The 122,839-nt window shown below is 40.2% G+C and overlaps 1 protein-coding gene across 1 annotated transcript; it reads right to left on the bottom strand.

The window, feature by feature from the left end:
- Window positions 1-30,748: 30,748 nt before the first annotated feature.
- On the bottom strand, window positions 30,749-107,223 carry LOC137295359 (uncharacterized). The gene is made up of 44 exons (XM_067826673.1): window positions 107,212-107,223; window positions 101,417-101,569; window positions 100,958-101,309; window positions 99,507-99,813; window positions 99,186-99,312; window positions 97,392-97,628; window positions 97,021-97,230; window positions 96,175-96,446; window positions 90,638-90,710; window positions 89,666-89,887; window positions 88,343-88,493; window positions 87,914-88,197; window positions 87,521-87,718; window positions 87,299-87,430; window positions 86,922-87,063; window positions 86,433-86,662; window positions 86,142-86,300; window positions 85,844-86,015; window positions 85,349-85,603; window positions 66,672-66,892; window positions 66,227-66,332; window positions 64,170-64,286; window positions 61,943-62,075; window positions 61,557-61,731; window positions 59,985-60,261; window positions 59,682-59,877; window positions 58,606-58,820; window positions 58,152-58,384; window positions 55,646-55,799; window positions 55,134-55,312; window positions 54,890-55,024; window positions 54,605-54,773; window positions 53,945-54,098; window positions 53,775-53,862; window positions 48,872-49,045; window positions 48,567-48,714; window positions 42,267-42,461; window positions 41,220-41,423; window positions 39,691-40,449; window positions 39,270-39,482; window positions 38,669-38,764; window positions 33,194-33,507; window positions 31,561-31,756; window positions 30,749-31,308 (listed from the first exon to the last, which is right to left on the bottom strand). The coding sequence occupies exons 1-44, from the start codon at window positions 107,221-107,223 to the stop codon at window positions 31,034-31,036; spliced, it is 8,814 nt and encodes a 2,937-aa protein (XP_067682774.1). The 3' UTR covers window positions 30,749-31,033.
- Between the last annotated feature and the right edge of the window lie 15,616 nt (window positions 107,224-122,839).

Here is a 122,839-nt window from a genome sequence, read left to right as displayed (position 1 = left end):
CACCATTCGCTTAGAAATATGTATAGACAATTAGCATCTGATATCGATAATTTCATCTGTATCAAATTCTTAAAGGAATTGTTTTCACTTGATAAAGATTTGAATTTAATGTGCACTTATATCCCTCCTATTGGTTCAACATATTATAAGCATACGAATCGCAAATGTAATATTGAACAACTGGAGCAATATCTACTAGCGAATCTCCCTGACTTTGCTGAAAGTCACACTGTTATCTGTGGAGATCTGAATGCCCGCACAGGAAAACAAAACAATGTGTGCCTTAGTCTTGATGATGATGATAATATGAATCATATATTTCAAGCGTGCGCTGATAGTGACATCTATCCTATCGATGATCGAAATTCTCACGACAGTGTTGTTAATAACTTTGGTAATTTGTTATTAGACTTATGCTATTCCTTCAACCTTTTCATAGCGAACGGTAGAGTATATGGAGACTCGCAAGGCGAATATACGTTTCATGGGCAACATGGATCAAGTGTCAATGACTATTTTATTGGTTCACCAGATTTCTTTCAATGTATTAACTCGTTAAATATTGGAGACAGAGTAGACTCCGACCATTTACCATTAGAACTGACTTGCCAGTTTCCCAATATGAACAGCTCAGATAACAATAGCCATATTGATGATTATAAAGAAAAGATTGTTTGGAATGACGCCTTCTGCGAAACATTTCTAGATAATTTGAAAAGTAAATTATCACTTTACAATGACCGTCTCTTATTACAGCTCGAGTTCGATCTAAAGGGAGCTCTAGATGAGTTTGTCCATGTCATATTAGTTTCAGCAGATTGTATGAAGAAAAAGATTAAGCCTTTTAAGCAAAACCATAAAGCACCCTTAAATGACGAGTGTAAAACTGCACGACGAGACGCGCGTAAAGCACTTAGACGTTTTCGGTGTAGACCCTCGGAGAGCAACAGATATTATTTTTGTAAAATGAGGAACATGTACAAAGCTTCATGCAGAAAATTCAAATCAAACCTGTGTAATAAAAGACTGAACAGATTGAATGATTCTATCAACAATACTACTATGTTCTGGAAACAAATTCGTTCATTTAGAAAGAGATCAAATCCCAAAAGTAATATTTCAAAAAGTGAATGGATGACGCATTTCATGAGGGTTTTTTCTAATGATGCCGTTTTTCCAAGTGATGTGTACACATTCGATGATGATAACTTCCCTTCGAATGAATTTGACACTGTTGATCAAATGATTTTGGAAACGCACATTTCAGTTGATGAGATTAAGAATGCTATAAGTAGTTTAAAGAGCGGAAAAGCAGCTGGTCCCGATAACATTATAATCGAAATGGTTAAATGTTCTCAAGCCGTGTTAATGCCCTTCATCCATAAGTGTTTTAATACTGTATTCGAAAGTGGTTCGTTCCCCGAAAGTTGGTCTCGTTCAGTCATTATACCTATACATAAAAAAGGGACTAAAGACAATCCAGATAATTACAGAGGCATATCTTTAATGAGTGTTATTGGGAAAATATTTACAACTGTTTTAAACAAAAGAATTTCAAACTGGTCAAATATGAGAAACTTAATTCCTGAATGCCAGGCGGCTTTTAGAAAACAATATTCAGCCATTGATCATATCTTTACATTATATGCGATAATACAAAAATGTCTGTCGCGTAATAAAAACAAACTCTATGTAGCATTTGTTGATTTTAAGAAAGCCTTTGACTCTGTGGATCGTTCTAAATTATGGTACTGCTTACGAAAATCTGGTTTACAGGGGAAAATGTACACTATTTTAAAATCTATGTACTTGAATATAAAATCATGTGTTCGTTGTGGTGATGATGTCACCGATTTTTTTGACTGCCCCATGGGAGTTCGGCAAGGGTGTATTTTAAGTCCTATATTGTTCTCCTTCTTTATAAGCGAACTGTATTATGATATTTCTAATTCAGGCAAACATGGTGTGCAAATGGTTCCAGATATTATCGAAATTTTTATCCTCCTTTTTGCCGATGATGTAATTTTAGTGTCAGATACTATTGTTGGTCTACAAAACCAACTGAATATTTTGGAATGTTATACAAATGAATGGAAATTATCTGTAAATTTTGAAAAAACAAACATAGTTATCTTTAGAAGAGGGGGCCCTGTGGCCTCTAAAGAAAAATGGTTTTTGAATGGCAAACCTCTATCTGTTGTTAACCACTATACCTATCTCGGACTAGTGTTTTCTCATACCATGAACTTTAAAAAGAGTGTTACAGATTTGAAATCACGTGCTAAGAAGGCTCTGATTAACGTTATGTCAGTCTCCCAAAATATTGGAACTTTAACCCCGAAAATATATTTTAAATTGTTTGATGCACAAATTCAACCGATTATGCTCTATGGTTCTGAAATTTGGGGATTTCAACGTTATGAATGCCTGGAGAAACTGCACCTTTTAGCATGCAAAAGATTTTTAAATGTAGCGCAAGCAACACCATCTTGTATGGTTTATGGAGAATGCGGTAGATATCCGATCTATATAAATTCTCAAATCAGATGTCTAAAATATTGGTTAAAGATTCTTGGAATGCATGAACAAAGAATCCCAAAACTAGCTTATAATATGCTTGTATTTTTAGACGCTAGGGGTAAGACAACATGGGCTTCCTATATTAGAAATCTCTTGTTTTCTCATGGCTTTGGATTTGTTTGGCTAAATCAAACAGTTGGTAATATCAGTCTATTTCTTAAACAATTTCGAGATCAATCTGTAAATATGTATTATCAAGAATGGCATTTCTGTCTAGACAACAGTTCGAGATATCAGTTGTATAGATCTTTTAAGAGCTTAATCCAACCAGAATTATATCTGTCTGTATTGAGATCTAGAAATATCAGACGTATATTTGTTAATTTTCGATTGGGCCTATTAGACTTATCAGTCAATAAGGGCAGACGACTTTCAATAGAGGGACATTTAAGGTTATGTCCATTATGTAACTCGGCCATAGAAGACGAAATACACTTCGCTTTTGTGTGTCCACATTACACTGATTTAAGAAAGAAATATATCCCAAATAACTACCTGTTGAAATATCCATCAACTGCATTTACTTCCATTCTGTCCTCCAAAAATGAAAATGTAATACGTAATCTTGCCCTCTATGTGAAACATGCTGTTAACCTTAGAAGCAATATTTTATCTGCACAGTAAGTTCTTCCGTGAAATGTCTGTAACATGTGCTAACAATGTACTTGTATTACTTGTATATGGGCCGGAGGCCTTAAGTACAATAAATATCTTTGTCTTGTCTTGTCTTGTCAGTCAAACGCGGCGGTGAGTGTGAAAAGTGACAGAAGTAAAATTTCATCGAACTATTCAAAGGCCGATTCGGCAGCCAATATGGCGGCATTGAAAGTACGGATGAAGTGTGCAGATGCAGAAGCACGTAAGAAATTAGAAGTTGACAAATTATCTGTGCAGAAGTAATTAGACATAGCAGAAGCAAGTTTCTCTGTGCTAGCTGATGAATGTGAAAGGACATTTTTGTATAGGAGAGACATTATAGTTGATCAAAACAACAAAGTGCAGAAGAGCACATGAAAGATTATATAAACAATAATCCTTTGATTTCTGAGTCAGTCGAGACTCCTAAGATGGAACCTCATGTTGCTACAGTTACAAATAGAGAGAATAATTGGAAAGCTACTGCTGCATCTCTTGTATCCACTAGACTTTCTCATTTATCTCTGAATTCAGACAAAATGATAATTCATTGAACATTGCTGAAATCACAAAATCTTTTGCTGATCAAGTCTCCCTTGGAAGGCTTCCATTCCCTGAACCTGGGGTATTTATGGGAAATCCAATCACTTTTGTCACTTGGAAACGTGCATTCGAGACATTGATTGAAAGTAGAGGTGTGCCACCAGAAGAACGGATCTACTATCTACAGAAATATGTAGGTGGACCTGCAAGAGAGTGTGTTGAAGGATTTCTGTTACTGAACACTAGTGAGTCATATGAAGAAGCAAAATCTTTGTTGGAGAAACCTTTTGGCAACCCCTTCGTGATGGCCAATGCATTCAGATACAAACTTGACACATGGCCCAAGAATGAGGGTAAGGATGATAAGGACGGTTTAGCTTTAATTTATCTTGGTCAGTGCTTGATCGCAATGCAGTCTTGGAATACACTAAACATCTGGAATGATGAGAGAAAATCAAAAGATTGTTTCAAAGTTACCAGAGTGGCTAACTTATCATTGGAGCAGAATTGTTGCAAATTGGAGAGATGAGAAACATTCTTTTCCCCCATTCAAGGAGTCTTTCCTTTATAAAGAAAGAGTCGGACATTATGTGTGACCCTGTCACGCTATCCCGTGTGTCTTCTAGGAAGTCAAGTTCAGAAAAAACAATGGTTCCTAGGAAACAGACAATTTTTCAGACTTCACAAGCCAGACAAGCATGTCTGTACTGTAACAAGGACAATCATGATATTGACAGTTGTAAAACATTTGTTGGTATATCCATGCAGCAGAGGAAGGATTTTACACTGGAAAGAAACTTGTGTTTTGTTTGCTTGAAATCAGGACACAAATCCATGAACTGTCTAAAGAGAAGTAAGTGCTGTCATTTGTGGAAGGTACCACCTGACACCCTTTCATGGAGACATCCGTCAGAAAGAGTCATTTCAACACTCTCATCAAACCGAAGCAAAGAAAATAATACAAAGTAGTCAGATTGAAAATGAGTCAACAAAATCCAGTGTTAGTCATGTGAGTTGTCATGCTGACAGTGGGCAAGGAGATCAGTGTTCTATGATATTGCCTGTATGGGTATCACATCGTGATAGGCCTGAATATGAACGTTTAGTCTATGCCCTACTGGACACAACGTTCATTCTGGACAAAACCTGTAAGTCATTGCAAGTTAAAGGACCTGATGTCAAAATGATGTTGTCTACAATGACAGCAAAAGATCAGCTTATCAGCAGTCAGAGGATAAGCGGTCTACAAATTTGTGGTTTTAATCAGCGTGAGCAAATCAGTTTGCCTCCAGCATACACCAGAGGCATTATGCCAGCAAATAGACAACACATACCAACTCCAAGTAAAGTGAGAATGTGGTCTCATCTTCAGCATTTGGAAAGTGAACTTATCCCTCTGTGTGATGTAGAGGTTGGTTTGTTGATAGGCTACAATTGCCCACGTGCACTCACGCCAAGGGAAGTGATTCCGCCAGTCAATGATGAAGATCCCTATGGTCAAAGAACAGACTTAGGGTGGGGAATAGTTGGAACTGTTCATCATAAGGATATTGAAAACTGTGGAATGGTTGGTTTCAGTCATCGTGTGATGACATCTGTCGTTCTGTATGTGTTGCAGTCTGAACCAGAGAAAACCAAAAGAGTGTGCATCTCTTATAAGACTTCAGTCAAGGAAGTGCTGAAATATCCAGCTGATGTATCCAAGATGATGGAAATGGATTTCAATGACAAAGGATGTTCAGGTGATCCATTGTCGTTAGATGACCAGGAATTTCTGTCAACGATGGAGAATGACATACATCAAGGACCTGATGGACATTGTGAAATGCCATTGCCTTTCAAAGGATCAGATCCCATCTTCACAAACAATAGAACTGTTGCTTTGAATAGACTTCAGCAGCTGAAGGGGCGTTTTGTGAGAGACCCACATTTTCAGAGTGATTTTATGAGTTTCATGAATAAACTTCTGAAGAATCACCATGCAGAACAAGTGCCTGTGTTTAATGTGAGAAATGAGTCCAAGGCTTCTTGGTACATACCTCACCATGGGGTGTACCACCCCAAGAAGAGACAAATATGTGTCGTGTTTGAATGTAGTGCCCAGTACCATGGCATATCTCTCAATGATCATCTTCTGAAGGGACCAGATATGACAAATACATTGATAGGTGTGCTTTGTAGGTTCCGCAAAGAACCTATTGCTGTGCAATGTGACATTGAGCAAATGGCAGAAAAACAGAGATTATCTCAGATTTTTGTGGTGGGAAAACAATGACATTCACTCTGAACCCATAGATTACAGAATGACTGTGCACCTGTTTGGGGCAGCATCATCCCCAGGATGTGCCAACTGTGGATTAAAACAAGTATCAAAGGATTATGAAGACCAGTACGGTTCAGATGCAGCTAACTTTGTGCGTGAGAACAAAGTGTTTTGGTCCGATAGCAAAGCAGTGTTGGGCTACATATCAAATGACTCTGTTCGCTATCACATGTTCATGGGCAATCATGTTCAACAGATCAGAGAACATACAACACCAGATCAATGGAGACACGTCAAGGGTGTGGACAACCCTGTGGATGAAGCGTCTCAAGGTGTAAGTGCTCAGAACTTAGCCACATCAACCTGGCTCACTGGTCCAAGATTCTTGTGTGATCCTAATTTCAACATCAATAAGAAGGAATGCAAATGTTTTGAGATATCCCCTGATGATTCAGAGATAAAGTGAGTGAAAACCCTCACTTCTAGTGTTCAAACAACATTTGAAGTGAGTCATCTGAGTCATTGTTCAAAGTGGACCAATGTCAAGAAAGCTGTTGCTTATTGTTTGAGATTAAAGCAAAGGCTGATGCAGAGGATTTGTGAGAAATTACTCAATAAATCTGTTGATAAGGGTTTGACTCCAGTCATAGGATCACTGTTGATCAGTTGGAGAAAGCTGAACTTGAGATTCTTAAACATGTGCAATCTGAGTGTTTTTCAGGTGAACTGAAGGTTTTGAAATCGAAAGTTCATGATGGTATTAACAGAAAGTCCTTTGACAACAGTCGACAAAGTGAAGTTAGTCGCAAAATAACATTGAAACAAGTTAGTGGACCAAGTCCACTGTTCAAGCTTCATCCATTAGTAGATCCTAATGGTCTTATTCGTGTTGGAGGAAGAGTTCAGTTAAGTGACCACTAGGACAATTTGAAACATCCAATCATTCTACCCAAGCATCACCATATCACAATGCTCATAATCAGACATTATCATGAGAAAACAGCCCATCTGGGACATGGTCTCACAGCAAATGCTATACGTGGCTTTTGGAGAATTGGAGAATTCACATTAATTGCTCCTTGTGTTCACTACCAATGTTCAGATGCTTATCTTTTTGATGAATATTTATAGGAAATGGAATATACTAATTTTAGAGAGAATTTACTGAAGGATTACATCTTTATTATGCTTTCTCCATTGTCATTGTATCCAGAACAATATCTTCTAGATTACCGGATAGCAGTTCTATATTTACAGCTGAAGCTTATGCCATATTAACAGCTCTTAAATATATTCAAAGACACCCTAAACAGTATATAATCTCTTTCTTGTCTTCAGGCTATTTAAAATTTGTCTTGTAAACGTCCACTTTTAATTGAAATTATTGAATTGTACATATGACATTGTCTTCTGTTGGTTACCCAGCCATGTAGGCATTTCTGGGAACACAATGGCCAATCTTGCAGCCAAAGCAGCACTCAACAAATCTGTAACACCACTTCTTATTCCATACACTGATTATAAAGCTACCATGAAATCTTATTTCCGTGACCTTATGCAGAAGAAGTGGGACACCCAAGTGGGTATCAATAAATTACATGCAATAAAACCTTATATTGGTTATACCTACTTGGGTTGTCAGTCCAGGTTTGATGAGGTCATCTTGCGACGATGTTGTATTGGCCATACGAGATATACTCATGAATACTTATTGAAAGGTGAGGATCCTCCGTTCTGCATACCTTGTGATGAAATAATCATGGTCAAGCATGTCTTGCTTGACTGTGTTGAATATTCCATCACAAGGGATAACTATTTTAAATCCTGAACTATGAAGGATCTTTTTAACAATAACAGTGGTCATTTAATTATGGCATTTTTAAAAGAATTAGAATTGTTAAATGAATTGTAAAGAGATAAATATTTTATGATTGGAATTTTGAATTAGTAACTAAGATTGTTTGTGGCTGTATCCTCGAGGGGGGTTAAAGTACTGTAAAATTATTGTCCTCCTGAGAGGGTACGTAAGTTCACAAACGTTCAAAGTAAATTCAAACACTCCGCTCTTTAAATCGTAGTATATGTGTTCTTTTAAATGTATGGCTATATGTGACTAAATTGCTAACAACTGAGGGGATGGTGTAAATCCAGCTGGGGTCCATGCAGGTATCAAAAGTAATGTAAGTCCCCATGGTCCCTAGTATGGTGATCTACCTTCAGTTGTTGGCAGTCCATAGCCCATTTTTATATTGTATTGTTCACTATAGTTAAACTGTTTTAGATTTAATAACTAGTCTTAAATGGATATCTGTGATATTTACAAGTGTTATTACTGTTCGTTGTCAAGAGGGTTTTATTTTCTTATATTTATACATTCTACAATGTATTACTTGTTCTCGTCACGATATAGCTGCAAGATTGCCGATGTGAAGATAAATATTAACTCACTTCTCATGCTTTCTAATTTGTTATACCAGTTCAGAAATGACAATACCCTGAGGGCAATGAATTGTTTTGTTTTGAATAAAAATTTGGGAGGAAATTAGTAAAGTACTTCCTTTTAACATTTTTAGCTTGTTAAATCAGAAATAAAATAACACATGACTGTTCATGAGTATATTTCTTTTTCAGCTGACATCAAATCATTATATTTAGTCAAATATGACAGACATTTGTAATTCTCCATTATCAGCAAAGACAGGAAAGTATACATGTGTAATATGTGAAAAGGCATCTGATGATTTAAAGGGGCACTGATGCAGAGCAGTTTCCGTGGACTGGTTGTTTCTTTTGTTATTGTTTTTCTCACGTTAGTCCCCAGATGATATCCAAGAATTCGTGACTGGTTCGTGATCTCTGCTGCACCACCCATATGCGCAATTGATAGTTTATGTGTATACTGATCAACAAAGATGAAGTCATTTTACTTCGTTATTATGAACACAAATGAAACACCTTTAAGTTTACTCATCTGCCAGGGGTATAAAAAAAACTGTTAGGACTGAAAAATAACGCAGTCAGTGTACGTCTTTATATTTTGTCTTATAAACCAAATTATTTCCTTGTCACATTTGTATGCATTTTGAAAGTTAATTAAAAAAAAACCCACACAGTCTGTTTATACTTATAGTGGATTTCTAACATGATTTTAATATCTAAACATTGTAGAGATTGCCAACGTGAGTCATGTTTCACACACACCCTATGCACGACTTAGTGCATGTTTTCTGCGATACAGATTCTGCTGAATGCTACAAGAAATAAATTAAAACAAAATGCAGATATTAAATTTAAGACAGACGGAAGTTATAGCAACAATGTCAGGCTACTACCTTGTTCAGGAATGTATCCATCAATATCCACATAGAAGAACGATATTCCATTCATCTACAGCTGGTAACTAATCCTGCTCTATGTCTTGTGTCATTCCACAGTGTAATATGCAAAAAAGTATCACATTGTTTGAGAATTTTTCACACTGGTGTATACATGATCTCATTGGTTGCCCAGGATAGCACACCTGGCAACTAACTGTATGATGTCCTCCATTAGTTAGCCAATAATGAGCAACAATCAGTCAAGACATTGGCAGTTAATTCCTTGTAGGAAGGATGTTGTTTTTACACTCGCACTTTACGACAGGGTGTAATCAGTATATAGTAAATCTACACTCATAAACACTGCCTTTTTGACAAATTAGCTGTGGAAGTTATTAATCAATCAGTGTGTTATCGGTTAATCCTTTGATCAATGTTTGTTTTGTAACTCAGCTGATAAACGCTCTTGCATCACTTACATGCTCATATTACATAACATGCAATACATTTGTCACTAGAGACCTTAATGTATAATGTTGAATATTTACTCCAGACAGGAGAAATGTCAAATGGGAACCTTTGTCGAGAAATTTTAGTGGTGTTACCACTAATTATACCTGTTATAAACTCATTAACTGACCATCAAGTGAATGATGACAAGTAACATGTGTAGGTTTACACCATCACACCCGAGTTACAGCAAGGAAGATGTAATCTCTGTGTCGCATGCAGCCTGAAAACACTTATAGGCCGAAACTGTTTTGAGGATACCAACGGAACTTCTGGGTAAATGGGTATAATCAGTCTTTTTACATAAGAAAATTTTCAGATTTCTCTACCAATGGCAAACTCCTAGTTATTAGTTATATGAATTCAGACAAATCAACTGTGTGGTTTTATTATCAAAGATAATATTAAGAAACCAGGGTCGTAGCTACCAAAATTTACATATGATGTTTGCTATGACGGCTGGGCCAACCCTCAAAACTATCTAAATATAAAGCTTTGCAATCTTTTTCGGACGTATATGAAACAAATGGCTTGTTACGTGTATGTAGACATCATATTTTCAAATGACATGATGAAATATCAAGGTGAAAAACACAGAAATGGGATCAAATTGGATCAGTCACTATACCATCCAGGCATCAGAAAAAAAACTACACTGCTTGGATATTTTGTTGCAATCAAGCAAGGAATAAGAGGGGTATTTTTAAATAGCAGCATGTGATGGGCATCTGGCCTTCTCAATTTTTAGGGTGAAGAAATTCTGCTAATGTGGACAGGAGCCCAGTCCTCGTGTCCGTCATGGTCGAGGGAGTGGGTGCTGACCTATTTGCTGCTTGGTTTCATAATAAGACTGTTGGTGAGACACAGCATTCTTTCAACATCAGTGCCCCTTTAAGCACACTTTCCAGCATATCATCTTGGAAAACACTACTGAGCTAAGGCTGCAAAGCTTTGTCATAATAAAACCATTTTGGAAAATGGAAAACAAACTGATGATGATAAATTTCTGTTTCTTCTTTATCACAGGAATTGCTGGAGCAGGTTCACTAATAAAAGAGACATGCAAAAATTCATGATGCCTAGTGGTGGAGAAGCAGCAGCAGCATGGAGACATTAGTGCTTAACAGCAAGCTGTGTAATTTGCACAAAACATGAGTACATGACAGGAGTCACTGGTAGAATTATCACAGTTAAAACAAATGACACACTGAGGGGAAAAGTCATTGACAAAGTGGATTTGAGGATCATAGCAGCTACAAGTCAGGATGTTGTTGCAGCAGAGGTGCCACAGATCATATCGAAGAGAGGACAACAGACTTCACTACACAGGTTCAGACACCAAAGTCACAGAAGAAGAGCAAAATTATGAAGGGACTTTGACAGCAGCATATGATAAGCTTTTCAGGTATATACAAAACACTGTATTCCAGAATCCAACTGTATTAAAAATATCAGAGGTAACCAATAGATTGAGAATCTGCATTGAGGAGAATGGATGCCAGACCTTCAAGACTTCAACAACTAAACATCTGCACATTCAACTCAAGTCAGAATTTGGTGATGATAATGCCAGACTTCTACTTTTTCCCAGTACATTCGCAACTGAAGCTATTGCATTTGAAAACTAAAATATGAAAGATGAACTGAATGCAGTAAGATTCATGCATCAGTTTCAGCCAGTCAGAAGGCCTAGCATGCTGTACAGATTTGCAGACTTATTTCCGGTGTCGACAATGCTGGTACAGCGCTATGCCAACAGTTTGTGTAACTCTGACTCAAGATATCTATTGTGTACTGCTGGGGTTCATTTCATACCTTTCCTCAAACCAAGACGGTCATTTGCGATGGACCAAGGAGTGTGGTAGGCTTAGCTGAATGTCAACACCATCGTCCATAAAACTTAAATCTGCTTGAAGGTGAGAATTTGCATGATTTCACACACTTTTGAACATATGTATTATCCAGTGTAACAGGTGGCAAATTGTGGTACACACAGTCTTAACACTATGAAAAAACTACAGAAAAGTGATTGTTGAAGAAATAAGTCGTAATCTCTGGTGAAAACAACATTCAAGTTTACTGTAAAAGCATATGTTATCACTACATCCTCACACCCCCAAAATGTCCCAAAACAGTATGTCAATCACATCTCTAAGGTTTGAGGTTGAGCAGCTGTCTGTATCCATCTACCAATTTCATCCCATGCATGCTGAATTGGTGCCATATCCAGGGACAGAGATGGCCAGCTGCAGTACAGCAATGTTGTTTCCTCTGTCCTGCTGGTGCTGTCACGCCCACTGTAAACGATTTTGGCAGTGACATTTCATCAGAATCGGTCAGACATAAGGATGGCGACATCTGATCCCTGCTGCCCTCAGACAATGATGAACAATGTCTACAGAGATGTGACTTTGTGGCCCTTGAATGGTTGCAACTGTCTGTGCTGCTTGTTGCTGTCACTTACACAGGTGTCATATAATCACCAAACAGATAGAGCTTGGTGCATACTTTATTATCCCAGCACCGCGACCAGACAAGAAGCGGTACTACATCCGAGAGAGACAGACATTCCCAAAATTAATACCCAAGATAAACTGAACATACCCACTGACAATTCTAAAATGAAATAGGATCATATTACATCCCTCTTCTTTTGAAGAAAAAGAAATTGTGAAAGTAATCCTTGCTAAATAACTATCACAATATAATGTAACTGACTGGTTGACTTGGATCTGGTAATACTCACTTTAACAGTATCACTCTCCAGTTCCTCCATTGCATCACAACACTAATTACCCTGACAAACAATTCACAATTAAGCCTCTGGAACTGCAAATTCTTGCATTACCAACACTGTAACACTCTCACACTAGCAATACTCCACATAGGAGTTTAACCTTAACACAATGATCTGCACTTCTGCTGAACATCCTGAATTGTTCAAATATTGAAACCGGTCATATTTCAATATTGTTCAATGAATCTGTCTGGTTTCTTGACCATTCTACCACTACTGGTACAATACTGTCGAGTATCAATGTTCCTAGTGGTCAGTACACTGTCTCCATTGCTTCCATCTGCACCTTGTCTGTCCTCATCAGATATGACTGACTGGGAAATTTCATTTGAGTGTTCATCCATTGCAAACCTCACTTTTCTGGGTGTTCCCAGCATTTCTCGCAAATAGTGCCTGTTTCTTCTTAGAACACTGCCATTTGGAGTTTCTACCATGTACAATCTGGGCTCATTACACCTAAACGATATCCTTCCAGGTACCCATCTCCCACTGTCTTGATCTTGAGTCAAAACTTTCTGACCAACACTCAGCGCAGGTAAGCCTTTCACCCCTTCTCTTCTGTGACAGTATTTCTGTAACTGCTGTCTATCCTGATATCGCGGGTTTTAGGTTACATGATCGAAACATCACTGGTGAGCAAAACGCCTGAATTCTTCACAATCAAACTGTCTACCGTTATCGCTGATAGCCTTGCTGGGTATGCCCTGTTCACAGCTGTTTACAGTGATCTATGACAGCCCTACTTGGACACTGACCATGTATCCTGCGTACGAAGAATGACTTGGAGTAGTAGTCAGTTATCAACAGATTCTCACATTCATTGAAGTGAAACAAATCCATTCCAACTGTACGCCATGGTCTCAGGGGAATATCATACATGTGCAATGTTTCATATGACTGAGATTTTTTGTTCTCCTGACAAATCATGCAATTTTCCAACAATTCCTCAATCTCCTTGTTGATAGCTGGTCAGTATATACATGACTTGGCATGGAGTTGACACTTGGCAATGCCCTGATGACCAATGTGCAGTCGTTGTAGTGCCTCATGCCTCATTGCAGGTGGTATCATAATCCTCTCAGCAAGAAACCATCTACCTACAGCTCATGCCGATAGGACCAAAATGGATGTGCAATTTTCTGCACTTGCTTTGCATTTTCTGGCCATCCAGATATAATAATTGTCTTTAATGCACTAAATGTCTCATCTTTTTCGCTTTTCAGTTGAGAACTGTACCTGCTGGATTGTTTTGTCAATGCTAATAGTTGGACCTAAAGACTGATTCTGCCTGGACAACATGTCTGAGAGAATCATCTCTTTTCTGGGTTTGTATCTAATCTCATAGTCATGTTGTTGAAGCTGGAGCATCATCCTCTGGAGTCGAGGTGGAGTGTTAGATTCTTATGCTGAATATTTTCCAGGGGTTTATGATCCCATTCAACAATGAAATGGCTGCTAAACACAAATGTGTGAAATCTCTTGCACCCAAAGACCACAGCAAGAAGTTCACACTCAATATTTGCGTATCGCTTTTCAGTGTCAATAAGTGCCTTGCTTGCATAAGCAATTGGATAGCCATCCTGCATTATCACAGCACCAAGACCTTTCATAGGTGCATCAACTTGCACAACCTTAGGCTTCTTTGGATCAAAGTACTTTAAAGTACCATCAAGACATGTCATAGTCTTCAGCTTGTCAAATGTAGCTTGATGCGATTCTGTCCATTGCCATACATTGTCTTTGTGAGTCAAGATCCACAACGGTTCTGTAAAATCAGCCAGGTTGGGTATGAATGATGACATATACTGTATCATACCAAGAAAACGCTGAAGCTCAACAGTGTTTGCAGGTGGAGGTAAGTTGCGAATCTCCTGTACCTTCAGCGGATCAGGATGTACACCCTGGGCATCATAATAGTTTCTAAAAAACTTGATTTTCCCTTTTCTGATCTCACATTTCTCAATGTTGAAAATCAGTCCATATCTGCAGTTTTCATAAGCTGATTGAAGTTTTTGGTCATGTTCTTCAACAGGCTTTCCATACACAGCTGTATCATCACTGATGCCATTTGTCCCTCGACACTGTTCAAGAATCATATCCATCTTTTCTTGGAAAATGTCCCATGAGATTCGTAATCCGAAAGGAAGTCGAAGAAACCAGTACCTCCCAAATGGGGTATTGAAAGTTGTGTGAAAGTTAAACGTGTGTGTTATTTCTTATGTGTTCTATTAATAGAGTGATTTAAGTCACTAAGGTCAAGACTCACACTTAGTTTCCCATTGTCTCTCCTACTGACTGCAAGTGGTAAAACCCAATCTGTTGGCTCTGTTAACTTGGTAATCACATCCAAAGACTCCATCCTGTCCAACTCCGCCTTCAACTTGTCTTTCAGTTGAATTGGATACTTTCTTGCCGGATGTATCTGTGGTTCAGCATCCTCTTTGAGGGCAATATGACACTTGCCAGGGAATTGACTAATGCCTTCAAGTCTGTCAGGGTATAATTTCTGCAGGGTTTCCTTGTTTGGGATAGATACTGACTTATCCACACTGTGCACTGAAGTTGTAGGGCAATTTGGTGTAACTAGATTCAGAGCAAGGTTTGAAGGGAGACCAAGTAGAATAGGACCTGGTGCATCTGCAACAAAGAATTCAGTTACAACTAAATTCACATGTTAAAGTGATGCTACCATACTGGGATATGTTTGTACCATTATATGCACTCAACAAAGAATTCAGTGTCCATCCAATTACCATTAAATTCACATGTTAAAGTGATGCTACCATACTGGGGTATGTTTGAACCATTATATGTACTCAACAAAGAATTCAGTGTCCTATTATGATAAGGGTCTCAGGTCCAAATGAGCGTACGAGTGAAATCCCTTATCTAACTGGTGTGCTGGTCTGCTTGGGGGAATTAACTCGCCAAAGAGTCCAAAGTCACAAGAAGCTAATTACAATTTTATTAACAAGAAATAGAATAACAAGGGTGGCCACAGAGAGTCGGTACAACCCTCTGGGCTGAGGGCTAGAGTTGGTCTGAGTTGGAAGTCTAAACCCTCCTGAGCGACAAATGGAGTTGGAGACTATTTAACTAAACTTGAAACAATAAAAAGGTTGTGGCTCGTTAAAAGATACAAAATGGGTGTGCCCTATAATAGCCAATGAAATACTGAATATACAGAAAGGGGTGTGACCTACTGGAATAACCAGGCAGAGGGGAGTACTCTTAATCCTATTAATCCTATCTTAAGTGGCATTAATCCTGCTGGCACATTTACTGTATGCTTGAGCTAGTTCTATCCAAGCCTGTTTTGATGTGTCAATTATACACACTGTTATACTAATGATATGTTTTCTTCAAAGAAGCTCATTAAACTGTCTAGATTCAGCTTTTGTCTTAATGAACGGTTTGTCTAACCGTGGCATTTTGAATATCTCAGGCTAAGATTTTTGTACAAACATCTTTAAACAATGCACTTGTAATTTTAAATCCATTTGGAGTTATAGATCTATGAAATTAGTTTTTGCTTTAAGCTGGTGTCTTCCTCTAAGCTACTACTGATCATGATGAAATTAATATGCTATATGTATATTTTCTTAATATCTGAATCCTAATGTATAATGCTTGTAGTGGTAATAAAAGAATTTTTGTATAAATCATTATTCCATGATAGTCCATCCAGGTACTGTTAAATCCACATGTTAAAGTGATGCTACCATACTGGGGTATGTTTGTACCATTATATATACTCAACAAAGAATTCAGTGTCCATCCAGTTACCATTAAATCCACATGCAACATATGTCATATTTGGGATTTCACTTTCTTAGTAAAGTACAAATTCTAGTACTTTTTTCGGTTGAGTCAACCGAAAAAAGTACTAGAATTTGTACTTTACTAAGAAAGTGAAATCCCAAATATGACATATGTTGCATTTGACCACTTTCTAAATGGCATCGTGTAATCATTAAATCCACATGTTAAAGTGACGCTACCATACTGGGGAATGTTTGTACCATTATATGCACTCAATTTGACATGTTGAGCCTTTGTGGTACCTGATTTGGGAAACCTGATGCATCAAGGTATTCTGGAAACATCCTCCTGTGAAGTGGAAGTAGATTTCCTTGTGCGCCTGTGTCTACTTTTACCTTCATGGTATGATTACCTTGATGGTTATTGAGTTTCACATCCATGTTTACTTTCAGCTCATCTACATCATGCTTGTCTACCCCATCAATGAAAGTGATAGTTTCAAAGTGGATGTGTTCAAAATCTTCTCTCACACTGCCTATATCATGGTATTTTTGTGAATGTTGATGTGGCTGTTTCCTGTAGTTAAACTGATGTGATATGTGTTTGTCACCCCTCGTTGCTGCCATCCACTGCTCCTTGAACTGGACTATTGCCAGCGTCTTGACTTACTGTGTCTATGCTGCACCTGCCTCTACTCAGCTGACACATCTCCTGCCAATGCCTAGTTTTACCACACAACTTGCATCTACTGTTACTTGCTGGGCTCTTGTTCCTAGATGCGAAAGAGTGTTTTGTTCCACAATACCAGCAAACACGTTGTACGTCATCTGTTTGTAAAATCTTGCCATCTAGATTCTTAAACTGTGACATGTGATTTCTGCTTACCTCATGTCGCCTTCCAATATCAATGGCTTCTTGTAGGGTTAACTTTTCATCCCATCCTAGTAGTGTTTTCTGCACCTCTAGGTTGGTACACCAGCAATGAGAACCGCAATCATTCTCTCCTCCATTGCATCATTGTCTTTAAACAGACACTTCATAGCTGTAGCCTTGCACCTTGTGATGAAATCCTCAATTGTCTCACTGTCTTTTTGTTTGTAGTCCAGAAATTCCAGCCTATGAATTCTGAAATTTTCAGATGGCTCTATCTGAGAAGAGAATTTATCCCACAAATTTTTAGGATTTTTTAAGTTCTCTTCAGTAAGATTCCAAGTGTTAAACATCCTAAAACCTTCCTTGCCAGACCATAAGATAATGTACCTATGCTGATCTTCTGGCTTGATACCTTTAATTTTGAACCAAAGTTCACTCGTTTGCTTAAATTCTTTAAAAACCTGACCATTGTCCGGGTGTGACCAGTCCATGCATGGTGATGGCACAGATTCCGACATAGTGATTTTATGTGCGCTTCACTTTTACACTGCACAAAATAATGAATGTACCTGAACAGCACGTACGTTGTCAGTCCACTTTGGCGTGTAGTCAAAACAGCACGCCGAGTGGTAAACAGATTCAGCCCAAGATGCGTCACAAACCTTGAGCAGAATTACGTTGCTGTTACATAGGTCTGATCCCACCGTTGCCACCATGTAATATAATCACCAAACAGATAGTGCTTGGTCCATACTTTATTATCCCAGTGACCTGACAAGATGTCTGTACTACATCCGAGAGAGAGACATTCCCAAAATTAATACCTAAGATAAAACGAAACATAACCACTGACAATTCTAAAATGAAATAGGATCATATTACAACAGGTAAGTAACCCAGATGTGACGATCTTGTGCTGGCGTTGTTACCCTTGGACGTCCTGAACGCGGTCAGTCTTGAACATTACCGCTTTGACGATAACTTGCGGATAGTCTTGTGATTGTTGTCACATGACATCTGAAGTGCCTGGCCACTGCAGTTGGTGTGGATCTATAGCAGGGTCAATGTGAGGTAAAACAACTACCAACACTCTGCTGGGTGTGAGGCTGTTATGATTGGTAAGTGACACCCTGTAACAATGAATACAATAAGATAGTAATATGTCACACATAATTCATACACGACACATATAATTCTATGCACAGGTAAATACGTAGGGATAAATACCGAGAGTAAAGCATTAACTAAGTATGAATAATGTTACTTATTACACATGAAGAACATTATAATTATACATTAAATATTACATCATTACGCATATCGTAATGATAATACATACAATGCAGTGCATTTAGAGTACATCATTACGCATTGGTTATGATAGTATAATAACAACGTATACATGAGTCTTCATCCATTGCATGATTATACTATATGCAATAGAGGTATAAAATAAACATATACAAATACCCTGTGGGTGGTACAAGGGTGTACACAATCAGGCATGTGGGAACATAAAACTACTTTCACACATGGATAATTACACTTATATTTACAATAGTTAAAACATAGCAGCTTATATTAAAACACATTCTCTCATCTCACACATAAAGTGAAAGGATAGTAAACATAAGAATATATTAGTAATACTTATTTGTGTTTATAGCTTAGGATAGAAAACATAACGTAATTAATTTAGCACACTTTACATGCTATACAATGTAATGCTTATCTGAATGGTAGTAGACAGACATACTGTTATTCTGAAGATACAGCAAGGATTAAATGCAATATTACTTTAATTAAATGAATACTAACCTTAATCTTACACTGTCTGTCTCAGCTGTCTTTCGGTGGCAAGGATTCAGTGCAGAATGAGTGTAATTGTGCAGGGAATTAGTGAGACCAAATTAGTGAGACCAATCAACTGAGAAGCGTCCTAAAGCTTAACCAGATCCACTCTGCAACATTCCAATGGTAATTCCTTGATTGGTAATTCCTTGTTGCTGTTCAGTGCGACGTGGCATGTGTTTTCTGTGTTGTCACAGTCAATTTTGTGTTCTGTGGTGTTTTTTGAATGCCCTGCTTCCTAAAGCTTCAAACTGGAGTGTGAAACACAAAAACTTAAATTTCCATAATTAGCCCCTATCACTCACTATTGTAGCCCCAAGAAACTGAACTTTGGATTGACGGCCAGTCCACGGTCATGGACACGAATGCTCATGTGTTTTTCAGTGTATGCTTGTTTCGGACCCTCCTCATTCACTTGCCATTTGATGTGGGAGCAGATGAAAATGATTTCTCAAATCAGATGGAATTTGAAAGTTTTTCAGTGAGGAGTCCTTGTCTGAGCATGATCTTGTGAAACTGAGGAGTGTTCCTTGACTGAAACTACTTGACACCTCCACACTGTTGTCATGTCTCCTGCTTTAACTCAACAGTTTCCTGTGACGATGCAGATGATGTAGATCTAAGACTGGACACTATTGGATATATTACAACAATCAATACACCTGCAACCAGCATGTCCACAGTCCATGAAATTTTATATAAGTCTTTGACCACTATGAACGCTTTGCGGCTTGAAAACATTGTTGTGACGTTGGATCAGGCTCTCTATGCAAAAACATCTAAAATTGTTTGGAAACACAAGGAAAGATTTGGAACAATAACTTTGAGCCTGGGTGCTTTTCACACTGCATATACATACACTTCTGTTATTGGAAAATGTTTTCAAGATGCTGGTCTCAAGGACATTGGGTTGAAGCTCAACTTCTAGCAGGGGATCTATATCTAGAGTCTTTGATGGGAAAGACAACCATGAAGGTAGAGAGCAAGAAATGAGGCAGATGTTCTTTCTATTGTAGACATGTTGGAAAACAACTGGGTAAAAAATTCTTTTCCTGTATTCAGAAATCAACAGCAGGTGCTGCCACTCCAGCCATGGTATCTGACCTTCCCAAGGCTCAGATCATTGGGGATGAGAGAATGATGGACTTCTGTGCAACCTTTGTCACCACAGGACTTTCATGCTCAATTATTAATAAACAACTAGAAAACATTCACTGAATTGAGCCAAAACAAGAAAATCCAAACAAGTCAAGTTGAGGTTGTGCTCAGAGCTGACAGGAACCTCTTTACTCATAAGCTTGTCTTGAAGTCTGTGTTGTCATTCTCTTGTACTGCTTTCTACATCACTTGCATATCCAGATGGTTCCATCAGAAACAAGGTAAGGCTAGCAGGAGAACTGGACACGAACATCCTTCCAGAAGAGTTGAGAGTTACATGGACTGGATGTGTATTGAGCCAAAACTATTCTAGAACTATAGTCATGGCAGAGTTTTTCTGGGACTGCGTTAAGTCTTTGTTGCAAAGAACCACTTACCAGGACAACCTCATGGAATGTTTACTATCCCTCCATTGTCAACTAGATTGGGCCAGATGATGTTGAAGATTTGTCTCGCTGCCTTGTCAGTGCTCTACGGATCTTACAACTGAACAGTAATAATTGACAACATGATAATACAAAAGTTGACAGAGGTAACGCCCTCGCATTAGATAAATTGCTGCAATGTATAACAGTTTGATGCAAAATTCTGAAAATAGAGCGTATTAAGTTATGGCAAATTATATATGTATGCAGTGATGGATGAGCGCAATATTTCGTCATAGTTACAAGTTCAACAATTGAACCATGACAGTTGTAGGTAGAACAGATCTTGTGTGGAATATGAATGAGTTATCTCCCTTGTATCAGGTTTTGAGGCACTTCTGTCTCACAGCTGAGGCCTTGTATATGTATTCTGCTAATAATGACTGATTCTCACACTTCATGATGTGGATATATTTGCTTTCATTTGAGAGATAACGGGGAATATTCAACAGTTGGAATCGAAGATCATGTTATTGAGAGCAAGTAATAAGAAAGTGGATTTCATCCTCAAGTGCGCTGCTTTTGGACATAGTCAAACAGTATTTGCACATTGTCTCTTCTTTAATTCTTGACCATCTCCCTGATTCAATGGCGAGATGATGATTTTTTCCTCTGAATCTGGTTAGAGCTGCTCTAGATCTGTCTGTTGGCAGCACACAAAAATATTACTCCATTTCAAATGAAGATTTATATTGGCAAGAGATAACCTAGTGCTTTCCTTCATGTTTCCTGATCAAGTTTGTCTCCAACAGTCAAAAACTCTTTGCTTGATAATAATTAAAAATAGTAACTTATCTCCGATTCCTTGGTTTTCCCACAAAATACCAAAACCATGAGAAAAGAGCAAACATCTACTAGAAGAGGCCCATGTGTTCCTCCCAGCATCATCCAGACCATAAAGCATGAAATAACATTGCTTTAGGATACCTGGGCCTAGCTTGTAGTGTAAACCAAAAGTTTAACAATCTGCACATGTGACTGACACAAAGTGGAACCCTGCTATGTTTTCCACAGATGACAGCATTACTTGTGCTTGATTTGACTTTGCTGGTAGCTTCTTCAAAGGATGGAGCCATGTTATTAAGAATACATTTTAGTTCCTCCTTATATTCACTACACATGCTATCTCTTCAAAATAGCTGGTCTCGCGAGCGAGTGCTGATACAGATGGGTTGCGCAGATGATAAAGTATTCAGACTCAAAGAACAAGATACCGGAAAATGATTTAAATCATCGATTTGTATGATTTTGGAAATTGGAAGCTTTATGAAACATATTTGATGATATCAAGGTGTTGTCTCATGCTTTTACCAAGGTGGGAGACTAAAGTAGGTCACCATTTTGTCTAGCTGTGACTGAGCGGATCTCAAAGGTGCTCCCCCCCCACCCCAAAAGAGCACCACCGTTTTCATAAGAGGCTATTCATCCTGCTGTCTGTGACATTCAAGGCTGATGCCTCCCAGACAACTTTGTCCTTTTTCTACCATAACCTTTGAACTGCCACCCCCAGCAGCATCCAGTCCATATGAGACCTGGGCGTTAGCCTGTTTAATGGGTTTACACAGCTGCTGTTTCCCTGACATCCATCATGGAGGGGTTATTCAGCGCTCTGATACAGTGAGGGACTTATTGGTCACTGACGTCAAGGCTTTGCACCAGTTTGGATGCCTTGTCTTGGCACAGCATCTGTCGTCAGCCCATTAGCACAGATGAGTAGAGTGTGCATCTATGTATTCGATCTTTTATTGAGTTATCTACAATGGTTAGTTGTTGTATTTGCAATGTTGACATGTTCGATCTCGCTTGCTCACCTCTACCCCATGGAGCAATGATGACAAATCAGTGATTCAGTTTCCTTTCACCCCTTCGCAAATACCTGGGGGTCTGGGGGTTGTCTCTAAACAGATGCAGGCCCAATTACCAGTCACAACTTTAATTATGGGACTACTCTGGTAAATCGTGATGAAATAAGGTGACTCACCTAGTTGTATCCCCTTGTGTTTGCGAGGGTTGCAGCTGAACACCTGATTGCTCAGGAGCTCCCACTCCTTGAGAGTGATTGTGCCTAGTAAGCCAAGGGGTGCAGAACCCACCACTAGTATAGGTACAAAGGAAGGCTTCCCATCTTCATTGTTATCTGCAGTGGTCATTAGACTATTCTGTGTACCTTCAGTGCTTTTCTGACTAAGGTTAATCGGCGACCTGCCATCCAGCTGTGGGATAAGTGCAAATTGTGAGATAGGATAAGTTTTAAAATTTTTAAATTTTAACTGTAAATTCTATATTTATATGGTTATCCTATCTCACATGATGTATGCCTAGCAAGCTACTCAGATTACAGCAGTGGCTCAAAGAAAAGAGTGATCACTCAGAGGTAGACACGTGGGTTGATAGGGGAGCATGCCAGTCTAAGTAAACTTATCCTCAGTACTTTTCGTTACACTCCACTACTGAGTGTAACAAAACCTTATGGGGTGTCATGTCAGGTAACCTTTTGGAGTGACCCATCAGCTTACCAAATCGCGAAAGTGCACATTCGCACATACTTTTTGAACTTTTTATCTCAAAGAGTTTCGTACCCGAACGATTCCGAATGCTATTTAGGGTACACTCACTTCCTGGTGATGCAAATGGCGTAGCCATGACACCAGTGAGTAAGCAATCGCTGAAAATGATGTTTTTGGCAATATTCAAGGATGTTTTGTTACGCTAATATTAGCTGATGGTAACCATGTCAACAGACACTCCAAAGAGTATATACTGCAGGTCAAATAAATATGTTGTATGCAGATTTTTGTTTTTTTGGGAGATCTGTGTCAGTGACCTGAAGTGTCGGTGGACTATTTTGGAAGTCCGTCCGATCCTTAAATAGTAGCCGTTGTCTGATTGGTTAAATCAGAGACCATATAATAGAGGGACGGCCCTCTCCAACAGTTCATCATTAAACATCAGCGCTACGGTCTGGCCTGTAACTGATACACATCGACACCGGTTACCGGAACACATGCGCAGCAGATGCGCAGACATTTGCAAATGAACACTCTGGTAACAACGTAAACAATATTGCGTAATATCCGGACTGAGAGTTAATTCCTTAGCTGGATTTCACCGGCTGCGACTGACAGTCACAGATTACATGAACAGCTCCAATAAACTGATTACAATAATCGTAATCTCTATCTTGTCTCTCAGAAGATGTCAACTTTTCAACTGTCGCACATGTCAACTGACAAAATCGCTGAAAATGTGTATCGTTCGCGAAATCCGTGCCGTTTTAGGACAGTCACGTAACAGTACTGTTGTCAATATCCCCGATGTTCGCTGAACTTCATCACATAACCTCTAGATTTTGTTTTAATTATCCGTTGCCACTGGTTGGTGGTTCACTAAGTGACGCTATTAGTCTCTGATTTTGATTTCATATTAATTTGCGTAACTTTATGAAGCTGATAGTCCCAACGAAACACGATTACACGTTATCCACTAACGTTATAGCAGGGAGCCTATATAGAGTGTTATAGAGTATCCCTGGTTATAGTAATGTTTGTTTGAATTGCAGTTTGGGGCTGACAGTGATAACGCTTTCGGAGCAGTACGGAGACAGAGGCACATTATAATATGGTTTTTTTTGCAAAGGAAAGCTACTCAGAACTACTAAAACCACGAGGACCATTTTCACAAACGTCAATGTACATTACATACAGTAACCGCGTATAGTTGATTTTGTGACCATTTGACCGTTTCTTTCACAGTAGATTGAGAGGGAATGAAGCAATGACTTGAGAACTTGAACTTGTCATGATATAAAGATCGTGAGGCATCCCCCCAAACACACCACCCAATGAAATTAATTATTTTCATAGGGTTCATAACTTTAATTTTATCATGACACTTACCATGAAAACTTTGTCACATACCTTTCCGAAAATACCGGAATTGCAACTGACTGGGACTGTGCAGGTGTGATTGTGATGTTATATGTTTTATAAAAGAACAATAAATGTATATGTATTGCTAAGTACAACTATTTAGATAATATTCTTTCAAGCTTTCATTAAAAACAAATATGAATGTCAACTGTTTGAAATTGAGACTAACACTAAAGAATATACTAATTTTTTAAAATATTAAAACATGATATTGTAAATGAAAAATATCAAATCTGTACACAACTTCGTCCACAGATATCTTTAAGAGAATAACCATCAAACCACAGTTTCAAACCTGATGAAAAACACAGTTCAAAGGTCTTGCCTCTTGCAAGTGATGTTCAAATGATGGATGCCTGAAAGATAGTGTATTTGCAACCCTATGATGGATGCATCACAGTCAGGTTCAATACTTGGTCATGATCTGATTCAAACTGTAAAAGCCCTTAGCAGAGATTCCCATGTCACAAACGATTTTATAGTTGAAGGCAAAACCAAGTTATCTGGACAGTCAATTTCTTTATTTCATAGTTATTGTGACAATACAGTTACACTGTGTGTTCAATGGGTTTTGCCATTGAAGCTCATTATCAAGCTCTCGAGAGGTACTTTGGATCATATATGATCAGATGTGCATACAGGAAGATTTTATTTAGAGTATGCACACCTGTATAGAAAGTCAGCAGCTATCACAGACTTATTCACATCTTCACCCAGTTTTTGCTAAACCGCAGAATTAATGGCAGAACAGCCATCATAATCTGTCTGTTCCTGGTGGCATGGGGTGTCTGTGCGTTCATCAGTGAGGTCAATGAAGAATGATGTCCACTGTTTGTCACACGGTACATCTATTGAACTGAAAAAAAGGAGAGGAACAATTTTGATATTAAAGAAATAATAACATGAATTCAGTGCTCTAAATACTTGTTGAAATTATATGATAGCTGGTTGTCAATGCTCTTTCAAACAAGATCTGTTTACTTACTCTCAAGATGGGAATATTGCACTTAATTAACACTGTATCTTTCCTTACATAAGAAAAGAAGCAAAATTAATTCTTGACTATGCAAGCGTTTTGATATTTCAAACTTTTTTTCTGCAGATAACGGATAATACAAACACCTATAGAATAAATAAATACCAATAACTACAAATTATCAACTTTTTATCAACAATTTTTCATCCAATAAAATGATTTCTTTGGTGTGCACCCTTAGTTAACAGAGACACCATTTTGAATATTACTTCCATTATTACTTACCTGCAATCAAGAACTGTTCATTGAACTTTCTTTTTCCTGGGCATCTACAAGACAAAATAATAAGTTTATGCTATGATTGGTGTAATGATATAAGTATAAAGTTGAATAAGGTACTTTAAATCATAATTAAACTTCATTACGAAGAAAAATGATCAAAACAGAAAAATGTATTATTTCATGAAAAATAAGGATATTTGCTACAAGCATAATCATCACAATGAACAAAAATGGAAATATGTACAATTATTTACAACCCATAAGTGAGACTTTTGAAGAATGGATTAAACATATATTCGGGTCATATTAACAAACAAAATTAATGTTGTGTCGTCTGCTACTTTGGTATCTGAAATGTGCAGTACATGATGCAAATGCGGGTTTACGTAAAAAATCATAAAAAATAAACTACCGATCATAGCCATATAAATTTAGTACCAAGCAAAAGAGGAATTCGCCGTAAATGTTCACATACTTATTTAAAAAATGCTAGTAGTAAGCTGTTATTGTGAAAGCGTGCGGAAATCAAGTGTTGTGGAGTAAATATTTCAGAAAACATTCACATTTCGTCGTATTGCAGGAGTCAAAATAAGGAATTATACGTCCTCCACAAATTTATAAATACCACTAAACCAAACTTTATCTAATCTGTTTTTATTACACCCCGGTAACTAAGGATTGGTATTGAAAATTAGTAGCTGTTATTGAAAATCAAAATCGGGACTTTCGCCGATTTTGCACCGCCGCCATTGTCCTCACAGACCAACAATCACACATGACAGCATTCATCAAATACAAAGACATGTATACGCTTTAGCACCACTAAAAACCTCAGATGCACTCTTACAAATATATGTATGTACATGAGAATAAATGAGAAAAACTAAATCTTACCTTTGTTATGAAAATACGCAAAATCTATGACTGAGGTCAACACACGTACCTCGAAGCTTCCGGATAGGCTGCGCAGTACAAGCCGTAGCGCGGATGGTTTCGCGCATTGGCTTGAGGGCCGTCCCTCTATTATATGGTCTCTGGTTAAATCTATTTAACCATCTTGCGTTTGATTGGACGGTCATTGGTCGCTCAAAGGTTACCTGACGCGACCTTCTACTAGGTTTTGTTAGACTTAGTGGTGGAGTGTAAAGAAGTACACTGAGACTAAGTTTACTTAGACTGGGGAGCATGCTGCATGCTCAGTGTGGAATTAGGGATCTGTCCTACATGGAGAACAACCCGGGTGAACACAGGCTTATAGATAAAAGAGGCCTACAGGGAAAGTTCTCATTTGTTCCACTCAGTATCAAAGCAAGAGGGAGAAGTGCAAATTGTGAGATGGGATAGGTGTATAAATATAGTTCAGGTTTCCAAATTTAGGAAAAGTTGTGAATTTTTGTGATGCTTAACAAAGTGGTAATGGTATAGTAGAGAACTACATTTACAATGTGATATCCAGAATGTGTAATTTTGACACCTTTGTAATATCTCTTATATATATATATATATATATGATATAATGAACAGGCCTGCTTTTGTTTGCATACTGCTGTAAATGTGTTCTTAAGTCCCTGAGCCATGCGTTTTTTATGAAACAGTCTTCATCCAGTATGTAGTGTTAGATTGAAATAAATTAGATGTAGAATGAATTTTGTAGTGGTTCCATTTACAGTCCGTTTGATTCCATTTGAGGCCGATGAATTGTTCACTAACACAAAATCTAATAATTGCAACCAAACCAAATTTTGCACAGCCACATGAAATCAACAGACCGACTATGATGATCTGTCTCATAATTTGGGACACCCGAATAAAAAAGTTGTTTAACAAACGATCATCGTTTTCTTGTCACCTTTTGCTATTTTGTATGAAGGGGGGCACTTGCTCCTTTAGTGTCAAGGGTTGTAACTGGTACCAACGCCTACTACAGTTTCAGGCTGGTGCAAAGCTCTTCTCTTGTGTCAAGTGTTCCTACCTTGTGGGGTGAGTGTTTATTTCCTATGACAAAACTATCTGCTAAGTGGTGGTGGTGAAGCCACGTGGCTAAAGCATTCAGTTGTGATGTTGAAGGCCCGGGTTCATTTCTACACATGAGTACAATGTGTAGAGCCCATTGCTGGTGTCCCCGCCTTGATATTGCTAAAAAAACTCATAAAAATGACTCATGCACTCACTATATGCTTGGTCTGAATGTAGAAGGACAAGCTCCAGTGAACAAAATAATGCCTTTTACAATCATGGAACATGGAAGTGTGTGCTTCTTTTTTTAATTGTTATTTATTTCAACAATTACAAATGATGGTTTTCCAATTGAGAGATTTGAACATTTTCTTAGGTGTTATTTTATTCCAGACTTAACCAATAAATGCATCACAAAATATGTCTTAATGTAAAACCTGATGTGAAAGCTCATTATACTTAAATCTTCATGGACGTAGAGCCCCTTAAATCTGAAATCTTTTTGGACCCAGAAGCTCACAAATCCCAAATGTAAGAACTTTTTTTTAGTTTGATACATAATTATGGGTTATTTTACTCATACGTATGAATTATATAATCTAAGGAACCGTTACCTAGATTCATCACAGTATAGGAAAGGTCTGGTGACCTTCACCTTCACTTCAAGGTGGCATGGGGGTAGAGGAGAGGCTTTAATGTCATACCCTTTTCTCAAGAACCATTCACTGGATTTTCTTTGTATTCAGCACCAAACTGGATCGAGGGAAGGCACAAGGTCCAGTTGATTTTGATGTCCTTGGCTTAATGTTCAAGGTCATGTCAACACTTTGAAGATTTCAGTATGGTAAGCTTGTCAGTGAGATTTCTCAAAAAGCATTCACTGGATTTTCTTCATATTTCACACCAAGCTTCACTCAGGGAAGGCGCAGTTCCCAGTTGATTTGGTGACCTTCACTTTAAAGGTCACATGCAACCAAAAAATCAAACATAATTAAAACACATTTTTCACTTATTCATGTCATATAATATACATTGCTGCTTTTAAAAAACAAATATACACAATTATAAGCATACAATCGCGATTCAAAAGTGCAATATTTTGTACTTGGGCTTACTTCCCCCGAAACGAAGCCCTCGGGAGACCGAACCCAGTCATAGCGAGTGGATATGTACTCAAGTGTAACGACGGCTTCCGATTGGCTGTTTCATTTGCTGATAGGCTGAGGGTTCATTGTGTGTACAGAAAGATGATCAGTTTGATGGACATTTTAGAAGTATAGCCAGTCACAAGAAAGTAAGATTCTTTATGGATAACAACTTCTTTTTGTGTACTTGATGCGTCATTTCAATATGGATTCATATACTGATGTCAAACAAAATCATATACACGAAAAGAAGTCGTTATCCATGAAGACTGTGTATAGAGATGTTAGGTTTTGAAAATGCATGTTCTCTGACTTTGCACTCGATCCAATAAAAATCATGTCAGTAGAGATGGTAAACTACTGCATGGCTGGAATCTATCATTCAAGTACAAAGCAGGACTTGAAACTGACAAGAGTGTGAACCAGTTTCCATCACATCCAGTCATCCGAAAAAAATGAATGTAGTTTGTTTGCAACCCACAGACATAAAAACATGTCATGTGTATCACACGTGCCTAATTACATAATGTGGCAGACATGGGACTCGGGTGCACGAGTCATAAATCAACTTATTTTCTTTATGTCGTATAGTCTGATAGGTGTTAAGTTCAAATTGCACCTGGTTAATGATTGAAGCTGTGTATTGCATGTTGTCTTTAGCAGACAGGCAGGCAGACATATAGGTGTGAATAAACCAGACACTGAGCTTTCTCTGTGACAGAGACTGCTTACCACAATCAACAAGTTGTTTTACGTAACGAGTAGATTATTTAGTTGTTTGTGTACATAACCAAGATTAGACTACTGCTCACAACCTCAGACGCTGGGCATGCATACTGTTTCAAGCTCCGCGAACCTATTCACTGCGCATGCGTTATGGACGCAGGGCAGCACAGCTGTTGAAACCAGTTTCCCCCCAGCGCTGGGGGGAATTTAGTGAAACGTTTGAACTCCGATTTCGCGGGCTTTTTTTTCATCGCGTTTTTTTAACTTTATAGGTTGAATTGGCATTTTTTTTTATTTGTTTCGGTAAGTACATACCGAAAGGTACCAGAATCTGCAAAGTTGTGTTTTACGTTGCATGTGACCTTTAAATGATTCAGTGTGTTAACCTGCATGTTAAGATGGTCAGTGAGATATCTCAAGAACCATTCACTGAACTATTTTTCATATTTGACACCAGGCTTCATCTAGGGTAGGTACAAGGGCCATGGCAACACTTTGAAGATTTCTGTATGTTCAGCTTGTCAGCGAGATTCCTCAAGAATTATTCTCTGGATTTTCTGAACTTTCACAAGTTTCCGTGATCAATAAGCAATTTCTTTAGTACTGTTTCTGCATATTTCAAACAATATGATATTCATGTCAAGTTCAAAGTCAGTCTTGAAAATATTTGTGTGTTTGAACAACTAAAGAGCTAAGATCTTAAACTTTCATTACGTTTTAAGTATGGTTTGATAATTAATTCATTAGTTGTCTGGCATTCCTCATTGAACAATAAGAGAAAGGAATAATAATGACTGGCTCAAAATGGTTTGTGTTTTGATGGTATTAAAACCAGACATCAGGCAAATGTCAGTGTTGGAGCCCCAGTTTATTCAGGAGTCATCTATGTATAGACAGGCCGCCGTATATGTAATGTTGCTGAGTGTGATGTTTACAACAAACCAGTTAACCAGCCCTTGTTAAGGGTCAACTTTTGCTCTCTTGTTGCGTTTATTGTTGTCACATGTACATAAAATATATTTTTCATTCGACTGATGAAGCACTAAAAAATATACCCAGAAATGTTGTGTTTAATAAATACAGAAGTTGACATGCAAACACATACCCCATTTTTTAAAATTTAGTTTTCAATGATGGCTATATCAAAACCACTGGTTCCTTTATTGTTTGTATGTCGCTAACACTATTCTCCACAATATTAATACTGTGACACTGTTTAGCACATGTTATTGTTTAATCATTATTGGCTAAAAAGAAAGTACATTGAAACATTTTATGTTGCATCCATGCAATACTTGGTGGCATCAGTTGATGTTGACAGTTTGGGTAAACAGAGTAAAATAGCCACATGGGTCCATGGCAGTGACTGTTCCATGGACAGCGACAGCTTGATCGTGGTAATTCAGTGTCAGCTGAATCTGTGTGTCACTTGTCACCACTCTCTCAAGTATGTCGGTGCTACCTTCTGTGCTTCCAATATTCACCTCGTACTGAAGCTGAGTCCAGTCCGAGAGAAAGATACCTGGCCATTCTAGCATTGCCTTGTTACCATCTCTTGACAGTTTCATTCTAGCACCATCTGCAACAAATGACAGACAACTGTTCACAAACATCATCTACAATTAAACCATAATAGAGTAATAAGTATTAAGGAGATGGTGACACTTTCTCATGGTGTTAAAAAACTCATCTACAACCAGAAAATATGTCCACTGTGGATGTTTATATATGTTCCTTATTGCCCCTTCCAACAAGCAAATGATTGACCTCTCAGTCACCGGTGACAAATTATGATTGTGGACGTGATTTGCTTGTGTGGATGTTTACGAACCTGCTATCACCGGCGGATGTTCATGGAAAGTGAAGTTCACACGTGTAACAAGTGGTTCAGCTCCTATGATGCTCTCAGGGTACACCTCTGTATGATATGTAGTCATGTTTTTGAACCGCAGTCCAGAGAATGTTGCGAACTCAAATACATTATCCACCTTAGCTTGATACGTGGTAGACTCGTCTGTTACTTCGATCTGAAAAGGTGAGTCGGCAATGTTGCTGAGAAATGAGTTAATATGCAGTGTTGTGGCTTTCCGCTGGCTTTGTGGATAGGTTAGTACAACACTATGATACACTATTTAAACATTTTACACCATTTACAAAACGTGTTACCACATAACCAAATTGTATAACATTCACAGTAGGATAACAACAGTATTTTGTTTCAGCAAATGCAAAAATAATATGCACTCTATCTAGCAGGTGTCGGTGATAGTATCGACATTTTAAGTTTGCTACCTTAATTTCTATATAAATCATATAGTGGATTTCCACGTTATTCAGCTATCTCTTTGATGCTGAAACCATATCTAAATATACTACAAACAAAAAGTATGGGAACACCCTAAAATGTGATTACCTCACTGCAAGTTCTTACATGCCGTTTGAAGTGCCCGTCATGCTCACAAAAAATTTCATTTACCTTAGAATATAAATTTATACATGACCTCACCACAATGATGTTAAGCCTATCAAATACTCTTGTTTATCATTAATGTCTGTCTGTCTGTCTGTCTATGGTGTTGCTGTCTATAGTGTTGATGGCCAAGGGCCAAGGTATCACCGTGTCTCTGTGAAATAATCGTATAATGTGAAAAAACTTGGGAAAGGACCACTTGTGTGTATTGTTAGCAAAACAAAGGTTGGAATTTACACTGTGTATTATCTTACACAGATTCGCTTGCCTGTTCGATGCATGCATACACTTGCTCATCAGTTTTAGCACATTCATGGGAAAAGTATCATAGCAGGAATTAAGTAATTAAAAGTTGTTGCAGTCCAAGGACTCACTACATTCAACACAGTATATTATAATTTCCGAAACGTGACACCATGACTGACACAAACATCAACTTGTTCTTATGCCTGACTGTTTCCATAATCCATAATGACAACAAAAGGAAAGTAGCAACACGCAGAAAGTCATTATGTTTTCAGACAACTTACATATGACGTATATATACATTGCTTGAAACATCGACAAGCTTCCAGATAGTCATGTTCCAACATGTAATTAGTTGAAATTATCACCAAGTTATACAAACGAAAAGGCACATGATCAAGCCATCCTGCTGCTACCTTCTAAGTTATAATTCCTTTTTCGTATTTCTATATTTCTTTTTTATGAGATTAATTTCAGTTTTAACATATATTGCTTCGGGTTTAGACAGGAGATGAGTCTGAATCATTGGCACAATCACGTCATAATGAAAGTGAGGTAACTTTGGTATGTTTAGCATGACCTTTCACACATTTGAGGTTATTCTTTCATCGCAAGAAAAAAATAATATGTATATATTCAAACACTGATTTTCACCAAATTAATTTTGTTTCACCTAAGAGAGAACCTGTGATACTCTTATGTACACATCCCCTTTAAATCTTAGAAACAGAAAATCGATCAGACCTACCACAGTTCTCTGAATGTCCTCCCTTCTCCAGTGTACTTTGACATTGTTGCCTCTTTGGCAGATGGTGGTTACAGATGGTAGCGAGAGGCCTGTCAATTGAACACCAGGTGTTGTGGGTGATTTGTCATCCCTCATGATAGTAACACCATCAGTAGTAATTGCTGTCATCAACCCAACCTTGTTGAAACAGCGAACTGTTGAGAATACTCTTATACTGTTATGTGTGAAAATATCAGCCAAGTAAAACTTTGCTGAGGTTGCACCTTGATTGACAGTCTCAAACCTTTTTATGTCGCTTTCCCCTGATGCAGACCCTGCAAGAAACAGTATTTGTTTACACCCTGTATGCATAGAGCATATGAAATGCAACCTACAAAAGTAGTTACAAATTATCTGTGTATATTTAGTATTTCATGTAAGTTGAGTACTGAAGGAGATGCTCTTTTGGGAAATCTCGGAGGCTTTGCGGTCCACAGTATGTTTGCCCTTTCGCCAGCAATAACATGTGGTCTAACGTTGTCTTCATGCACTTAAAACATTCGGCCAGTAATTATAGCGAAGACAACGACATGGATTGGTAATCGGTTCTCCTGTCTTGAGCAATAATGCCCAACACATGACAATATGACCCCGATACCGATTAAGGTGAAGCAGCTTTACCATGGTCCAGAAGGATACCACTAGCCGCTTCCTGCATCGAAGAATGAATAAATCAAAGTCTCTCAAGATATCAGTACCTCTTGTTTTCATGTACTCATATCTTAACTCAAATGTTCAGTCTTCAAACATTCAGATACTAGTCGCTTGCTGAACAAAAAACCAAAAAAAACTTAACTTCACATAGCATCCAACAAATTAAGATGTAATATAGTCTCTCAGTTTCAGAGGAGTTCTGATTATATGCCCACTTCTGGTTTGTCTCTCAGTCTGATTTGGTTGTGGTTGCTCCTCAGGTTTGCTAGCACTTAATGTCCCATTGACTGGTTTGGGTGATGTACTGTCAGACTGAACTTCAGGCGTACTTGGTGCACATGTACTCGGAATGTCAGTTTGCAAGTTGAAATGGAATGGTCTTGGACCATGGATATGTTTCCTGTTCCTTCTGTAAGTGTTACCGACCCGTGAAGGTCCCGGGGTAGAATAGGCCTTCAGCAACCCATGCTTGCCATAAAAAGCGACTGAGCTTGTCGTAAGAGGCGACTAACGGGATCGGGTGGTCAGGCTCGCTGACTTGGTTGACACATGTCATCGGTTCCCAATTGCGCAGATCGATGCTCATGTTGTTGATCACTGGATTGTCTGGTCCAGACTTGATTATTTACAGACCGCCGCCATATAGCTGTAATCTTGCTGAGTGCGGCGTAAAACTAAACTCACTCACTCACTGTAAGTGTTACCATCCTCTGTCATCCCATTGTAGGATTGGATATTAGCTTGCTCCTGGACTGCACCTTTTCTCCAATGTTTATCTTTACCAAATGGTTTTAAGAGCACAATGTCACCTTTGTCTAGAGGTGTAAGAGGTTGAACCTTTCTGTTAAAATAACATTCTTGCTTCTTCTTTTTCTGATGAAGTTTTCTTTTTACATTTTTGCAGATTTTTGGAGTTAACTGTTTCTGATTTAAAGTTAGAAGAGTTCTAGTCCTTCTACCAAACAGTCTCTGCACCGATGAAGTTCCCATATTTTCAGATGGTGTATTTCTCCAGTCAAGGAGAGGAAGATATGGATCTGACTTTGACTCAATTACTTTCCTCATCAGACTTTTTGCTGTTTTGACAGCATTTTCAACTTTCCCATTCGACTGTGGGAAATGTGGTGAGCTGGTTATATGAGTGAACTCTAAAAGCTTTCGATGAAAACGGTGGACCATTATCTGTCATTAATTCTCCTGGAATTCCATGGCAAGCAAAATTCTGTTTCAATTTTGAGATCACTTCACTTGCAGTCATATCATAAAGTCTGTCAATCTAAAAAAAATCAGAGTACTAGTCAACACACATGACACAGTCTCTTCCATCTAGTTCAAGGGGATTTGAACCAACTTTCTGCCATGGTTGAGAAGGAACTGGGTGACTATGATGTTGTTCAGGGGCTTGATTTTGACCAAACAAGTTACATGTGTCACACTTGCTAATGTACTCAGCAATGTTTTTGTTCATGTTAGGCCAGTAAACAACTTCTCTTGTTCTCAAAGATCCCTGGATACCAACATGATGAGCATGCAATCTCTTGAGTATGTCATATCTGACTGAAATTGGAACGAGTCGTTCACCCTTGAAAATCAAGTCATTTTGTACAGACAGCTCGTCTCTGAATGTAAAATACCTTTGCAAAGGTACTGGTACTGTAGAACTGTCTTTGTGTACCCTTCTTGTACTCCACATGAATGTCGTACCTCTGCAACCTGAGCATCATGCTTTGGTGCACCAAGGATAGATTTCTTCAAAATAGTCTCAAGTGGCTTATGGTCTGTTTCAACATTGACACTACACCCATAAACATACATATCAAACTTCTCAAGACCAAACACTATGGCTAATAACTCCTTTTCAATTTGTGCATAGCTCATTTCTGTTTGTGTCAAAGCACGAGAAGTCAAACGCAACAGGTTGTCCATTCTGCATTAAACAAACACCCAAACCCTTTTCAGATTCGTAACACTGCACAACTGCTTCAAGATCTTTAGAGAAGTACTTGAGCTCTGGAGGTGAAGATATGATCCTCTTCACTTCACTCCATGAATTGCTGGATCCCAACGGAGTTCAACATCAGCTTTCAACAGTTCTCGTAATGGAGCTGTAACTTCAGACAACTGAGGGGCAAACTTTTGAACAAAATTAGTCATACCAAACAGCCTCTGAACACCTGATTTGTCTATAGGATCTGCCATCTTGATAATTGCCTCCACTTTCGAGGGATCGATTTTCAAACCTTCATCTGAAATGATATGACACGTATATGAAACTCCAGTTTTCCTCAGCTTGATTTTGTCCTTGTTCAACTTTATCCCTTTCTCTCTACATCTGTTAAGAAGAGATTTCAACTTTCTATCATGGTCATCAAGCGCTTGTTCAAATGTATCACCAACACCGAAAACCAACATGTCATCATGTATTGCCTTTGTACCTTGTAAACCTTCCAAAGCAGATTCTAAACGCTTCTGAAATTCTTCTGGGGCTGGAGCTATCCCGAATGGCATTCTTTTGCACCGGTACCGACCCCATGGTGTGTCAAAAGTAGTCAACATACTACTCTCATCATCTAAACTGACATGCCAGAACCCATTCTTAGCATCAACAAATGTAAATACTTTGGCTCCTGTCAAGTCTGGCAACAAGTCATCTATCGTTGGTGTTGGATAGTGGTTCCACTTTAATGCTTTGTTTAATGGTTAGGGATCCAGACACACTCTGATCTTCCCACTTGGTTTTGTCACAATAACCACTGCTGAAATCCAATCCGTAGGGACATACACCTGTTCAATAATTCCCATACCGTCAAGTCGCTTGAGTTAAGACTTTAACTTGGGTTTTAGAGCTAAAGGTCACTCTTCTTAAAGGTAGTTTAACTCGTTCAACAGTCTTGTCAATCTCTTAAGTGCAAGCTTCCTTCGAGTTTCACCTTCAACTGAAGAGCTTGTATGGCCTGGGAGCCAAGGATTGGCTTCACGTCATTGACAATAACAAACTGCAATCCTTGCACCTCACCATTCTTGGGGTTTCAAACTCGAACTCTGCATTTTCTAACAGCTTCCAGTGATGTGTTGTCATACATAGTTAATATTGTGTTTGACTGAAGATAACACCCATTGAGCACATGATCAAACAACTGTTTAGGTAAGACATTTACAGCAGCAACACAATCCAGTTGGAAATTGACAGTGTTGTCATCAATCTGCATTCTTTCAAAAAGCTTTTCTGGAAAGTCACTCTCTGTTTCTTGTCCATTATCACCAACAGTCAACACATATTTGGCATCAGAATCATCTGAATCATTTTTATCTGTTTCAACGAGATTAACTCTAGACTTCTTCCTTTTGAATTTACCAGACTTTGGTTTGGCCTTTTCTTTACACTTCAAAGCAAAATGGTTTTTTCTCTTGCAGGTATTGCAAGTGGCTCCAAAAGCTGGACATTTATTTCTGTCATAGTCATGTGATTGTCCACAGAAACGACAATTGTTTACAAACTTCTGATTTGACAGCTTAAAAGTTCCTTTATTCAAATCAGATCGTGATTTAGACCTTCCAGGTTTGTTAGAGATAGTTGAAACCTGTTCACTTTTCATTTCTTGAATCTGAATGTTTGTACTCTCACAGGCTCTGCATATTGAAATACACTTTTCAAGAGTAAGTGCCTCACACTGCAACAATCTCTTTCTCGTAGTACTGTCCAGAATACCCATCACAATTCTGTCACGTACCAAAGAGTCAGCTAAGGCTCTATAATTGCATGATTTTACTAGTGTTCTCAACATTGCTTTGTAGTGATCAAATGTCTCTCCATTTTCCTGATCTCGCTTGGTGAACAAATATCTCGCATATGTTTCATTTGTGGCACCTACACAGTAGATTTATAACTTTTCTAAAACTGTATTTATATCTTCTTTGGTCTGCTTATTATCAAAATGAAATATGTCCAATGCATCACTACCTATGGCACTCAAAAGTGTAGCTGTCTTGAAACTTGATTCCTCATCAACCAGTCTAGCAGCTATGACGTAATTGTAACAATTTCTTTTAAATCTTCTCCAATTCTGTGCAACATTGCCTTTAAGTTCAAGTTTTGGAGGTAAAGGGATTGCAGGAAGCAAATATTTATGCTGTGTAACCTGTGGTTGCTGCTGTTAATCACCGCCCTCTGCCATGCTTGTGCCAAATATTACAAATCGCCTGAGCAAGTCTAGGTCGAAGCACGTGGTGTCTGCATCATACAACGAAATGTCTATTTGAAATGTTCATTTGAAACAACTGAGGGAAATATCCATCTGTTATTTCTAAATGTCTCTCACTCACATCATTTTCACACGTAGGACATGTAAGTTTGTGCCTGTTAATTTGAATTTTATGAACGATCCTATGCACGAAAATGGAGGGTCTGACTGCACACAGAGTAGCATTGACGTTATCGTATCGGCATGGAAATCTTGAAGAATAACTTTCACAAGATAATGTCATCGAATTATTACACTTGTCAACATTATTGGGGGTTTCGATCCGTCTTCTGACACCATGTTACGTCTGCGGTTGCAGGAAGTGATGTAATAAGAGGCAAGAGGCGATCTACATGTCACTTCTATGTTTGAACCCCGTAGCAACAACCGAACAAGGGAAGGTCATTCCAGCATGAACCTTAACAAACATACTGCTACAATACTCACCCAAGATTCAGGCTATTGCATGCCTTTGTATAACCTAGATTATTCTTTAAAGTATTTATGAGTTTAGGATAGATGAAAGACTGAAACAACATACCAATGGCCCAGTCACAATGCTGTATCTGTGACTCCTCATCATGTACATTCCAGTTGACATACACATCTCCCACCTTCACATAATCAATATCAGAACCTGAGAGAAAAACAAAAGGGACATAACATCAGACCAATATAACAATACATTGATGCAAGTAAATACTGTATCTGGCAATTACAGTTTCCTCCAAAGGGACTGACCTTGACATTGAGGGGCTGTATGAACATTGCTTGCATCAACTAAATGTATATGTGGACTCCCAACACGTCCTACCCCAGACTGAATCTGACCCATGAAGGTCCTAGGCTAGAATAGGTCTTCAGCAACCCATGCTTGCCATAAAAGGCGACTGTGCTTGTCGTAAGAGGTGACTAACGGGATCGGGTGGTCCGACTTGCTGACTTGGTTGACACATGTCATCGGTTCCCAGTTGCGCAGATTGATACTCATGTTGTTGATCACTGGATTGTCTCATCCAGATTCAATCATTTACAGAGCACCGCCATATGGCTGGAATGTTGCTGAGTGCCGCGTAAAACTAAATGCTCTTCTGCATATTCCCGTACATCAGTGTGTGGGTGAATCTTCGTAATGTACACACCTATTCCATCACTGACATGTGAAAATGTCGGGGGAGTCAAGTCAACAACAGTGGGGTCAGGGTGGGAGACACTGATGAGGCCAGCAGCATTCCTGGCTGTGATGGTGAAAAACAGTTTTTGTTTGTGTGACAGCTTCAGACCAGATAGACTTCCATGAGCATTTCTGCCAACACTCTTAAAGCCCTGCACTTGAGTTCCTCCAGAGATTGTACCTAATAAGCCAACAGAAATTAACAGCTGATACCAATATCAAGCATACTTTATCAAGCTTTTATCCAAAAGGAACTTAGTCCCATTTTATAACTTACAAGTAGCAGAGTCAGTAAAGATATTGGCTTTATTCTTCATACTTTATTATGCTAAGATTAAACAGAACAGAATACTTTGATATTGTCTCATGCATTGTTCACGATGACTTACCCACTGCCCACGTATACTCTGTGACTGGGGATGATGTATCCTCAAAATGCCAAGTAGCATGCACAGATGACCAATGGGGTAAAAACACAGATTTAATCGAGAAATGACCCTCCTTCTCTAAAAATGTTGTGTTTGCATAGTATCCAATCTCTTGAACCGCTACCTGATCCAACACAATTTCCATATTCCGAGACACTGTTGCTATGCTGAGAGTTGTTGACACGGTTTCAGCTGTGATGTGATATGTGTAGGTATACCACAATACTGATGACTGCTCCTTCCTCTTACAAACACCTTTACACAGAAGTGGATCAAAGCTGAACGTGAACACCTCCTGTCCTATGGTAACACGTCCTTCCACAGCCTTGTTGTCGACGGTCAAACTCTCAGGATATCCAACATGTATTGTAACTTTGTACGTTCTCCCAGCTGTAAGCCCAGTAATATTCTGCTGTATTCTGCCACTAACAGCAACTAAGGTTAATCCGTGTTTGGCATTAGGAGCATCTGGCGTCAGCTCTCGTATACAGGAGTTTGGACCAGCCAACCACAAGAACACCGCAGAGGAACAATCAACATTTGATGAATTAGATCCGAGGACTTCTTCAAAAGAGGGGTTTAATACCATATTGTCCCCAAGGTATGCAGTGTCTCTGATTGAAGGTGAAGAAGTATCAATTACTACACCATCAGATACAACCACTCTTGATGTATGTCCAACAGCATCGACAGCATACACCTTCATCCAGATGGACAAGCCTGCGGTGAGATTATGAACGTGTTGAAGATCAATTCTTTATCTATCCATGTAGTGTAGTGTGTAATGACAAGAATAAAAACACGTAACAGAGAGTCTTTTCCTTGAAACCCCCAGGCATGAAATTACACTTTTTGATATACTCAATATTCGGGCAACTTGACACAATTATGTCCCCGCCTCTATAATAACCACAATTCTCCATTTCATTTGTTCATTGTGATACTGCCTTGGAAGCATTTGTCAGCATGTGTTCAACTCTATTGCATTAGTGATTGTGAGTTCTTCAATACGCTTACGGAGGTTAACTTCTGTGTGCACGTACATCACTTATTGGTAATTCATGATGTGGAATTTCATTGTCATTGGATTTTGTTTTCGGGTGCCTCAATGTTTGCTGCATTCAGTTTCTTAGTTCCCTTGTTTTTTGTTGATATGAAAAAATGCTCATTTGTACCTGGAAAGGTTCCAAATGTAAGAACGTGTATGCCTGGAATATTGCCTGATGTCAAAAGAATGTTAAGTCACCTGGCTTTTAAAGAGTGATGTGTAACTATGATTGATCTCATTTACTTCTAGTTTGGATGTGTGCACCATTGGACATGAACTGTCCATTTAACCAGTCTTTGTTGCCTCAGTGTCCTTAGAACTTCCTTTGATACAAGAGTTTATTTTGAATGTGTTGTATAATTGCCAACACAAATGGTTGCAAGTTTTCTTTTATGATTAGATACTTAAAAAATGAGACGGAATTTGATGATATGTTACATACCATCGGCAAGTGGTGAGTCCAGGCGTGTCATCACTGATGTATGTAGCCCCCCATTCTGCCAGTCCACAATACTGCAGTCGGTTGTGTCATTGACTTCTCCAACACACCAGAAATAATTGATGACAGAGGATTCTCTGTCAGAGAAACCAAACCAAGAGGCTGCAATATCTGTTGGCGAGGATTGGAAGTCAATGTCGAAGAGCCCTAGGGAAATATGAAATTGGAAAAATGTTTTAAATACATAATAAAATGAAAAACATGTTAACACTTTGGGTAGTACACTTTCCTCAGTAAAGAAAAGAATCGAGTATTTTTATTGGGTTGAGTCCTATCTGGGATTAGGACACTTCCTAGAATTTGTACTTTATTGAGAATATGTTATCTCAATTACACTCTTGAATAAATGAAATGCATAAGCCATTTTAGAACTATTTATTGCATTAGTTTAAGAGCAATTATTTCATGTAATTTCAATGGCAAAAATGTGACAATTCACATGTCTGTAGACATAGAACTAGCTAACACAACAGAAGCCTTTGTTGTGTTTTCTTGAGTTCAAAGTCAAAGTCAGTACTTTGTATGGCCACCATTGGTAGAAATTACTGCTTGGCACCATCTTGGCACAGACTGGATAAGTTGACAAAGTTGCTCTTATTGAATTCTTCCTCATTCTTCCTGCAGTGCAGTGACCTTCAGTTTGAAGGTTCTACTTCCGGACTTGACCACACCGCAGGCAATTGCGCCAGTGGAAGTCTCGCAAAACAGGGGTGACAACTGAACTTCTTGGTCAAATGCCAACTTCACGCAAATTGATTCCTGACAGTTTGGTTGGAAATTCTCAAACCATGGATGCGTTGTGTAGTCTCCATGGCTGAGGCAAGATGATGACCCAGATGTTCAGTCCCCTTGTCTTCGTATTGACCTATTGTCACTGTAGTGTTCATTTATATATTCATATATCTTCATGCCCAGTGACCTTGTATTGACTTACTGTCACCATCGTGTTCATTTATGCATTCACTTCCCCATGCCCTTATTTAGACTTACCGTCACCATCCTTGACATGTCCAGATACCGGAGGTTCTACATCAGGCTGCACCCCATCTGAATACGACCAGGATACCAGTCCTGCCTTGTTGTAGACAAGCACACTGGTGAAGTATACAGTGCTAGGTTCAAGAATTAATTCGGCTGCTGTGTAGCTCGTTTCTTCCAGGTCTGGTGAGGCATGAGTGCTGTGACCTTTGTGTGGGAAGCAGACATTAATTTCAGGGCTAGGGTTATTGTTAAGAGGGCGAAGTGGCTGTTGCTATGAGTGATCATCTCCTGTCCTACATGCAACACCAACTAAAGTGGTCATTGGAGTTACTAAGCATTTGTCTCGTGTAGTTTGATGATGTAGTGAAATTATAACAACAAAATCTTTTTCATAATCTGAAATTTCTTCTTAAAGCAAAGTCATAGAATGATCAGCATTTGCAAATTTACTCCACATTTCATCCATGTTTAATTTGAAAACTTAACAAAGTTCCTGCGTGCCGTAACCAGAAACTTCAGAAATCTTTCAAGTTTGGGTGTGTAAATCGGTGAAAGGAGATTGTCTGTGTGACAATTACTGCACAATGTCTTATTATCAATATATCTGAAGCTGTAGCTAAATGACTTAGACCTTATTTTCTTGAAGATATAAATCATCAAGGAAGGGAAACAGCTGTGTACATGGGGATTCCTACAGCTTTCTTTAATGTCTAAATCCCAGACTTAACACACATGTCAGCTGAGGGACAGTCATCTTTGTTTTCTTGGTATACCTCAGTTGTTATGGTAACGTTTCTGTAACTGTGGAGACAGATATACAGCTCTGTCTATGGTCACCATGTTATGAAACGAAAGGTTTTCCTGTCTGCTAAATGAGTAATTATCTCAACTGTTGCGTTTTTTCTGTAAAATCAAAACATGATATTGTATGATATTGTTGGTGAATTGTTTTGCAGACTTGTTCCTTACTTAATTTAGTTATGTTTGATATGCCACTTATATTATGTTCTTTGTTTAAACACTTAATCTCTATTTGTAATTCTTTAATCCACATCCTACTTGACTAGGTTTGAAACACAGCCTTGGTACTTTGAGGTTAGTCATCACCTGATTTGGTAATTAAAGTGATACATTTCTAGATTCATTTAAATAGTATAAGAATGTGACATTCTCTCTCTCTGGCTAGTTTTTTTTATTGTTACACTCTCCTGTCTGAGGAGGGGTTGTGAATCAGGTACTTGTTGAAAGAGACAACTGATCATGATTCATATCATTATTTTATGACACAAACTGTCAAATGATATCAGTTCCATGGGAAGTGTTTATGATTTTATCCATGCTGGTTTCTATTTTACTGACTAATATATCACTATACTGGAACAAAAGCTCATATCAAATAGTGGAACACATTAAAACAGTATTTGAAATAGTCACCAACAAGACGGAATGGCATACATGTCACAGCATTCTTTGTCTGTTCAAAACAGTTTATACATTTCACTATAGAATAATGTGAACAACAGAATCCACTGGCAGTTGAACTAGTTTGTAGTAAAACAATTATGTTGATAACTGTGAAAGTGTCTCTTTAAAAGTGTTCAAATTTACGATGACAATAACTCTGTAACCCTCCGTAACTGTCACGAATGTCGCTGACACCGCTCCCATCAAAGTAACAATCCAGTTATGTGTTGAAGATATCTCTGATGTTGATAGCAGGGGTATTCTTGAACTCAATGAAAGATCGATTGGAGCCAGGAACCCCCACAATGTACTTTCTTTGAAGAGACAATCTTGTTCGCTACTTAGAGTTTTCTAGCTTTATTATGCCTCTGAGCCAGCTTGAATCTCTTGATCATGTTCTGGTTGTGTGACGACATTGTTATGTTACATTTAGAGTCGCCTCTGGGTGATACATTGGCTTGTGGTGCCAAGGGAATGATAGCGAATTGGGGTGACTTTTGACCACCTTTTCATCCCCCCGGCACCTCATGTGGGGGGATATAGTTGACGCCTTGTCTGTCTGTCTGTCTGTCCATCCGTCTGTCCCTCCATGCATCTGTCCATCCATCCGTCTGTGATCATTTGGTTTCCGGAGTATAACTCAAAACCCATTCAATATTTTTTTACCAAAACTGATTGATACAGTAATCTGAACCCATATTTGTGCCTTTTGCTATTTACAGATTTTGGGCATTTTTATTTTTTGGGGTTTTTAAATGGAACATTTTGCTCTTTGTCAAATGGTGGGGTGGGTTCGTTTCCGGAGCACAACTGGAGGGAAGGGTTTCGTTTCCAGGGCACAGCTCAAAAACAGTTCCATATTTTTCTGCAAAACTTGGTAGATATATCAGTCACAACCTAAAGTGATGCCTTTTGTTATTTACAGGTTTTTGTGATTTACTATTTTCTCTGTTTCCATGGAAATGTTTCGGACTTTGTCTCAAAATGGAGGTATGGGTTTCATTTCCAGAGCACAACTCAAAAAGCATTTGATATCTTGGCAGATTCTGAAGTGGTACCTTTTGCTGTTTACAGATATATGGCATTTATATTTTTCATGATTTCCATGGAAAAAGTTAAAACTTAGTCTAAAGAACATTAAGTAACTGTCAGATGATTTGTCCTTTCAAATATGTGGGGGCCGGGGGGAAATGTCATCTTCTGATTGCTCCTCTTTTTGTCGGGAACGTACAGTTTATGTTCTACAGTCCTAATGTTTTCTTTTGTTAGCTCAAAAAGTGATAGCACAACAGACATATTTACATTCTCATTAAGAAATGAAAGAGGCATTCCTTCTGCATACTTTATATACACTTAGATTTCCGACGTGTCTCTCACTATGAAGGGCAAGTACTAAAGTTGGTGAAAATAGTTATGGAGTCCATCCGTCGTAACAGAGTAATTCTCACCAACGTGTGAACTGTCACACAGATTACACAACACATCAATGCTAGTATTACTGATATCGTTCAACTCTACTTTGACTAATTTCAGTTCTAACAACTTAGCCACCATCCACGCCCCTTTCAGTTGTCTTTTTTTCATTTTAACACATTTTCATTATTATCTCATGTAGCATTCAGGTCTTCAGTGACATGTTGTGTTCTTGTTCATAAAAGTGCCCCTTTGAGAGCCTATTTTGAAATGCTAGTGTGGTGATAAATGTCTGGACGGTAGGTACGTCGATGCACTGGCAAACTGTAGCTCAAGTAGGGTTGCGCAGCGAAGAGAATATGACCAGTCTTCATATATGCGAGCGAAGCGAGCAAAGGTTGGCAACACACTTCCCTTGCTTCGGTTCAAAAAGTATTTTTCGTGTCAACATAAAATATCACCACCATCAAAGGTACACTCCAAATTCCTCACTAGGTTGTGATCTCAGACTTCAAACTCCATATTTAACAATTACTCACGTGAAATATGTTTTATTCAACATTTTAATTGCCACTCGTGGTACATCAGACCGTTCTTCCCCTCCATTACCCCTGCCAGCTTCCGGCTCAAAGCAGTGAAGGGACAAGTTATTATTCCGTATGAAATACATAAAGAGTTACCTCCCATGCTTCGTACGCCTACTACGCCAGAAGTGTGTTTATTGTAGAATAAATGTTACAAAAGATCTAACAACAACGCCGACACTTGAGACAAATACATTCCAACAGAATCATGATAAAATTAGGCAATATGGTATATCTTAATAATTTCTGCATATTCTTGTTCCTTCACTCCGTTGAGCCGCAAGCTGGCAGGGGTAATGGAGGCGAAGAACGAACTGAATACCACGAGTGGCGTTTAAAATGTTGAATAAAACATATTTCACGTGAGTAATTATTAAATATGCGTTTGGAAATCGAAGAGCACAACCTAGTGAGGAAATGGGAGTGTACCTTTGATGGTGGCGATATTTTATGTTGACACGAAAAATACTTTTTGAACCGAAGCGAGGGAAGTGTGTTGCCAACCTTTGCTCGCTTCGCTCGCATATATGAAGACTGGTCATTTTCTCTACGCTGCGCAACCCCACTTGAGCTACAGTTTGCCTGTGGTCGATGGGAATAAACCAGGTGAAATTATTCACCAAGTCTGTTGGTCATTTGTGGAGAAGTTTTCTGAGGAGACATTTCATATTGTGTACATGCAGTGTCGGGAAAAGAGTAGCTATTCAGCCAACTCCTTTCCCTGTATGAAATCAGCTCTTCTTAAATGTGAAACCGATGGCTTTGTTTTTGTTGCCTGTGACCAGTCACTGCCCACTTGTAATTGCCTAAAATGATCAATTGAACTTCTTTTGAATAGGACCATATACAGTCTCAAAAGAGTGTCCTTTTGGATAATGCCAATGAATCTGATTATATGACTGAATTTTCAGTCCCTGTAGCCAGCAATGTGATTAGATTTTATGCAGGAAAAGCATGCTAAATATGCGGACCTCTCCAAAGTCCATTGTCGTCAGGTTTTGTGAAAATACTTTATTCACCCGAATTTGTTGTACATCATCTGCTGTGGTATATAGAACAATAAATAGTACATGTAGCATTATGAGAATCAAAACACAACATAGTCTTGCACAAGGGGACTATGACATGACACACTTAACAAGTACTGCATTCAGCAGCGTCAACAATGATAACAGGTATAACACATGTACAGTTGGGTAAGAGTGTATTTTGGTAAGTGATGTATAATTTAAACATTAAAGAATACAAATGAGCACTCAAAACAAAATGTGAGGTTCACGAATCAGAATAAAACCGATAAAAAGTTAGTGTAAATTTACTGGTTTAAAATAGTGATACTGGTTGGAATAAATGATACTGATGCCCTGTTAGCTCTGAAAAGTGGAGTTTGGAAGCGGAAGGTAAGAGTATATATTCTTTATGAAGAAAATTGCTTAGAGCTTCCAATTTTGGAAGCTGATTTTTCAACATACCGTGTGCCTAGAGGAGTTAGATTTTCAAAGGAGACACTTGATAATTTTCTGGCTTGATTAATGATTTTGGATAATTTGTTTTTATTTTGCAGTGTTAGAGGCCCAAACCAGCTTTGTATGCTAAGACAAGGAATGCTTTGAGTAAAAGTTTTGTAATATAAAAGAAATGTGAAAAATCTGAGGAGTTGAGGTTCCATAAGAAGTAAAGCCTTTGTAGGCATTCTGTAAGATTCTGTAGATTTTGTAAGTGTTCTCAGTAAAATTGAACTTGTCATCTATGATGGGGCAGAGATATTTGTATTCTGGGACCAATTTATTTTCTATTGCTTGTTGGTAATGTGAATCATCGTTGCTACTTACTAATCCCACAAATGCAGCATCTTCGGTAAATTTTACAGTTTGGGTTGGATTCACACCACTTCTGTAGTCATTAATATACAATGTAAATAGGATTGGGGAAAGTACACATCCTTGTGGGGCACCTGAGTTTTAGACACATGTTTTTGAGTGTGTCAAATTGACTTGCACATACAGCAGATGATGGTTAAAAAGTCCTTGATCCAGAGAGGATTAACATTCACATCACACAGTTTCTCATTAATGGGGTTATTCAGATCAGGAATTGGATTCAGAGCATCATGGATAGGTCCTTTTTAGTTCACGAAGGGGTCATACAGATCACAAATGGGTTCAAATATCACGGATAGGTCCTTTTTAGTTCACGAAGGGTCATACAGATCACAAATGGGTTCAAATATCACGGATAGGTCCTTTTTAGTTCACGAAGGGGTCATACAGATCACAAATGGGTTCAAATATCACGGATAGGTCCTTTTTAGTTCACGAAGGGGTCATACAGATCACAAATGGGTTCAAATATCACGGATAGGTCCTTTTTAGTTCACGAAGGGGTCATACAGATCACAAATGGGTTCAAATATCACGGATAGGTTCATGGATGGGCCATATCCTAGATGAGTCAAAACACGAATGGGATCACGGATTGGTATGTAGAGAATATTAACGGATGTCCCTTGTAATATCATATTTTTGAAACAAGTGAATAGTTTGTTATGTAATGAGAGTAAGCAAGTTAGATTCTAGTACCTTCATGAGTTTCATAAAAACAGTACTATACTGGACATGGTTCGACTGAAGCACAATTCACTTGTCAGTGAATTTTAATCAGGAAAGTAGTTGGTAATATTGTTGCCCTATGTCATCATCATAGTCAATCGCTGGATTAGACATTGATGTCACACAAATGTTTGATACCAGTTGTTTCACAAGGGTTTCTCATCCACAGCTGTGTAAGAAATAGGTATTAAATTCTATCAAATCACATGTCTGTTGGAAAGTACTAGCAAGTTGCCTACCTCCTGGGGATGTGCTGATGAAGACTCTGTATTTGAGGTGGCCACTCTGCCCCTGGGGGAACTTGTCGGCCCATCTGACACATATGCTGACATTGGAGGACTGATAATCAATGTCTTTACTGTCTGATAGTGCCTTGAGCTCCTTTATCTAAAGGTAATATCCAAAATATGTCACAATGTTCAGCGACTATAGGCTATAGCAAGATATGATTGACATTGTAAGCTGAAATGAAGTGAACTATATATGTGGATAAGCTCACAGTTTCCTGTAATGCCCATATTGTAAGATGAATAGTCAGTTTTACCGCATTTCCAATCCTGTCTGTCACGGTAGGCCTGTTATTGTCAACAAAGATGCCATCTGACTTAAAGATGCTGTAAGTGTTGTCGTTGTACCAGGCCCGGACGAAAACGCTGTAAGTGAGGCCTGATGTCAATATTTTTCCTGTATCAATTAGAGAAACAGTTATTTGGAGATGCTTGGATTTGTCTCCCCAACGCTGAACATTTTGAATGACAAACTTACAAGAAAAAAATGTACACAGGTGTAATTGTTGCTGCAATTCCAAATTTGCATTCTGTCTGCAACAATTATTGAAGAACACTGATTGTGCAGACTGCAACCATTATGATTCATTTGCCAACATGCAATCAAAAACATTAGTACGTGTTTTGTACAAATTTGCGCATAATTGTGATTATTGTCCCATGCATGATCACTTTTCGTAAAGAAGGTATAAAACCTGTTTGTCGTGATGATTGAACAATCGCCTGACAAAAATCTCACGAGAAAATGACTAGATTGATGTTGGGGCAGGGAGAATGGGTCACAGAAATGTCAGAAATGGGTGCTTCCAACAGTCAAATTGCAAAGACATTGGGTTTCACAAGACAAACTGTAATTCAGCTGTTTAACTGTTTAAATGACAGGTCTGACATGTGAGTGGTTTCAGTATGACAGGTCTGACATGTGAGTGGTTTCAGTATGACAGGTCTGATATGTGAGTGGTTTCAGTATGACAGGTCTGACATGTGAGTGACCCAGCAAAGGAAGTCTTAGAATCGTGATGGGAATGGCCTTGACCTTCCAGCATCGTCTGCAGTGGTCATCACTACATTGCTGTTATGGTTACAGTGTCATTTAGGTGATAAAACACATGTATGGCAGTGTGCTTCAACATGCAATTTCTGTTTCATTAAAAGGTCTTGATAATTTGATCTTTTTGGAAGAAACACAAGCTGTGTACTTTCCTTTGCTCCTCAGTTTATCTTCAACTTTAGATTATCATTTTTTTAACATTAATACACACCGAATAACACTACCACATAACAACCTTTTAGTCCACAAATCACTCAGTGGCACATTAGTAGTTGTTTTTGATAATCTCGTCTTTATGTGAGTTGATTTCTGTTGAAATGCTATTGATGTTTATCTATGTTCAACTGTGTAAACAGAGACTTTAATCTGTACAGTAAGGCTCACGGTACCTCTGTCAATGGTAGGATTTGACATCATAACTGTAATCTGAGTTTGACTGCAGTAGTATCGTAAATGAGAAAGAAAAACTGTAATGTTGTTCTGTGGATCTGTCAAAGGCCTTTGCTAGTGTATATAGAAGTGGACAATCGTGCAAGCTATATTAACATGGTGTTAAAGGGAAAATGTGGTCAGTTATGAACTCCATATAACATGAGATGAAATCGTATGTCAAGAAAGTTTCTACACTATCTCGTGTTATCAATATTGGAACTGGGATAAAGCAAAAATCATGTCACCATTATTCTCATTCTTCCTGGAAGATTTAGGACAAGAGCATCAAGAAAACAACGATGGAATCATTCTTCACAACGTATATCTGTTTTTAATCCTTGTTAGTTGATGATATGGGTTTTCTATCACATTCTGCCAAGGGTTTGCAAAATCTCAGAAACACTTTGGAAGTATATGTTAAAAAGTGTGTTATAACTATCAATGTGAAGAAAACAAAGGTCATGATGTTTGAGAAACAAACAACATTATAACATCCATGGACTGTTGGTGATGAAAAGTTGGAGACTTCCATGTCAAGTTCTTCAAACGAATTCTGAAAGCCCACTCAAAATCAACAAATGCTAGCTGGGGTATATCCATCATATATCAACAGATCTGTCAGTGTTATAAAGTACTGGTGCAAGTTATAACGTTCAAATAATCATGTCTGGAAAATTTGTTATGATGTCGTGCTAGAGTCTTGTCTTAATTAAACATGGTTTTGGGTTTGTATGATTGTTTTCTGATTGTGTTGAGGCATGGGTTTGAACAACGTTTGATGGATGAATTTCTGCAGAGATGGAAAAGCGATAATGTCCACTGAACTTGCTTTAAATGTTAAACATGAATTCTTTTATGAACTGTGTTGTGTTCTGTCTGTTCAGTGGTACTGATGTCATCGGAATGACCACAGTTCAGAAACAGGCCTCAGTCCTACATACACTCAGCACAAGTATTAAGGGTCTGCTATAATATACAGATCTACAGAGAAGTTGAAGCAACTATGAGGGACCTGGTGACTTGTAACGATTGTATTGAGTTTCATTTTAACAATGATAGCAAAAGAAGTTGCATAAATGCAAAAGGTGCCCTTCATAAGGTAGTTTACACACAGCAGTCAAAACTCCTGGTAGAAGTACAGAGTCAGTATCTAGTGTAACCGGCCCTGCTGTTGATCCTTTCTGTGCAGTTTCACATCGTATTCCCTACCAGGTTCATTATGAAGGGTATGGAATCCCACTCCTCTGAGATTATGTGACCCCGGGTGTCTTCGGTAAACGTGTGCCCCAGATCATCCTATGAATATTCAGTTGGGGTAGCAAGAAGGCCAGTCCATTCTCCTAAAGCCCTGTTGGTGAATGAAGTCATTGACAACGTGTCTATGGAGTGATGGAGTATTGGCGGTCCTCGTGTGAATGGTACCACAATTGAAGCCACTATATCATCTCTGCAGTGCAGTGAGATCTCCTACAATAACGTGTAATTGTGTGCTTGCTGCAGCCCAGATAATTATGGACACACAACTGAATTGATTATGGGCCAGAATAGCAGCATCTATAAAACGTTCCTGATGTCATCTGTATATTTTTGTGAGGTTATGAAATATTAAACAGGCTTTCGTCAGTAAACAGCACTGATGACCATTGACGTTGATTCCAGTGCTGAATGCGTGTGCACCATAGTAAACATGCTTGGCATTTATGTGCTGTCAGAGATGGATGAACACCTAGATGTCGGGAACATAGATATCTGCCTGGAGAAGTCAAAAGAGGTCGCATTCTTTCAAGTGGATTTTTCCTGTCAGTGAGGCCTGTCAGCACGTGCTTGTCCCCCAATTTGCAAGTAACCATACCATGGATTTGGATTTACTTTGTTTTCATTATTTCCTGAGGTTTAGGTTACCTGTGTTAATGTCATAACTCTTGATAATGAGTCTAGCCTGTAACCACTGTTTGTCTTAATGTCAACTCTATGATTAAAGCATTTTTAATTTCTTCAATAATTGTCCGTTCAGTAATTGCACTAGTGTATTTAGAGATTACTCTTCTGTGTTGTATTCACTCTGGGTGCAGGCATGATGGTTTTGGGGCTTCACACTGAAAGCTTAGTTGCATTGATTTGAATGGCTTATATTGGATGATTTTACTTATAGTCAGAAAGTTGGGATATTATGTCATGTATCACCTGAGGCACTTTCTGCACACTTCATTTTTTGCATGCATTCTGACACCAGAAGTTCACAACCTGATACTGAAAACTGAACAAAGATTGATTTTTCTCTAGCCTGTGAATGTTGTAGAAAATGTGTTTATTTCAACAAAAACTGCATGTACATCATGCCATTGCAGAAAATCAGCGTCTCCGTGATGTGGGTGTGCTAGAGACTGGAAATTGCCTGAAATAAAAGACAGTTTAGTGTCCCTCCATCTCCATGGAGGCGTTTTTAACATAATGGGAACATGAGACATATTCCTTGGACTGTCCATCCACTCTTGATGTCACGTGTGCAAGGGTTCCAAATTTTCCTGACCCGTCTAATAAATCGATTCCAGACTGCCAGTTTGACAACTTGTACCATTCCTTACTTACGCCCAGTTAGTTCCAAGATGCATACGGAGGGGGCACACAGCAGCCTGCAAGACCTCCAGGTTTTCACCAGTGTCACCGACAGGCACATTTTGCCTGTTGCATACATGTAGTTTCTAAAGTATGGGAAACAAGCTTGGGATGGTGTCCTCTTCGCTGACGAGTAGAGATTTCATTTTGACTACTCTGATGGCAGGGCAAGTGTGTATAAATGGCTGCTGACATGTACATTGTTCAACGGTGACAGTTAGGCATGGGGAGAGCATGAATAACCATCATGTTATATTTTTCTTAGGTGTGTCAATTATACAACATGTCGACTGGGAGATGACTGCGATAAGACTGCTGTGCCCTTTATTCTGTAACCCGAATTTTGCATGGGCAGCATGCGATAGTGTTTTTGCAACAACTTATTATATATCATAGCATTCTGCAGCAGTAGTCTAATGACCAAGAATGTTTAAATTCCTTGTTATTAGCAGTTTTAACAAATTTTACATTAGAAATGGCACAGTCTCAATCAATCCAGAAGAACACTATTCCAATTTTAAAGTGTGTATGCCTGAAATTATATTTTTCTGCATGGCATTTGAGTGTCATGCACTTCCATTCGCATTCCTGGTTGGAAATAACACATGTTAAAGCCTATTAAGACACATGTTTGCTTTTGCAAGTGTTAATTTTTGTGTTGGTTTAACTTCTTTCAATTAATTGTAATTTATCTGAATCCTTTAAGACAGCTTTCCCCATTCTCCATGCAGTGTATCGGGAATCTGTCTGATTAATACGAATGAGTGTTGTTTTAAACCTATTTCATGTTTTATCTTTGCAACATGACAAGGTGCATGACGGCGAAGGTAACCAAGTTTCATTGAGTACATTTATTTAAAGAAAAGTGGCATTATATTACCCGACTCTGAAGAGATGTAAAACATATGACGAATTAACTTTCGTATAACTTATAGTATATTTTGAACTATGCATTTGGTGCATTAATGGCTGATTTACAGTTGTGATCTATTTCACTGGGTTTCTATATTAGATAAAGACACAATACCGTGAGTGAGTGGTACAACTGCAAACTGGGTGACTCCAGCATCGAACCAAACCCTCTCGCTGCCTCCGTTGAATATTCCCTTAGGTGATTCCTGATCACTCTTACCCACACTGTACTCATACCTGTGAGTGAAAAACAGTACATGACACAGAAGTCTTCTCATGAGGTTCTCAGTTTGTTACTTTGGTCTTCATGGATTCTCACCTGACAGGCTGGAGACCCTGACTTGTGGCCACCGCCCACGTAGCAGCAAGGAAGGTGTCACATGGGGAGAAGTCAGCGTCGTCATTGTTATTAGCAATTTCATCACCGTCCAAATTCCTCAGATCCAGGATATCCTTTACTGTTACAACCGCGTGTCGGCTACCTGCAGTTGACAATATAGAGACTAAAATCATTCTGTCTTGGGCATTGAAGTTGTAGCATGTTATTTAGCAGATGTCATTATGACCAGGCCAACGCATTCAAATGAAATACATAGTGATGACACCAGGGTTTTGTGAAATGCTGATTTCACCCCATTGGTGACAAGTGTTGAATATGAAACAGACAAGTCTGCTTCACTAGTCCCGTTTATTTTTAATCTCAGGTGGATAAACTCAAGTGGAACCCTGAGTGTTCTTTATGGACCAATCCATTGTATGTAAGTTCCTTTATAGCAGTGTCCAGTCTGCATATAGCAATGTATTGATATACTATTAAAATATATTGGATTAACAGGTGTATCAGTTCTGTTCTGTGAACAATATTTTGATACCAAAGCTTAGGATATGATATCAAAAACTGAAAAGTTCAACAATCAAACACAGTGCATTCTTCTCTGCTATCACATTTTATGCACTGGCATGTCATGTGATGATAAATTACCATTGTTCATAACTGTACATCCCTGACGACTACCACAGGTCTTGTCCAGGGCAGCACAGACACAGTGTCCCTCACAGTTGTACGACCTGCACCGCCTCACCAGCTGCAGCTCGCCTAACCTTCCAAGAACCAGCTCGGAATGGAGGGGGCTGCTCAACAGACCGACCTGGACACAATAATCACAGCTGAAGAGTTTATTACAACTGACTTGCTACACGTTGTACAATCACGGATGAAATCAACTGCCATGTATGTCAATGTAGAAAAGGTGTCGTCACTTACATGATTGACAGCCCATATTGTAACAAATACGGAAGTTCTCGATGATAGATCTTTTGTGTCAGCGGTGAATAACTGGACTATGCCCTCATCGTCTTTGTCAGGGCCGGTAGTGTTGTGGCGGAAGATCAAGGGGTGCTTGGTCTGACACAGAAACATACATCATGCTAATGTCATTGACAAAGGTACCGAAAACAGCAAATATTGGTGGTTTACCTACCACTTAAGGATGTGAAGGTAAACTCACGAGTAAGAAGTCGGAGGCAAAAGGTTCAGATCCAACTGTGACTTTGTAATGTTCTATACCAGAATGAAGATCTGCAAAACCTAGCCAGGCGAGATGGACACTTGTCGGTGACCACATCATATAACTAGATTGATGCCTTGATAACTGTGCAGCATGATCGGTCTCCACTGCCAAGGCACCTGTTAAGATACAACAATTTATCAATTCTGTTACCATGCTCCAAAGAGGATGGAGTGAACGGCTATAACAGATAGTGCTTTCAAGTCATTAAACAGTTTACTGTTTTGCAGATGTGTTAGCTGATAGCTTGCAGACATACAGTAATACACTTGCATAGGTTTCAACAGTTTAATACTTTTCAGGATCACACCTGTGGTTACATGTAAAGAACACTGACACTGATTGCCATAGACTCTCAGGTTCAAAAAGCGAATTAATTAATGAAGGTATAATGATACAGTTCCAGCTGCATGTTGATTGTCTAGTGTTCTTAATGGACAATATGTTAGCACCTGTTGTGGGTATTGATCCATCCAGCAGTATCTCCTCAGTGTCAGAGGTGGAACAGAGGCCTGCCATGTTACATGAAGATACCCTGATCTGATATCGACTACCATCGTGGAGGTTAAGTTTGGAAAACGTAAACTCCCTGACCAGCCCAGGAAGCTGAAATATACCACACATGTGGGTTCACAATATCAGCTGATCATGTGCCACAAACAATAACACTTGAACAATGGACTTCAAGACATGGATGACAACCGGTATTTTCCAAAAGCATACAGAAGAATAAATACTTCTGAAATTCCGTTCTCTGGCATCAGAATGCCAGTTGCAAAATATGAGAAGCTGCGGTGTGTAATTAGAATCAGGTTAGGTAGACCATAGGCAGAATTACAATTAGGCATTCCTTCAACTCGTTACTTTAGACCAATCTGCAAAATATAGTCCCTGTCCCGCTAGCCCATGGCTAGTAAAACTCTAGTCGGGTTAGTAAACCTCCACAGTCATTGGTCCAACTGGCTAGTGAAGCTTCATTGGGTCGTACTATAAACACATCACTCCCCTGTTAAGTAATCATAGGCTTTTAAAACCTGTGAAGGTCCCTGTTTAGAATAGGCCTTCAGCAACCTATACTTGCCATAAAAGGTGTCTAAGCTTGTCGTTAGAGGTGACTAATGTGATCGGGTGGTCATGCTTGCTGACTTGGTTGACACATGTCATCGGTTCCCAATTGCACAGATTGATGCTCATGTTGTTGGTCACCGGATTGTCTGGTCTAGAGTCTCTTATTTACAGACTGCCGCCATATGGCTGGAATATTGCTGAGTGCGGGGTAAAACTAGACTCACTCACAGGCTTTTAAAGGTCACATGCAATGTAAAACACAACTTAGCAGATTGTGATGCCTTTAGGCCAAAGACAATCATCCCAATTCAGCTTATAAAGCTGAAAAAAAACCCATGATGATAAAAAGCCCACGAAATTTCAGTTCAAACGAATCACTAATTTTACCCCAGTGCTTGGGGGGAAAAGTGGTTTCAACAGCTCATAACACATATGCATTGAACAGGTTTGCTGAGCTTGGAACTGAGTATGAGGTCGTGAGCAGTAGTCTAAGCTTGGTTTATATACACAAACAAGTAAATAATCTATTCATTACATGAGAAAAAACCATATTGATTGTGATAAACAAACTCTGTCATGGAGAAAACTCAAGGTCTGGTTTATTGACACTTATATGTCTGCCTGCCTGTATGCTGATGACAATATGCAATGCACAACTTCAATCACTGACCACATGCAGTTTGAAATTAACACCTATCGGGATTGTGAGCCATAAACAAAGAGCCGGCTAAGTGTATTGGCAAATGAACCAGTGGTCAGTGAAAAGGCATTGTAGTGTTGAGGGCACACCCAAAAAGCTCTGACTGGGTTCGGTATTGCGGTTACTTCGTTTCGAGAGAGGTAAACCCAAGTACAAAGTATTGCACTTTTGATTTGCGATAATACACTTATAATTTTGTCTATTTGTTTTTTCTTAAACAGCAATGCATTTTATATATCATGAATATGTGATAAGTGTGTTTTAATTATGTTTGATTTTTTGGTTGCATGTGACCTTTAAAGCATGCAAGATTAAGGCCTAATCATAATGTTCATCAAATGAACAGCTTAATGATAACTTTTTAAGTTATTTGAAAATAAGCAAAATATTTATGAAATTCAGATGTGTGTTTTGGTCTTTGGATTTTACCCTTTTATAATCTTTTGGACCTGTGAAGGTCCCATGGTAGAATAGGCCTTCAGCAACCCATGCTTGCCACAAAAGGCGACTGTGCTTGTCGTAAGAGGCGACGAACGGGATCGAGTGGTCAGGCTCACTGACATGGTTGACACATGTCATCGGTTCCCAATTGTGCAGATCGTTGCTCATGTTGTTCATCACTGGATTGCCTGGTCCAGACTCGATTATTTACAGACCGTCGCCATATAGCTGGAATATTGCTGAGTGCGGCATAAAACTAAACTCACTCACTCACTCACTCACACTATAGTCTTTTGCTTAGTCCCCCCCACACACATACACACCAAAGTGGATTTCTTTTATTCATCACAGATGGCAGAGTTTGAAACATTACATATGTGCAGCGCAATATCTTGGCACAAGTTCCGTCCATCAATAGTGTTATGATGTCTCTAAAATAAATCTACTGAGCATTGTATGCCAGAGATGGCCACACCAATGAATGTCATAGGACTCTAGTTATCAGTACTACAAGATGATCAATCATATTATTGCAGCGTTTGTTTCTCTAAACAAATTACAGGTTTTCGTTCTCTTTGCTTTCAGATTAGTAATTTAATAATCATTCCTTGAGGAACATTTTGTCCAAATAGCGAGTTAAAGTAATGTTTGGATAATTCTCCTCTTATGGCTAATGCTAACATATTGATAGTATGAACATCACTGGGCATTGCAACACTTTTCCCCATATGAACAAGCATGGTTCTTACCTCCATCAAGGACGAGTCAAACTCCCCTAACTGGTGAGAGGATATTGAGATGTACTGCTTCTCTATGAAAGACTCCTCATCCCTCACCTCCCAGCTGACCTTCAGAGTGGACCGACTGATCAGCGTCATGGCAACCAAGGATCCCAGTCCTCCATCAATGCTTGGCCTTTTTATTATCTCAGGTGCACTATTGTCAATGATGAAGCCATTCGATGTAGACTCCGAAAACAACCCTGAATAGGAAATTACAACTACCGCACCCTTCATTATCAATACATAATATGTCGTTCATATATGGTCAAAAATCACAAGATACAATTATAGCAGTGTTTTCCAACATAACACCAAGTGAAGAGAACATTTGTATTTCCTCCATATTTCTCATATGTACAAATAGTAAAACTTTCTGAGTTAAACGAAATGTGCATTCATTACAATTATGAATTCACTGTACCTGCCTTATCGTAGACTCTCACTGTACAAAACATCTCATGACCAGTTGTCAACTTTGTTGTGTTTGTTAGTGTGACTAATGCTACCTCTTCTAGAGCAGCATATCGGGGCTTGAGAATGTCGTCCCCCCCTGGCGTTGTCCCAATTCGCCATTCATAGAAGTCCACACCTGATTCTGTGTCCTGGAACCCATGCCACGTGCAGCCCAGGAATGTCCTAATGCATCATCAGACATACAGAAGTCAGGGTTAGATTTTGCAGTATGAGTTTTTCTGCATATATTACAGCGACCTGTACATAATTCTAAACTATCTGACAGCACAAACAAATGATTATTGATCAGCCCTATACCAATGTAGTTTGGTGCAAAGCCATCAATGAAGTAGCAAAGCTCGACTGCCCATTCCCACATGCCTCTCAAAGAGGACATGCCCTTTATACTAATTTCCAGAAGGTACTCATCATTTGACTTTTTCGTGAGATATTCAAGTCACTATGTAACTTTTTTGCAATTTTATCATATGTACTTTTCAGAACTTAGAAACGCAAAAGTGGAACAACTGTACATATCGTACAGAGCTTTACTGATATTCATACGATATTCTGCATACATGAGAAGTGAGTTCTGCGGCAGAGTGAACAAGTTTAGGGTTAGCTTGTGGCATTAGTCCAGCAATATCATGTCTGGTAACACACAAGACGAGCTTCATACATGGTACCCACGTGGGGAATCGAACCTCGGATTTTTGGTCTGACGAGCGAACGCTTCAACCACTACACTACCCACTGACACCAACTTTTCACAGATAAAGGGATCAATAATGCAAGGAGGTCACCATGATTTTCCATTTGAGGGCTCTGGGTGTATCCCCAATTAAATAATTAAGGAACTATTTGTTCCATATGTAGGCTAGTGACGTCATAAACTATAGAGGTAGCATGTTCGCATATTTCTTCATTGATGATTTGAAGTCAGGGTTTTTATCTGGAGACCTGTTACCGCAGGTCTGTATTTTGTGTGCCAGGGTTAGGGTTAAACCTTGACAGTAAAATCACTAAGCAGGAATATGAGTGAACCTGGAAGCCTGGTACTGGGTGTCTCGGTCTTGTGTGCCGTCCATGACTCTGCCAGGGACAGGAGGAGTTTGATCCAGGATAACACCATCAGATGTTGCACTGCTGCACAGTCCTGCCATGTTACAAGCTGTCACTGTCACGTAATACCTGACACCCTCTTCAAACGGGATGTGGTGTTGCAGATGGAACGCAGCATCTGTAATTGTGATAATGTCGTCTCTTACATTTCTGCCCACTTTGTTAGGATTATTTATGAATCTACATGAAACTTGCTCATGAAACAATACACCAACAGTTCCAAACCTTCCCTGTTTCCAGCCTGGTATTCTGCCATTATGTTCTCCCAGCCTGAGCAGGTTCCAACCTTGATACGGTAGTAAGCTATGCTAGAATGTGGGTCAGAGAAACCTTCCCAACGTGCACCCATTTCTTCAATACTTGTCACATAATCTCTGTCCTTCATTCCTGATGTTGTTAGTGGGTGTGTCCCATCAAACACATGGCCTGATGTGGGGGGGCTTGTGTCCACAACCATAGGGCGAGATATCACCATGGTGGAAAGTCCAGCTCCATTGAAGGCCTGTAAGAACAGTTCCTTAGTCAAAGGTATGTTCAGGCAATGTTTGCAGGAATAACTTCATCCAGTTTATTGTTGTTATTTACTCCTGCTTTGTAATTTTTGTTGTTGTCCAGTTTCAATTACATGTGCACTTTGGCCTATCGATGAACAAGCCAAATGGTAAGTCATATTGGCAGGTCATGCCTGTTAGTCGTCTCTCGCTGGTAGTTCAATGAACAACCATGTGAATGTGACACATATCAATACTTTAAGTGCAAGTTTCATAATCTTGAGCTTTTCCATATCGATCATCAACAAAGGCCAGTATCAAAGGCTTTTCACTTTCTAGAGGACGAGTTTATCTATGTGGACTTTTTAGTCTTGATGAACTGGTTTGTCTTGATGGATTGGTTTGTCTGGAGCATCACCAAAGTCATCAAGAGGAACCAGATTGACTTCAAAACCAGAAAACTACTCGACCCTGTCAACATGAAGATTTTTCCTGCTACCTACAGTGCCCTGAACTAGGGGGCAGTTCTATATGGGTCACCCTAATGTGGAGCAGTTCTATCCTAGTCACCCTTATGTTGAGCAGTTGTACACGAATCTCCCTAATGTGGAGCAGTTCTAGACAAGTCACTGTAATGTGGAGCAGTTCTATGCTAGCCACCCTTATGTTGAGCAGTTGTACACAAATCTCCCTAATGTGGAGCAGTTCTAGACAAGTCACTGTAATGTGGAGCAGTTCTATCCTAGTCACCCTTATGTTGAGCAGTTGTACACGAATCTCCCTAATGTGGAGCAGTTCTAGACAAGTCACTGTAATGTGGAGCAGTTCTATCCTAGTCACCCTTATGTTGAGCAGTTGTACACAAATCTCCCTAATGTGGAGCAGTTCTAGACAAGTCACTGTAATGTGGAGCAGTTCTATGCTAGTCACCCTTATGTTGAGCAGTTGTACACGAATCTCCCTAATGTGGAGCAGTTCTAGACAAGTCACTGTAATGTGGAGCAGTTCTATGCTAGGCACCCTTATGTGGAGCAGTTGTACACGAATCTCCCTAATGTGGAGCAGTTCTATACGAGTCAGTATAATGTGGAGCAGTTCTATACGGGTCACCTTAATGTGGAATGAAGTGATGCAGATCTTTACCATTTTGTGAAATTGTTAAGAATGGCATTGATCCAACATATGTCATTTCTTTTCTGAATATTAATTGCCTGACTTATGAAATCATGAAGATAGTGTACACACATTGATATTTTCCATCGGATGTGAATTATATGTGTATTTCTAAGTACACAGGATTGTTTACCTTAAGTGTTAAATAGATGGAGTGGCCATCTTTTAATTTTGACGAAAGATCAAAGCTGTGACAGGTTTCTTTTAATGTCTGTTTATGAATAAGATCCCCTTGTCCAGGGCTTGAGCCGAGTGTCAGTTCATACAGGGTGACGCCGCTGTGAGGGTCAACAAAGACTCCCTCCCAGCTGCAAAATGAAAGATGCTGAGGTAACAATACATACACAAACAGGAATCAGCAGCCACCATCAGTTCATTTACATATATAAAGTGAAGCACACAGATAAGGCCAAATATGTTCTGTATATGTGTACTATACAATGGTTGTTTGGTTTTTAATTGAGACTAAATACAAATAAATTTCCTTTCACTATTACCCTGAATATATATGTTTCTCACCACAGTGACACCGTAGGATGCATGATGTATCTGTCCTCCATCTGAATATTTCTGCCTGTTTTCAGAGGAGGGGAAGAGTCCACAATCACGGCAGATGACGTTATCTGTGTTGTGAAGTTCACAAAGTCGTTCGCTGTAAATAAAATAAACATTTGGACATGTGTAGCGGTGTGCAAGTAATACCTCCGCAGTGCTAGAGAATGATCTGGCACAGTTTCAAACTTTCTAGGAGTCATTTAGACTACATTTGAAAGCAAGCATTTGCCTATAGCTCACAATGTCACATGAAAACCAGAGCTTGTGTTTGAAGATCATGTTTGTAACCATTGCGGTTAAAACTTATAACACAATTCAAGAATTGCAGAAGTCACAAGCTGCTTGAGATCAACTAGAGATGAATAGGTTGCCAGGTGATCACAACAACTTGTTGACAACCTGAATGGTATTGACAGTACTATACACTGTGAAGGAAACAGGAGGTCACTACTGAAGTCAAGAAGTTCATACAAACTTGAAAACTCGATATGTATAATGTTATCTCTCTGGTCACCTTGATGTACAAACTTTACATTAGCTGTATAAATTTGGTTGGTTGTACAAGTGTGGCATTGGCTGTACAACTGTGGCATTGGGTGTACAAAAATTGCATTGATTGTACAAACTTTGCAATGGTTGTACAATCATGGCATGTCTCCCTTGTAACCAATGAACTTAAAATATCACACCTTCACTAAACCCATTCTGAAAGACATTCTACTGGTTCCTCTTCTCTTTGGGTCTGTGTTTGGCATATACCCTCACAGCATCCATAAGGAACTTAAAATTTCAATCCCAAATTGCAGGAGTCACTCATGGTAATTTCCGAATAACTGACGAAAGTCTCTGTATTGTCAGTAATAAAGAAGTCACCTATAGCCTGTCGGTTGGTAGCAGGAAGAATCTTGGCAGTCACAAGTTGTTGCAAAGTCCACATTCACCAAGATGTCCCTATAACTGGCCAAACTGGATAAGATTGTTTGATTTTCAATCTCAGATATTAGTTATACTTAAGGTATCAATTCTCTTGGTTGCAAATTGAATTTCGAACAAAAGGTCTTGGTCTCACTTAGCAGATTACCTTTATGGCTGAACCAAATGTTTCGTAGCATATAAAGAACTATACTTTCAAGATGATAGTGTGGGATGTCACTGTATGCATACATATTTATTTCTATCAAAGACAGATTATTATCAGAGTGCTAGTGAATCACCCATGTGATAGGTGTCAATTTGCTTTCATCCATTCTTGTGATACATTAATGTCCATGTCTGACGTAACATTCTGTTTATTCACTTGCACCATATATTCTTGTGTTGTGTTTTTTGTGCTGTGAACAACCTCAGATGCTTATGTTTGCTCTATCATCACTATTTGAATGTGATTCATAGCCATATGCTGGTGATATTTGACTCTATCATTATGGGAAGGCCATTTTATAGTTTGATTATTATCACTATTCAGGGGAGAGAACTTTCCTTGTCATAACTGTAAGCTGGAACCAGTTTTTCTTGGGATTACTTCATATACTTTCAGTTTTTACGATTGTCTTTCACAAATGAAAATAAAATGCAAAAGAAAGATATGGGTTTTGGTGATGCAGGCAGTGCCGTGCTGGCTAAGTTCATCATCTGCTCAAGAAATCTTGTCCTCCTTTACTAGTAGCCTAGTCAGTCAATGGAACATTCCCCAGGAAGTGCACGCGCACATAGCTCACCAACAGAGAAGGTGTTGGCATATGAAGGCTCCAGAACACTATAGTTGTATGCATTACCAAGTGTCAGAAGAGATTGCTCATGGTGGAGAACCCAGGCACACTACAGATTTGTGCCAAGACATTGGGGGATACCAAACTAAGGGCTCCAGGACCAATAATGATTCTGACAACGGTATAGACAGAGTATACACATTGGCCATGCTTTTCATGAATCTTGTCAACCACATTACTATCATACAGGACAGATAATTCAGTGATATTTTATTGGGTTTTTTTTCTAAACAAAGATGAGGTTTGTTGATTTGGACATGGTTATCCCTAATTCTTCATGTGAGGGTTCAACACTCTTAGTGGGTTGTCTCGTCCAATCAACACCAAACCAACTGAGATCACAAAAGGATGTGTGGCTTTGACTTTGTTATGAGTGTTGTGAGTATAATTAAACTCTGAAATTTTAAATAAATGTCATTTACCTCTGACTGTCGCATAAACTGCATGCCCATCTTGTAGTGTCAGGTCTGGAAGGGTTACACGATTGACCTGACCAACATTCTGGAATGATTGGATGTCCTCGCCCCCATTTACAGAACCTAGTGTGATGAAAGGAAGCAAACAGTGGAATACAGAGCCTGATACGAGTAGGTACTGTGAGATGTGGATGGAGAGTTGTGGGAATGACTCAGATACTACAAACGTACCTACACATGTCACCGCCGTAGTGTGTGGTATGTTACCAGCTGAATGTAGGTACACGTGTGACTGCCGTAGAGTGTGGTATGTTACCAGCTGAATGTAGGTACGCGTGTGACTGCCGTAGTGTGTGGTATGTTACCAGCTGAATGTAGGTACACGTGTGACTGCCGTAGTATGTGGTATGTTACCAGCTGAATGTAGGTACACGTGTCACTGCCGTAGTGTGTGGTATGTTACCAGCTGAATGTAGGTACACGTGTCACTACCGTAGTGTGTGGTATGTTACCAGCTGAATGTAGGTACACGTGTGACTGCCGTAGTATGTGGTATGTTACCAGCTGAATGTAGGTACGCGTGTGACTGCTGTAGTATGTGGTATGTTACCAGCTGAATGTAGGTACACGTGTGACTGCCGTAGTGTGTGGTATGTTACCAGCTGAATGTAGGTACACGTGTCACTGCCGTAGTGTGTGGTATGTTACCAGCTGAATGTAGGTACACGTGTCACTGCCATAGTGAGTGGTATGTTACCAGCTGAATGCAGGTACACGTGTGACTGCCGTAGTGTGTGGTATGTTACCAGCTGAATGTAGGTACACATGTCACTGCCGTAGTATGTGGTATGTTACCAGCTGAATGTAGGTACGCGTGTGACTGCCGTAGTATGTGGTATGTTACCAGCTGAATGTAGGTACAGGTGTCACTGCCGTAGTGTGTGGTATGTTACCTGCTGAATGTAGGTACACGTGTCACTGCCGTAGTGTGTGGTATGTTACCAGCTGAATGCAGGTACACGTGTGACTGCCGTAGAGTGTGGTATGTTACCAGCTGAATGTAGGTACGCGTGTGACTGCCGTAGTATGTGGTATGTTACCAGCTGAATGTAGGTACACGTGTCACTGCCGTAGTGTGTGGTATGTTACCAGCTGAATGTAGGTACACGTGTCACTGCCGTAGTGAGTGGTATGTTACCAGCTGAATGCAGGTACACGTGTCAGTGCCGTAGTGTGTGGTATGTTACCAGCTGAATGTAGGTACACATGTCACTGCCGTAGTATGTGGTATGTTACCAGCTGAATGTAGGTACAGGTGTCACTGCCGTAGTATGTGGTATGTTACCAGCTGAATGTAGGTACACGTGTCACTGCCGTAGTGTGTGGTATGTTACCAGCTGAATGTAGGTACACGTGTGACTGCCGTAGTGTGTGGTATGTTACCAGCTGAATGTAGGTACACGTGTCACTGCTGTAGTGTGTGGTATGTTACCAGCTGAATGTAGGTACATGTGTCACTGCTGTAGTGTGTGGTATGTTACCAGCTGAATGTGCGTGCATGTGTGACTGCTGAAGTGTGTTGTATGTTACCAGTCCTAGCACTGATGCAGCTACCATACTGATCCGTATAGCTATTTCCTGAAGAGAAATTCTGGAGATAATACCACATATACAAGATGCCATGCTAAAGAAAGTATTCTCTCGTGTTTGATGGTCTCTGAACAAACAGCACTATTATTCAGTGTTGTTGAATTAAGAATGGTTGTCATAGTTCTGTTTATAACTTTATATTTGCAGTGTTTTGATAAGTTGCTTCAACCCAGTTACATTAGTGATAACATTTTTTGTTTTCCAGTTTATATGTAGATTTCTTTAGCGGCGCTCATTTCTTCAGAGTTATTATTGCCATGCTATATCAGAAGTATCATAACAATAATAATTATCATAGTTCCCACTTTCATTTGAAATACCAACCTAGTTTTTACCCATGAGTCAGCAGTTTAACTTTTACCCACAAGTCAACGGTTTAGCTTTTACCCATGAGTGAACAGTGTAAAACCTACCTAATGCAAGTTCATAGTGTGAGATGCCGTGTTGATGAGGGATACTTCCAGATTCCTCAATGTCCATGAAGTCAGCCCAGGACACAATCACTTCACTGCGGCTTACCTGAAGAATGAAAAACATTATCTTCTAGTTTTGGGAATAGAGAAAAAGGATGGACATAATTAAAATTTATTGTGTTTAAGTAGAATTCAGGTAGGCAGGGAGTAGGGCTTCAGTGCTTCAGTACCCAGCTTACACTTGTGACACATCTGCATTGTTCTGCTAACACTGGGCATCCATCACTCATATCAATACAAATATAAGTGCTGTTTGATATGACTAAACATGCAATGGCTATATTGATTCTCATACTGGAGGAGAACACTTTTGTGAAAAGAATTACCAAATTTGTTGCTTATTGAATGCACAAAAGTATACTGTCTCAATTTCAACAACATTTACCTGAAAAATTCCCCCTTGTAAATGTCCAATGGTGATTGTTCCTGGAGATGGGGGAGTGAGATCCACCGTTACGCCATCGCTACAGGCATTCACTTCAGGCAGTGTCTTGTTCCACTTTTCATATTGTGTATCAGTTACATCAGCATGTAGACAGATGTAGAATCTCTTGCCATGTCTTAATTTCTCTGTTCCATCGAACTTCACATTAACATACTCCACGTCTGTAACATAAGCACATAGCAATTTTCAGATTTTCAATTCCAGCATTACAGCATTTGTTTCAATGAGAGTTTGTTACATTTGATATTGTTACATACTGAGTTAGGTTTTCAAGGAAATGCTAGTCACATGTACATATGTTAAAGTACTATTAAAAATAAAAGTGATTGATATTTGAGCTCAATAAACATTCATCATCATGTGAGAACATATTGTCATTGTGTGCAGGCCGTGGTTGGAAGAACATATTGTCATTGTGTGCAGGCCGGGGTTGGAAGTACATATTGTCATTGTGTGCAGGCCGGGGTTGGAAGTACATATTGTCATTGTGTGCAGGCCGGGGTTGGAAGTACATATTGTCATTGTGTACAGGCCGGGGTTGGAAGTACATATTGCCTCTCCATCATTAGGTATAGTCGCTCATTTGTATCATGTTTCCTTGGAATTTGTACTGACACTCTCACATGTGTTTTAATACATTTTGAGTGATGTACTTGTAACGTTGTTAGTTTCAGAATACAAGTTATAATTATCTCATATTTTGTTGCTGTTGGTTTCATGTGATTTCTAGTTACCTTTTCATTTCAACTTGGGAACCGACATTTAACAGAAATTTAGGGGCTCGTTCGCGATTTAACCATACACATACTTCCCTGTTGCTAGGTGTTCTGATTATCAAAGGTTGGACTTGTGATGGCTTAAAGTCTAACATTTATGTTGGCTGAGAAAAAGGATGGTACTACTTTTGTTGAGTTTGCTTGGGAGAAGGAACCTTTAAAATTTATGTAATTATTGGCACTCATCAAAAGTCAACGACCTGTGAAGGTCCCGGGGTAGAATAGGCCTTCAGCAACCCATGCTTGCCATAAAAGGTGACTATGCTTGTCGTAAGAGGCGACTAACGGGATCGGGTGGTCAGACTAGCTGACTTGGTTGACACATGTCATCGGTTCCCAATTGCGCAGATCGATGCTCATGTTGTTGATCACTGGATTGTCTGGTCCAGACTCGATTATTTACAGACCGTCGCCATATAGCTGGAATATTGCTAAGTGCGACGTAAAACTAAACTCACTCACTCACTCACTCACTCAAAAGTTAACAGGGACTTTGACAGTTTGAGGCAGCTGGTTTTGCGTGAGGACTTTAAAGTAGTGTATCTTCAGGAACATTTGGACTGGATGTCGATGATGAAAACCTGATCAGTTGCACCATGCTGCAACTTTATTTGATGATTACCTGCCCATGGGGTTTTCAGGCATGACTCCACAGGATTATAAACCAAGAAAGGATAGTTCAATCCATCCTAGTTCTTTTCTCAAATATTTGAAGAAGAGAAACATTGATTTCTAACCCAGCTGGTCAACTGGTAGATATGGCCAATAAGAATTCATGCGAAAATTCATTATTAATTATTACCACTGCAAGTGATGTATTAGGAATCAGATACTAGGAAAATATAAATATGGAATGTGACATCAGACTCTTTGTTGAGTTAATTCCCTCACAACCAGACCAGCACACCAGTTAAAAGTTTTGCTAGAACCCTTTCTGGAACCCAAGAAGCGTATCTTAACAGTGGAAAGTGATGCCTTTGTGAATGTCCTGTCACAACATTCCTGTGGTTGGAGTTCAGTCCCGTACTGATGGATGGTATTTGCAGACCTTATGAGGAGTCATCAGGTAAGTTTGGGGTTTTTAGAGGGTTTATGTAATTTTTCAAGAGCCCCTAGTAGTATAGGGAATGACAGTTCTGGACCACTTTCAAGAAATGTCTCTACAAAGCCTTATTTACTAAATAAGGCTTTGGTTGGGTCATTAGCTCTTGCTACTATTACCCCTACTACAAAAAAGTTGGCGGTAATTACTGTGCCTTGGTAGGAGGTAATACTGTGCCGTACGGTACGATCAATAATTCTTCTCTTACAAACCCCCTACCCGGCCCATCCCTCAAGTAGTATAAGTTAGGTTCGTCGGCTTTCATATCCACTTTATCTATGTTGTAAGTTTTGACTGACCATATAGGATCGGTGGCCCGCTTACGGCTATCGCCCTCGTGTTCCCCTATGTCATGTTTATATCGATGAAACAATTTAACGTGAACCGCCTACGATCTCTTTGGTGTTCATAATAAAGGCTTGCTGGGCTTTTTGTATTCCCTGTTCTATGTACTTTTTTTTCTCGTCCTCGCTGATAGCAGACTTACGAGACTTGGATCGAATATCTTGTTTCATTTCGTTATATTTTTTGAGTTCAGATAGGATTGAACGAAACTCCTCTTCTGATATCTTACTGTCAGAGAGTGCCGTGGAAATACGCTCACTCACTGTGTTCAGCTTTGCTTCGGCCAGAACCCTGATCTCATCGTGTTTCAATGCCTTACGATGCAGTCTGCGTGATACCAACTTAAGCGTCAACCCTAACACCCCCGCTATCCCAGCTGTTATTTCAAAACCTAGCACTATAGGTGCAGCCACGATGGTGGTTAACAAACCAACGCCTGCCGCCCCTAGTCCCATGCTGGTTGTCATAAGGGTAGTGTCAGCCCCGTCTACGATATTGAAAGCTCTATTGTACTTCTTACATAGAGCTTTACGCGTGTCACGGTCTTGTTCTAATTGGCGTTTCACATCACATAACTGCCTCAAGCGGAACCCATCTACGGTTTCCAATGTCTTCGCTACTTCCTCTGCTACTGGGTACAGACCCATCCTATAATATATATTTTGAAAGATATTTTAATTGGGGTTTAGTTAAAAATCTGTCAATGAATTTAAAGCCTATAATTTCTAGACTGTTAGTCAGGGTAATAGGTGAGAGGCTAATAGAATTTGTTGGTACAAAATGAACCCCAAGGAGGCTTATTAAGTGGTTTATAGGACCCCCGTGGGTATCCTGTTGTATAACAATACGGCAATATTTGCCTTTGTGTATGCTAAACCAGTTTATTACCACCCCGGGTAAAATTTGGTGTGTTATTGGGGGGTCTCCATTGTCTGAATAATCAAAGAAGACTTCTATGATGAGTGTGAAAGGGGGGGATATTATTTCAGGATTACTAAATGTTAATTTTATTTTTTCAAATAGAGTCGATAACCCATTTTTATAAGTTGTTTTTAATCCACTCTCCGGAATGAAATCCCCGGGCCAGATACCGTTGTTCCTAATCTTAGAGATATACCCCGATTCAGTTAATGTGATATAAGGTGAGGTGAGTGTTATGTTGATCAGCCATTTAGGCTCTTTAAAATCTAATAACAACACCCGTCTGTACACGTTGTCTTCGAATTGTAAGATGTATAATTCACCTTCCTCACCAGGCTGATCGAAGCCCTCCGTATCTCCTAGGTCGTTAAGTGTAGTGTTGGGATGATGACTGGTCATTATTATACTATTACGATATAATTTCCAACTGGTTTTCTGATAATAATTCAGGGGTGAACTTCATACCCATGAAGTGTATGTTGGCAGGTAGGAAGATATTGGTTAGTGATATCTTGTTTTCCACGGTCACGTTGACCCCCTGCAGACTGGTGTTGGAGCCGACACCCACCCGCACGTAAACATTGCAAACTTGAAACTGATGTTGTTTGCCCCACCCGAGTTTGATCCCCTTCACGATCTCGACATTATTCCCCGATGGTTCCCCTAGGTAGACTTTGATGATCAGTGTTCCGTTTGCCGGTAGACCCTCTAGTGCCTTGACCACGCCTTCGAATTCTGACACCAACTGCAATTTCACGTTTTGTATGGCCGGTTTACTCGATAGCATGTGGGCTACCATAGTGTTGACTGGGCTGACGACTACGCTACGTCTCTGAGTTGGGACGTAAGCCACGAGCAGGATTCCATTGTTCACGACTTTGTTTAGGTGGTTGTCTTTGTTATCTGTGAACACGTAAGGGGAGACGAGTCTAATATTGAGAAACCAGTCGTCGTTATCTGGTAACAACACCCACTTGTCATCTTCGGTGAAGACGAGTATATATGGTTTGTTTTTGACGACGGTAGTGCTCTCAACATCGTCTAAGTCGAACAGTTTACCCCCGAACGATGGGTATATTACCCAGTTGTCATCACCGGTGTTGACAAGGGTGTACTTAGTGTTGACTGTTGCTCTTGTGGTATCTATCATATCACTTAGGGTTCCACCGGAGGGGATTTCAACGCGTTTGTAAATGTTGTTTTTTAGTTGCAAGGCATACGATTTACCATCTACTCCGGGAGCGTCGAAACCGCGTGTGTCTCCGAGGTCGGAGATCCCGATATTGACGCATTTTTTCACTCCGGGCCCTTGTGCGCTGGTCATGTTACATGAAGTGTTAAGCTGAGGTATCCTATATTTACAGGATTATGATTTATATCTAACACCGATATTGTCAGCTCAGGTATGTTGCCCTGGGTTAATCTCTTATACTGCCGTGGTGAAAACGACTCGGTTCTACCGTCGTTGAATTTCTCAGTTTTCACCGGCACTGCTCTCAGTATAGTGGAAGGGTGACCTCCTTGAATGTTGTACGTTGTGCTCACCTGACTGAGATGAATGTATAGCTCTCGGTACGGTACTAGGTCGGGTAACTTAGTGCCTGTGACTGTTGTTGTTGGTTTTATCTCGTCAGGAGACATATCGAGCATCCTTGCTAATGGTCGGCCGAGCCTCAAAGGGTTTATTCCATTGTTGATTAACACCACTGTGCCGTTCGAGTCGTTCATCTTGAGTTCGGCTCCCAGGGGTTTGAAGACCTCGTCGTTTAGAGAGCACACGCTGTAGTAGCCGTCAGTTATCTGACTGCGAGTTCCACTGACGAACAGCTTATTGTTGCTGATATTAATGTTAGTCCATTGCGGTAGGTAGGTGATATCGCAGAGTGCGACTTCGAGTTTACCTGACGTGTTATCGATCGCGTGCGTCAGCTGAACGGCCTCACCGCTCGTTATTCCTGGAAGTGTTATGTACATATTACATATATATTTATTATATAATAGTTTTAAAATGTATTCCCCTGGTGTGTTTTACCCTAAACTGGACGTAGATTTCTCCCCCATGAAGATCGTGGTTGCTCCTGAGTTGTATTTCAATGCCCAGCTTTTAGATGTGTTCGATAAGTATAAGCTTTCGGTGACTAACATCAAGGCAGTACACGCTTGGTTCAACAACCCTATGCAGTTCTGGCAGAATCAATTAAACTTTGCCGTGTGGTGCGCTACAACGGGGTGTGGTGTGACATTGACCGACACTCGGCGTGGACCGCTGAGTCAGTCTGTGTTCAAGTTCCACGTGTACTACCAGGTCAGACGTATCCTTAAAGAGATCAGCGCCCCCCTCCCACAGGACAAAGCGTGGGACGCAACAAACAACCCGTACGATAGACGGGTCTACGAACATATTTGCAATGAATTCGAAATAAATCCGAAGACGGATTGGCGTTTGCCGGGGCCGAACCACGGGTTGGGTATTCCTTACAGCGATGGGCTCTCAGTAAAAGCATTTAAGAAAGATTTACTAAAAAACTTTATGAAACGAAAAATGTTTAGTCCTGAGAATTTTTTCCGTGAATTAGATGAAATTGTTCCTAAACCTACCAAATATGGACCAAAACCAGTGAAAGATGCAAGTGATGATTTACTGAAACGAGGTATACTTAGGCAGGACTTTGCTTTGTCGAGTAATGAATGGAGGGATGATCGTATGGACTTTAAAGGTGGTGTTGCTTTCATAATCCAAAAAGTGGAGCAGGAGCAGTCAAACACAGATGGGTGGAAAATGTTCATGCTGGACACGTCGAAGGGATTCACTCGTGCCGGTGTAGTCAGGTTGAATGACTCGATTCGAACGTACGTGTGGGCGCTGTTGGGTGCTCAGTCGATGACGCGTTCCAACATCATCGGTAAGGGAACTGCTTTCGACGCTCAGAAACAGTTCGTTGCCAACGTTGAGGATGCTATCAATTCTCCAGTTGATCTCCCGCGGGCCATCAACCGTTACCAAAACGTGTTAGAATACGCCAGATCGAAAGTCAACTACGTGTTCGGCGTGGGGTTGTACATGGCTCCGAGTGATATGCAACTGAGAATAAAAAAAGTGGTGGGTTATAACAACAAAATAGTCATAGCCACGAAGGATCAAAAGTTGGGTATCAACCCCCGATATTAACACCACCTATATCCCACACATCCAACCACGTGAAAAAGGTATAGTGGCGCCACCTCCGGAGTCTAAAGTTCATGTGGAGGTACCCCCCACACACTCTCATATTCATGTGGGGGTACCCCCCTATCAGCAGCATATTGATAGTAAAACGGCCCTGGTGGTTGGTGGGGTAGCTTTGGGACTTATTTGGTTAAAGATTTCTTAGCCGATACGTACACCAGACCCGCCACGGCGACGATGGCTGCCCACAGGTTTTGACTGAGCCACATGGCAGTTTTAGACAGAGCGCTCAACAACCACGAGACGATGCTACCCAGGATGCCGGGAAGGGCTTCGGCGGCTTTACCAGCCAGTTTAGCTAGGCCTTCACCGAGTTTTTTGATCCAGTCTTTAACACCCCCACCGCCAGTGGGTGTGGGGGTAACTCCCCCACCGGCAGGCCCCACAGGGGTTCCCCCTGTCAGTGACACCACTAAGGTTGATATAATGAAACCCAATGCAGTCAGAATGCTGGCGATGGTGATCCCTTGCTCCCGGAACAATATCCGAATCCTGTTGGCTAAAGTTGTATCCTCATTCAGTATTCTATCGATTGTTTCCCGAATACGACTGATCTGGGATCGAAGCTGTTCACGATTCGAGGAAGCGGCTTCCAATCGTGTACGTCTCTCGTCTTCTAAATCACGTATTCGTTCATTGATACGACGCTTCATATCATCGTTTTCAGTTTCGTTGAGTTTGGTTTTTTCCCTAGCGATGTGCTCGTCGATTTCGTTCAGTTTTCCCATGTTGTTCACGAGCTCTCCACGCACGCGTTTCACGGCTTCGTCTAAGCCGTACAGTTCCCTTACCGGAAAGTCAAACCCCGGTAACGGTTTGTCCCAGTAGGTGCTCAACAGTTTTTCTATGCTGTCCGAGGCTTCTGTAGCACGCTCTGGTGTCATTTCATCTCTAGTGGTGAGGTGGGATCTGGTAGCTTGCAGATCTTCTTTAACGGCCTTAGGTATTGCACCACCGTAATTACGCATGTTTAGATTTTCACGGATAAATTCGACACCACCATGGCGGCTGGCTAGAGTTGACAAGGCCAGTGGTTTTTTAGTGCGCTTGTCAAAGAGGCCAACCTCTGGTTTAGACTTAAGGCGTAGAACACCCTTATTATCAATAAAAAATTTTTTATAGTATCGACCCTGTGGTTCAACGTAGTTTTTAGAGCTTTTTAATCCTTCGTAATAATCATCTACCGTTGTTTCCAAAAGTTCTTGGCTCAATGGCGAACTAGTAAATGAGGTCTCCTGCACATCGGATGCCTGGGCACTATCGTCCCACATCTCATTCATAGGTATGTCTTCATCCATTATTTAGTATTAAAATATATTTCCTTTATATAATAATGTACGGCAGAAAATTAGATCCTTTCAGAAGATTGAGAGAGCCATTAGGAGCCAGAGCCGTGCGACAGTCGGTGACCATCACCAACAATCCCAGCAAGATAGACCAGAATCAAACTCTGCTGGTTAGATTTCCAAACCTTGGTGAGAATGACCTCATTGTACCAGGCACTGTTCGACTGGCGTTCAATATCACGTTGACCTCCGTCAACGATAAACGCGAGCTAGTGCGGAACGTGGGGCGAGCTATCATCAAGAAAACGACCGTCAAGATCAGCGGTAACGAGGTGCTGAGCATCGACGACAGCGACGTGTTTCACTGCTACAAGGATCTCTGGAAAAGCGATGGAGAACGAGTCAATGATGTGTACCAGGGCATCAGCAAATCAACCCGGGCGCGCATAGGGTATGTCTTCACGCAAGACCAGCAAGACAAGCTATCGGCCGGTGAAAAGGCCATCGCTCTAGCATACGGAAATCGATTCTGCGTGCCGCTCGACTTCGAGTTGCTCACGGGACACGCGCCGTTTTACCAGGCCGCGCTGGGTGATAGGCTCGAATACGAGCTCACGTTTAACGACTATAGCAAAGTAGTGCATACGCCGAACGGTGATGAGGCCAGTTATGCTATAGACAACATCTCTCTGGAGTTCGACATGGTCACTAGCCCGGAGCTGGCCAGGCAGGTTCGAAGTCAGTACTCTGGGAAGATGGCTATCCTATACGATCGCGTACTGAGGCATAGATCAATCGTGCGAGATAAGAGCGACACTGTGTGGAATATCAACCTGAACGTACCGGCGAGATCGATGAAAGGTATCCTGGTCGTCCCCGTGGAGGATTACGAGCCATTCCAGAGGGACAGCGAGAAGTTTTTCAACCCCGAGATTGAAAAGGTGGAAGTGACCATCGAGGGCGTGCCCAACCAGCTGTTCAGTCATGGTATGAGACCACACCAGCAGTGGGATGAGATAAAAAAGCTACCAGTGGGGGATTACATAACAAAGGACCTGGACCTAAGCTCCGTGCAGATCGGTGAATACCTGACCACCAAGTACACCCTATGGTTGGACATGCGATCCACGGATGATGATAAACTGCACGGTAGCGGGCGCCGTATAGATAACGGCAGCGAAGGGATAACCATCCAGATTACTAAGAAGGCTCAAACCGCTGGTAAGTTGAAATTATATCTGTACGTAATTATGGACGCGCAACTTAATATAGACAATGGGAGATTCGTGCAAGCCATCTACTGATGGGGGGTACCCCCCCACACCCCCCAACAATAAACTGCCCCACCTCCCCACTGACCCACACTGCGCTATCATATGCGGGCAGACTGGCTGTGGGAAGACCGTTTTCGTGTTGGATATGTTGGAGGGTTACTACAAGGATGTGTTCGATAACATCGTTATCATATGCCCTACTCTGAGCATGAATAAATCGTACGCGCGACCTTGGGTGATGACAGACCCGGACGTACACAAAATCGACCCTGGAACACGCCTGCAGGACTGGTTGAAAGCTCTTCACGAGAAATTTAAAGGGGAACCGACGCTGTTTATACTGGACGACTGCAGCGCTAATCGTGAGATAACAAAAAAGAGAGACATGCTATCGTACCTGGCCTTCTCCGGGCGGCATGCAAATCACAGCGTCTGGGTGCTAACGCAGAAGTTCAACTCGGTGTTGAAAGACCTCAGGGAGCAGACGCGATGGGTGGCCTTATTTCACTGCAAGGACAGGGATTCGTTCGAGGAGTGTTTGAGAGAGAACGATGTGATGAGTAAATTAGAACGGGAACGGGTGAAGAAACAGCTCGCTGAAACTAAACACGCTAAGCTCGTACTAAAGACCGACCAACCAGTAGCATATATAGTTTGCTAAGCAAAGCTAAGCAAAGCTAAGCAAAGCTAAGCTAAAGCTAAGCATAGCTATGATATTTGAAGTATTTGTCGTGTGCAACTTAACCTTCATTTCTCTGTGTTTTGTCTGCATCGGGTATTATATAGTTAAAACTAAATCTTACTTGTTATATTATAAGATGGAGTGTGAGGAATTGCTCGAACAGTTGGAGGGTACCCCCACTGGGGATTCCCCCAAGCGAGAGAAACTGGTGGCATTGGCTGTTGGCGGCAAAGCCAAACATTACTTTGGAGACTACACTCCGGATAAAATTCACAAAATGTCAGCCGAAGAAATAGATAAGCTGTACGCTAGATACGAGTCCCGGCTCGGAGCAGAAATGACAAAGACAATAGGATCGGCTATGACCCAGATATACACCGGTATTGTGTCACATTTCCTTCCCATTCCACCAGAGCGCCGACTTTACCTGTGGGAGGACCTCGAGAAAGACCCTTTTATCGAACACGCCGTGAGCTCTATCAGCTGCGGGCTGTACCACAAATATGGTATGTTGTTGGCTCCAGTGACGGCGGCGATTATCACGGCAAAACATTGTCAATTTGAGAGAAAGAATAATAATAATAGTATAGATGGATGCTGCACAGGAAACAGTGGGGGATACCCCCACACCCCCAACAGTGAGTTCACAGGAACCAGTGACGGTGGAGGTACCTCCAACAGTAACCAGACAGAAGAATCCTAAGAGAGTAGCTGCCGGTAAAAAACGGTGGTGTCACCAACATAAAGTGACCAATCCAACCCGACTGTTGTTGGCTGTAGGTGTAACTGCTGCTTTGGTTATAACATGGTTATACGCCTCCCACAGTGAGCCACCACCCACCCCCAACAGTGGGGGTGTGGGGGTATCCCCCACGGTAGATCCGCATATCATGTTATAATTTTAATATTTTATATCATATACATAATGTCTGAGGGGAAAACGTTCGTCAACGACGCATACCACGCCACAGTGGTAGCCAGTCTAGCCGTAGGGTACGCTCGGTTGACTAAAATGGTGCTTAAACACCCAACTATCAAGCTAGATTTCAACCTGCAGGATATGGGTATGCTTATAATGAACCTTGGTATGGCGATGGCCACAAAAGACATCCTAGTAAAACAAGGAATAATACCTGATAATATAATGAAATAAATATAGGGATGGCCACGATAGCTATGATGGTCGGTGGGGCGTTAGTGAATGCCCTGGCATTTTCCGGGAGTAATTTCCTCTTCTCGAAACTACGAGATGGGGCTGAAATACAGGAAGAAAGGAAGCGACACGATCTCGCTACTGAGAAATTACAAAGAGCACAGGACGAGTACGTTAAAAAACGCCTCCAGAGGATCGATTTTATTAACGAACAACTCAAGCGTGAAAACCATGCCATTAAAACATTCTACGATGTCGATGAAGCAATGAAAGAATACTACCTACTAACTGGTAAACAATTGGAACCGCTCAATAAACCCACACTCGCTCAGTACTACACACCATCCAAGGGACAAATGAATCGTGAACTGGGCTTCATAGTATTGGGTATAGCAGCTACTGCGTTGGTTGCAAAGCAATTAAACTAAAATACCTATATAAGTAAACATGAGACCCGCTCCATACCGATGCGAATATATACTTATGGGGAAGACCGAGGCCTGTGGTAGGAAATGCAGGAATCAGGGGTTCTGTTGTTTCCATATGGGAAGTCCTAACTACACGTGTTCTGTGTGTGGTATCGGGGTTAAAGGACACTACTGTCTATGTAAAGCTCACGGAGCGAACGTAGTCAGACATCAACTCATCTACGAGAATAAAAAAGGCTACATAAAAGAACGTAGGCGACTGCTCAAGATAGCCACTTAAGAGTTACCTCCCCTTACTGTGAACCAATTAGACATAAGTTCTCTTAGGTGTAAACACGATGTCTACTGTAAGCGAGCTCAAGCGGGTCGCAAAACAGAGAGGTGTGATCGGGTATTCTAGAATGCGGAAGTCAGCATTGTTGAGATTACTAGGTTTAGAAGCCCCTCCTACGGTAAAACAATTAAAAGCTCAAGCAAAACAGCTTGGATACACGGGTTATTCAAACCTGGGGAGAGCCGGGTTAACCGCATTGTTATCACATGCCCCCGTAGCACGTCCCACTGTAAAACAACTGAAAGCCGAGGCACACGATTTGGGTTTAGGCGGGTATTCCCGTATGAGAAAACCACAGCTTATAGAATTATTACGACAGAATAGAGCTATTGACCTACAGTTCGTGCGCACTGAGCACGCCGTAGGCAATTATTTGAGAGGTTGGCGCATGCACGTTGATAGAAACATAGACATTACAGATATCAAGCCTCTGATAGCTGATAAGGTCAACCAGGAACTAAATAACCTAGGAAGTATCAAGTTTCAGATCACAGTGAAAATGTCGCTCGATAAGCAGGTCTCCACAGGGACCACTGAGTATGTTCAGCCTTACTTCCGAGGTAAACAAGAGGTCGTCACACATACAGAGACCATTGACGCATCAATCGATACCAGTTTTCAGCAGATACGAGAATACCTAGAACGCTACACACACTTGGGGTCCGGGTGGGCTGTAGATAAAATCGATAATGTCTATCTAGACATAGCTAACTACGTGCCGTTCAGAGGCGGGTCATACCTAGCCTTGCCTCCCTACTATAAGAACAAACATGCCATAGTAAACGTTAAGAATAGAGGAAACGATTGCCTGAGGTTAGCTATCAGGTCAGCCTTATTTCCAGCTGGCACTCATTCAGATAGGCTTTCTAGCTATCCCCAAGATGATGGACTTAATTGGGATGGTATAGATGAACCCACCCCAATATCCCAGATCACTAAAGTAGAAAAACAGAATAATCTGGCTATAAATGTCTTTGGGCACGAAGGTAACACAACAACAGTACACAGGGTCAGCGAAGTGAAGGTCAGCCGGGGGGTACCCCCCGCTCGCGTTATCAATATATTCATGATCCAGCGAGGTGAAAAGTATCACTACACATGGATAAAACATCTCAGCCGGTTGTTGCACGACCAGTCGAAACACGATGGGGAAAAACACTTTTGTGTACGATGCCTACACGGTTTCAGTCGAGCTGATTTATTAGAATCCCACCGGGATGATTGTCAAGGTGTGGGGCAGACGGCCATACGAGTCGACATGCCTAAGGAAGGTGAAAATATCCTAAAATTCAGTAACCACAAGAACCAAATGTCTGTACCTTATATTATATACGCCGACTTCGAAGCCTTAGTGGTTGGGGAATCCCCCACACCCCCTAGTGTGGGTAGCTTCACCCACAAGACACAAGAGCATAAAGCCTGTTCGTTTGGATACATTGTCGTCCGTTGTGACGGGGAAACGAAAGCTCCGGTAGTGTATAGGGGCCCTGACGCGGCTGAAAGGTTTCTAAAATGTTTGCAGGAGGAAGAAAAAATTATTAGGAATGCATTGTATAAAATCGCTCCCATGCGTATGACCCGAGCCGACAGGCTAGCTCACGCTAGTAGCACTAACTGTCACGTGTGTGAATCACCACTTAACGGTGATTCGGTGAGAGATCACTGTCACATAACTGGTAAGTATAGAGGCGCCGCTCACAACGCGTGCAACCTCAAGCTTAAAATCAACCCTAAGACAATAAACATCCCCGTTGTCTTTCACAACTTGAGAGGGTACGACTCACACTTGATCATGCAGGCCATCGCGAAAATCGATGGTAATATAACGTGCATCCCCAACAACATGGAGAGATACATCTCCTTCAGCTTAAACGGACTTAGGTTCATTGACTCGTTTCAGTTCCTCCTGTCGTCACTCGACAGTCTGGTCAAGGCCAACAATACCTTCCCTATCACCGATCGATACACAGACGCCGAGACTAGACCCCTGCTTATGAGGAAGGGTGTGTACCCCTATGAGTACATGGATAGTTGGGCCAAGTTCACCGAGACCAGACTACCCCCTATTGACTGCTTTTATAGCAAGCTGAATGAGGCGTCCGTCTCACGAGATGATTACTCGCACGCGACTAACGTATGGAATAAACTGGGTTGTAAGAACCTGGGTGATTATCACGACCTGTACTTGAGGACAGATGTACTGCTGTTAGCCGACGTGTTTGAAACATTTAGGCGGACGTGTTTAAAGCAGTATAAACTCGACCCCGCATGGTATTACACCAGCCCAGGTCTGTCGTGGGACGCCTTGCTTAAAAAGACCGGAGTTAATTTGGAATTGCTCACAGATTACGACATGCACCTATTCATTGAGAAAGGCTTGCGAGGTGGGATTTCCATGGCATCCAAACGATACGCGAAAGCAAATAATAAATACGTGAAAGGTTACGATCCTAACAAACAAACCAATCACATTCTATACCTCGACGCAAACAACCTGTACGGCTGGGCCATGAGCCAGTATCTACCTACAGGGGGATTCGAATGGGTACCCCACGTTGATGTTATGGGGGTCGCACCAGATTCGAACAAAGGGTATATCCTCGAAGTTGACTTAGAGTATCCCAAGGAATTACACACATCGCACAACAGCTATCCCCTTGCACCCGAACGTATGAGGGTGAACACAGACTGGATGTCTGAGTACCAACATAACTTGTCAGGTGGTCGTGTGACAGACGTTGAAAAACTCGTGCCTAACTTAATGAATAAGACCAAGTACATCGTTCACTATCGTAACCTACAGCTGTACCTGTCGTTGGGTATGAGGCTGACCAAAATACACAGGGTGCTCATGTTCGACCAGAGCCCATGGATGGAGCCCTACATCAGAATGAACACAGACCTACGAAAAAAAGCCACCAGTGATTTTGAGAAAAATCTCTACAAGCTCATGAACAACTCGGTGTTTGGTAAGACTATGGAGAACCTGAGGAAACGCGTGACCGTGAAGCTGGTTAGATCTAGTGAGGAAGACAAGCTCAGGAAATTGATAGCCAGCCCGGCATTCAACCGTAATAAAATATTCACAGACAACCTGGTTGCCATACACATGAAGAAAAGCCACATAAAATTCAACCGGCCTGTTTACGTGGGGATGAGCATCCTCGATTTATCCAAACACCTGATGTACGACTTTTACTACAACGAGCTCAAGAAACAGTACGGCGACAGGTGTGAAGTGCTGTACACTGACACGGATTCCCTGCTGATGGAGATTCGAACCGAGGACGTGTACGAGGACATGAAAAAACACCTCGATTTATACGACACCAGCGACTACCCTAAGACCCATGCCCTACACAGTACGGTAAATAAAAAGGTCCTAGGTAAAATGAAGGACGAGTGTGCTGGCACGCCCATAGCCGAGTACATAGGTTTGAGACCTAAGATGTACTCCATACTGAAAGCCGACAATAGTGAGATCCGGAAGGCTAAGGGGGTTAAGAAGTATGTGGTGAAACAACACATCAAACACGCCAGATTCAAGGAAGCCCTGTTCAAGACCCGTACCTTTAGACATAAAATGAACACACTTAGAAGTGATGGGCATAAGATATACGGACTGACTATAAACAAGACGTCCCTGTCGCCTATGGACACGAAACGTTGGATAGCTATTGATGGAATAAACACATACGCGTATGGACATGAAAAAATTTGAGGCTATTTACTACAGCCCGCGTGGGTACTGGAAAGGAGCTAACGCAGTAGATAAGCTAGCTAAACTAGCGCGAGTACCCCAGGAGGAAGCCAAAGCGTGGCTTGAAAAACAAGCCCTGTGGCAGATCTATTTACCGGCACCACGCTACGTGCCTAGAAGGAGGTTCGGTATTAACATACCTAATAGCATTCACCAGGCAGACCTACTGTTCCTACCCCACGATAAGAGGTACAAGTATGCCTTAACCGTAGTGGATGTAGCCAGTCGTTACAAGGAAGCCGAACCCTTGACCACGAAAGATTCGGCCCAGGTAGCCAGAGGATTTGAACGTATATACAAACGCAGCCCGCTGACGTGGCCAACAGAGCTGCAAGTTGACCCCGGACGGGAGTTCATGGGTGCCGTGTCACAACTGCTAGCCAAACACGATACAAAGGTCAGGCGTGGCACGGCCGGAGCCCATCGCAGCCAAGCCATAGTTGAGAGATTTAATAGGACTTTGGCTGAGCGCTTGTTCGGTTATCAGTATGCTAGGGAGATGACCACCCCTGGAAAACGATCGACTGAATGGGTCACGAGGTTGCCCAAGGTGGTGTCGGCAATCAACCATGAAGTCACCCGTCTCACCGGTAAGAAACCGGCAGACGCTATCAAACTAAAATCAATAGTTGCAGAGTCGGCCGCTCCATTGCGTGGGAAGGAGAAACAGATACCAGATAGGGCTCTAGTGAGGTATCTATACCAGCCGGGGGAACACGAGGGCGATAGCCGTAAGCGGGCCACCGATCCTATATGGTCAGTCAAAACTTACAACATAGATAAAGTGGATATGAAAGCCGACGAACCTAACTTATACTACTTGAGGGATGGGCCGGGTAGGGGGTTTGTAAGAGAAGAATTATTGATCGTACCGTACGGCACAGTATTACCTCCTTTCAAGGCACAGTAATTACCGCCAACTTTTTTGTAGTAGGGGTAATAGTAGCAAGAGCTAATGACCCAACCAAAGCCTTATTTAGTAAATAAGGCTTTGTAGAGACATTTCTTGAAAGTGGTCCAGAACTGTCATTCCCTATACTACTCCCCTTTCCAGTTTGTGAAGTTGCAGACAAACTTGGTACCTGAATTAATTAAATCTGTGTTTGTAGAAACTTCTTTTTGAAAGAGTGGGCTTGCTTTAAATTGAGACATGATTTGGCTGACATGTTCATATAAATGTAGCACTTTAGAAAGTACTGACTTGGCACATGAAACTCTTTTGGTAGGTCATTTGGTTTGCAGCATGATACGGCTGGATTTTGCAAAACCTGTTCTGTGTGTCAAATGGTTGGCAAACTAAATCAGAAATATCCAGCCACACCTCTGACACCCATTCCAGATTTTGAAGAGCCTTTCGGCCGAGTTTGATTTGGTTTGCCCTCTGAGTAAAACAAATCCAAGTAACGGGGACAGAAACAGCTCTTTGAGGGGGAGTGTGCGTGCGTGCGTGCATAGAAAGTGGATGGAGGGAATGGAGTTGCACACCTCATTAAAACCTGACTTTCAATGATCATTTCATAATAATTCAGGACAAAAGGGGATCCCCCTGTAGGTAATTAGTTTGTGCATACTACCATGTGTTTTTCACAGGCTATTCCTTTATGAAATACTGTTGTCATTATAAAGGTTTTGGTGAAGTTTTTCACTATATTTGGTTTTCCCAACAGTTCAGGTCAAGGTTCCAGTTCTATGTCATGTATATTACAGCTGGTTATGTATCAGTTGGGCATGACTAAATCTAGTGCATATCATCCTAAATCTCAATGAGCTGGAGAGAGCTCATCACCTTACGAATATGATAAGGACTAACAGTTTTGAGACTGAGGATCCCTATTGTGAGGGCATTCATTCGTTATTGTTTCGGGTCAGGATTTCAGTCGGTTTGACATTGTTGCTGGCCATACTGTTTGTTTATCCTCAAAGCATAAGCATAAGACTTAATGATAAGTTTGTAATAAGATTGGCTGTGTTGCATCATTTTGAACTGAAATTTCAACAGCATATAAAGTGTAAAGAGCTTGTAAAACTAGCAATGATTTGAAGGAAATCCAGTACAAGTTGAAATTACACTATGACAAGTAGTGTGAATCTATTCTAAACAGCAATGAAGATGTACTATTTTTTTTTGTATACTCCTCTCGTTGGCTCCACTTTTTCTGTTACAGCTGGTAATACCACCATTATATATCAGCTGGACCGCTGCCTGAGTGACAACACTGATCTAGACTGTGACATGTTTATATGTGGTGACTTGAACGCATATTTAGACAAGTGCAATAACCCGTCCGAGACACCCCATAAACTGTCACTTAACACAGTGGCCTAAGAGAAGCCTGTCCATGTAGACATTAGGCAGTTCATATGACAAGACCACCAATCAATTTGTTGATCAGTTGCTAAACTGTTTTACCGATAATTTATACATATTCAATAGAAGATAACAGACATACATATTCAATATAGAAGATAACAGACATACATATTCAATAGAAGATAACAGACATACATATTCAATAGAAGATAACAGACATACATATTCAATTGAAGATAACAGACATACATATTCAATAGAAGATAACAGACATACATATTCAATAGAAGATAACAGACATACATATTCAATAGAAGATAACAGACATACATATTGTGTCCATGTCCATGTGCATAAGTGTATTATCAAAACCAGACCCAAAGCAAGCCATGTTCTTCTAAGTACTCAGAATTTCATCCAATTCAAAATCCAATCCAATCCAAAAATTTCAAGTATTTCATCCAAATGATAACCAATGAATAATATAAATGAGGAAACTTGATTTGATCATATTAGTGATGTGTTTGATACATAGGCCTTTCACTTGTTGATCCACACCTGCCTACAGCTGACACTCATGGGACAAGGGTCATGGTCACCTGTCTTCCCACATGTGACTACAATAGTCAAGGCACATGGGGAAGTGGCTGCCACCTTTTTTTGCTACACCTAACTACAGCTGACACACATGGGACAGGAGCTGTCACCTCTCCTCCCACCTCTGACTATAGCAGTCAAAGCACACTGGCAAGGGGCTGACACCTCTCTTCCCACATCTGACCACAATAGTCAAAGCACATGGACCAGGGGCTGTCGCCTGTCTTCCTTCACCTGACCACAGTAGTCAAAGCACATGGACCAGGGACTGTCACCTGTCTTCCTACACCTGACCACAGTAGTCAAAGCACATGGACCAGGGGCTGTCACCTGTCTTCCTACACCTGACCACAGCAATCTATGTACATGGGCAGTGACAACATTGGGCAAGACTTATGTGTCACTGCACGAATCAAACTCACCTGTTTCTCCACACCTGATAACACTGGCGATTGAACATGGATGAGAGACAGCCATCAGTTTGTCACGGTTGAAGTGAGATGCAGGGTCCAGGTTGTCACCTTCTACCACAGCCCACTTGTACTTCCTGTGACGTAAGCTTGGCCACACAGCAGACAGCATGTAGGAGTAGGGAGTATAGTCAACATCTGCCATTTGCCAGACAGCGTTTTCTTCAATTGTTATTCCACTGGTTAATCCAGATTTGTCCATCTGCCCTGTACAAAGCAACACAGTCATGTAAGATATACTATATTTGGGATGACACATTCTTAGTAAAGTAACAATTCAAATACTTCTTGAAGAATTTGTACTTTGCCAAGAAACTGTCATCCCAAACAACATATCTTACATTTAACCACTTTCTTAATGGGATTGCATAATCACAGCACAGCCTTGCATTCATGGTTTCATTGTCAAATTCAACATATTGACTGCAGTTTGTTAAATGCTGTTACCTGCAGCATCAATGACTATTGCTGGTATTACATAGCTTGGGTCTTTTGAACTACAGTCTCTAATGTCTTTAGACATTATCGTATGTGTCCCGACTTTGTTGAAACCTCGCACTGACAGACGCTTGCATTTAGTGAATGTCAGATGTTTGGGTAGTTCTATAGTGAACGTCACCTGTAACAGAATAATGTAATAATCACAAACTTGTGGATGTATTTAATTGATATTCTTATATCACAGAGTACGTATGTATATTCTCTTTCATGTTGCAGTCAGGTACATGTATTAAACATAGCTTACCCATTCATCATCTGGGATCAAATCATCCACAGGTGTCCAGTCTGTCAACAGACCACTGCCACCATCTGTCAGGCTCCAGTCATACCCTGCTATGGCATCAAAAGACTCTGATATCACAGGAATATCTCCATCGCGGAAACGATCCAGTTGTACATGTATCTGCAATGAGCAGGCAAAAGACATGGAGACAGACAATTCCCAGACTACTTCTGCGAAAAAGGACAGTGATAAAACCATTAGAATAGTTTGTACCGTTAGAAGGTACTACTGGTGACTGTGTTCAATGCACACCTGAGCCCTTGATGTGACCTCGGTGCATGTGATATTCATGCTTCCTGATACAGGCTGATGGGGCGTGACCACCACACCATTACTGGGGGTGGGTTCAGAACAGACGTGGGCAGCACAAAATTTCACAAGTGCTCTGTAGGTCTGGCCCGGCTCGAGAAGCAGTCCTCCAAGAGTCACTGATTTAGCTGGACCAATGTCCTCATACTTCCGTATCTCAGTCCATATCTGATCTGTTAATGCAATGAAAAACTGTTAATGATAAGCAAAGTATGCATACCTGGAGAGCGAGGGATGAGTAGGGGTTGAGCACTTCCTTCAGCAATACTCCAGCCGTGTTATACCAAGCGAAAATGTATTGGACCTCATAATTGTCATTTGCTTGCACAATGCGTCACTGGTGTTTAAAAGAAGTTTAAAATGTGCAAATTATAATTAGTTGCTTTTCAGTACTAATGAGTTAATAAAAACAACATATCTCACACATAATACCTGATGATGGGAGTTTCTGTTCTAGGCTGAAATGTACATTGGGGTACAGCTCATCGAAGCTGGAGTCTGTTGACCAGTGGGCGGTGTATGTGGAGGAAGACACCTGGTACTCCAGGTCGACCTTACAGGTGGAGTTAGTCCCCTAATGTGTCATGTGAATACTTCATATTATGCTCCGTTCGATGAACATCATTTGTGGCACACAGAGTTTGTAAGTTGGTTTGGAGGAATCAACAAGAATGGATATGGTTAACATCATTTTGTGAACGTATTCTGGATTATTAAGGTGTATGTACATATTAATATGACATCAACATTTTGAATTGTAATTCACGTTACAAAACGAATCTCATATACGTAAAGTCATAATCATTTACCTCCGGGCATGCCTCTCCATCCCTGACAGTCACACCACTCAGAGTCATGTTCTGGCAAATAACTGTCACCCCATCCGATGACTGAATGGTCTCCCCAGCACTGTTCATCCCAACAACAGTTGAAAAGTACATCTGCAATGGTATAGTAAGAACACACACAGTCAACTGACGATTTCAAGTCAAAAGACCATTCCTATAGCTCTGCCTACAATTGCTATATACCTGGTGAATGGTGAGTGTTATATTCGTAAATCGATGCGACAGTGATCCACCAACATCTTCATAAGCTGCAATATCTTGTTTTCCAGGAGCACTGCCAACACAGACCTTGTACGTTACACCACTAAGTCCGTCATCAAACCCATACCACCTGGTGTCCAGACTGTAAGCAGATATTTGGAGGTCCGTATCTTCAAACTCCTGTCAAAAAGATAAACAAGAACACCATACTGTGTTATGATTGCAAAATACACCTACCAGACTGAAGACCAGAATTGTCCTCGGTATCTGTCCTTTGCCATGTGCACGTGGGTTTTCTAAATGTTCTTTCTTATTTTTTTATCAAAAGAAGCCCAAAGTAAAATACAAGAAGAGTAGCAGGTTAGGTGAACTCACACTGATACCAAGTTGGTATAGTTCCTCTGGTGGACATGAGTCAAAAACCACACCCGGGGAAGGTGGTCTGATGTTATGGATATAAGGTTCTGACACACCAACTGTCCACAGTCCCACAATGTTGGTAACTTTGATGGATGCGTAATACGTGTGTCCGTGATGCAGATCCCAGTGGAGATCGCTGGTGGCAACAGCTGCACATGTTGGTGATCTGCTGACAGTACACCCACCACCAGACTGGAGAGGGCGGAAAGGTAGGATCTCGGAGCCACCTGGGGACGAACCTGAGGTAAAGAAATTTGTGTTACTTTGTTACTGACATTCATATAGATTATCAGGGGGATGTTAGTTGTTTGTAGACACTTTAAAAAGACTATGTCTGGCTAGGATTTCATCTCATTTAGCACAGGAGATACAACTATAAATTACCAATTGCAAAACTGTACAGAAGATAATCCTGCTTTGTGTCTGAAAAGGTGCCTTCACTCCATGTGGCAACCATGGACTGCCCCTTTATGGCTATAGTTACCGGAGGCTTGAATGCTGGCGGCTGTGTGTGGACCACAACCGGACCAAGAATCTGTGAACAACATTTTAGAAAGTGTTTAGTATTAGAGTAGCAATGGGTCCCATGAGTAACAATTACTAATTATATAACAAGCGTTTCTGAATGTGAGACACTCATGCATCTCACTAACATTACCACAGCAAGACAAAGTGATCAATATCCCCCACAATGGTAAACTACTCTCCCTGTATATGTCAGCTAGGTATGCCCATGTCACATGTTACAACATTGTTTGTAACACTGATCTAACGAAAACATAAACTATTCATATACTAACATGTTTGTTTCAACAACAGTCAGACTGCTTCCACTGTTTGATGTACTTCAGTAATGTTGATAGTGGATGTAGAGTGGTACTCTTGATTTATGTCATAAGTTTCTTGAATACCCACAATATGGAAGCAGTGCATTGAATGGTTTTTAAGTTGTGCTAAGAAAAGGAGCACTACTGCCAATTTCAGTCAAAGTAAAACCTGTTGCCATGGAAATGCGAAAAAAAGGTATTTTATTCAGAAATCCCAATGGCACCAGTTCACCACAAGACCTATTCATGTTCCAAATATGAAATACATTGAACAGTTTTTGAGTTCTGCCCTTGAAAAGAACACTATCACCGATTCCAGTCCAACTGAAACATATTTTATTCAGAAATCCCAGACTACCAAATGGCAACTGTTCACCACCAGATATATCTAAGTGCCAAGTTTGGTGAAGAAACGGAGAATGGGGACAAAAGCATGTCTTGCGACGTCAATAACTGATCTTCCTGCTTGCAACATGCCAACGACACATTCACGCTGCACATTTGACAATCGTGGCATCTAAAGTACTATTAGAACTGTGGCTTAAAAGTGTTTTTTCAATTCTTGAGGCCAATGCAAACATGTGCAAATGAAGAAAACTTCGATGCGAAGATTACGTGATCGACTGCACATGCCAAACCTGATTTGGCACTAATGTTATTTGCACAACGAATGGATGGGTTTGAGTGGGTTTTGCTAACGTTTTTCTAGAGTCGAAAGATAGGGATCCCATTTCAGATACATAGATGTGTCATCAGAGAAAAATTATTCATTATTTGTTAAAAATTTCATTTTGTGAAGTTTCTTTTTTGACTCAGTATAGAAACATTTCCTGAAAGAGGTATCTCACAGGAATGACTATTCTATTCTCAACATATGCACCTGTAATGTGACGATTCCTGCTTTGTTAGTGGCTTTCACTGCAATATGAAACTGTTGTCCATCACTGAGACGAAGATGGAAGCCTTCATAGTGAGGATGATGATGCGTTGATGTGTAGGGCAGAATGTCTGGAGCTGCTTCCCTCGATGGATGTGACATAAGACCAAGTTGGTAGTCATAGATACCACTGTCAGTGTCGCTGCTTGTCCAGTTCACATACAACTGAAACATGCACACCCGTGCAGGTTTTACTTGTGCATATAGACTCACAAGCAAAAGAAGGTACACATGTGAGGTGGTTTGTGCAATCCCAAATTTGCTTTCTAACTAGCAAAATTATTGAAGAACTGATTGGATAGAATGCAACCATCATGTTTCATTTGTCAAATTGCAACCAAAACCATTTCTATGTGTTTTGCACAAATTTTCACAAAATCGTCATTATTGCAGAATGAATGAGCACTTTTCGTTCTGAGGGAATAAAACCTGTGAGCCAATTCACAGTGACAACACAACTTCATGCTGCTGGCATTTAGGCCAATGCACCACAGCATGGACTGGCCTTGACCTTCCAGCAATTTAGGAACTATCTGCAGTGGTCATCACTACATTGCTGTTTTTTGTTACAATGTCATTTGGCTGATGAAACACATACATTGCAGTGTGATTCCACGTACATTTCCGTTTCATTGAAAGGTTTTGTTATTTTTATTGTATTGGAAGAAACACAACACGTGTACTTTCTTTTGTTGGTCCGTTTATATGACAGGTCAAACTGTTAAAAACGTCCACTCAAAGGATGGTCCTGTATAACCAGTTGAGAATATTTCAGTCACTCAATGTTATTTAGAGTTTTGTGTATGCGGTAACATGGAAAACACTTACATGGTGCTCTTTCAATATGTACATTGATTTTGTAGACTCCATAGCAAATCTTGAATATTTCGAACACACTGTCTGTGGCTGCAATACAGGCTTCCCTCTGTAATCCTTCAGAAGTGGTAGTACATTGAGATCGTCATTTGTGATGAATGTGCTCATCTGCCTGGAGTAAAGACATGATCTACTTGCTGATCTAACTTACATGTAAGTACCAGAACATATCTGTTACAGAGATATGATGGAATAAAAAAAGATGGCAAAAAACATTTTAAGAATTACTTACCGGTATCATATATATATGGAAATTAAGGAAGCGTAGTATTGCCACAGTGAAAAAGTTTTTTAGTCTCATTATCCCGTACAACATACTATCTCCTATGTAGGACACACTATCTCCTATGTAGGACACACTATCTCCTAGGACTTACTAATTGTTATCTCCTTAGAACTTAATGACTCTTAGTATCTCCTACATATGACTTAATATCTCCTATGTAGGACTTATTATGACCTACATAGGACTTACTATCTTCTACGTAGGACTTCCACCATCCCATATAACCCAACATTCCTGCAGGAATATCTACTCTGGTGAGAGGAACTAGTGTTAGGTGTTTTATGTACACACCCCTTTTTCCTTTATTATTCATTTCTACAAAAACCTTTAATCATAACATTTGGTATCATTTGAAAGCTCATATCCTTGCCTTTCTCAGGGAGTAAACTGTTTTCGCACATATATAATCTTGGGAAAATGCTTTCACTACAAAGTATACCAACCTATGCTCTGTTGCTGAAATTTGCATCAGTTAAATGCCTATATCTTCAGTTAAACTAATATTATGATTATCACATTCAAGTAGTCTAACTTTGGACTTTTGTAGCTTACCATCAATGTGAGGGTGGATATATTTACCATCCCTCTAGTCATTAACATCATATGTTTTAGGAATTGAAAAAGCACAATTCCTGGAGAATGGGGGTCTGAGACAGCTGTCCTGGTAGTTGTCTCCTCTGATGTCCGCTCATTTCCCTTATCTAGCCCGTGGTCAAGCGCCTCTGGGCTGCTGGACATCGCCACTGTGCCTAGGGACGTTGGGGGAGGACCTCAGGAGGCCAGACATGGGTAGATATGGTTCACCTTCTTCATATGCTCTATGGGGTTGTTTTGAATACCCAACTGTGAGGAATACCATTTATTAGGCATCCAGAGAGTATGTCCTATTTTATTCCTTTCTTTTAAGACCTGTGGTGAAGGGTGTATGGTTCCTTGACTGATACCCATAGTCCGTGTTACCTAGTACCTTGAATATAGTTTTGCTGATTTGACTCACCCTGTTCTACAATTTATAGTTGTCTAAAAACACCATTGTACTGTGCATTTTCTAGGATTGTTACCAATACAATATCATTTTCACCCAATCTGTGTTTGTTCCTCTTTGACTCCTAGCATATTAGTCCCTTTGTGGAAAAGTCCCTTTGGACACTAGAGTGGAAGTTTGGTTTGTCTACCGATATTTTTCTGTCTGCTATTTTATGTTACCTGTGGGAACTAAGGCAGTTGTCCCCAGTATACTGTGAAGAATCAGCTGGCACCGTAACAATCTCCTACATAGAATTTAATATTTTCTATGTAGGACTTATTATCTGCTATATAGGACATATCGATATATGTTAATGTATACTCTTCAGAAAAGTAGGGGAACTGTACTTTCAATGTACGATTGTGGAAATTGGGAGATACAGTATATGGGATTGAATATAGTTGATACAACAATAATGGCTGTTTTGAGAATGCATCACCACATGGATTTCAGTCAAAGCAAAGCTGTTTGTTCAGTTATCTCCTTGTTAGGTGACTTGAGTTTGACATGAAACTCTATGGTTTACAGTTTTCAGTCAGTAGTGTGTGATTTGACCCTGGAAACCCTGACCATGCACAGATTCAAGAAAATTAGAGGAAAAATTGGTCTACAGTGATTTATCGACCTGCCTGAAAAATGTCAAAATTCATAATGACACCCCATGGAGGTGTAGGAGGTGTGTACGTTGTGCACATGCTTCCCATGCATTATGTTTGCGTGTGGTGATAACGTGAAATGATGCATAGACAAGATGAATGTCATTCCTCAATGGGTTTTCTTCCTACCAGACTTCAAAGTTCAGGTTCCCCTACTTTTTGAAGAGCATACATTAATGTGAAATGGTTGACAAAACTCACTAGACACGCAAACCATCTCCTGTTTCAATCACTGACAGTCATGTGTTGCATTCACGCTTTGAGTCTACTATCCAGTGTTATTTACTATAAGAGCCTACTGATTCCTTCACTATTAGACTCATGTGTTCAACTTATTGTTGCACATTACCGTCATGTGTTAAACCGACTGTTGTACTATACTCCCGTCCCGTTTGCTATACTGTTACGCGCTGCAGTTAGTTCATTGTTACATGTTGCACTTTGTTACACTTTTAGATAATGCAGAAGTCATTGCACGAGTTATAATCTGCGTGCAAAGATGTGTCTTAGACTATGGGTGGCAATCTATGTGTACTTGTTAGTGTATATTTATACAAGCAACCTAACTTCTGCCTTCTAGAATTTTGTATTGCTTTACGCCGCACTCAAGACTTTCCACCCCAGGCATGTCAACTTGTAAACAATCAAGGAAAAAGCAAATCGCAAAAGAGCATTGTACCTGAAGACAAGCAAAACGTTCGGAGGGAGTGTCATAACCAGAACCTTTCTCCCTCGCTCTCTGTGTGTGTGTGTATGCTTGCATGCGTGCATGCGCATATGTGTGTCAATACCAAAAACTCCATGGCAACAATTAGATCAAGGTCCACGTCACCCTAACGTAACACACATACAATAACACTGTATAGTAACAGTGTGTTAGTGCCATGAATATTTCTACAAAGGTCCTGCATAACCAAACATTTCTCAACTTAATAACCATACTTCATAATACAAACCTTCAGAAGGATATATTACATACTACGTAGGAGATATATCCTACATAAGAGATACTAAGTTCTACGTAGGAGATAGTAGCACAAACAAAATTTAACCATGGCCTTACGACGCTTCTTTAGGAAACTGAGTTATATGAATTTACAGATGAAAAAATAGTAGATGCAGCAAACGGCTCTTTAGGGTGGCATGGTGAGCCACCTTATCATGTTTACCCTCAGCCCAGACAGTGACAGGTACTTCACCGAAGAAATTCTGCATATTCGAGCATCTCAACATTTCAAAAGGATTCTCCACACTTTTGAATTGCACAGAATGCTGAAGGGATGTGTTCTTGACAGCAAACAGATTGAAATGTACCAACTCAAAGGCACCAAGAACATTGGAGAGATGGAAAACTTCACACCTGTCAAGCAACACATTGAATCTTTCCCTTGTTTCAATGTGTTTTGACATTCGCAAGTGTGTCAGAAGAGTTCAATGATATAAATATTCTCACTGATTTTGTAAAACATAATGTAAAGTTTATTGGCTTTGATGAATCTAAGGCTTGAATACACACTATAAAATGTTCACATGGTGCTTGACAAACCTTGTGCCATCTTTCTACTCTTCCAATGGTATAATTCACAGTGGAATGGAGCAAGGAATGTTCGCAGTGGAAGGAAAAAAATGGTTTGGGAAGAGGCAAAAAAATCTGACCGCAACCCTCCATGTGCTGGACTGACTATGGCATAGGACTGACCCTTATTGATGGGTTGTGGAGTCATTTCATTGTATTAATCATCCTCGGCGACTGCTTCATTTACTCAAGTCTTTAATGAGTCGATTCAGCTTGAAGTGTACTCTCAAGGGCATGTGCAGACTTAAGAATCTATACCAGCCGGAAGAGGGATATACCTTGTTTGCTCTTCTTTAAGTCCTTCGAGCTTCCTCCATTATAAAGAGTTTGGTTTCCATCCCGGACCTCCTCATCACATATCCCCAATGCCACTTACTCATATTCTTTACAATGATTACATCGAAGTCCTTGCCAAAGGGGATATCAATTTGAAAGAACAGGTTCTCCTTGTCGAGTTCTTTTCTTATGAATTTTGTCTCAACAAATGTAATATCCTTCATTTGAAACATAGCAGGGTTATGAGTGATGGATCGGTCACGTTACAAGGGGAAGGTGTTATTGAGCATCTTGTGGAAGATGAGGCCTACACCTATCTTGTAATGAAAATTCAAGATAAGCCTCCGCAACAAGTATGAAATTCGTTGGAAGAAAATCTGGAGCTCAAAACTACATGCTGGAAAATCAAAACCTCGGATGCTTTTGCTATGCCAGTCCTTTAACCTTTGTGTAGTTATTTGGACACAAGAAGATATCCGCTGTCGTGACTGCCTGATATAAGGATAATGTCTGATGACAGTTTACTACCCTCGTTCCTCTGTCATACTGTCTATATATGCCAAGCAATTCGGAAGACTGGCTCTTGATTAATGTTGCATCTTTTCATGGTGGAATTTTAGGGTGTACTTTTACACATATTGATTTATGAGATCGTCGTCCGGTGATGCATGTCAAGACCAGTGATAAAAGTGAGGAATTCCACAGCCCAGACTCTCTCATTTGTGGAGAGGCTTTCTGAGCGGTTGTTGCATGCAGTGTGTGGAACAGAATAGCAATCCCATCTACTACTTCGCCTGGATGAAGTCGGCAAGTCTCAAATGTGAAACTGGAGGCTTTCTTATTGCCGCTCAGGAAAATAATCAAGAAAGTATAAAAATGTCGACTTTGCAATTAATTTACAGGGATTGTCCAGCACCTTGTCAGTGGATGCCCTTCCTTGGCACAAACAGCATATCTTAAACAATATGCCTGTGGATTTGACTCCAACTATGGTACGACCCAGAACATATCTTTGGAATAGACCCATATGAAACATTTCAGCTAACAAACCTCGAAGTAAATGAATGTATTTATATCATTGTCCCTTTAAACAGCAAGCAATTGGCAAGATTCAGGAAATGTGTGCTAAATATGTGGATCTCGCCTTTGGAATGTCTCGCTTGCATCCCAAGTACACTGTCATCAGGTTCCCCATTGTTCTCGTGCCCTTGGTCATGTACCTCCTGATCTCTTGGCATAGATCAGGAGAGTACACAGATTCGCGACCAGGAGCGCAGCCTTTCTGGCTTTGGGTAATCTGAGTTCATGAGAAGTCCTATTCTCTGTCTAGGTTGCATGTAGAGGGGGCAAGGACCCTGAGGTGATGATGAGCCTGAATGTGGACCCCCTGGACTCTCTTTGCTGCACACTTTTTATAATTTGTACATAATAATAGACTGCTTTTATTGTCTTTCCAGGATGAACCCATGACTAGATAGTTTGCAAACACTAAACCTGACATTTATACAACAATTGTCATATTTGGGATTTCGCTTTCTTAGTAAAGTACGAATTCTAGTACTTTTTTTTTTCCGGTTGAGTCCCATCCGGGATTCGAACCCGCACCCTCAGAGTCAGGCACCTAATCGCCAGCACACAAAGTCAGCCGCCTAGCCCGCTCAGCCACCGCGACTTCCACAAAAATGAAAGTCGGACAACTGGTAGTCTAGACTGCGTACTTTGTGTACCCCTCTGATGAGTGACATTTATACATACCCGCATGTTGTATCCGGATCTTCAATCTGACTCCTTCTCCTGTCTGCAGTGACGAGCCACACTTCCACGCCATTCGTCACCAGACCTTCAGTAGTGCGTGAGTTGAGGACGGCAATCTGGACAAGAGATGGTGGTGTCTGATCCACGGTTACTCCATCAGAACACACAGGAAGAGATGGCTCCAGGGCTCGGTTGAAGGCGACTACTGTGATATAGAACTTGCCTTCCGAGGGGGCTGTCCAGGAAGCGTGGGTTGAGGACGTCTCAGTCACCTGTGTACAACCAAAGTATGTCATGTTCCGGTGTAGGATGTACTATTTATCGTTTGTTGGATTGTTGTCCCCAGTACTAAAACTCTGAATATGAAGTGTACCTTGGAACAACTTTGTTTCCTCTTCAGGTGTACACTAATCACAATCCACAATTCTTCATAAAATATACAACAACTACTATTCTGGACTTTGTCTTGGCAATGTTATTTAAGCATCAAACATATTTAAGGCCAGAGCCAACATTATCGCCTCTATGAGTGGCATTTTAGGAGTCGGGAAGTACAATATAGAACAAACGTGAATGCTGTCCAATAACACATGAGAAACGGCAATATTCACAGAAGTTTACATCTTCCGTTCCATCTTGAATCAAAATGCCATCAGCGCCAAAATGTTGGTATGCAATACTGAGACTTATTTTGTGTATAGAGTGTATTATATATTATGTGAAGTGCAGCTATGTATTTATAACCCTGTAATCCCCATATGACTAACTAGCGAATAAGATATCACATAATATCACTGATGTGAATAATCCTAGAGGCCGGAACAAGTTTTAAACAATCAGACTTACATTATGCGAGATGAGATCAATGCCAAAGTCTAAGAGATTGAGGCAGTGGTCCGCATAGCCATACTGGTAAAACTTGACGCCACTTTCTCTGTCAAAGAACCCTTCCCAATGGGCATGAAGTTGTGTGGTGTCCTGGTAGTCAATCTCTGGTTGACCCATCACACCGTCGTGGACAGCACCAGGGCGAGGGGAACTGGAGTCGATGGTTATCTGGGCCATTGGTATACATACATGTATACTAAATACACTCTAAAGCAACATGAATGAAAACATTAGTGACATAAATACACACAACTAAATAAATACTCGTGCTGTTTTCAGATATTAATGTAAGCACACATATATACAAGTAAAGATATTCTATGAATTACCTTTAAGTGTAATGTGGTAGTAAGTTTAGCATGGTTCATGACGGTTACTTCCACAAAGTAGTCCGAATCATGAACACCCTTGTCTTTGCTATGGAAGATCCCACCGTGCTCCACATCGTCATCAATTACATCCGGTTTGACCTGGAAGTGTCTATGGTAACATCCAAGACCAGGGGTACAGTAGCAGTTTGACCCTCGGGGATAGTATAAGTACTGTGTCTTGCATGATGATTCGTCCTGGATGAGACCATGAAACCATAGAAAGACATACATTTAATGTGTGTGCGTGCGTGCGTACGTGCACTTGTATTGTCATTTTGGAAGCACATTCATTCAGATTTGTAGTCAGAAACACAATTATTGGCCTGTAAACAATCAAAGTGAATCCGATGTGTTTAGGTTTTAGCAGTTATGTCAATACAAAAGAGTTTGCTTGTGGAGAATTAGTGGCTATATTCATCACCAGAGCAAGCGATTAGTTTGGTGTCAAATTCAAAGTACCCGTGAAGGTCCGGGTTAGAATATTGGCCTTCAATTACCCTTGCTTGCCGCTAGTTCTGACTAATGTGATCGGGTGGTCAGGCTCGCTGACTTGGTCGACTCATGTTGTGGGTTCCTACTGGCGCTGATGTTCATGGTGTAGAACATGGAATGTCTGGTCCAGACTCGATTATTTACAGACTGCTACCATATTGCTGGAATATTGCCGAGTGCGGCATAACACTAAACTCACTCTCATTTGGTCTCTTTAATGGTAACATTTTAATGCTATGACAAATATGAGGTGTGGTATGTTATATAGTTTAACAACGTAACCGGCACATAGGATTGAGATTTGCATCAGTCGCCACATGACAAAAGGCGTTGTTAGATGATTCGTCAAAGCGTCCTACTGTCAATTACATCATTATAGTCAAACACATTGATAACTTGTGAATCTCTTATCAGGACAATCCCTCATTCTGCGTTCCATTCGCCTCATCAAACTTCCAAGCTCAGCCTGATCCACTCCGTCCTATTCTCCGTGTGAGGATTTGCTGCGAGTGGTCCGCGGACAATGACGATGAGACATACACCGTCCAAGGTTCTCACAGATATTACGCGATGGGTGATAAGTGCTGGGCATGGTAAGGTGGTTACCCTCTTTTTTTGAGGTTTATTTCGCAAACCCTTTGTGCTTTGTTGTGTTGCCATTGTAAATGGCAAAACGGCGTCCATGTCAATACCTTTCTGATATTGTCACGGTAGTACTGTTCAGTGAGAAGTCCGTGAATATCATGTAAAGGTGATTGACCCGCCACATTGACCACACCGCTCTGAGCCACCATGCCCATTCTGAACGGGCTGATTACTTCTGGCAAAAAGGATAACTGAAAGGATAACATTTGTCTAACGTTGATTGGTGCATCCATGAATAAACGACCCTTTGCAATAATGTGATCTGCCAGTCGCTGGAAACAATGTGGAATTTGGACATGCCGGTTCCTTCTGTGTAGTCTGTCTATTCTAAAACATATATCTCTCACAATCTCTCCTCCAGGCTGAATGACACTTTGACTACGGTATAACTATGGTTTGGATGACACGGTCTGATGAGCTAGTTGTTGGCTCTGTGTCTAGATTTACAACACATTTTGAATGAAAGCATCATTTTCTATATTAGCATGCAGCCATGCCACCGAAATGGTATATTGTGTGCCTCCTTTTAGTATAAAGTATACTATACCAATCCGTCAATAACAATGCTAAATTACTTGAGGATTAACTACCATTACAGATTAACTGATTACCAACCTCTGCTCCCCCTTGTGAAGTGAGATGCCCTTTCCCGTAAGTGATCTCTTCGCCAGTGTGGTTGTCAAACACTCGCCACGACACAGTGTCTAAGCCGCTGTGGTCGTCATAACTCTCCCACTCAAATCTATTAAGCAGTCATAAACAGTAACCATATACTTTCTATTGATCACTCAAAATCTAAATACTGCTATGAATTCTATACATGATCAAGTAGTATTATTTATCACTGGGTGAAAAATGTTAAATAAGAAGGAATGATATTGAAAAGAGAACATGTTCTCTTGTTGCCGAACGCCGCAAAAAGAGTTTGTAACTCACGTCATGGTGCTCAGTTCCTCAATGTTGTGTACACTGACATTGAGCCTGTCCCCACGAGTCAGCCACAGGTTCTCAATGATAGGAGGTGACGTGTCAATGTGGACGGTCACTGTCTCCTCCAGATACTCCCCCCGGAAGTCATAAGCCCTGATCCAGTAGCGGAGGGTGTCTCCGTCTACCAGAGGGGGCGAGATTGTGTGGGACTGGTTCAGGGAGAGGCTGCTGAAGTAGGAGTGATTCAAGTGATCCAGGATTGTGCTGCCTCCTGCATGGTCTATTTGGAAGCTCACACGGTAATCCACAATGCCTGGAAACAACAAATTCTGCAGTAGCAACCTGTCCTTGTTTAGCTGAAAATACTACTTACGCTTTGATTGAAAGCATTGCACACCTTGATATAAAAACACACCTATAAATAAGTGGATTATACAATATAAACATTTATTAGTGGATTATCAAACCTGACCATATATTAGTGGATTGCAAAACATAAACATATATAAGTAGATTATAAAACGAGCCGTTATATAAGTGGATTATGGAGTGAGAGTGAGTTAACGTAATAGTCACATTGGCAATATTTCAACCATATCTAACTTGCAAGATATAAATTCACATAGACACAATTCAGTTTTAAAAACCTGCCGCTGAAGAGCAGTAAAACAACTTGATTATCACAGAAAGAGAATTAAAATTGTTATGGAACAATAAAACTTGACAACAACTGAGATGACCATTCGATGGACTATCGGGACTTTCCGTACCTTTGCTGCCTACATGGACCCTAGCCAGATTTACACCATCCCTTCAACTGCTGGCGATTGTGATAAAAAAATCTAAAAAAACTACCAAGAATACAATGTTTAAACAGTTTACACCCCCCTCCCGGAGGATACAGCCACTAACTATCTGAGTTGTTAATTTAAAATTCCAATCAAGAAATATTATTCATTTGCAAATCAAGTAATGAATCTAATTCTAATAAAACTGCAATAGTTAAATGAGAACCTATATTATTAAAAAGATCCTTCATAGTTGTTAGCCCTTGTGATGGAATATTCAATGCAGTCAAGCAAGACATGGTTGGCCGTGATTCTATCTTACAAGGGATACAAAACGGAGGATCCTCACCTTTAAGCCAATTCGATACCACACTTGATGACCTCCTCACATCCGGACTGACAACCCAAGTAGGTGTAACCAATATAGGGCTTTTTCAGAATGTAATTCATTAATACCTACTTGAGTGTCCCACATCTTCAGCATCAGATCACGGAGTGGATTATAGAACACTCCAATATATAAGTGGATTATAAAACATGAATATACATACGGGCATTTTAAAACAGGAGAAGTGGATTATAGAACGCTAAATTTATAAAAAGGATTATTAAATATAAACATATATTAGTTGATGGTAAAACATGAACATATATGTAAGTGGGTCCCACCTTGCACATTGGGAACTGGTTTCACCCCCCTGGAGAAGCCATTGTCATCATACACAGCCTCAACATTTGACACTGGCACTGCCGCCTCCAGCCACTTGTTGCTGTGATGTAGTGTATTTATGTAATGATTATCCCAGTGGATGGTCACTGAGTCCGATGTCCACTGCCACTCCCATGAAGCAGGCTGAGCAGCTGACGTTGCACGTAAGACGGTATTAGGAACCGTCTCCACCTTTGACTCCACGTCGAAAATTAATAGCCTTCTGCCGGATCTAATATTCCCTGCCTTATCATGAGCAGTGATTTCTACTGCGTAAAGTGCAGTGCCCGGCAGGGTGATGTTACCAGACTTCTGAAAAATGTAAAATCAGCTTTGGGAAATTTTGCAGAGGCGATTGTCGAAATTTGGTTTGACATTTGGCGATTATTCAAAGTATGTTGTATGTAGACTATAATTACCGTCGTGTCATTGAATTCTTCAGTTACAACCTGTTTCTTCATTCTGACCCCCCCATCACTCATGCTGTACTCCATTTCAAAAGCTGAGATGGAATAATGATGCAGTCCAGCAATGTCATCTTCCCATCCATCCCACTCCAGGACAACCACATCCTGAAAGGTTGGTAGCAAAAGAATGTCTGTACCAGACACTAATGGCTAATGACATCAGCTTCAAATACTGAGGTATGTGAGAGGTCATAATGCTAGCAGTCACTGCAGACCAATAAGTGACATTTCACCAGGTAGAGAATAAGAATGCACTTGTAACAGAATGTTGGTAATTAGTATCTTGTTACATGTAAAAACATCATTATAGTAGACTAATATTAATTACGCTAAAAAGTAAATCTAAATATAGAATTGTTTTCCTTAAATACTTGTGTATATTTCAACAGTTGCTCAAATCTACTAGCTCCTTGGTAAGGTCAGCTTCTGTGAATAGCGTGAGCAATCCAGTCGTTCGTTGCTATAGGTTCATTGTCACAGGGTTCATAACAAGCTTGTTATGTTGTTATTGTTCTCTGCTTTTACATGATATCTTCAGTCATATGGACACCATGGTCAGAACGTTTGTTGGCCAGGCGGCATATGCTTTGTTCTCGGTAATTCTCTGCCTTTACTTTTTTTCACTTTATTACACTAACATTCAGCCATCTAACCCTAGCAGATGGTTAATAAATTCTCCTGTTGAATATGCACCAGGCTCAATAACACTAAGTAAAGAACCATTTCCATATTGTGTAGCCACTGTGAACACATGCGTGGAGAGAAGGAACATTTGTCTCTGAACGAATACACACACATCTTGTGCCACACATACATACCAGCACAAGTGTGCGTCCAGGTTGTATACACCTACACGTGTCAGCATTGGAAGTGACAGAAGATCTAGTAAACGCAAGTAAGACATGATCTATTCCTCTAAAGTGCAGTAGCAATACAGAACTTAATCATCAAGTCAGAGTTAGATATACCTTAGCAATCTTCCTGTCTCATCCATGGCAGATGTTGATGGGGTTAAAGCAAGACTGACACAAATGAAAAATATCCGTCTAAACGAATATGAGATATTCTATTTCATGAATCCTTTCTCTTTGAAAAACGTCTCTGATCTGAATCATGAAACTCCTCTGTTTCATTAGCTGTATCGGGAAAAGTTTCCAACCAGTGTTCAGCAGTTTCATAATTGAGAATTCATTGTTGTACAAATATAAATCAAGTATCCAAGCCCATCGTTCGATGGTCCACTAACTTGTGAAATATTTTAATCCAGTCTGCTGGGCTTCTCTCTAACTTGACATATTATAATATCAGTGCTCCCTTCCCAGGAATGGCCATAGTCTGGTTAATGATTACATCTGGTGTGCAACAGCGATCGCTTCTGGGTCCCTCGCTATACATCAGTTGTATAATCTTGTTTGAGCGGCACGTTTAGGGGTACAGTGCTGAAAAAACTTTGGGTAACAGCTTCTGTACTTCTGTATTTCGTGAGTTTTAATTTATTTAAATCGTGTTGTTTTTTCTTGTTACATTCGATATACATATGGTTTCAACGTACTATTTCACCAAAGCGTGCTGAAATCTGGATAGGCGAAGAAGCCAAGTGGCTGACACACTACATTATTCCAATAGCTGGTTACATAGATGCAATAGGTCGACAGTAAAGAGTAGAATGTAATATATGACGACATAATGTATGATTGTTGCTTGGTGTTGGTTATGCCTGGTAACCCAGTAAGCTGTTGCAGGATAGCAAGTTACATGAACTCGTCTTACTTTGAGTATGTATGTGTACAGGTGTTAGTAACTGAAAATGGTTACTTTTGTAAATGACTTACTTTTGTGTAATGAGTTGGGAATATCACTATTTGTTTAGTTATCCAAGGCGCTGTTACCGTATAAAGTGGTTTAACATCATATCCTTGAGTATAAAACTACATACTTGTCCTTAGATTCTTATAGTTCTGACATACGAAAAGATAGTGAATAACGTCTTCGTTATAATGACCGCATGAACGCTTGGATGTTTCCCATATGCGTCGATTATATCTGTCCGCGTTTAGCTCGTTATAACCGAGCTTGGGGTGACAGTAGATGATTTGACAAAGTCTAGTTCCGAAATTCAATTCAAAGTAATTATGAGTTTCTGCTTAGTCCAGAGAAATAGCGTTAACAACTCCATCAGACAATGAATTCCACAACATAATTGCGCTTTGAAAAAACGATTGACAATATATATGTGTTCTACAGTTAGTAGTTTGAATAGAAGTACTATTCCTAAGATTATAGCTGCTTAGTTCAAATACTCTACCTGGTACAAGATCGTTCAGAGAATCTTGAGTCAGACGATCGTGTAAAAAGTTATGAGCTTAGAGCGATGTCGTCTTTCTTTCAGTGTGAATTGGTTTCCCTGTATAGCTTATCATGACTTGTGCCACGAACCGCACCGCATAGAGATCTTGAGGCCTCTAAATGTACATTCTCGAGTAAGGTTGCCTGTTCAATCGTACAGTTATGACTGCAGTAATTAAAAAGTGGTAAGATAGAGAAATTATATAAAGTATTTAGAGTTTTCCGAGATAAACGGTACTTCAAACTTCTCAGACAGTTTATTATTGAACTAATTCTCTTTATCACGTCGCCTGTATATCTGCATGTTTATGGTTATCAACTTCTTTAATAATTGTGCCATTGATTAATAGGTTCGATCTGTCATAGTATTGCATTTTTCGAGTGAATGATATCATCTCAGTCCTACTAGGGTTAAAATAGCTTGTCACTTTTTAGCCCACTCTGAAAGTTTTGCCAAATTTCTGTTTATAATTGTGGCTGCTGCAACAGGGTCATCTATTATACCATATGTCGATGGATCATCCCCTAAAAGGCGAATGTTGCTATCTGTACCGTCAACAATGTCATTAATATAGATGGTGGACAGAAGCGGTCCTAAAACGGAACCCTGGGGAACACCAGCTTCCACAGTTTTGATATCTCAACTGTGACCATCTATTACACTCTCTGCATATTTTTATCTGTCGCACCAGTTGTGTCAGCTATGGGGATGTCGGTGTGCTCCCGAGAAGTCAAGTAACAAGAATGTAAAAACCACCCTCAAACTGATAACGGGCTAGAGATATCATAGAAACCTCATTTGAAAGTGACTTTTGTTTCACAGGCGTTGAGTTTTGTCTGATTATGTACTCAAACTTTCTTGTAAGTTGGATTGTGTTTGGAACATTCTCAACGAGGTAAGGATATGTGCAAATCAGCCTCAATCCCCGCTCGCATTCACTGAAGTGTGTGCTTTACACTACTTAAAAAGTACTCTTAAACTATATGAGTGATATAAATATTTAAGAAGTTCGAAGGAACATTTCACTCACGGAGTTGTCTGCTCCATAATTTTTTTCTTGTCAGGCCAGTCTATGTGCCTAAAACGGACCATCAGAAAAGACTGAGATATTCATCCAATACATCTGGTTCGTCCTTAACAGTTAAGTGACAATTTATCGAAAAGGTTACGCAACGCCTCTGACAGCCTCTGCGACACAACCTCTGATATTGACTCGCCTGGTTCACCTCGCCTAGGTGTGAATCGTGGAAACCCAGTAAGAATGTCGCAGACGGGAGATTGTGATATAGTTTCCTGTGTAATAACTACAACGCTTTCACCCAATGTACATATGAAAACTGCTAAGGCTGTTTCTCAAGTTTTCTACCACAAGTCAATGAAACGGTGAAATTGTTCAGCCAGAAAATTGTTCAGCTGGAAAGCGGAATTTTGCATCAAAATGACAAAACTGATGAATTAGAGCAGTACTCCAGGAGGAACAATATTCGGATATTTGGGTGGTAGGCAGAGCGCGATGAGACAACTTTTGATATTGTCTGTACTATTGGGGAGATGACTGGGGTGGATGTAGTAAGTGATATTTGGGTGGTAGGCAGAGCGCGATGAGACAACTTTTGATATTGTCTGTACTATTGGGGAGATGACTGGGGTGGATGTAGTAAGTGATATTTGGGTGGTAGGCAGAGCGCGATGAGACAACTTTTGATATTGTCTGTACTATTGGGGAGATGACTGGGGTGGATGTAGTAAGTGATATTTGAGTGGTAGGCAGAGCGCGATGAGACAACTTTTGATATTGTCTGTACTATTGGGGAGATGACTGGGGTGGATGTAGTAAGTGATATTTGAGTGGTAGGCAGAGCGCGATGAGACAACTTTTGATATTGTCTGTACTATTGGGGAGATGACTGGGGTGGACGTAGTAAGTGATATTGTCTGTACTATTGGGGAGATGACTGGGGTGGACGTAGTAAGTGATATTGTCTGTACTATTGGGGAGATGACTGGGGTGGATGTAGTAAGTGATATTGTCTGTACTATTGGGGAGATGACTGGGGTGGATGTAGTAAGTGATATTGTCTGTACTATTGGGGAGATGACTGGGGTGGATGTAGTAAGTGATGAACCAAGACCAACATTTCTACATTAACAGAAAACAACGGGAAATCATAAACAATCGCAAGAAGTGAAAGGATCAAAGTTTTCAAAGATCAATCATCAAAGATCGTCCTCAATGAGGATGTGACCAAAGCTCAATCCAAAATATCTGCCAGATGCAGGTCTCTCCTCAAAGATGGCAAAATGAGTGGTACCTGGACGAAACGTAGTGTGTTCTTCGTCAAGAAGGACAACCACATTCAAACTCAGCAGTTTCTCTCAACTTGAAGAATGTTTGAAGTGGGTTGATGTGGGTGCCATGGATGAAGATGATGAAATGTAACTGCACGAATAACTGGAGCCAAATTACATGATGCTATCTGATTCTCTTGTAGCGATCGCGTCAGCTCACGATCTGTTCAAGTTATGCAAGAAAACATCTGAAACATATTAATAGATTACTCGCTAGTTGGCGAAGACTGTGATTGAGAGAATTACCGTTATCAAAACACATTTTCTCTGCACCTCCTAGTCCGCCAAAAAGATTCATCGATGAGCTCAAGGAAATAGTGTATAGATGTACATGGAATAATAAAACTGAAAAAGGTCTAAAAGGTCAATATACCTAGAAGGTACGAGGACGGAGGCCTCAGAGTGATTGACATTAAATGTTTCATCAATGCTTTGCTGTTGTCATCATTGAAATGTCACTCAAGGAAAACTTCAAGCTTTAATAACACCTTTGCCATAAATCTTTTACACGCACGACAATCCTCACTGCACACAGTATCTGCTTGTAGAGTATTATTTGAAAAGCACACCTTTGACAGTGATGACTTAGAACAAATCTTGTGTCAACGACTTTGGTTAAATCATTTTTATAGATCCTCATACATGATAAAAATTGGTTCTATGGTCAGGGATATTTCTAATGAAAATGGATTCATCAGCTTCAAATATCGAAAACAGAGGTACAAAATAAGGGGAACCTTCTTAGATTATCATAATTTGATAAATAACATTTCAGGAAACCGGATACACCTATTAGGAATCTCAAATGGTTCAAGGATAGTCTGTGATGAATTGATCGAGAACAATGTCCCTGAGGCACTAGAGAATTGGAATACTCTCTTTCAACCTGATATAATTTGCAGAGATGTATTCAGACACTACAGGAAATGCACAAATGGTTTTAAGCTGTTAGATTTTCAATACAGATGTATTTACAGTATAATTTCTACAAGGAAAGAACTACTGAGCAGAAGCTATTGGATACTAATGCATGTATGTTTTGTAAAAATACCTCAGAAGACATATCGCATATGTTCTTTTACTGTGTCAAAATTCTTTTGCTTTGGCAAAATGTCGAACAATTTCTAAATACCCACCTCCAGTGTAAGTTTACAAAATTCACTATAATGTTTGGAGTGTGCTCAAACAATGAAATACTAAATCATATTATACTTCTAGCCAAAATATTCATTTATCTTTGCAAGTATTAAACAACATGCGTCCTCTTTTGAGAGACTTCTTAGGTTATTAAAAGAGATATATAACTTATATAATTTAGATCCCTGTATAAGGAAGTGGAAACATATACCTCTTAAAACCTACCAAAGCCTCAACGATATTAAATATTTTGCCTTTTATGCAATATGAGAACTGAACACCTGGTGTTATCCATATTTCATAAGTACTTGCTCAGGATATAGTCAGAGCTGTACATTCCCCTGTGCTAATCTGACATATGACATATATGTGCGCATATCACTTTTGCCTAGCAACCATTGTTTCTGTATTTTGTCGTCTGTGACGTAATTGAACAATTGAACGTCTAAAAGTTTCACACTCGTTTCGTGAAAGTCATATGACACACTTGCTCGTGTAATAATCTCTGTATAGATAATCTTACGTCTCTGTCTGGCTAATGGTAGTTTATCAATTGCGGGAGCAGATGCATCATGACTTTCCAGGAGAAAACATTATGTGAAATGAAGGCCTTCCATATATTATATGAAATTTGAGGAATTACGTTTACGTCAGAAGTAGGCATCTGCACATATTATTTGACTCCGTGTCTGGTATCTATGGCGGTAACATGATCCCCATTGTGGTCTATTCGCAGGTTTTCGATGTATGACAGGAGTACTTCTGTATGGAGTCAGCGGTGACTTGTGGGTAGTGATTTGCTTCATAGAAGCACATGGGGGCACGGCAGGCTGTTGACTTGTGGGTGGTGATTTGCTTCACGGAAGCACATAGGGGCATCTGTGTGGTGACTTGTGGGTAGTGATTTTGTCAACGGGTGGATAAGGTGACTGGAGAATTAGCTTATGATTTTGATGAACATTACGTTGACGAAGACAAATGAATACGTTGATGAAGGCGAAGGCATAGTTTAGTTGTTCAAACTTCTTTAGTTGGTTTCACAAGACGTGACAAACAAGTATACATGAATGACGTGAGCGGACTTCCAGCTCAACCCCGGGGCCTTTCCTGCGAGCGGCATAATCCTGCTCGCGGTCGTCCCTACAGGGACAGTCGGAATGCCGGCCTCCATACTCACGTCTGACCTCCAGTACAGATGTGAGCATACATATATATAGTTTTTAACAACAATAGACAAGCAAAGATTCAACAATGGACAGATAGAGAAACTAATAGCACTTCCTTCTACAGTTGATGTGATGACAGACACAGCCAAGGGGGATGACCAATAAAGGCCATAAATGTCATATACAGTAATTAATGGAATTGACAAAGAGGAACAAGGTAGCTGACAAAGCAATGTACTCTGCGGTACTGATAAAGATCAAGATTGTAGATTGAATAAGAATAACTAAATATCATATAGCCTGGCTAACATAGTTTTTGGTCTGTAGAAATATTTGGACATGGCTGTCCTGAAGTAGACAATACAACAATTTGCTTCATGGAAGCACATGTGGCACGTCTGTCTGTGGTGACTTGTGGGTGGTGATTTGATTCTCGAAAGCACATGTGGCGCGACTGTCTCTGGTAACTTATGGGTGGTGATTTGATTCACGGAAGCACGTGGCACGTCTGTTTTTGTTGACTTGTGGGTGGTGATTTGATTCACGGATTCAGGAAATATCCGAAAAAATTATTATCCAGATCTGACGTATATGTTTAGCTTGCAAATATACACACTTCCAAACTGCACCATAAATCCTTTTTCTTACAGATGTATGTTTCAACATTGTCACGAGACCAGTAACATCCAGTTACACCAGTAACATTACCACAGCTACGTGTTTTTCTCACTATTCTCCCGAGACATCATTATCCTCAAGAGTGATACATGTGCTCGATTGTTTCTATTTCTCTACCACATAAAGTACAGAGGTCATCCTGGTTAATACCTATTTCTCTGTCACATAAAGTACAGAGGTCATCCTGGTTAATACCTATTTCTCTGTCACATAAAGTACAGAGGTCATCCTGGTGAATACCTATTTCTCTGTCACATAAAGTACAGAGGTCATCCTGGTGAATACCTATTTCTCTACCACATAAAGTACAGAGGTCATCCTGGTGAATACCTATTTCTCTGCCACATAAAGTACAGAGGTCATCCTGGTGAATACCTATTTCTCTGCCACATAAAGTACAGAGGTCATCCTGGTGAATACCTATTTCTCTGCCACATAAAGTACAGAGGTCATCCTGGTGAATACCTATTTCTCTGCCACATAAAGTACAGAGGTCATCCTGGTGAATACCTATTTCTCTGCCACATAAAGTACAGAGGTCATCCTGGTGAATACCTATTTCTCTGCCACATAAAGTACAGAGGTCATCCTGGTGAATACCTATCTCTCTGCCACATAAAGTACAGAGGTCATCCTGGTGAATACCTATTTCTCTGCCACATAAAGTACAGAGGTCATCCTGGTGAATACCTATTTCTCTGCCACATAAAGTACAGAGGTCATCCTGGTGAATACCTATTTCTCTCCCACATAAAGTACAGAGGTCATCCTGGTGAATACCTATTTCTCTGCCACATAAAGTACAGAGGTCATCCTGGTGAATACCTATTTCTCTGCCACATAAAGTACAGAGGTCATCCTGGTGAATCTATTTCTCTACCACATAAAGTACAGAGGTCATCCTGGTGAATACCTATTTCTCTGCCACATAAAGTACAGAGGTCATCCTGGTGAATACCTATTTCTCTGCCACATAAAGTACAGAGGTCATCCTGGTGAATACCTATTTGACAAAGAAATGACTTCGTTGAGACTATTCTGTACATTATTTTAAATTGAAAATTCCTTGGTTATTTTCTATGGTAACAGCATTAATCATTGTAAAACAGCCAGCAAGATAGGTATGGGGTAGAACAGTAACAAGCATAGATTCCCTCGAGTAGAAGATTTTCCAATGATATTGTGTGACTGTCACATAGCTGTGAATAGACAAATTTACAGTCAGCTCAGTTACATATTTGTTTGAGGGCAGTACAGTCAGCACTGGCTAATGTATCATAAATGAGGTGTTGCCTTACCAAGATCAAGATATTGTTTAGGTTTGTACGTCAAAAATCGTAAATATAGCAGACATGTTTCATGAAGATTGAATTCTTTTAGTATAAGAAAAGGTTTCACGTCACCATATCTGTAACAATATCTGGCAAGTTTCATACCTTTTTATCCCCCGACATGTAATGCGAGGGGATATAGTCCGTCTATCATTAATCATTTTGTTTCCGGAGCATAACTCAAAAACCGTTCAATATTTTTAGACCAAATTGATAGATATAATAGTCTCAACTTATGGTTGTGCCTTTTGCTATTTACAGATTTATTTGGCATTATTTGCATTATTTTTTTTGTTGTTTTTCCATGAAACGTTTGGTCTTAGTTTAATGGTTAGATGGGCTTCCTTTCCGGAGTAGAACTCAACAACCGTTCAATACTTTTTTGCAAAACTTGGTAGATATATCAGTCAGAACCTAAAGTGGGCCTTTTGGTATTTACAGGGTCTTGTGATTTATGAGTTTCTCAGTTTCCATGGAAACGTTTCGGACTTAGTGTCAAAAGTGGGAGGTGTGTTTCGTTTCCGGAGCACAACTCGAAATCTTTTAAATATCTGTTAACATCTTCTGTCATCTTCTGATGACTCTTGTTTTATACCACGAAGAAACCTTTATGAGTGTATGGTACAAAATTCAAAATTGGTAGACATATAAACTCTCCAATGCATTCAGTATGTGACTGCCACAAGTGTAGCAAAACAAATTTTGAATATTTTTGGTGTGGGATAAAAGTTTTTCTCCTTCAAAGTTACAGAGATCAATGTCCCCAAAAGGCGATAGTGTTTGAAATACTAAGGGCTGCCATAATCTCTTTACTGTGAAAAGACTCATTTAATCTTCATATAGTTGCCAAAAGATGTGATACCTATCATTTTCAAACCCATCTTTTCATAGTCATAAATTAACAATTCTTTTCATTATTCATAACGGTTGCCGCACCAGATAAACTTGAAAAGGATGGTATTCAAACGATTAAAAAAACACATCGATGGGCTGGGAAGCGCCATGAAAAGGGGGTATTCTGCGATCATAATTCTGCCTCTCAAAAGGTAAACTTCTGTTTGACCATGAAAATAATATTTTTCTGATTTTTGAAAATTGCTGTTCAAAGTTTAGTGAAATCACTTCATCTAAGTTAGTTGAAAAAGTAATACCCAGAATTTTGAACGATTCTTTCGACCAACGAAGAGGAATATTGCGACAGAGTTGCTCATTAGAATTTCGCTCAAAACCAAACCATACTGGGATTGTTTCATCACAGATTTAATCCAGACACGGTAGCATGTTTTAATAACATAAGTTCAGGTAGTCCCTTTTCAGATCCTTCATGTGCAATGTTTCTATCATCTGCGTACTGAAAAGTGAAGTATTCCATACCCGTTATGTTAACAACTGTTGTATTCTTATTTGTTCTAATTGACATAGCGAGTAATTCGACACTATCAACAAAAATGTACGGGGCGACCGGGTCACCTTGACGACAACCACAACCTAAAGCGAAAAAATCTGATAATGTATCTGACTTACAGCTATTGCTTTGAAAAGGTTTAACTGAATTTCTAAGGGCAGGGCCAAAGTTAAAGGCTTTCAAGGGTTTGCCAATGACGTCCCACTCAACTGTATCGAATGCTTTCTCAAAATCAGTTGCGAATGTGAAGACCACGTTCTTCACAGTAATGTATTAGATCATACAGTATTCCAGTATGTTTCCCAGTACATCTATTTTATAAAATCATTTTGTGTTTCACTTATATCAGGAAGACGTTCTCCAAGCAATTGCAGCGGATGCATCATAAATCTTTGGTTTTCAAGACTACAACTTTTACGTCAGTATTACTGCTGACTAGACCTGAGTTATGGAGGATATTTCTAAACTTGACGCTTCAGAGAACGCAGCGTGTACAAATGTGTCTGTTTTTTCTCGGTAAAGCATTGCAATAACGTTTTGTAATGACAAATGAATAAGTGTTATACTGTTTTACAAATTCAGATGAAAAGTGCAACGCTGAGGGTTTGGGTGATCCTGGCACCGTCAGCTTGGTGAGACTCACAATCAGCCCTTGCCCCTTCTACATGCAGCCCTAACAGCGAATGGGACTTCTCCCAGGAATCGCTGCCTAGTCGAACCAACCAAGATTTCTTTTTCGGAGAATATGCAGGCCTCCCGACATTGCAGGATCCATCATTATCCAGAGTGTCAGAAGGGAGGTCTCTGCTCCCCGTTGAGAACCTGGGCACTTTCCAGAACTGTGCCAAATCAAGGACACTGAGAGCAGTGGGAATTGTATGTGGGATGCAGATGAGGTTCTCATATTTAGCATACTTTCCCAGAATTTTGCCAATCACGTTGCCGTTAAAGGGACAGAGATTTCATTGATATAGATGAATTCGTTTGCTTTTTCAAAAAGGACAGGGTCACATTTGTTGGCTCATAGTCTTCTGAGGCTGTATATGGACTTATTCCAAAGAAGTTTAAAGGCATAATTTTCCATGGTGCCCTGGACATGTTCAGGGTCGTACCATGGATGGACGTCTGAGCCAAAACCACAGTCATGGCGAAGATTATAGTAGAAGCAACGAGCTATGCCATCATGTCTCTTATTTGTGACAAGGGAGGGCATAAACTAACAAGGTGCTGGACAGTCTGTGTAAATATATTACACTATCGACGTTTCATGTCAATATTTTCTTTAAGAATCACATTTAGGCGATGAAAGGTCGTGGAAACCTTGAGGAACCATGGATCCGCAATTTCAACCTCGCAACGGAAGAGAAAGTGGCTCTGCCGTGTTTGTATTATAACACAACAGATTGTCTTAAATGTGGCATTGAAAAGCCCATGTCTAACACAACTCCAGGCTTAGATGTGTGTTTTTAACTGCTTGCCTGCGTCCATCCGGACCTATTCATTGACTTAAGTTTACAATTTGCTTGACCTTTATCCATGGTTTTGCAAACGTTGCACAATACTCCTTCCAAAGACGGGGATACTTTTTCTGTTGTAATGTGCTAAATAGTGTATATTATTAGGTTACATGCTAGTTTTAAATATCTTACTGTGAAATACTAGATGTTTTACTGTACTTTAGTACTTCCTGTTTTAGTCACGATAAGGCTGAGAAAGACAGGAGACATGATTGTTCTTAAAGCGCTATAAACATTTTTTCATAACAGGTTATCGATGTGGTACAAATGTGAAACCATATTTACCTCTAATATTGCTTTAGGTGCTGTTAGTAAATTGTCAGTACATCCATCGACTTCCGTGCAATGGTAGGGCTTATCAAAATCAAACCCCATGCTGACGGTCACGTCGTGACTCTTTCCCTGGTAATATTCGGTTCTCAACTCCTCCGTTTCTTTGTTGCGGATTTTCACATACCCACCATTTGTGGTTGTAAATTTGAATGTCATCCTGGATATAAACATGAATGTAGTCAGGTAAGGTTACAGATATCACAGGTAACTACATTAGATATCACAGGTAACTACATTAGATATCACAGGTAACTACAATATGTATCACAGATAGCTAACTGCACTAGATATCATTGTAAGTACATTAGATATCATAGGCAACTACATTTAATTCATTATCTTTGACGCAGGTAGTCGTGCTGAAGAAAGAGGTTTCGTCATCGCTTGAATAGGAAACATATGTCCCCAAGTGTACAAGAATGGATCCTTTAACTGATTCTTACATGTCTCCTGTCTTCAGTTCTGATGGGAATGCACTTCTGTTACTGATCTCCATGGTACATCTCACTACACCCTGATGTGGGTCACTTTCTGATTGTCCGTCACAGGGAAACACCAGGTCCACGATACGGGAATCATCTGAATTTGTAGGAGTAACAGGTTTTAAAACATATTTATGTCTCAGCGGTTTACTATGTAAACATGTAAACATAAACCATTATAGGAAACAAAAGATACACATACTTCTTGCGACACTGTACTGAATATCAGCGCTGACGATGCCGACTCTGTAGTCTTCAACGAATTCATGTCTGTCTGGGACAGTCCCTGACTGGATAAACTTTGTTTTGAAGTCATATGTTAGTTTTGTTATATTCTTAAGACTTGTCCATGAGGCTTCTTGTGTGGTGACGGTGTTGGCGTCCAAAGGTGCCTCGGCTGTCTCTAACCCACTCCCAGACAACAACAGATGGTTCCACAACACCACCGGTCGCGCCTCAACTGAAGCATAGATTATGCAAGAAAGTCATCATTTAGAGCTTGCCTCGTTGTCATATTGTTGACTTTTTTGGCAAAACCTGATGTGGCATTGCAATAAAGATGATACATAACCAAGCGTTAGTAATATAACTGGAATGGGAAGAGAAATATAATTCTCGCTGATAAGCAAACAACAGACCTATCTGGCAATTGCGGCCACCGAACCCAGTGGAGCAGTTGCAGTTATCAGCAAGTTCAGCTTCACAAGTTCCCGGATAACACCACGTGCTGTCTGGCCTCCAGGAACAGGTCTCTGTTACAATGCAAGGGATTCTCTTTTACTATATATCCAACTATTAAACTTACATGTCCATCGTTTCAACAGAAGATATTGTACCTTAATCACGGTTAGGGTTTGTAGTATATTAGACAGATACACATGACTGGACTTACGAAGACAGGCTCGAGAATCGCTCGAGGCAATGTATGCTCGTAACCCTGGAACTTCCTGGACAACACCCGTACATCTGGAACATGTCTGGCCATCGTTGTGCGGACATTCCTCCACATCGCAATGCTTTATGCGAGGACATCCTGAAGTACAACGGGGCATGCTGGACACGGGAATACCCTCCAGAGTTCGAAACTGAGATAAACCGAGTAGGGTCGGCAGACAAGTAATGTATGTTAGAAATAAGAAATAACAAACAAACACACAAACAAACAAACAAAAAATACACTTTGGTTACTTCAACTCATGCCATATGATGAATACCTAATGAAAATACACATATGAGTCCTTCATTTAAACAATCATCATTTCAGTCCAAGGCCAAATTATATAATGTTGGTTACGTAATACTGTAACACACTGGAATGTTCACGTAACCCATGTGCTTCACGCAATACTTATGGGTCGTTCACGCCTGTTCACGTTCTGGAAAGGCCCAAAGCACACGGAGACATTTCTAAAGACGAAAGACCAAGACAATTCCGTTTTTCACAAGACAAGACTTGGAATTCAGAAATGACATGTTATTATTATGAATGGTGAAGAGATGTCTCAACGTCGGTGCTAACTTGGACCTTAGCCACACGGTTGTTATTGGACGTATGAGGAAGCACGTGGCTACCGGTAAAGTACGGAATTGCCCAAGACGTAGACGTCATAACCAGTAATATGAGCAGCAGATGATCCAGCTTGATCCACAGCAACTGGAACTGTTGTCATCATTACACATTTGAATGGAAGCTGCACCAGGAAGACCAACAGAACAATATAGAGGGAAATGGTCGCTTCGCTTAATGCAATGTAATGCACAAGACGTTGTCATTGACACACCAACTTATAGAATGCTGATTAAACAATAAATATCTCGGTGCATTGGAGGTTGTCACCAAAAATAAGCCTTAAAGAATTGACTTAATTCCTCTTTTGTAACCCCTTCTAACCCCGGAATTTACATTTTGTGGCAAAGTTCATATTTATGCTGTCATCAGAATGTCACGGGAACGTATGTGCAAAAACTGGTCTTGTCCATATTTTCGCAATTTTAGATTCTGTTGTGCATGTGTATTATCAAAGATGTAATGCTATATACATCCACAGTTTCATTCTTAGATCGTGTATGTACAAGTGAGTGAATGAGTTTTGTTTTACGTTGCACTCAGCAATATTCCAGCCATATGGCGGCGGTCTTTATATAATCGAGCCTGGACAAGACAATCCAGTGATCAAGAGCATGAGCATCGATCAGCGCAATTGGGAACCGATGTCGTGTCAACCAAATCAACGAGCCTGACCACCTAATCCCCTAAGTCGCATCTTACGACAAGCAGAGTCGCCTTTTATGGCAAGCGTGGTTTGCTGATGGCCTATTTTACCCATGACCTTCACGGGTCGTGTCTTTAAAAGAACATTTGTTTTCATCATAACAGGATATATGCTGGTTTGTGTAAGAGCTTGTATAAGAAGGATTCCTGTATCAAGAGTCCATATTACCAGAGATTACGAACACTTCACAGGATGTTCACAAACTGACCAAAATGCTTTCGGCCCATATTATCACAATCTCACTGTAATCTAATAAACACACAGAGTTCAATGCACAAAAGAATAACATTATGCGAGGAAAACATCACAGTACGGTAGCATTCCTTCTTGTTATCGCTGCCTCTGTAGTTGTATTCATCATTTGACTCGAAACAGTTGTCGCACGTGATGCAGCGTTGACTCTTACAGTATGAGATGGCCGAACACTCTGAAACATATTTCATCTATGTTAGGAACAACAGCAAAATGATTAGGTCATGCATTACTACACTGTCGAGTTGGCGTTAATTCAGTTAACATAACGGGTGATTTTGCATCGTCCGACAAACACTGATGAACACAACAGGCCCGAGAGGTTTCATGGTTTACTACTGTCGGATATGCGTCAATCAAGTATAAAGATTTGAACAGCAGGTAACTGCTTTCAATCTCCATTCAGTGTTTCTTCATTTGCACAAAACAGCTGCAAACCTTGTCCTATTCTGGATGGTAAGATTAGGATGGGTTTCTGTGTGGAATGAAATGGCGAATTTAAGTCTTTCTTTCTGTACAGCCATATGTTTGATGTTTGATTCATACTTGATCATATCTGGAATAACATTAAGATCCTGTGCGGTATCCGACCAGACTATAAGAGTGGAGAAGGAATTAATGGCAACCTACATCAACACACTCAACCCGACAATATCAACACAGATCAAGGTTACTGTATTCCAAAAGATACCATCAGCCCGTGAACACTCGCATAACTGAGAGTATGAAAGACTTTAATGCACTTTTCAAGCTCATGTTTTCTCTCATGGGAAAAACTACCAACCATACTCTTCCTGATATTGCCTGGTAGGTGGCTAACACCTTTTCCAAGTATTTCATGGACAAGATCAATGCAATCAGACCCTCATTCCCACATCACCATCAGTCAGCTACCTAGCACGATGCCTCAGTGCCACCGAAGAATTTGTTGTGTGAATTTGAACCTTTTACTGAAGAGGAAGTCATGAAACTCATAACGAGATCTAAGTCAACATTCTACTATCTTGATCTGATTCCAACAAAACTACTGCAAAATTTGGATATCCCTCGTTATGGAAACATCTCCTCACTTGAGTTTACGATATCTTATTCATGGCAGTTGCCCATTGTGTTAGACGATTGCTTAATATGCTGACATGGTTCATGCACACGAAGCAGACCTTCTAGAGTAGAGAAAAAAAGGCCTGCTTCGTGTGAATTTCACCAGAAGTTTTTTTGTTTTTCGTGCCAGCTATTTTATAAATGTGTTATTTACATTAAATTTTATTACATTTTCATTAATTCATCATTCATCATTCATCATACATTTTGACTCAATTTAGCACAGTTTCAAGTTAAAAGATGCAGGTAGTCTTCCTGCAGGCCGTGGAATTGGGTTCTTCTCCAAATGCACTGAGTGAAATGGAAGATACAGCCCTTCCATATAACTTGCTTAAAATACGTAACAATGAAATGACCCTATAGTTACCCAGGATGTGGATATCACCCTTCCGATGTAATGGAATAATTATTTCTTTACTCCTAGCAACAGGATAACTGTCGCTGTCATGTAGTTTATTAAATAATGCAAGAAGAAATGGCATAATGACCTTTCCAGATGATTTTATAATTTCTGCTTAAATCTTATAGACCCCAGGCGTTTAATTGCATCAACATTTTTTTCTTCTTTAAGTAGAGAATCCAAAATCTATTTCCCAAATATCACTTGACTCTGAACATATAACACATGGAACAAAGGTCAGTTTTATCATAAAGTGAGTTAAAGTGATTAAACCATGGTTCATCAGAAATGTCGGGTGACGGTTTCCTGGGGTAGATATATTCCTCAGTTCCTTCCAGAATGATTGAGGGCTATGTGTAGAGTTATATAGCCTTTTGCCTGTTTTCTGCTGGCTTAATCTTTTCCACCTTCTATCATTCTATTCTGTCATTTCTAAAGCGCTTAAGACCCTTGCTTGCCTCTAGAATAGCCCTATGGGAATCTAGACCAAAAACGTTCTTAGGTCTAGTTTTACACTAGGGTGGTATTTAAATACAACCGACCGCTTCTAAAATACAATCTACAACTTTATTACAACAGTATTAATTAATGTCTTTTGAAAGATCATCTGTGAGTAAATCTAGCACATGCTTTCTATTATATGTATTACATACGAACATTTGTTTAGCACGTTTTACGTCTATATTTTGGGACGGAATAACTTTCCAGTTGTTTATTATAATTACTGTTTACTCTTTTAAAACTGGGTTCCAGTGGCATGTGTTTTCTTTCAATTCTATCACATTTTCTGAAACAAACAAAGAGCTTAAATAAACTAGGAGACGCAATGGTATAATCAATAACGCGACAGCTCTGGTCACAAATGTACATGAACTGACCTTGTTCATCACCTTTCACACGGCCATTAACTAGAAACAAGTTGAAAAATTAGCAAAAGTTTAAAAGTAGATTCTATCTACAACATTATCTTGAGTTGACCTGGTGTCTATAGGTACTGGTTCAACTTCATGAACATCATGATCAATTCTATCAGCTGGAGCGTCAGGTGGCTGGTTAGCATCTCCCACACGCGCCTTAAAGTCGCCCACAATTAGAACATCACAATCAGATGTATAATGTGGCTTGTCTAGTGACCACTTTTCTGACTGGTGAAAAGGAGTGCATGTTTGTACTTCCTTTTAGAATGTTTAACCTTTTGGTGGAACATATAAGGCAAAAAGTAAAACATCTTATTCAGTATTCAACATATCATAAACAGTTAGCATTTGATATTGTCACATGTATCTCTGAACGGTATTGTGACAGTGAATTTCGTATAAACATGTAGATATCTCCTGAAAGTCTTCCAAGTTAAGACGATTTATGAGCTTTACAGAACTATAACTGGAATTCAAATAACTCAGATTAAGTCAAACTGACCTATGAAGGGTAAGAGATCTGAGTCTTGTAACCCGCTCTTTAGGCCGTCGATATTCCAAGAGAGGAATGTAAACGGAACAAAAGCGTGTTATCACGAGGGGTGTTTTTGGTCATCAGTAACATCAACGGGCGTTAGAAATTGGTTGCAAGTTCGGCCGATTGTCTGTTTTGGTGACATTGTAGGGACGCTTCTTGTTGTGGGCGAAGGGGTGGACGTCGTCGGATTCTCAACAACAAAGATGACGTTGTTCAGGCGTCTCACTGCCTTGGAGAAAATTCCTATTCAAACTGCCGGTTTCCTGACTAGATAGTCTAGTTTTCGGTACCTGAGAGGAGTGATCCTTCGGTCGGGTAATGAAGCCTCTGTTCTTGAAATAGACAATGAGACATTTATCTCTATGTTCACCGATCGTGTCGTGTTGACGTTTCGTCAGATCATTTGATATCTCAATGGCAGACTTCTGAAATTCTAGTCGGAGTTTTAATGCGTTGATTTTATCCTCAGACACAGCGAATTTGACAATTAGGGAGCATGGTTATTGACTGTCACGTTTCAGTTCTACACTGTGCGCCCGTAGAATCTCCGCGCTTTCACAGGTGTGACTAGAATGTTGGTTGAACACGTTCAGCATAGTGTCTTTGTAGTTCTGATATGTCTCGTTTTGGCTGTCTCTCATGTTCCAAAATATCACGTTGTCTCTACGACTAAACGTCTCGAACCTATTGTCTTTTAACTTGTTCCTTCATATTGTCAAATTTCGTTGATAAAGTATCAGTATTTGAAAACTATAATTCCTGTTGGTTTACAGTCCTGATTACGTCCTCCTCAAACATTCCGACACGATTCTCTAGTGTTCTAAACTTCACATTGATCTCTTTCATATCTGATTTCAAAACATTGAGACCCGTGAAGGTCCCGGGGTAGAATAGGCTTTCAGCAACCCATGCTTGCCATAAAAGGCGACCCAGCTTGTCGTAAGAGACGACTAACGGGATCGGGTGGTCAGGCTTACCGACTTGGTTGACACATGTCATTGGTCCCCAGTTGCGCAGACCGATGCTCATGTTGTTGATCACTGGATTGTCTGGCCCAGACTCGATTATTTACAGACCGCCGCCATATAGCTGGAATATTGCTGAGTGCGGCGTAAATCTAAACTCACTCACTCACTCAAAACGTTGATGTCATCTTGCATAGATATGCGAAAATTTTTAATTTCATCGACAAGGTTATTTTTTACATCAATCATATCTGGTTGTGTGACATTATCAGGTCCAGGATTTGACTCGATGTCATTGGAGAGAATCAGTTGGAGGTGAACCACTATACCTGTAGTAAGATTGTCCACGGTCAGATCAGTAACACCTTGATACGGTGCAGTGAACACGGGTGACGTCACCAATGCACAGATGTAAACAATCCCTTTCCCTAGGTAGGAGACGCTCAAAATGTTGGTATGACTGGACTAAAACATTACCAACCCTCATCATAGTCAGTGAGAGAAACAAGTACACTGTAAAGAACATCGTACAAGCACTCAATCTTCACATGTAGTGAAACCTGCTTCTGTGCTGTGTTGTCGGGTGAAAACCCGGCCTACGTGACGGGTCCCGGGTAGGTGTGAGAAAGTCACGATTCTAGCCCTGTAGGTCATCCTTCGAGTTACGACTGATCTCCGGTGTCTTAGAGCTGAAGTAGACGTGTTTGTTACGATTTGTGTTTCTTTTTTCCTTATGTTATAAGCACTTCTTCAACAGCGCGATTGCAATGCAATGTATGGCAGGGGCGTGTAACTCTAGGTCTGTTCACTTATTGTTAGCAATAGGGGGGAGACACTCAAACAATTTCCATAAGGATCCTGATGTGGCATATTTTGAGTCCTTAGATTTACCTTTGATCTCCCATAAAGAATCTCAGACCTCAGAAAGACAATGGACACATGTTTGCATTATAACCGCGGGAAAAACACATCCTAGCAGACAGATACACGCTCCCAAGCAATGGTTTTGTTCACAAGAAAACAAGGCACCAGAACCACTGGAACATTGGGGGCTTGTGCAACAGCAAAATAAAGATTTTAGAAAGAAAACAGTAGACTATTTTAACTGTGACATATGTTGCTTTCAATGACACATTCCTGAAAAACAAAGAGGAAATATTTGTTGGAGGCTTCAAATGGTTTGGAAGAAACAAGGAGGCAGTCAATGCCAAGGCAAAGAGAGGCTCGGATGGTTTCGGGTGCTTAATCAGTCAGTGACAATTCTTGGTAGAAATTCTGAAGAAACCTTAAATCGAGAACATGACGATATGTTATGGTTACTTTTCATCAATAAGCATTTACTACCAGTAAGATCAAGTCGTCAAGCATTTACTACCAGTAAGATCAAGTCGCCAAGCATTTACTACCAGTAAGATCAAGTCGCCAAGCATTTACTACCAGTAAGATCAAGTCGCCAAGCATTTACTACCAGTAAGATCAAGTCGCCAAGCATTTACTAACAGTAAGATCAAGTCGCCAAGCATTTACTACCAGTAAGATCAAGTCGTCAACACGACCCAGAAGCATTTTTCACTGCACTTCTAGAACAAGTCTACCCTTATCAGAATCAAGGCAAATTGCAATAGTGGGAGATTTCAACGTCAGATGCGATGATGCAACCGTTTATATTGAAAATGTTGACGATACAAAAAGGCGGAGAATCCAGTGATGAAGGTTTTAGTTCCTCGGGTCAGCTGCATCTTAACTTCTTAGGTGACTGCAATATGTGCATAGCCAATGGACGAACAGTACAAAATAACTACACATAGGTGAGAAGCAAAGGGTTGGTGGTAGTTCCCCATGAACAGCTGAGCAGTGTTAAAAGCTTTAGAGTTCACCGTATGACAGAAGAGGTGAATGTGGCTGGGACACAGGACATCCCAAAGGCACCTGACCTTTCAACATTGGAAGTAATATCATATCGACAAGACCCAAGCACCCCCAGCATCACAATGCCCTACAGTAGTTCAAAAGAACTCAATGAACTAAAACCAAAATATAAAGTAAAGACTTGCCAACTGACTTTTTCAGCAATGCAGAAGGAACGGCAAAACTTGAGACCACAATACAAAGATTACAGAGCATACTACAAATATCAGTGAATGAAAGAGTTTAGGTTAATGCAGCTTTTGGCAATAGTCCAGC

Source organism: Haliotis asinina, chromosome 8, assembly GCF_037392515.1.
Source record: "Haliotis asinina isolate JCU_RB_2024 chromosome 8, JCU_Hal_asi_v2, whole genome shotgun sequence".
NCBI classification, from domain to species: domain Eukaryota; kingdom Metazoa; phylum Mollusca; class Gastropoda; order Lepetellida; family Haliotidae; genus Haliotis; species Haliotis asinina.
Note: the sequence above shows the minus strand (reverse complement) of the source record. Positions and strands in the feature narration are given on the sequence as shown.

Bases quoted from the DNA above. Each gene is read 5' to 3' on its own strand.
- LOC137295359 (XM_067826673.1), bottom strand. The intron at 87,431-87,520 runs GTATATAGCAAT...ATACCATTGCAG, and splicing joins TAACACTCACCATTCACCAG to ATGTACTTTTCAACTGTTGT. The intron at 66,333-66,671 runs GTAAATGTTGTT...TTCATTCTTCAG, and splicing joins TACAAGGGGGAATTTTTCAG to GTAAGCCGCAGTGAAGTGAT.